At 47.2% G+C, this 121,896-nt stretch overlaps 4 protein-coding genes and 1 long non-coding RNA gene across 8 annotated transcripts; all 5 read left to right on the top strand.

Moving 5' to 3' along the window:
- Window positions 1-22,197: 22,197 nt before the first annotated feature.
- LOC136580734 (uncharacterized) lies at window positions 22,198-30,893 on the top strand. Its single transcript, XR_010787003.1, has 2 exons — window positions 22,198-22,593; window positions 30,651-30,893. It is a non-coding gene; the product is annotated as an uncharacterized lncRNA (long non-coding RNA).
- Window positions 30,894-38,179: 7,286 nt separating this feature from the next.
- On the top strand, window positions 38,180-58,370 carry FLOT1 (flotillin 1). Its single transcript, XM_066581549.1, has 13 exons — window positions 38,180-38,334; window positions 42,071-42,116; window positions 42,686-42,761; window positions 42,838-42,928; window positions 43,003-43,146; window positions 45,809-45,928; window positions 46,179-46,274; window positions 47,035-47,187; window positions 47,262-47,443; window positions 47,521-47,566; window positions 48,697-48,834; window positions 51,183-51,347; window positions 57,074-58,370. The coding sequence occupies exons 2-13, from the start codon at window positions 42,071-42,073 to the stop codon at window positions 57,104-57,106; spliced, it is 1,290 nt and encodes a 429-aa protein (XP_066437646.1). The 5' UTR covers window positions 38,180-38,334; the 3' UTR covers window positions 57,107-58,370.
- A 15,088-nt stretch (window positions 58,371-73,458) lies between these two features.
- Window positions 73,459-79,142, top strand: TUBB (tubulin beta class I). Its single transcript, XM_066581546.1, has 4 exons — window positions 73,459-73,616; window positions 76,145-76,253; window positions 76,600-76,710; window positions 77,018-79,142. Exons 1-4 carry the CDS (start codon window positions 73,560-73,562, stop codon window positions 78,073-78,075), a joined length of 1,335 nt encoding a protein of 444 aa, XP_066437643.1. The 5' UTR covers window positions 73,459-73,559; the 3' UTR covers window positions 78,076-79,142.
- A 9,941-nt stretch (window positions 79,143-89,083) lies between these two features.
- LOC136580729 (zinc finger protein 260-like) lies at window positions 89,084-115,195 on the top strand. 3 transcript variants are annotated; one of them, XM_066581543.1, is made up of 8 exons: window positions 89,084-89,105; window positions 96,614-96,699; window positions 98,436-98,633; window positions 98,953-99,061; window positions 107,824-107,916; window positions 108,989-109,123; window positions 109,215-109,298; window positions 114,053-115,195. In XM_066581543.1, exons 2-8 carry the CDS (start codon window positions 96,637-96,639, stop codon window positions 114,727-114,729), a joined length of 1,359 nt encoding a protein of 452 aa, XP_066437640.1. In that variant the 5' UTR covers window positions 89,084-89,105; window positions 96,614-96,636; the 3' UTR covers window positions 114,730-115,195. The 3 variants fall into 3 exon arrangements, with proteins under 3 accessions (XP_066437640.1, XP_066437639.1, XP_066437638.1); XM_066581542.1 differs by lacking the exon at window positions 89,084-89,105 and adding an exon at window positions 95,609-95,760 and having other exon boundaries at window positions 108,989-109,090; XM_066581541.1 differs by lacking the exon at window positions 89,084-89,105 and adding an exon at window positions 95,609-95,760.
- Window positions 101,975-107,033, top strand: LOC136580730 (lamina-associated polypeptide 2, isoforms alpha/zeta-like). 2 transcript variants are annotated; one of them, XM_066581544.1, is made up of 2 exons: window positions 101,975-103,913; window positions 106,543-107,033. In XM_066581544.1, the coding sequence occupies exons 1-2, from the start codon at window positions 102,692-102,694 to the stop codon at window positions 106,569-106,571; spliced, it is 1,251 nt and encodes a 416-aa protein (XP_066437641.1). In that variant the 5' UTR covers window positions 101,975-102,691; the 3' UTR covers window positions 106,572-107,033. The 2 variants fall into 2 exon arrangements, 1 of the variants encoding a protein (XP_066437641.1); XR_010787002.1 differs by lacking the exon at window positions 101,975-103,913 and adding an exon at window positions 105,291-105,846.
- Window positions 115,196-121,896: the final 6,701 nt, after the last annotated feature.

Raw genomic sequence — 121,896 nt, 5'->3', positions numbered from 1 at the left:
ATCCCTCCAGAGTAATAAAGTCATTTCCAAACAGGGAGGAGGGGGATTTAACAAGTTGTACCCAGACACTCTTGCAGGAGGGGGTCCAACAACCCCTCAACCACAGGTAGGGTTGCAGTGGCCCAAAGTTAGGGGCCCCTCCATCACTTTAGAGACTATGTTATATGTATGTATTGTACTATTGTTTTGGATGTAGAATGAGTCAGATTTATGTGTATTGGATGTTTGCAGGCATGACTGGATTAATGTCTGGACATGTCTGAGGCTGTCTGAAAAATGTATCATTTTGTCCTGCTGTGGTATAAAAGTGTGGTCATGTGATAGAGAGTGAGAGAAGTCAGTCGGTGAAGAGTGAAGACTGGAGGAGTCTGAGAGGCGGTCTTCCGTTCCCGCTTGGGCCCAGCCCTGCAGAGAGACTACCTATGACCTCCATCTCTAAAGAGAGTAAAAGCCCGGACATGATGGAAATGCATTGGTTAACAGCACAGGTACCGCATGTATCCGGCGAAATAGATACCGCTGCTTATTAAGGACAGAGTGAGTGAATGACAGTGGAGACTGCCGGGAGAGAAATCTAACAGATAACTTAGCCTGCGGATTCTATAAAAGCCCAGAGAGCCTTCAGTGCGTCAACACTATCAATTGTTTCTGTACCAAGACTGTTTATTAATCTACATGTTCAAGAGTTGAGTAAAAGCAGCAAGACCGCCCGTTCCCGGCTCTGTCTTTGAAAATACTTTTTTGTGTGCGGACTACTTTATTTCACCAAAGGAATCGGCAGCAGAGAAAGGAACGGCGGCGTCACGAGTGACAAACAAGACTACAAATAACCACCAGTTACTAGTTTCGTGATCTCCCTCTGCGATAACGGGGGTCGGGTCCCAAGCTACCCTTAGGGGAGGAGACGGTAGAGGCCCATGACAAGGTTAGCTCTTTACGCCGCTGTCTTCTCGGCTGAGGGCCTGCTCGGGGTATGGGGGTTTACATATACTGTAAGGTGTTGGAGGTAGCGCTCCTCATTTCCTCCACGGAACCGCAGAAGACAGAGCGGCCAAGCCAATCCAGCCGCTAAGCTTTGACTGGGAAGAGAAATCCTGCTTCCTTAACAATGCAGGTAGTGATACGGCTAGCGCATCCCTGCCCAGAAGATCAGGCCCTACTGGAGAAAATAGAGGAGAGGACTAAGCCCCACCCCCCGCTGCTGAACCAACCCAAACATTGTAGGTGCCGGACAGGTGCCATATTGATACATAAAAAGGAGTGTGACGCAGCACAAGAAGAAGTAGCTCTTAAAGTGGTGGAGGCCGTCACAGGAGAGTGGCAACAGCAGCAATATTCCCATTCTGGGGACTGGCCATGCATGCAGATATGAGCAAGGACTGAGTGACTGAGCCCACGTGCCCTTGCCATGTGTTGTATCACTGCCACAGGCCGGCTTTGGGTGATGCTCAGGAAGGGCCGTTACTCATGGCAGCCGGCAAACAATTCCATGCGTAGTCCTCCCTACCACCGAAAGACTGCACTTATGATTTGTCACAACTGCAGTCCATCAGTGCACTGCCGGCCACGTGGCTGGCCTGGCTGGCAATATCTGATAACGGAGAGTGGTGTGTGGAGGGGTGGGCCATGCAGTGTAACTGAGGTATGTACTGCATATATACATGTATAGCTGGTATAAGTTATACTGTATAACTTATACCAGCTGTACATATATAATTATATACAGCAGATACCCAGGTTATACCAGCATGCTGCATATCATTAGGGAGATGCCTCATAACTGGACCCCTGTAACAAATAAGAAACAAACAGCAAACCTTGTTGGCTTCAAGAGTAAAACAGAATTAGTTTTTTTAAAATTTTCTCTCCTCCTGTACGGCCCCAGCATGGCTCAAGTAGTATCCAGGATTTTTAATGTCATGGCATCACATGTGAGGTCCCCACCCCGCCCTCAGGATCACATCAATTATAGGGTTATCGGAGGGTCTTCTCTAATAGTTCTTTCCATATACTAAGAGGTTAATTTAAAGAATTTATTAATAGCCTCCCTCACTCATAGAGGTCAATAAAGCTCTCCCAGCTTTCAAAAAACTTTTGTACCCGAGTTTCCTTCGCAAATGAAGCCTCCACCCAATCCATCTACATGAGAAATGTAAAGGCTCACTTACACGCAAAGACAATCTTCCAAACGATTGATAGATTGTCAGTTTTAGCGTTCATTTTGCATAAAGTGCTAATGAACAGTAATGACCATTAGCACTTTATAATCTTCATTTGCGTGTACATGAGCCTCTGGGAGCTGTTGCCAAACCCCAGCATATGGTCTGAGCTCTGCACACAGCTCCTTTGTTCTGGCATGGGCTGTCGGCAGAATACAATGTAATCAGTGGCTCCCATGCAGAACACAGCATGCAGCCTGTGTTATCTACTCTCCAGCTGAATGATGGATTTTAAGCTCACCTTAAAGTCATCATTCAGCCGAAAAGTAAACAATGGTAGCATTTACATGCAATGATTATCACTCATATGCCATCGTTTGAACGAATTTTCAGCGATAATCATTGCATGCAAATGGTGCTTATGTTTCTCCAAAGAAAGGTTTAAAGGGAATAGGATTTGTGTCAAGCCCCGTCTGTAGGATCGTTTTAACCCCATCCATATGGCAACCATATGCAAAAGTTTTCAACTCCCTAGTGTACACCTGTGTTTATCTTGGTTTATGTACCCAAAAGATGCCCAGATTAGATTAAGGGGTACAGATGAGTTCAAATCTATGGTTGTGAACCTGTGTATCCTGGTCCAGAAGGCCACAGGGCAGACCCACGGACAATGAAAGAGACCCGCCCCCAACTCCTGACATCAGGAACATCTATCATCTGGGTATATTCACATTTTAAACCCTCTTTGAAGAGTGATATATGCCATATGGTAGAGTCATTTCAGCATAGTGACTTGAGGAAAGAGAACGCCAACTGTGTTTTAGGGCCTTCAGTAGGAGTGAGATGGTTAAATCAGGAATATCAATGGTCCATTTCATGAGTGCTGTTTGAGACATAGTATAATCCATTGCATTGTGTAGGTGTTAGTAGGATCTGGTTGTATAACTTTGCATATTAGGGGGATGTGTCATATATGTATGGTTCAATTTTGAACATTCATGTGAGGACATGTTGGCCAAGGTCCTACCTACATAGCTTTCTGCTTGTAGACAGGGGGAAAAAGGTTATAAAAGTTTGGGGGTATTTGTTTTGTAGATCTGAAAGAGATAGCATCTCATGGGTGTTTTCATTCACTAAGCATTTAATGTTAATTATTCCTCCCTTGTGCCATTGATGGAATTCTCTGTGAGATGTTTTGTGTTGGAAATTCGGGTTTTTCAGCAGCGTTAAGTATACTGAGAAATTAGGGTGTGAAGAGATTGACTTCCGCAATTTTTGCCATGCCTTCTACTTTGACATTAGAAAGAGATTGTCTCTGCATTCCTCCGGGATGATCGGGTATGGAAGATGTAAGAAATTAGGGACAGCGATCCATGGTATGAGTCAGAGGCGTAACTTGAAGCTTCCGGGCCCGGGACTTTATTCATAGTACTGGGCTTCCTATATGAAGAAGAGAGGCCTTATGGGCCTCCTAAGGCTCCTGGGCCCGGGTGCAACCGCATCCCCCATAGTAACGTCCCTGGTATGAGTTTTTGTTCAATATGTGTATCCACAAATACAGATGTTTGTTGTGTCCAATCGGTTATTAATGTCATTAATGCCACTACATTGTATATTCGTACACTGGGGAGGTTGATTATCATTATACAATCTTGTTAATGTGGGTATTAATTCTATTGGTAGGATTTTGTAGTGTTCATTACTATAGCCTTCAGGATCTAGGGTTTCATTATTTGGTGAGGCTGTCACCGCTGCTCTTACTTCATCTTCGGAGACTGGTGACTCCAGGAGATCTGTTTGTTCCGACCTGAGTTTGGGTAGTTTATGGGCGTCTTGCCAGATTTCAATATCATTCATGTTAGTGGGGGACACCATATATAAATCTTCAAAATAAGTATACCTAATCACTTCCATGTCCGCCTGCTGAAAGCATTTGTTGCCTGCTGCGGGGTCGGTTAGAGATAGGATTGGCTATGCGGGTTAGAAGTCAACCTGCTTTGTTGGCTTGTCGATAAAATTAATTTCGGTTAGATTTTGTGAGCCATAACGCCTGGCTCTGGACAAAAGATTCCAATATTTATTGTATTTGGTGGTAGGATGTCTTGTTATGTTGGGAGGGGGAACGTTGCTGTGCTGATAGCAGGGAAAGTTACAGTTTAGAGAATTGAAATTTCTTTACGCTTATGGCTAGTGTAGCTTATTATGTGTCCCCGCATTGATTTAGATGCGGTTCAGAATAAAGCAGCGTCATCTCTGTGGTCAATATTATGATTCAGATAATTAGCCCAGTGTGTCTTTAGATAATTCCTGAAATCTTTTGAATTATGTAAGTATGAAGGGAAGGACCAGGCTTTGGTTATTCTTTGCAAATCTCGTCCACTTTGCTGCTTAGTCTCGGGCTTAAGATTGCAAGTGGAATTTTCATGAGGGAAGTCTGCACGAAAATTCAGCGGCCATTCCACCCCGTGTGAACCAAGCCTTGAAGTCTCCTGCTATAGTAAGGTTGGAGTTCTGCCTTTGGAAAGCAAAGTGGCAAGCTTTGCGAAAAAATTTTGTATTTGATCGGTTTGGGACGTATATGTTAAGGTGTAGGGTTCATTATAGATGCAGACTTTTAATAATATGTACCTACTCTGCCCATCAGACAGTTCTTCTTATATGGCATATGGTAGGCCTCTACGGAAGAGGATTGTCACCCCTCAAGAGTTCGAGGTGTGATTTGTAGTAAAGCAAGAGCCCAACCAGTGGGCTCACAAAGGGGGTCCCCGTGTTGGGCATCCAGAGTGTCTCATGCAGGTAGACAATATCAGGTTGAAGGCGTTTCAAATGAGTCAGAACCTTCTTTTGTTTGATTGGTGTGTTAAGGCCCGTCTGTTGTCCTCCTCAAGATAGTAATATTGGCGTGCTGAGTAGGGATCATCAAAGATTAATTGTCGGCCATTGTCTTGTACTTTTAGTATAGCAGGAAACAATAATTGGAATCTTATGGCCTTTTCGTGAAGATAGCGGCAGATTGGGGTAAAGGCTTTACACTTTTGGGAAACAAAGGCAGAGAAGTCCTGAAATATTCAGACCTTAGAGTCTTTGATCTTCAGGATTGGTTGGTGATGATAATCCCTCAAATTAATTTCCTTTGACGGGGATCAGATTGGGATGCGATTTCAACAGTTCTACACTGAGTTGTACAACACCAAATCTACCCTTCTCAGGACACCCTGAACGATTTTCAAAATAAGCCTACATTCCTGACACTCACACAGGACCAACAGGCATTTATAGATGCGCCCTTTACTTTGACCGAATTAACGGAAGCGTTTTCAAGCATGTCCAGCGGTCCATCGCCAGACCCTGATGGCATTCCAATTGAGGTATATGCCAAATACCAAGACATACTGCTCCCTAAGGCCTCATGTCCATGGGCAAAAGAAGAATTAAAATCCGCAGCAGATTTTAACTCTTCTCCCGCGTGCGGATCCGCACCCCATAGGGATGCATTGACCACCCGTGGGTAGATAAATACCCGCGGATGGTCAATAAAAGTGATTTTTAAAAAAATGGAGCATGAAAAAATCTGGACCATGCTCCATTTTCGTGCGGGTCTCCCGCGGGGACGGCTCCTGTAGGCTTCTATTGAATCCTATGGAAGCCGTCCAGATCCGCGGGAGACCTAAAATAAGAATTAACTCACCCGCAGCGGGCCGGGAGGGTCTTCTCTTCCTCACGGCCGGATCTTTCTTGCTTCCGCTCGGCGGATGTGCCCGGCGTGCCGGCGTGCCGAGTTCATCCGCCGGCCGAAAAAGAAGATCCGGCCGTGAGGAAGAGAAGTTGTTCCCGGTCCGCTGCGGGTGAGTTAATTCTTTTAAATTCCTATTTTAAGCGCCCATGTCCGCGGGGCAGAAGGGACCCGCTGCAGATTCTCCATGGAGAATCCGTAGCGGGCCTGATTTTCCCCGTGGACATGAGGCCTAAATTACTTGCCACATACAATGCGGCCTATGAGAAGGGTGATCTTCTTCCATCCTTCTACGAAGCAACAATAGTACTAACTCTAAAACCGGATAAAGATCCCCTAGACTGTGGTTCCTACAGGCCAATTTTCCTACTTAATGCTGATTACAAACTCCTAACTAAAATGCTGGCTAATCGGCTCAATACCATAATACTGGATTTAATCCACCTGGATCAAACTGGGTTTATGCCCAGGAAATCCACCAGAGATAATTTGAGGAGGGCCCAAGTGGTGACGCAGGTAAGGGCAGCTGGAGAAGAGGATTGGGCCTTGGACTCCTGAGATGCGGCAAAGGCATTCAATTCCATTGAATGGCCCTTTCTCTTCCAGGTTTTACAGAGATTTGTTTTCGACTAGACCTTTATATGCTGGATCACTCTTCTGTACAAATCCCCCCAAGCAGCTATTTCCATTAATGGATCCTGTTCTCCCTATTTCCAACTACATAGAGGAACTAGACAAGCAGCAATGAAAAAAAGACTTTGGCAGCATCCAGGGTGCAAATTGATATCCAAAATTTTATTCCCCCATCACAAAAAAACAGGCAACATTTCAGCCATGTTGGCCTTTGTCAAGCTCACTCATAGTGGTGCACAATCACATATAAATAGTATCACAGTAAAACTATTAACAAATCAAAACCCTCCACCTAGTTGCAACCCCTCCTAGTCACAGATGTCCATTTGCATACAATCATTTCAGGTGCCAGCATCTCCCTCCTCCTCGAGGCTGTCATCCCCATGGTGATCACATGAGTATATACTGTCGGCGTCTGCTTTCCTCTACTACGCATGTGTGAGATGGTCGCCGGTATCGCGTTGTCCCATTGCAACGTCATCCACTATGTCATGGGTGACGCCCACATGATCTCAATAAACATATACCGCTATGCTGCGGCTCAGCCGGCATAAAAAAACCAGCATTTCTAAACAGAGTGCACAGTTTAGTCAGTGAATAAATGCATCCGGGATCCTGCACTTTCAAAGGAAGCATTACGTTCCTTTTGCATTATGCAAATATCACATACATACGCTATCATTATATCCTCAATAGATGTATAGTTTAACCAGTTGTTATCCCGCTACAAATAGATTATAAACCATGCACAGAAGTGTTTGTTATGTACATTAACTCGTGCATGGTCATGAAATTCTGATGCCGTATAATATGTGATATATACTCATAAAACCAATGTAGCAGGATATCAAAGCATATGCTAACATCTCTCATAATAATATCATGTATAGTGTCAAATGGTTATACATCGTTTTATAGTCTCAATGTATCAATCATGAGATACAGCTTATCACATAAATCATACAAGATGCGCAATCATGCAGTAGTGCTCATCATGTCATATTATAATGAATATATGTAATATTTTACAGTCACCAACTTTGATATGATCATATGGCACTATATCATGCGAGTGTATCAGATTATCCATATTGTTGTTTCTCACATTAACACATATAATCCCAATAGATAACATGTATATCACAATTATAAATACCATCACATAATGCATATCCTGCAAGATTATGAGATTCATTATGCATAATTCTTCAGTTATAGTATAACTTCTTCGTGTGTCCCGAGGTGTAAAACACAAGGAGGGAGAGACTGGAACCGTCTATTGGTCTATCTGTAAAGATAAAAGAAAAGGTGGGGTATTTAAAAAAAAAAACACCAACATATAATTAAAAACAAACCTCATTACCTATAATGCGTCTCAAGTTTATTTGCTAGAGGTGGGGCATATACACATATTCCATGTTTAATCCTTTTGGGGACATTGTTTCTAACTCGTAAATCCAGCGCAACTCCCGTTTGCTGAAGGTGCCAGTTCGTATATTAAAGACACTACGGACTTTTTGTGTAAAATTGCCCCGATGTCGGTTACCAATGAAACTATATTGGCTTCATTGGATGTTACCGCGTTGTACACGTCCATTGTACATTCAAAAGGCTTGGTAGCGGTCAAAAATTTCTTGATGGATTCTGATTTGCGTCCGGAGTGTGCTCGCTTTGCCCTGTCGCTGCTGGAGTACATCCTCGTGAACAACTATTTTGTGTTCGCGGGGGTGTACTACCGGCAGCGGCAGGGTACGGCGATGGGCTCCAATATGGCGCCAAGTTACGCAAATACGTACATGCGCGCCTTTGAGGAGATGTTCGTCTATGTATCTGCCTACAGCCCTAATCTTAGGTGCTGGTGGCGGTACATAGACGACATCTTCCTCTTATGGGACGGCTCTTTGGATGAGTTAAAGGAATTTCATTCCTTTCTCAACTCCGTATACCCCGAGCTCCAGTTCACTTTGTCTCATTCATATACAGAAATACAGTTTTTGGACACTCTTGTTATAAAGAGGGATAATAGGTTACGCACAGATCTCTTCACTAAAATTACTGACCGTAATAACCTATTGCAATTTGACAGCAATCATCCTCTCCCCACTATAAGATCACTACCGTGGAGCCAATTTCTTCGAGTGCGCCGTGTTGCACATGACGACACGGTAGACGTCAGATTACAGGAGATGACGAACAGGTTCTTACAGAGAGGTTACCCAGAACCCTTATTACAGGAGGCTAGAGATAAGATCAAACCTCTTGTACAGACAGCATTGTTGACAAAACCAAAAACAAAACGAGAGGTACAACGAATCCCATTTATTTCTACTTATAATAACATGTCACGGAAAATAAAGGGTATAATAAATAGACATTGGCCGCTGTTGACCTTGAGTAGTTCTATTGTTCCTGAGTTCTTGAATAAACCAATGATGGCCTATAGGAGAGGGAGGAACATTGGCGATCAACTTGTGCATTCTTTTTATGCGCATAATAAACCATCAATACAACGCACCTTGATGCCCATGAGAAAGGGCAATTTTCCATGCTTGGGGTGCTCTGTTTGTTGTAATTTACAAAAGGGAGATCATTTTTGTCATCCCCTTAATGGAAATACCTATTACATCAAAGATCGGTACTCTTGTAGATTCATCATTCGTTGTCTACCTCATAACCTGTCCATGTGGATTGGGTTATGTAGGAGAAACCACCCTAGAGGTGAGGACACGAATGGTGAATCACAAGAGTACGATCAGAACTAAAAATCTGACATTGCCGGTTTCACAGCACTTTACTGAACGGGGCCACTCAACCAGCCAGTTTAAATTCAGAATAATCGACCATGTTCCTCCCTCTCCTAGAGGCGGTAATCGCGCGCTACTCCTAAAAAAACAGGAGTTGCGCTGGATTTACGACTTAGAAACAATGTCCCCAAAAGGATTAAACATGGAATATGTGTATATGCCCCACCTCTAGCAAATAAACTTGAGACGCATTATAGGTAATGAGGTTTGTTTTTAATTATATGTTGGTGTTTTTTTTAAAAAATACCCCACCTTTTCTTTTATCTTTACAGATAGACCAATAGACGGTTCCAGTCTCTCCCTCCTTGTGTTTTACACCTCAGGACACACGAAGAAGTTATACTATAACTGAAGAATTATGCATAATGAATCTCATAGTTTTGCAGGATATGCATTATGTGATGGTATTTATAATTGTGATATACATGTTATCTATTGGGATTATATGTGTTAATGTGAAAAACAACAATATGAATAATCTGATACACTCGCATTATATAGTGCCATATGATCATATCAAAGTTGGTGACTGTAAAATATTACATATATTCATTATAATATGACATGATGAGCACTACTGCATGATTGCGCATCTTGTATGATTTATGTGATAAGCTGTATCTCATGATTGATACATTGAGACTATAAAACGATGTATAACCATTTGACACTATACATGATATTATTATGAGAGATGTTAGCATATGCTTTGATATCCTGCTACATTGGTTTTATGAGTATATATCACATATTATACGGCATCAGAATTCCATCACCATGCACGAGTTAATGTACATAACAAACACTTCTGTGCATGGTTTATAATCTATTTGTAGCGGGATAACAACTGGTTAAACTATACATCTATTGAGGATATAATGATAGCGTATGTATGTGATATTTGCATAATGCAAAAGGAACGTAATGCTTCCTTTGAAATTGCAGGATCCCGGATGCATTTATTCACTGACTAAACTGTGCAGCCTGTTTAGAAATGCTGGTTTTTTTATGCCGGCTGAGCCGCAGCATAGCGGTATATGTTTATTGAGATCATGTGGGCGTCACCCATGACATAGTGGATGACGTTGCAATGGGACAACGCGATACCGGCGACCATCTCACACATGCGTAGTAGAGGAAAGCAGACGCCGACAGTATATACTCATGTGATCACCATGGAGATGACAGCCTCGAGGAGGAGGGAGATGCTGGCACCTGAAATGATTGTATGCAAATGGACATCTGTGACTAGGAGGGGTTGCAAACTAGGTGGAGGGTTTTGATTTGTTAATTGTTTTACTGTGATACTATTTATATGTGATTGTGCACCACTATGAGTGAGCTTTCTGTGATGGGGGAATAAAATTTTGGATATCAATTTGCACCCTGGATGCTGCCAAAGTCTTTTTTTCATTGCTGCATGTGATTTGGTGAAAAGGATCCATTCACCTGTTTCTTTGGCTACTGCATGATCTATGCCCAGCCCTTGGAGGGATATACAATTTGTGCTGCTGGCGACCTGCTTTCCCGAGGAACTAGACAAGGGTTTCCCCTCTCCCCCATACTATTCGCCCTGGCTATTGAGCCGTTGGCAATGATATTACGAGAAACCCAGTTATACAGGGGTGTCGCAGTGGGGGATAGGGAAGATCGGGTGGCTTTATATGCCGACGATCTCTTGCTTTTCTTGGCGGATCCTGAGGCAACCCTCCCCCATGTGATAAATCTTATTAATACTTTTGGTGAATTCTCGGGCCTTCAAATCAACTGGACTAAATCGGCCCTAATGCCTGTTTCCGGTGGGAGTCGTTTGGGAGATAGTGTCTCACTCTGTGGCCTCCGGATCTCCAACCAGTTTAAATACCTAGGGATGCAGATAACCAATGATGTGGGAAGGTCTCTAGAGCTAAATCTATACCCCCCTAATAAATCTACTCAGGTCTAAGTTTAAAATATGGGTCTCCCTGCTGCTCTCGGTGTGGGGTGCATTAATCTCATCAAACTAATAGTACTACCAAAGTGCCTATATATAATGCAGCATGTGTCGGTACATATCTCGATCTGCTTTTTTAAATCTATGCAGTCCCTAATGTCTTCCTTTATTTTTGGAAATTCTCGCCACAAACTACGAATCTCCAAGCTTCCCATCTTTGTTCAATACGAGCCTCCCAAGATATACCCTCTGCCCTAATAAAATGGAAGACACTGATACCGACACTAACCGATGACAAGTTTCAAGAGCTCCTGGAATCTCCTCTATATGTATCTCCAGCAGCCAATAATAAAATGATCCAGCTGTGTATAGTATATCAGTGTTATCTCACTCCAGCAAGATTGTATAAAATGGGCAGAATACAGTCTACAAACTGCATTAGATGCTCTTGTGAGTATTCCGATTTTTGGCACATGCTGTGGAAGTGTCCCGTTATTGAAAGTTTCTGGGGGAAAGTTTCCTCTTTGAACTTGTGGGAGTTCCTGTTCCACCGAGCCCAGAGATCTGTTTATTAGATGAAGAAAGCTGTCAACACCATAAAAGATTTTTTTTTCGTTAATCATTGTTCCTTGCTAGAAAAACGATTGCACTGCGATGGATGGATCGTAAGAACCCTTCACTCTCAATGTGGAGAAAGCTGGTCAATTCGATGGTGCCATATAATTATATAGTCTACAAGGGACGTAAGTGTCCTGGGAAATTTGATAAGGTGTGGGGTTTGTGGTGTGATATACCCCTTACGTTATATTCACCACAATTAATGTCTTCATCTATTCTGGAGCTCAGATGTACCCCCTAGTGGATACACGTTCTGGAGAGGGACCTGTGGCCTCAGAGATTTGGCTTGTGTATATCTAATCAGGCATTAAAGAATGAATGTGTTATTTATGATGTACTGGGGTGGCTGAACCTCTCTACCAATCTAATTCTACAGTGATGTGTATCATCTACGTGCTGCACCTGTCTGTGACTGTATGTTTTTCTTTGCTATTTAATTTTCAATAAAACGAGTTTAAAAAAGAATTCATTTCCTTTACTTCCCAGTATAGGTACTTCGCAATACCTGCCTGGGACGTTGATTTATATCAGATGATCTGTGAGCTCGCTCTATGCTGGTTTCATCAAGTGGATTACCTGAGGACAGGGCCTTGGGGATTTCTTCCATCAGCAGGACATTAAGTTCATTTCCTACAATATTTTTTGAGATGCCACCAAAGCATAAATTATTCCTGTGGTATCAATTCTCAAGATCTTCCAATTTTTCTTTCAACGCTTGTTCATTTCCTTGACACCTAGTGACTGTTTATTCCTGATTAGGAACTGTTATCTCATAGAAGCTCACTATGTTCTCCTGATCTGTGATTTTTTGAGCATTTGTAGTAATGAAGGATAGTGCAGAACTGATTGAGGTAAGAAGTATCTCCAGTCTCCTATCAAACATTGGCATCAAAAGTCTTGATACTTCTTATGCCACGGTGGTGGCCTGTAGGGTCTCCGAGGTTGATGTGTGAGAAGGTCTATGATTTGGAGATGAATGCGGAGATGTAGAGTCATTGTCCTGAGCAATGTTTTGCAAAAGATGTTGATCCTGAACAGAAGGAGAAAGAGGTACAGCAAGAAATGACTCTACCCACAAAGAACTGTATAGTAAGCTCACAGAGTCCTCTTAAATAGAGAAAAAGAAGTGCTGTTGTGAAGAAGATAAGGAGAGTGGTGGTTGTGGGAGATTCCCTATTGAGAGAAACAGGATGCTGTCTGCAGACCTGACACTTCATGAGAGGTGTGCTGTCTTCCAGGTGCACAAATCAAAGATGTGTCTGATAGGCTGTCAAGAGTCTTCAGTCCTACAGAACACCACCCATTCCTACTAATACATGTAGGGACAAATGACACTGCAAAAAAGGACCTTGCAACTATCTACAGAGACTTTGAAGACCTCGTAAAGAAGGTGAAGGAACTAGGAGCACATGTAGTCTTCTCATTCATTCCCCCAGTGGATGGCCATGAATAAGAAGATAGAATAGGATTCTAGAGGTAAACAATTAGCTACGTTGATGGTGCCGTCAGCAAAGATTTGGATTTCTAGACCATGAAGTGAATTACCTGAATATGATGGACTGCTTGCCGGAGACGTGTTGCACCTTACAATAACAGGCAAGCATATATTTGGTTGGCATCTTGCTACACTTAGCAGGAGAGCTTTAAACTATAACAATATGGGAAGTGAAGTGAAAGGCAAGATAAAAATATACAGCCTATTAATACATTTGAGAACCTCGCTATTAGAAGTGGAAAGAAAGAACAAAGACAAAAAAATTCAGAAGGAAAATAGACGAGCAAGAGACACCGATCAAAAACGAAAATGTTTCTACACAAATGCACAGAGCATGGGAAGAATACAAGGAGAGAACAACAGAAAGGACACTAATGTAGGCATTTACTGTAGGCCGCCTGGACAAGCAGAAGATATGGATGAACTCTTTTTACATCAAGATGGCCAAGCTCTCAAAAAAGCACAACATAGTGATCATGGGAGATTTTACATATCCAGACTAGAGATGAGCAAGTATACTCGCTAAAGGCAATTGCTCGAGCGAGCATTGCCTTTAGCGAGTACCTGCCCACTCGAGACTGAAGGTTCGGGTGCCGACGCGGGGGAGCTGTGAGTAGCGGCTGTCAGCAGGAGGGAGCGGGGGGGAGAGAGGGAGAGATAGATCTCCCCTCCGTTTCTCCCCGCTCTACCCCGCAGCTCCCTGCCCGCCGCCGGCATCCGAACCTTCAGTCTCGAGCGGGCACGTACTCGCTAAAGGCAATGCTCGCTCGAGCAATTGCCTTTAGCGAGTATACTCGCTCATCTCTAATCCAGACATTTGTTGGGAATCTCTCTCCGGTAAAAGTAATGGATCCAACAAATTCTTATCTGCTCTTGCTGACAACTTTATATTCCAAAAGGTAAAAGAGAAAACAAGGGAATCTGCTATCTTGGACCTAATTCTTACCAACAGGGAGGAAATGGTTGAAAAAGTAAGAGTGGCTGGGACCTAAAGAGGCAGTGACCATGCTATCCTTGAATTTTGGATAAAAAGGGGAGAAAGACCGGAGAAAACTCAGACCTCAAAGATAAAAAAATGCAGGCTATCTATAAGCAGATAGATGGTGATGGAACACTTAGCTAACTTAAATGAATTCAAGTCTCAAGGTCCAGATAATTTACATCCTAGGATACTAAAGGAAGCAGCGGAGGTAATTGCTGAACCATTCACCATAATCTTGGAAAATTCCTGGAGAACAGTAGAAGTCCCAGAAGATTGGACAAGGGGAAATGTTGTCCCTATCTTCAAAAAGTGGAAGAAGGTGGATCCAGGAAACTACAGGTCTGTGAGCCTGACTACTATATTGGGAAAGATCTTTGAACAAATTATTAAACAGCATGTATGCAGGTACATGGAATAATTAACCAGAGCCAACATTGGTTTGTTACAAACAAGTCATGCCAGATGAATCTAATTTCCTTCTATGACAGAATCACCGACTGAGTTGATCAGGAAAATGCGGTGGAATTAGTATATCTTGACTTTAGTAAAGCATTTGACAAAGTACCTCATACCATACTTATTGAAAAAATGACCAAATATGAGATTGACAAGGCAACTGTTAGATGGATTTACAACTGGCTGAGTGATCGTACTTAAAGAGTGGTCATAAATGGCTGCACATCCAAGTGGAAGAATGTATCAAGTGGGGTACCACAAGGCTCTGTCCTAGGCCCAGTGTTGGTTAACATTTTTATAAATGATCTGGAGGAGGGAATTGATGGGAAACTGATCAAATTTGCAGACGACACAAAGCTAGGAGGGATCGCTAACACTAGGGAAGAGAGAGATTATTCAAAATGTTCTAGAAAAGCTTGTACAGTGGACAGTGATTAACAGAATGGTATTTAACAAGGAGAAAGGCAAAGTCCTACATCTGGGCAAGAAAAATGAAAAAAGCACATACAGAATGGGAGGAATTGGGCTAAGCAGCAGCACATGTGAAAAAGATTTGGGTATACTAATAGATCATAAACTGAACATGAGTCAACAATGTGATGCAGCAGCTAAAAAGGCAATCACAATTCTGAGATGTATTTAAAGAAGCATAGAGTCTAGATCACGTGAGGTCATTATTCCCCTCTACTCTTCCTTAGGGCGCCTGCACACGAGCAGAAATTCCGCGGCGGGATTTCTGCCGCTGGAAGCCTGCATAGGATTGCGTTAACAAACGCAATCCTATGCGGACAGCCTCAGGTTGGCCGCGCGAAATCGCGCGGCAAACAGACCGCGGCGTGTTATATTTCTGTGCGGGGCTCGAAATGTCACTCACCCACTGCCGGCTCCGGTCTGCACATGCGCTGGCTGCCCGGCAAGCCGACACATCAAACAGCTGGAGCCGCGGGTGAGTACACACTGGTCCCTGCAGGCGTTCGGGTCGGGTCCGGCGGCGAGAATGCTCCTCTGCAGGCGGCCTTAGTCAGAGCTCATCTGGAATACTGTGTCCAGTTCTGGGCACCCCACTGTAAAAAAGACATAGACACACTGGTGCAAGTTCAGGAGAAGAGTTACCAAGATGGTGAGCGGTCTGCAAATCATGTCCTGTGAGGAACGTTTAAAGGGTCTGCGAATGTTTAGCTTGCAAAAAAGAAGGCTGAGAGGAGACGTAGTAGCTGTCTACAAATATCTGAAGGGCTGTCACAGTGCAGAGGGATCAGCCCTATTCTCATTTGCACAAGTTTAAGACTAGAAGCAATGGGATGAAACTGAAAGGGCGGAGACACAGATTAGATATTAGACAGTGAGGGTGATCAATGAGTGAAACAGGTTGCCACTGGAGGTGGAAGTGTTCATACAAAGGCTGGACAAATATCTGTCTGGGATGATTTAGTGAATCCCTTACTGAGCAGGGGGTTGGACCCGATGACCCTGGAGGTCCCTTCCAACTTTACCATTCTATGATTCTAGTTGGGAAGGGTCTTGTAAAGGGTTCGAGGATGATTTATCTCTTCTGTCTTTGGATCATGTCATAGTTGGTTTTGTTTCCTGAAGGAGGTTGGGTGGGAGTCTTTTGAGGAGGCTGGGGCATACTGTATGTGTCAAATTTCCGTAAATATTTGTTCACGGCCTGGTGTAGTGGGCTTCCAGAAAGACCTTCAAGTATTGAGGAGCTGCATCTCCTGTTAAAAAGAATGTGTGCGTTTTGTCACAAGGTCTACTTATTATGGCTAGGTAATGGTATGTGTCTCCACCTAGCTTTGCAAGGATTGCAATGTGTTTCTGTAACACACCAAAACACACAAGAGGAGTAGTCCTTGGCATGGTGTAGCGAAGTGGTGAAACGAAGGGGGAATGTTTGTGGAAATATATATATATCACGTCATGACGCTACAGTTCCCACACCATTATTCTATGCGGCGGAGTAATGAAAACTGGACAAGTGTATCGTACTTCAGGACCTCAGGAACGGTTGGGGCCCGGTAAAACTTTACTTTGATAAACTTTGCAAACAGGTAATGACAGGTACATTCACGGCAGCAGTTACAGGCAGAAGTTCAGAGGTTGGGAGGAAAAATACACAGGAACAATACAGCCCTTTAGTCCACGTTATCTATATGCCAACAGTCCTGGACATTATATATACTCCGGAGGAGGTAAAAAGAATCTCTCCACATACTCTCTGGCAAGAAATTACTTAGAAGAAGGCTTAGCCTAAATGCACCCGGCACATCATCCGCGTGGGTGTCACAATCACGTATCTCTGTGTGGTGATCCTATTGGCGGACGGCCACACAGGAAAAATAAATGCCTGTAGTGTAAACGAGGACCTGGTATAGTGAAACTGAGATGTTGGAGGTTATGCACTCTCACTCTGGACTCACTCCTATTGCATCCATACTTCAAACGCTGCGGGATGTCGTTCCTCTTCCTCCATCTTCACAAACATGGGAGCTGATGGTGCTCTCATGCGGCTCTGTGTAAGATCCCTGGTAGTAGGTAAGTTGGAACCCTACTCTAACACAGATTGAAGAAGACAGCCCCTTCCCGCTCTCAGACACTTTTATAACCTCACTTGTACCACATGACACTGTAGGATAGATACATTCAGCAGCAGAGCTGACAAGCAATGGTTTTAGGTGAGTTAACCCTTCAGTTGCTGCAGCTGTGCAACATACATACAGAAAATTGACATGACAATTTTGCACAGTGCATCCACATAAGACAAAACATGTATGACATTTATGGAGTGGACCAGGATGGTGTTTTGGGACACTACATATGCAGGTCTACTCAGCATGCATTGTGAGTGAGGGTTTTAAGTTATTCGTCAGTGTTCATCCGATTCATACCACATCAGGTATGATACCAATAGGGTCAGAAAAGTTAGGTCTATAGTATTGAGCAATGGCGTCTTGAGGTACATGGATTCACTCATATATAGAGTTTTACACACCGGGATCTCTAGAAATATCAATAGTAAAATATGACCTGATTTTATGTGAAAATAAGATGTTTCACTTCTGGAGGTCACAAAGTTTCTCTTTTAAGAAATTGTGGAGCTGAGCACTTTTTGAATTGTAGGTCTAACTATATGTATTGTATGTTAAGTGTTTCTCAAAAACGTAGTGCAGATCTGCATGAATGGTGAGTGGAGCCTAGAGGCGGCTGATTTGCAGGCCCTGCCGGCGGGATCCAAGGCCACAGGTTTCGGGGCTATGGACCTGTCAGGAGGGTTCCTCACCTCTTCCCCCAAATCAGGGGGTCGCAGTTGTGGCCTATTCAGTGGATACAGTTGTCCTCAGTATGTCCTCTGTATGTGAAGTGGTTGTCGCAGGAGCATTCAATTCTCTTTTAGAGTTTATCCCCAGGAAACTCCAGTGAGGAGGGGGGTGGGAGCTGAGCCTGTTTTTTGTTTTAGTGTTTTCTGTGCCTGCTGGTATTAGAAAGCTTGTGCCCCTGCTGCGTGACAGACGGAGATCCCTTGGTGGACCAGGCACATTGCACAGAGGAGTCAGTAGAATATTTTTGTGCCTCTTCACAGTCGCTGTGTAGGCCATGCCGCAGCTCTTCGGGCCCGAGTCTCGGGATAGCAGTCTCTAGGTGTGCTGGTCTATATGGCTGGTGGTGCAGTATAGGGCCTTCTGTCAGCGGCACCCAGAGCCACAGGTTTATGGGCTGTGAACCCCATGGAGGGGCTCCCAACCTCTTCCTCTGCATCAGGGGACCTCTGTCTTGGTCTGGTTGGCTGGTTCCCTGGCTCCAGCAGGTCCCAAACCTCATCGTGATCGCCGGCATGTGTCTCGCTAGAAATTTAGCCCATAGCTTTGCAGACCTCACTAGGCTACAGGCCTCCATGATGACCAATCTGGCCGCAAAGCCCCCCTTTCTGCTCCTCCCAATGCCGAGAGAATGGTGGTGATGACAACGAGGGCAGTAGGTGCCACAGGAAGCCATATGGCTTGAGATTCTATTCTGAACTGATAGAGCTCTCCTGCGACATGTCCTCCCCTGATGGTGGTGAAGCCCCACCCCCACACATGAAGTTTTTCATAATGTATGCAGTTTCTTAAAAACACAGTTTTTGAATATAGCCTGCAGTTTTTTATGTGTTTTTAAATTTTGGTTAAAAAACTGCAACAAAAAACATGACATTTTCACGTAGTCCAGGAAACGAGTCATGCTTGGAAAGCTTATACCAAGGGGTTAGTTCATGTATGTAAATTTGTTTTGCAGCTGTGTGCAACACGATTTAGGAATGGTTACAGGTACATGTGGTAGTGGGAGCCCAAACTGAACTTTTGCACCCGGACCCCTGAGCCTCATATGCCCCTGGGACTGACAGCAAGTCAGAGTGCCATTTATGTAAGTGAAGGAGACCTGGCAGGAAAGAAAGAAGAGCAGCGGGAAAAAGAGCGGCCAAGAACTGCAAGACCTTTGAGTTGAGAATACTGCAGTCATGAACTGACAAATGACAAAGAAATTGAGAGACCCTTGAGTTGCCAATGCTGCAGTCATAGAAATTGAAACGTATCCTTTCAGGCCATGAGCCCAGACATGGAGACTACTCTGAAGTGTTAACCCTTTCCAATCCATTGTCTGACGTCTAAAGACATTATGATTTAAGGCTGTACAGCTCCGATGTTGGAAGACGTCCGTCGGGGTTCTCTTACTGTATATTGCCAGCCTCTCTGCTGTCGGAGCCTATCCAACGTGTCACCTCATGCAGTACTGGCTTTAGCCAGCAGACAGCGTCGTTGTATAATGGCAGAAAAAGAGTAAGCCCCCTAGGAAAGCCAGGATACAAATTGGATTGGAAAGGGTTAAACCAACGGTACCCAGGGTGCTGGTCGATAGTGGGGATTGATAGATGGAGGTTAATTGCTTAAAGGAGAGTTACGGTAGAGTAGGATTTATCTCTAGAAGGAGAACTGCTTAACATACAAGTTATTCTATGTTGGTAAATTAGTAGCGGAATGTAACATTACACTAATTTGCCCTCCAATGGAGAGAAAAGTCGAACTTTATTGTTAAAGATTATGCATAATCTAAGTAATTAACCTTCCAGTGGAGCGCTGAGCTATAATTATTATTCTCAGTTTAGTAAAAAGTTATATTTGCTACAGTAAACCGCCTCTGTCTGTCAACGCCGCGCCGTCACGCACCAGCCACCTACATGCATTTACACTCAGCACATGAGCGTTGGGGCAACCTGTTACAGATCTGTAATGGAGCTGATGAGCTTTAATGTACGCCTTGTGCCAGGCACGTACCGTCTGGCTCTGTGGGTCACTGCTGTAAAGAGCTCAATCAGTCGTCGTGCTGCACGTTACATGTTCCATAAAATTCCTAAAAGGAAAAGTACAATTGCCTTGAACATTGGGTTCATTGGTAGAAGTAGTAAAATAACCACAGAACGTACAGGGCGCCGTGCCAACAGCCGCGTCATGCAGCTGCGTGTTCTTGTAACCGGGCAGAATTTGGAATGCTTAACATTGTATTCCCATCGACTGTAAAGTTACATCCGAACGCTGAAAGTAGTTTAAGTACCTTTACCGTAACATCCTCCCAGAAAATGGCTGGAAGCCTAATGGGCAGCTCAACCGCCATCATATTTCTTGTGTCACTAACGCTAAGCTGCCATATACTTTCGGTAGCTGTTGGCCAGCAGCTATTACTCCTGACCCTGTACACACACACACTCCGCCAAGCATTTATGTAGTCCGGAGAGGCTGATATCAGACTCCTCTGTGCCCCCCAGAGTCCTCTGATTGCAGCTTATGGTCCTTCAGTTGAAAATGCATGTTAAAAAGGAGAATGAGGCAACATAAAGAGAAGCTCCTCTTAAAGTGGCGGAGGCCATATCAGGAGAGTTAGACAGCAGCCGTATTCCCATGCTGGGGATCAGACAGGGATGTAGATATGAGCAGGGACTGAGTGACAGAGCCTGGTGAACCGAGAGGTCCTAGATGACCAGGCGTGTACAGTGCATGGGAGCAGAGGAGACTCCTAACCCACCATGATCTTAACCCAGAGACAGAGCAGGCATTGTAAAGGTCTGCAGCAGGACAGATGGGTCTGGAAGAGGACAAAAGAATCTGGGGGGACAGAAGGATGTCGAGGGGGACAAAGGAGTGTGAAGGAGGACAGAGAAATCTGAAGGAGACAGAGGGGTCTGGAGGAGTCCATTGGCGTCTAGAGGAGGACAGAGAAATCTGGAGGGGATAGAGGAGACTGGAGGAGGACAAAGGGGTCAGGAGGGGACAGGGGAAACTGGAGGAGGACAGAGAAACCTGGAAAGGTCACTAGAGTCTGGAGGAGGACCAAGAAATCTGGAGGAGTCTAGAGGAGGACAGAGGGGTCAGAAAGAGGACAGGGAGGTCTGAAATAGGACAGGGAAGTCTAGAAGAGACAGTATGATCTGGAGGAGGACAGAGTGGTCTGAAACAGGATAGTGGAGTCTAGAGTAGGGCAGGGGGGTCTAGAGGAGAACAGATGAATCTGGAGAAGGACAGAAGGCTCTAGAGGAGAACAGAGAAATCTCGTGGAGAACAGAAGGGTCTGGCAGTGCTTTATTCCCCTTTCTAAATTCAGAACATGTGTACACTGGGCCAAACCAAATATACATGTGTATGGAAGTGCAGGGTGAACAGATAATGTACATGGCCAGCCAGCGTGTGTATTTAGAGGGTCGGCTAATCAGGATCTGGAGTATAAAACTAGATTTTTCCATTAGCCTTATCTAATGCCACTACAGGACGCCATATTTGCCTTCCTACATAGTGAAATATCCTTCGCTCCTGCAGCTGAATGTTCAGCTATTGGCATTTCAATAAATATAATACAGGGGGTCACCTTGCTATAATACAGGGGTCATCTCTCTATAATAAAGGGGTCCCCTCTCTATAATACAGGGGTCCCCTCTCTATAATACAGGGGTCACCTCTCTGTAATATAGGGGTCACCGCTCTATAATACAGGGGTCACTTCTCTGTAATACCTCTGTCTTTTCTATACGATTATTTCCCGTAGGTTTTCCCGGCGCACACGGGACCGCACTGTCTTTTCTGGACAGTGTGCCATTTCAACAACAATTGAGTTTTCCGCAGGCGTGGAAACACTAACAAGTCTGCACCGCAGGTTTTGTTCCACCGCATTCTACTCTACTTTATAAACAATCGGAGCCACAATTAACCCCTTGTTCGCTGCGGACTATATATAGTTCATTAACTCCTGATTATATCACAGGCAGGTGACATCTGCGCCCGGAGGGCACTTCCCAGGTGCGTTCAGGACATGCATACCTGCCAAACTACATAACTCCCCGCCTTTCCTTCTGAGGTAATGGTGAGAGGTAAACGGGGCGGACGCATATGCCTCTATATGTATAAACCCATTTCTACCGTCCAGCACTATCCAGTGGAGAGAGAACAGACGGCACACAATGTCTTCATCAGGCCCCTTCCGACAGCTGCAGGATGGCTCCGTGTGCCCGCTATGTGAAGCCTACTTTGAGGACCCGGTGACCACAGAGTGTGGGCACAGCTACTGCAGGATGTGCCTGCTTAGCCATGCTGGTGGCAAAGACAACGCAGGGGGCCAGCTGTCGTGCCCGACATGTGCACGGGTGATGGGATGGAGGGCAGTTACCACCGACGTTCGCCTTGGGGTTACAACACGAATCGCCCAGAGGCTCAATTTCCAGGCCTTGCCACCCAGGAGGAGGAGGTATCAGGAGCAGGTGAGAGCGCGACGCCAGCCACAAAACACAACTGCGTTCTGTCTTATTGTACAAGGGTCTTATTACCAGCAGGATGGTCCCACGAGGCAGATGAACGAGATCCGGTTACATGAGCCATTCATGCCGCTCATTCCTGCCACAATAGAGGATCAATTAGCTTGTAGGAAACAAAGCATTAAGCCCCGCAGGCACAAGAGAGCAATTATATACATATAATAGTCACATGCGGCACTGTGCTAATGAAGCATTATGGTTGGGGACCTGTTACAGATTTTGCACTGGGGTCCAGGCAGATCTATCGTGCCGCCACCATGACGGCTGGCGCTATTGATTTGGTACGGAGCTCCCGTTGCGTTCCGCGGCTGCAGATGACATAATAATAATGAATCACCTTACATACAGATAGGAAATAGTAGAAGAACATCAGATAGTAGGAACTGTGTACACGTGTAGATAAGTACAGAGTATACGGCGCTCTCGAGGCGGTACCTATATATAACACTGGGTGCAACACTAACATCCTAGGTACTAATGTTAGAGCAATTATATCCACATGAAAAAACAAGAGCCATAAAAACACCCGCAACACCAGATAGAAACTGAATACACATAAAAATAAATAAATAATACTGCATATATACGTAACGCTGCAGGGAAACATCACACATGTAACACTGCAGAGAAACATCACACATGTAACACTGCAGAGAAACATCACACATGTAACACTGCAGAGAAACATCACACATGTAACATTGCAATAAAACATCACACATGTAACACTGCAGAGAAACATCACACATGTAACACTGCAGAGAAACATCATACATGTAACATTGCAGAGAAACATCACACATGTAACACTGCAAAGAAATATCAAACTTGTAACACTGCAGAGAAACAATTATATCCACATGAAAAAACAAGAGCTGTAAAAACACAAGATAGAAACTGAATACATATAAAAAAATAAAAAATACTGCATATATACGTAACACTGCAGAGAAACATCACACATGTAAAGCTGCAGAGAAACATCACACATGTAACGCTGCAAAGAAACATCACACATGTAATGCTGCAGAGAAACATCACACATGTAAAGCTGCAGAGAAACATCACACATGTAACGCTGCAAAGAAACATCACACATGTAATGCTGCAGAGAAACATCACACATGTAAAGCTGCAAAGAAAAATCGCACATGTAACGCTGCAAAGAAACATCGCACATGTAAAGCTGCAGAGAAACATCACACATGTAACACTGCAAAGAAACATCACACATGTGACACTGCAGAGAAACATCCCACATGTATCGCTGCAGAGAAAAATCACACATGTAAAGCTGCAGAGAAACATCACACATGTAACACTGCAGAGAAACATCACACATGTAACGCTGCAGAGAAACATCACATGTAACACTGCAGAGAAATATCACACATGTAACACTGCTGAGAAACATTGCACATGTAACACTGCAGAGAAACATCACATGTAACACTGCAGAGAAATATCACACATGTAACACTGCAGAGAAACATCAGACATAACAACATTGCAGAAAAACATCACACATGTAAGGGCGCCCACCCACTGGCGATTTTTTTCCCTGCGAAATTCACAGCATTTTTTTCTCTGCAGGGGTCTATGGGACTTGTAATGTTAAAATCGCGATCGCGCAAAATCGCAATTTACCGCGAAATCGCGATTTTGCGCGATCGCGATTTTAACATTACAAGTCCCATAGACCCCTGTAGAGAAAAAAATGCTGCGAATTTCGCAGGGAAAAAAATTGCCAGTGGGTGGGCGCCCTAATGCTGCAGATAAACATCACATGTAATGCTGCAGAGAAATATCACACATGTAACACTGCAGAGAAACATCACACATGAAACACTGCTGAGAAACATCACATGTAATGCTGTAGAGAAACATCACACATGTAACACTGCAGAGAAACATCACACATGAAACACTGCTGAGAAACATCACATGTAATGCTGTAGAGAAACATCACACATGTAACACTGCAGAGAAACATCACACATGAAAATCTGCTGAGAAACATCACATGTAATGCTGTAGAGAAACATCACACATGTAACGCTACAGAGAAACATCACACATGTAACGCTGCTGAAAAACATCACACATGTAACACTGCAGAGAAACATTGCACATGTAACGCTGCAGAGAAACATCACACATATAACACTGCAAAGAAACATCACGCATGTAACACGGCAGAGAAACATCCCACATGCATCACTGCAGAGAAAAATCACACACGTAACACTGCAGAGAAACATTACATATGTAACACTCCAGAGAAACATCACATGTAACGCTGCAGAGAAATATCATACATGTAACGCTACAGAGAAACATCACACATGTAACACTGCAGAGAAACATCACACATGTAACACTGCAGAGAAACATCACATGTAACACTGCAGAGAAATATCACACATGTAATACTGCAGATAAACATCACATGTAACACTGCAGAGAAATGTCACACATGTAAGGATGGGTTCACACGGGACGGATTTGCCGTCGAAATTCCACCCGGAAATTCACCGCGGCAAATCTGCCTGCGGCCGCGAATCGCGGTATTAGCTAGCCATGTTGACGAGATTTCTCAGAAATCTCGTCACACGGGACGGCAAATCCGCCGCAGCAAAGCTGGCAGAAACCGCCGCTGTGGTGCGGATTAGCTGGCCACAGCATGTTCATTCTTTTTCTTCCTCTGCTGCGGCCGCGCTCTCCTCTATGGGAGCGCCGGCCGCAGCGGAAGAGCGAGGGGCCGGGCCACTTCAAAACCCGCGGCTAAGTGCCTCGGGTTTTGAAGCAGCGCTTCTCCCGGCGGAAATCTCACGTTTTTTCGCTGCGGCTAAACCGCGAGATTTCCACCGGGATTTCGCTGTGTGGGAACCCAGGCTAATACTGCAGAGAAACATCACACCTGTAGCGCTGCAGAGAAACATCATACATGTAACATTGCAGAGAAACATCACACATGTAACACCGCAGAGAAACATCATACATGTAACGCCACAGAGAAACAATGCAAGTAATGCAGCAGAGTAAGGCTCCATTCACACGGTTGCAATAAAAACCACACGAAAAACTGCATTGGTGAAACTATGTGTGTTTTTACTAAGTTTGGTGCATTTTTTTTCATTGCAACCGAACTGCCCCGTGTTAATGGAGGTTAAGGCCTCCTTGACAGGGGCGTTGCATATTTCAGCTGGGGAAAAACGCACGAACGAGAGAAAGTTGCGACCAAGTCGTGGCTGAATCTCACATTTTCTCACTCATTCACAAGACTGGGTGCGGTGTAGAGGTGCAGCGCGAGTCGCTGCTAAACTCCCTCCCTTGCCGGCAGCTCCTATAGGCTTCTATGGGAGCTGCCGGCTGATTGTAGCCAAAAGATAGGGCATGAGCTATCTTTTTCAGCTGAGTGTAAAATCGGCAGCCGAATTCGGCGGCGGATGTGCTATTTTATTCGAACGGACGATTTTGCGCAGCTAAACATCACCCATCTGAATGAATGCACTGGAATCCAATGCTTCCTCCGATGGTCACAATTTATAGCCAACGTTGTTACACAGCTGAGTAATCCTGTATATATAATAACACAGCAGAGTAACATTGTGCATATCTGCTGTGTTATAGCACTGTATATACAACACCAGTGAGTAACGCTGCACATATCCTAATGCAGCGGAGTAATCCTGTATATATAATAACACAGCAGAGTGACATTGTACAAATAGGTAAGTCCACAAGTAACTCTGCAGACGATCGTATTTGTGCAGGTATTTTGCCGCGTAAAAAATCATCCAAAAATCGCGACCATACGAAGCATTGGAGTTGAACGATTTTTGGCTGTGTAAAAAAAATTACGCTAGAAAAAATAGCACATACACGACCGTTTTTGGTCGCCGGTCAAATATACTGCGTGAAAAGATAAGTCTTGACTAAAGATGAGCGAGTATACTAGCTAAGGCACATTATCTCCCCGCTCGTCTCTAAAGATTTGGGGGCCGGCTTGGGTGACAGGTGAATTGCGGCGGGGAGCGGGGGGGGGGGGGGAGAGGGAGATCTCCCCTCCGTTCCTCCCCGCTCTCCCCGCCCCCTGAATCTTTAGAGACGAGCGGGGAGATACTCGGCTAAGGCACTACTTGCTCATCTCTAGTCTTGACCTTTCTTATGCCGTAATATGCAGCAAGCTCCCATAGACTTCTATGGCAGCAGGAAAAAAAGGGAGGGAGTTACTCTGCATCCAATGCTGGGAGAAGACAGCTCTCCGTAATTAGGCATTTTTGGTCATTTCAAGCATTTTACAGCGATTGCTGCTTTTCATAGCTTCTGTGTATTTTTTGCCGATACGCAGCAGCGTCCCTGTGTGCATGGCTGGAAATACGCAAATAAAGACTGCGCCAAATCTTCATCCATGCGATTATACGGTGCGTACGGGCGAACGTAAAAACGCATGCAGCCGTATGAAGGAGGCCTAATGGCCGTCTCACATGAGTGTATGCATGAAACGCTGCATGTATAGCTCAGTGTTTTACCGCTGTGTGCGCCGGCGGTGAGCAGGCATATCACCGTGTAGGGCAGCGATCTCACGCCGTCATGCTCAGGCTGTCTTGTTTTTCTTAACTTTCCGCTCTGTAGCTCAGTGACGTTCCGTATAAACGCTACACATAATCAATGTAATTGCGTATGCGCAGTACGCGCCCATATAGGGCAATAGGGCTCTATCGCACGTAATAAGCGGTAAAATGGACTTTGCTGCGTTATTTTTGACGCACGTATTATTTGCAATGTATATACGCAATTGTGAGCGAATGAATGAAAATCAATGGACTTTCATTGACTCCATTCACCGTGTAATACGCAATGAAATTACGCTCGTGTGAGTCTGCCTTAGTACATACGAGGAACACAGCAGCAGTAATGGAGGAGGCTGATGTATTTATAAGCAGCAGAACTGACCAACCACCTGGCATAGATCACCTGTACATATAAGGGAGCAGCGTTACAGTGTGTCGGCGCACCCCAGCACGCTGCTCTCCTTCACTGAGGTCTACGCACATGTTATATAGTTACCCCACCCCCGAGTCTGTAGTTTATACCCCATGGTATCCCTGTGCTGGAAATCATCTTTCTATGCAGTGATGGGCTTGTTCTCCTACACAGATGCAAATATGTGTAAAGCATGCAGTGTAAAGCATGGGGGAAGAAGTAGAGCAGCAGGCATCTGAAGTAGAGGGAAGATGTATGTCAGTAAATGGTGTATGGACAGCCCCTAGGCAGGAGAGCTTGCAGCCCGGGACCTCTGTAGGGTGGGCTATAATAGCGAGACACATAATAGACCCTCTAATACCCGACAGGACGGAACATTCCTGTGGATCCGATCATCATGTGATTTACCCGTACAACACAGCGCTCCATTATCCTGCGCACAATAGTTTCGTATACCAGAGTTGCCTCTCATGCAGAGGTCGGCCGTCATTCAGATCCACTGCGCCCCCTCCTGGTAGCTTCAGTAGACATTCAGCTTCTCCACCTGTTTTCCTGGACTTGTAACATCGGAAATCAAGAACAAGTAGACATTTGATGATGAGGAGGAGGAGCTTTTTGCTGTTTGTGGCGTTCGCCTACGTGTTTCCTGACCAGCAGCCTGCAGCGTGTCGCAATGTTATTGCATTGCATTCCATTGATACCGCGCTGCACGTGCCCATGTGGGGGTTTGGTAGTCATGGCCACTGCATTAGGAACAGCTGGCACGTGGCATCTTGAGATCAATTACGCGGTACCACGTGATGGCCATGTCCTGATCTGCTCTCAGATGATGCGCCAACCTCTCCTCGGCGCAGTAGAAGGCAACATTTGGTGGTCATGGGTAAATGTGGTGACTTTGACCAAAGGCAGATTGCTGGTGCCGGACGTGTGGTGCCAATATTTCGGAAACAGTCATACTTGTTGGCTGTTCCCGGTATCAAGAGTGAACCAAGACTGGGTGCACCATGCACAGACATCCGATAGAGGATCACAGAGTGGAAGGCCGTGTGGCTGATCCTAGTGGCGAGCGTCAGATGGCCCAGCAAAACAACAGCGAAGAAGTGAGACAAATTTCCACAATGACTATGCAGCATACCTTGTGTTGATTGGGATTCAATAGTCGAAGACCGACTAGGGTGCTCCTGCCAGCAATGCCTCACATGGGCCCAGGAAAGATGTGAATGAACCATGGACATGTTAGGGAATAAATCATATTCCAGAAGATTTCACTGATCTGCTCCAGATTGGTTATAATGAGAAGCTTCATGCATGAATATATGTATTTGAACTGACTGGTGTTATCCGTCAGTCCCCAATACCCTTCTGGTTTATTCAAAGGAAGTACAATGCAAATATAATTGACCATGACACACTAATTACATGCATGCTCCCCCCCCCCCCCCAACATCATAACAACTCATGATTTTCTTAGTATGTAGTGATGCTAATGATTAACATATGTTTACACCCCAGGTGTATGTCGCTATGTGAACATGTAGTTCCTATATACTCAAGTAGCATAGACTTTATTAATATTCCAATCTGAGAGAAGGAATGAAGTCAGAGATAAGAAGTTCCTCCCCTTGATAGCCAGCGCTGGGAAGATGCGGAGGGGTTAGCTTTAACATTGTACTTGTACATACTAGGGTATAATATTGAGCTTGTTAACCATTTAACTGCTAACTATTTCCTATGAAGGTGGATATATGAAAATATATATGTTTGCCTAGGCTGATATAAGAAACACATTTATATTATTATTATTACTACAACAGACACACATGGTAGAAGGTCGCCTGGAGTGATGAGTTCCATTTTTTGCTACCATACAGATGGCTGGGTCCAAGTCTGATGTAAGCAGCATGAACCCATATCCCATGGGTGTGCCGTTGGGGTTCAACAGGCCAATGCTGGTGGTGTCATGGTCTGGGGAGTGTTTTCCTGGTGTGGCCTGCTACGACCGTTGGTCGTCATACCACAATCCTTCAATGATAAGCACTACAGGGACCAGTTAGCTTACCATCTGCACCCGTATCTTCAGGAAGTCTTCCATGACCACAGTGCCAGCTTTCACCAGGACAACCCTCTGTGTCATTGAGCTTGGATCAGTAGGGGTGGTTGGAGGAACAGGACAATGAATTCTCTGCTCTGCCCTGGCCCCCAAACTCACCAGACTGTAACACCATTGAGCATGTTTGGGATCTGCTGGAAAGGTCTATGAGATCTGCTCCCACTTATCCACAACATGTGACTATCTGCCAGAGCTGCTGCAGCAGGCATGGGGCGAGTCCAGTATGGAGGTTGTTCGCCACCTTGTGCATCTGAAAGCCCTGATTGCCCAAAAACGGTAGACCAACCTGTTACTGTGTGGGCGTTCCTAAAGCAGTGGTCGCTCAGTCTAAAATGCTGCCATCTGGGGTCCTAAGACTGTAAGGGTGTATGTACACGGGCAATCTTATCATGCGAGTTATCTACATTGCGCGATACACAAAACTTGCCCGAAAGTAGAGCTCATTGTTTGCAGTGCGTCTGCTTACAGGTACGGAGTTTCTCCTGCAACCATGCTGTGAGATAAAGTGCAGCAAGTCCTGTTTTTCTGCGCTTTTGCAGGAAAGTTGTCCATTATTTCCTATGGGCGAGTTTTTAAAAAAATCGCATCGCACACGCATGTAGATGCAAATTTCATGCAAGGGCGACGCAATTTTTTAAATTTTTTGCCTTGAAACAAAATGTGATTTTCCCACCTGTACAGCGACGCGTTTTCCTTGCAGACTGCGCTGCACTCACATAAAAAAGTTGCGGGTTTGCAAATGCATTATTGGGGTCTGGGTTTCCTTTGCACTCGCCCCTTTGAACGCACCCTTAAAAAACTAACACTGGGATGAGGTTTCATTTTGGATGATTTTGTGGTCTTTTGTTACCCCCCGCTATGAACTAACCCCAGTTCCTAAATACAACCTTCTCTTTCTTTCCAGGAGATCTAGAGGTGGGCGGAGCATGAGGCTGCGGACGCACACGAATCGCCTTCTATGGATTTCCAGTCTTCTGTGATGGCCTGCAGAGCATCTCATCTTTGCGGCCCAGGGAGTGATGGGAAATCCGCCTGTAATTTATGTATTTATGTGATGTGATTGCATGTTTTTGTAGTGTTTGTATTATACTGTGATGATGTTTTTCTATACTGATATATATATATATTAAACATGTTGTATATGTGACCCGCATTGTCTTCTGCTTTATATATACAGAACTCGTCACATTTGCATCTACTGCTTTTTATATGTCTCACATAAGCAGAAGAGACTTTGGTGCAGAGTATCGCAGCAGGGGAAATATTATTCCCGTTTTTAGATTAATTGTATTTATATTCCCTGTCTGTATTGAAGACATCCTGAGGCTAACCTCACACTGGCGAGCGCGATACGTGTCCGTGAATCCCGCCCCCGTATAGCGCTCCCCACCATGTGAATACTCTGAGGATTGGGAGACCGTGCGATGCTGCCGCCTGCCCCGTTGAGAACAATGGGCGCTGCGATGCGAGAGCACGTAGAAAAATAGAACATGCCGCGATTTGTTTCCCGCATCACATCGCGGTGCCATGCGGAAAAACACTGCTCATGTGTATGATCCCATTCAAAAGAATGGGGTTCATATTTGTGCGAGATTTGTGCGACTCGCAATGCACAAATCTCACGCGATTTTCACGCCACTGTGAAGGCGGCCTGATATCCATGACACTTTGGCTGCTCTCGCACGGGTGTTTTATAGGGTTTTCAAACGCGTTTGGCTGTTTTTAATGCACCCCATCATTGCAATGGGTCATAAGGTGCGTTAAAAATCACTGAAACGCACTAAAATAGAGCAGACGGCATTCGGAAATGCTGGTCTGAAAAGTCCGATTGAAATCAATCGTGGCGTTTTACAACATTTTTGGCTGACATTGCAAGCGCCGTGCTAAACGCTATAAAACCGCTTGTATAAGAATGGCCTTCCTGTAACTTTTCACCTTGTGCTGTGTACACCGGGAGTCATGTCATCGTCATCACAGGCAGGAATGCAATGACAGGTAGCACCTATATAACACACGATCCACCATTCACAATAGGTGATGTCACAGGTCACCTGCCCAGGTCACATAGCATACCCGCAACACTCTCCCATAGAAGTCTATAGCTGATAATGGTCACAGCTCACCTCTGTCCCAAAATGCAACTGTTCCCTCTGCACCCCTCTATAGCTGCACCCTGACTGCTACTTCTCCACTTCCTATAGCTACACCCTGACTGCTGATTCTCCAAACCCAGGCTGCTCCCTCTACTCCCCCTACAGCTACACCCCTGACGACTACATCTGCACCCCCTATAACTACACCCCTGCTACTTCTCTACCTCCTATATCGGCCCCGAAGACTGCTCCCTGTACTCCCCCTATAGCTACACCCATCGCCGCAACTTCTCAACCTCCTATATCGGCCCTGCAGACTGCTCCCTGTACTTCCCCTATAGCTACACCCATCACTGCTACTTCTCTACTTCCTATATTGGCCCCGCAGACTGCTCCCTGTACTCCCCCTATATCTACACCCATCACCGCTACTTCTCTACTTCCTATATTGGCCCCGCAGACTGCTCCCTGTACTCCCCCTATATCTACACCCATCACTGCTACTTCTCTACTTCCTATATCGGCCCCGCAGACTGCTCCCTGTACTCCCCCTATAGCTACACCCATCACCGCTACTTCTCCACCACCTATAACTGCCTACAAATAGGGACAGCTGTGAAGGCGCAGTATAGATGCTGTAGGGTCCCAGTATGGCAGCAGACTGCTGTCTGGAGGACCCCTTCGCCATCCTCCCCGGTATACAGAGCAGCACATCAGGGTTATTATTAATTCCTCTAGTTCCCTGCAGAGATCCACATCTATTTATCACCTGGACGCAGTTCCTGTTCAGCCACATTTTTCTGGTCTCGGCCTCATAAAGGATATTCTACGCTGACAGACGCCCTCAGGAATCAAAACAATCTGCCCAGCATTATGTAATGTCCTCAGCGCACGCGGAAACAACACGGCGTACAGCGATGGATGAGTAACGCGGGGTGGAGCGCCAGGCAGGACAATATACGGGCCCCATGCTATCCAACAACTTGCCCCCTTCTGTGTCTCCAATCATCCACCAGTACTTGTGAGCCATGAAATGTATCTACTCAGTTCTTGCAATCTAATAGTAGGAGGGTGAGGGGGTCCCCAACATGTCGGGGCGGAGGACACCTTTTTACCCTCCTTCCAGCATTTTTCTGGTCTCCTCCTTGTGTGTGTTTTGTTCCTATTAGTGTGCCCACACTTTTGCCCCGGGATATTTGTGCCCTTGCCCCAAAGTGTTTGTCCTTTTTCCCCACTGTGTTTGTTCCTTTGACCTGGTTTGTTTGTGCCCTTGCCCCAGAGTCGTCGTCCCCTTGCCTCACTGTGTTCATTCCTTTGCCCCGGACTGTTTGTCCCTTGGCTTGGGTGTGTTGTCCTTTTGCCCTGGTGTGTTCGTCCGTTTGCCCCGGACTGTTTGTCACCTTGCCCCGCTGCATTCATCCTTTTGCTCGGGTGTGTTTGTCCTTTTGTCCTGGTGTGTTCATCCGTTTACCCTGGTCTGTTTGTCACCATTACCCAGAGTGTTCGTCCCTTTGCCCCAGTGTCTTTGTCCCCTTGTCCCCCTGTGTTCATCCCTTTGCCCCGGACTGTTTGTGCCCTTGCCCCGCTGCGTTCATCCTCTTGCTCTGGTGTGTTGTCCTTTCGTCCTGGTGTGTTCCTCCTTTTACTCTGGTGTTTATTCCTTTGCCCTGAAATGTGTTTCTCCTCTTGCCCCAAGTGTTTGTCCCTTTGTCAAAGTGTGTTTGTCGCTTTTCCTTGGAGTGTTTGTCCGTTTGCCATGGTATGTACGTACCTTTGCCCCGGACTGTTTGTTCCTTTGCTCGGGTGTGTTCATCCCTTTATTCTGTGGTGTTCTTCCCCTTGCCCAGAAATGTGTTTGTCCTCTTGCCCTAGAATGTTCAGCCCTTAGTCTCGGATTGCTCATCCCTTTGCCCCAGTGTATTTGTCCCTTTTCTGCGGTATATTAATCCCTTTACCCCAGGGTATTCGTCCCTTTGCCTTGATGTGTTTGTCACTTTGCTCAGGTGTGTTCGTCCTTTTGCCCCGGTGTGTTCGTCCCTTTGCTATGATCTGTTCCCCCAGAATATTTATCTCGCCACAGCAGGTTCATCCCTTTGCCCCACTGTGTTCATCCCTTTACCCCGGTGTCTTTGCCCCCTTTCCCCACTAAGTTCATTTCTTTACCCCGGTGTCTTTGCCCCCTTTCCCCACTAAGTTCATTTCTTTTCCCAGGTGTGTTTGTCCCCTTGCCTCATTGTGTTTGTTCCTTTGCTTGGTATGTTTCTCCCGGTTTTCCTGTAGTGTTCATCACTTTGCTCTGGTGTGTTTGTCCCTTTGTCCCGGACTGTTTGTTGGTTTGTTAAGGTGTGTTCATCCCTTTTCCCAGGTGTGTTTGTCCCTTTACCTCATTGTGTTTGTTCCTTTGCTTGGTGTGTTTCTCCCTTTTCCTTGTAGTGTTTGTCGCTTTGCTCTTGTGTGTTCATCCCTTTACCCCGGTGTCTTTGCCCCCTTGCCCCACTAAGTTCATCCCTTTACCCCAATGTCTTTGCCCCCTTGCCCCACTAAGTTCATCCCTTTTCCCAGGTGTGTTTGTCCCCTTGTCTTATTGTGTTTGTTCCTTTGCTTGGTGTGTTTCTCCCTTTTCCCTGTAGTGTTTGTCGCTTTGCTCTGGTGTGTTTGTCCCTTTGCCCCGGACTGTTTGTCCGTTTGCTCAGGTGTGTTTTCTTTCCTTTGCCCCAGTGTGCTTTTTCCTTTTCTGCTGAGTGTTCGTCCCTTTACTCCAGAGTGTTCATCCCTTTGCCTCGGTGTGTTTGACACTTTGCTCCGTTGTGTTCATCCCTTTGCCCCACAATGTTTTTCTCACCACAGCACGTTCGTCCCTTTGCCCTGGTGTGTTCGTCCTTTTTCTCCAGAATGTTCTTCTCTTTGCCCCGGAGTGTTTGTTCCTTTGCCCTGGTGTGTTTATCCCTCTTTGCAGTATGCGCCTGGCTTACCCCTTTTGTGCTGATGTTTGTTAGGCCACAGTACACACCTGCCAGAGTCTCTGGTTGCACAACTTCACACAGCTCTGCAGCTGCAGGGATCAGGGGATGGTGACAACAGGTGAAACTAGCGGAGAGTGCAGCGAGGCCACCTGCTGGACAGCTGCAGAACTGCAATATGCACTGGCACTGCCTGCAGAGAGCTACGGTATGTCCTACGACCAGACGTTCAGCTACAGTACTGCCGGAGTGGGCTGTGCCCAGGACATTTCTCGGCTCTTCTGGCAGTCCGGGTGGTCTCCCCATCTTTCAGGGAGTCTCCTTGACTTCTGGGAGAGTTGGTGAGTATGATCTGAAGCGGTCACATCCTATAAACCCCATAAACTAAGGTTATAGGCTGCGGAGTCCGGGGATGTGACTGCTGCTCAGTGCACATCGTTCATCACAATCACACCGTCCTCTCCTGTCCGCCATAACTAATTTATGGGGCTCACAGGACCTGATAGCTTCCCTCTATGTAGACTCTGAATGGTCTCCTTGAGGGCTCACTCAGGAGTATATCGCCCATGTATTCCGTGCATAATTCTTCATGCACGTAAAATATGCAGTACACAGTAAATACACATGTAACATGCGTATTTGCTGCATATGTTAAATCCCCATAGCCTATATTGGTGCGTAAGAAACGCAGGTGTGAGTGGCCCAATAGAAATCAACAGGCTTTTAGCACCGCGTATTACAAATACACGTATAATACACTGGTGACATACACCCGTGTGAGTGAGCTCTTACATACTATATCACAGATGCATTGTAATTGGATTGGACTGGCTCCAGGGGAAAACAAGGCCCTGGGCACTATGCCAATCAGATCCCCCCGACCACCACATAAAGATGGTTTTCCCATAATTTCCCTTTAATGCCAATAATACCATCTCATAGTGACTGCACAATACAGCCATTCAGTGCCCAATTAATACTGCCATACAATAATACCTCCATAGAGTGCATACATAATAACACCATACAGAAAATGCATACATAATACTGCCACTGAATGTATACATAATACTCCCATGCAGTGCCGAGACCATGCAGCCATTCACTACTGAATTACAAAACACTTACATACAATGCATACACAATACCGCCATACAATGCATACACAATACCGCCATACTGTACCCAATTAAAACTGCTATACCATGCGTACATAATACCTCCATACAATGCACACATGATACCCCCATACAGTGCATACACAATACTGCCATACAGTAGATAGATAATACTGCCATATATGCTCTATTATATTGACTAATAGAAATGACAGTGGAGAAGAGATTTTTTCACCTCCACTCTCTTTTTGCTCCTGCAGGTGCCATCTACAGTGATCCCTTGTTAAAAAGAAGGGTCTTGGGCTACTGCCCAGTATGCCGCTCCCTAAAACTGTCCCCGGAACTGGCATCAACACAAGAATCTGCAAGGAGGAAGTTACCTGAAGAAATCTGTAGACATTCCCTAATAAAAAAGTGTGTAAAGCCAACAATGAAAGAGGAATAGAACATTCCACAGCTCACATGACGAGCGCAAAAGTGCAAACAAGTCAACTCATGCTGCCCAAAAACGACACCGCTATATGCTGCACAACATCTCCATATAGCAGCCTAAAGTACAAAGCTGACGAGATGGAAATGATGGATGGGGATCATTTATAGTGGAGAAACGACCCCTTGTAGGGAGGCTCTAGTAACTTGTTGTACCGCCTCTAGCTTGGATACAAGATGTGATACAGGAGGGCATGGAGGCTCTAGTACCCTGTTGTACCACCTCTAGCTTGGATACAAGATGTGATACAGGGAGCATGGAGGCTCTAGTACCCTGTTGTACCGCCTTTAGCTTGGATACAGGATGTGATATGGGCAGGCATGGGGGCTCTAGTCCCCTGCTGTACCACCTCTAGCTTGGATACAATATGTGATACGGGCGGGCATGGAGGCTCTAGTACCCTGTTGTACCACCTTTAGCTTGGATACAAGATGTAATACGGGCATGCATGGCTGCTCTAGTATCCTGTTGTACCGCCTCTAGCTTGGATACAAGATATGATACGGGTGGGCATGGAAGCATATAGGTTCTGTATGGTATTTTTTGTGAGACCAAATGTCCTTCAGCCAAGTGCCTGGAAATGGTTCCGACAGACGCATGGGTGTAACAATAGCGCCACTTGTCTCTGGATGGTGGACAACGGAACAGTTGGAGCTGCTGGTGCTTGTCGAACAATCAGACGCTCTCTACTGGTGGTCTGTAGGGGGCGTCCTGAGCCCGGTTACCTTGTGTGCCCTCACACATCAACTGGTCCCAACACCTCCTAACAGTCTGATCAGACGCTCCTCTCTATTGGTGGTCTGTAGGGGGCATCCTAAGCCTGGTCGTTTTGTGTGCCCTCATCCACTGGATCCAACACCTCCTAACAGGCTGGTCAGACGCTTCTCTCTACTGGTGGTCTGTAGGGGGCATCCTGAGCCCGGTCACCTTGTGTGCCCTCATCCACTAGATCCAACACCTCCTAACAGGCTGGTAAGAATGGCCCGGTGGGGGACAATTCATCGATACGATCATCCGGCTTCTCACATCCCGATAATGCGCCCCCTCTCAGACTCTGGTAACGGGGTGAAATCTCTTCTCTGCGTCGTAGAGGCATCTAGTGGTCAACAAGCTCTACACAAGCGGAAGAAGAGGTCACTACACACAAGGAGCCTCCGAGAGCCTTTTATAGGCCAAGGGGGGAACCAGTTTTAGGCCCAATGCCCATGGATGGAAATTCTGCAGCGAGATTCCGCATGCTACCATAGTATTGCATTTGGGCACACAATCCTATGCAGGGCAGCCGCAATTTTGATCGCGGAAAATCCGCGTGGTAACAAAATCGCGGCATGTCCTATTTCTGTGCGCGCCTCGAACTTAAACGTCACTGCTGACGCGCCGCCTCTGCTCTGCGCATGTACGGCTGTGCGCCAGACGGCACATCGCAGAGCAGAGAGAGACTCTGGACAGGTAAGCGAGAGGTCACTGCAGGGCAACGGGTCGCATCCCGCTGAGAGAATCCCTCAGTCGGAATCCGACCCGGCCGTGTGCAAGACCGTTCATCTAATCACCACAACTCCCATCATTTACAGATCTGCCTGAGATGGAACCGCATGCCGGGCCTAGCAGTACAACAACTCCTCCTGCTGCCAGAGTCCTGCACGTTCCTCAGAGCGGCTGTACCTCAACCCGGACCGCAAGTGACGCTGTGTGCGGTGTGCTATCTTGGCCAGCAGGTGGCGCTGTGTAATGGATATGTGTGCGGCAAGTTACCCCCGGCTGGGCAGCAGGTGTCGCTGTGTGTAGTGACGCGTCTCTATGGTCGTACATTACGGTCGTCTATGAGGGGTGTTGGGTGGAGCAGTGACGGGAAAGAAAACACCGGAGAACACAACAAGTGACCGGAGCAGAAGAAGCGGCACACCGGGTGACAAACCGCGGAGACAAGGTGCGGTACCCGTCCTGTATGTGCGCGCGGCTGCAGATATACCGTTATATATTTACCGTACATACCCTGTATATCACACGGGAGATACGTCACATTGCAGCCATATATGGTACCGTGCATAGATATAGAATACACTACACTGTATATATATGCTGCATGCAGCACCTACTGCAGATACACCATATATATAGTACTACATCATATACTGTATATACACAGCACATTGTATATGATATACTGCATATGGTGTGTGTGTGTATAGAGCACATGATATATATTACAGCACATATACTACACTATATATAACTATATATTACACTGTATGTAGTGCATGCAGTATGTATGTATATTATATTATGTACTACACTATATATAACACAATATATACTGCATGCAGCACCTACTGCAGATATATATAATATATATTTAATACTACATATTACACTATATATGATATACTGCACATGGTGTGTGTATATATATGATATATGTATACATCGCATGATATATATTGCACAGTTAATACATGACACATACTGTAAATATACAGCACACAGTGTGTGTGTGTGTGTGTATATATGTGTATATATATATATATATATATATATATATATATATATATATATATAATCTATCGCGGATACAGGAGATGTGTGAAATATATTATATATTACGCTATATATAATTGTTGGTTCCTTATGCCCCGCCCATTACTCTAGGCCCCGCCCACAACCTGCTGCATTGGAATCACTAAGTGTACATGTGACCCCCATAGTGATGGCAGACCCCAACCGGACCCCAAACTGCCGGTCCTCAGGTCTAGCTCCTCCCTGGTCAGTGGATGAATGCGCAGGGATTGGGCGAGGATGTGCGGTACCCGGGAGATCACGGATACTTCCGAGGACGGCGGTTATTCCCAGCCGTGTGCGGTCCGTGTTTTTACTGCCCGAACACGGACACATTGCAGTAAATCGTGGTAGTTTTTACGCGGACCGATGATCTGCATGAAAACATCGCATTCTGCTCCCTGGGAGAGTAGAAGACCGCGGATGTCACGTATGTGCTGCGTTCATTTACGGCTATGTGAATCGGACGAACACGCGTGTTGTTGTTTTTCGCATTTGGAAAATGGATGATACGGGGATGTAGAGAACGCAGCAAGAACGCATCCAGCGCAGCGACGTCCGTCCGTTTGTCGTGAACCAAAATCACCCATGTGACCAAGCGGTTCTTCCTTTCTCCGGTATAATACAATATACACAAATACAAAGCCGTTTATTAGACCGCCGTCTGCAGATATAAACAGTGAAGGCTTCCATTCACTGACAGCAATCGGAGATGGTGTCAGGGAAGAGTCGTATCGGGTTTGTTGCCGTGGTGACATCGGACGTGTCGGCACGTCTTGTCTGTATTTAGATGAGGGGTCACATTTAAGGTCTGTAGCAATGCATTGTGGGAGTCTGCCGCCAGCCATCTACTAATGTGACATTTCGGGTGCGACTTGGTTGGCGATACGATATTTTACGACTCCGCAGTTTCGCACGCAGTGATTACATTCTGCGGCTGCCGCTTCTCTCCGTTGGCACACGCTCCTCTCATTACATGCAGACTTGTTGGCTGCCTTCTCTGCGGGGATGAGCGCCAGTAATTAGATCAGCTGCTGCAAGAATGGCGCGCTCCAGGATGACATATTGTAGCTGCCGATACCCAGTCTGATGCCACTGCTGCCACCCGCAGGTCGCTGCCTGATCTTGCTGGGTGTTGGCGGTCTTGCTGAGAGCTGGGGAGCGGGCACGTCTTCTAGGCATCCCCTGCTGGTGGTATTTAGTGCACAGAGACCAGTGTAATACCAAAAATAGCGCCACACCCTGGGTCCTGCCTGGCATCGTGACTGGAGCTGGCTGGAATGGTGGAGGGGAAGACCTTCTAATATGTTGGAGGACGTCCGCGGCGCTGCAGCTGCCCATCATTCACAGACCGGACTACTCTGTGCAAGATGGCAGGATTGTGCGTGTTCACCATAGTTTCCCCCGGCGGTGGGTTATCGGAGCCGTTGCTTTGCTATATAGTCGGGGTTTGTAGTTTATCCTGGTGGTGGATTATTGGCGTCGTCGTCTCGCCCTATGGTCGGGCCTCGTAGTTTACCCTGGCGGTGGGTTATCATAGACGTCGCTTTACCCAGTGCTGGGGATTATTTTAGTCCAGGTTTGTAGTTTACTCTGGCATTGGATTATCGGATCCGTCACTTCACTTAGTGATGCGGATTACTGTAGTTGTAGATCAATGTATCAGTTAATTGTATATCAACCTGCTAGTATAAGTAGTGAAGGGGTTAAATGTAACCATTTCTATATACCAGTGAGTGTACAGCACAGAGATAAGGAAGTCCTCCAGACCGCCTCCCTTGCATGTCTTCCCAATGAAGTAATAACCGTTTCTTTGTATGTTATACTTACACCTTAAGGCCGCCTGCAGACGGCCGGGTCGGATCCGGCAGCAATCCTAGGGCAGCTTCCAAGCGCAGAAATTCCGCGGGAAATCCCGCCGCGGAATTTCCGCCCGTCTGCAGGCGGCCTAACAGGTACGAATTTCTGCTCATGGTTTTAGTTCTAGCCTATCATGTATTATCAGTTTTGGAGGTATATACTTTTCCTGTGATGTCATTTATGATATATAACCGACATGCAACTGTAAATACATTAGAAATCCCTTGATACCCCGACAGGCTGCTGGGATCTGTATTTCTCCTGACGGCCCGTGCTTCTACTCCAGATCTGAAATTGTTTTCTCCTTGGTAAACAAATCAAATTCTCCTTACAGTTGGGGCTTGTAGTTCATCCTGGCGGTGGATTAGCAGAGCCTTCTCCTCGCCCTAAAGTCGGGGTTTGTAGTTTACCCTGATGGTGGATTAGCAGAGCCTTCTCCTCATCCTAAAGTTGGGGCTTGTAGTTTACCCTGATGGTGGATTAGCAGAGCCTTCTCCTCGCCCTAAAGTTGGGGCTTGTAGTTTACCCTGATGGTGGATTAGCAGAGCCTTCTCCTCGCCCTAAAGTCGGGGTTTGTAGTTTACCCTGGCGGTGGATTATCAGACCCGTCGCCTCGCCCTATAGTCGGGGCTCGTAGTTTACCCTGCCAGTGGATTCTTGGAGCCGTCGCCTCGCCCTATAGTCGGGGCTCGTAGATTCGCCTGGCGGTGGATTATCAGACCCGTCGCTTCACTCGGTGATGGGTATTACTGTAGTTGGAGATTGTAGTTTACCCTTGGGTTGGATTATCAAAGCCGTTGCTTCGCCTTTCGATGAAAAAAACCAAAGTCAGGGACCGCGCTCTGGAAAAACGTAACAATCGTAATTATGAGTGGGGCAGAAAGGGACTCACTTGGTTTGGCAGCCAAACCCAAAAATTAGGAGATGAGCAGATATTGGACTCGACACCGCTGATCACTTGGATCCAGTCAGGTCAAGTCCAGCTGTTGATCCTCGTATCCCCTGCAGAGAGGCGGCCGGCGGTCCCGTCAGATTGCTGGAAGGTCCACCGCTCTCAGCAGCGACTACCACAAGCTGCCGATGTCTTAGAGAGCAGAGAGGAGAGCGTAGATACATGTCTCCTCTACACGTTATCTCCTTTTCAGGCATATATCACATATATGTATCTTCACCTATAGAGATGTTGATGGATAACGATACTGTTGCACCGCACTGCTGACACACATTATTTTCTGTTTTGCCATATATAGATGGTGTTTTATACCTGCGGACCGAATGAAGCCATGGTGGTGTCAGGTAGGTGCAAGCCTCATATTAGACATGTCCCAATATACTCTGTGGAAATCCAAGATCTCTGCTTGCTGTCATCCGGCAGAACCCTTAGGCCACCTTCACACAGGGAAAACCTGCAACAGCTACACCTGAATGATGTAAATTTGGTTGCATTTGTATTTGCGGCTTTTCCGTGGGATTTAGCTTTTTTATTTCAGGGTTGAATTCTGCAGCATAAATTTTCAAAAATGCTGCAAATTTGTTGCAGAAATTTTTTTCTCCACGTAAAGCAGATTTTAGACGTCTGCTCCGCAGGACTGTAAATGCTGCGGAAAGTCCACTGCAATTCTGGCCTGAGTGAAGGCGGCCTTGTGGTTGACCGTCTGTCCTGGTCATGTGACTACATAAAGTAGATGCGGTAAGGAAGATACGAAAATGCCCGCGGATACGTATCTGTCTCCATATCTCCCTGCGCAGTATCTACTCCACTAATCACCCATGTTCTTGGGGTCTCGACATTAATCCCCCCCATTGACAGCTGATCTCGTACTAGCAGTCATCTTGCTGGTTGCCTGATTTCTGGTGTATTGCAGGTTTCTGCCGCAGCCCGCCAGTGATGATCGCCGGCGGTCGGGTCTTCGTCCTTCCCTGTGTGCAGCAGATTCAGAGGTGAGACACTTCATGCGAGCTTCGCGTTCGCCGCCATTTATAATTCTGCTTCTGCTCACTTTCTGATTGTCTGCAGGATCTCCCTGAATACTCTGACGCTAAACGTGAAGAGTGAGAAGGTCTACACACGGCATGGCGTTCCCATCTCCGTCACCGGCATTGCTCAGGCAAGGGGGGGGTGGGCACGGCATTGGCAGTGTGCCAGCCTTACAGAGTGCTCATGTCTGTGCATTCCCTGCAGGTAAAGATCCAGGGGCAGAACAAGGTTATGCTTACCGTTGCCTGCCAGATGTTCCTGGGCAAAACCGAGAATGAGGTGGCTCAGATTGCCCTCGAAACCTTGGAGGGGCATCAACGTGCCATCATGGCACACATGACTGTCGAGGTAGGTGACCGTGTGTCTGGCATGTAAGGGTGTTATTGTTAAGGAACTCAGTTAAAGATGGAGCAACTATGGCTTATCGAGGGATCACCCAGCATTTACCCCACAGTGGCCGGAGCTCCATATCCACTTCACAGGATGATGTAACCACCACTAGGGGGAGCCCTCAGTATAGTGTTAGTATTGCTGTCACTGTATGCATTCTGCTTTGAAGCTCCCTCTACTGGTCCCTGCAGACAGAATTTTACGATCTTTTTTTTCCCCAAGTCACTACAGGGGATTTGTGAATCAGCGCAGAATGCTCAAGACCAGACAATAAAGCTTCTTGCCCTCAGCTTGTGGTGCCAGAGGGAATAGGAGGGACATCTCCCGTTGCAGTGGCTCTGGGGGGCATGGCCTCACTCCTCCCCCGTTGCAGTGGCTGGGGGGCGTGGCCTCTCCCTTGCCCCGTTGGAGTGGCTCTGGAGGGGCGTGGCTTCTCCCACCCCCCATTGCAGGGGGGTCTCTCACTTGCCCCGTTGCAGTGGCTCTGGGGGTGGGGGCGTGGCCTCCCCCCCGTTGCAGTGGCTCTGGGGGTGTGGCCTCTCCCGTCCCCCGTTGGAGTGGCTCTAGGGGAGTGGCTTCTCCCACCCCCCGTTGCAGGGGCTCTGGGGGGGGGGGCGTGCCTTCTCCCAACCACCCTTGTGCGGGGGGGGGGGGGGGACGTGGCCTCTCCCTTCCTCTCGTTGCAGTGGCTCTGGGGGAGTGGCTTCTCCCACCCCCCGTTGCAGGGGCTCTGGGGGGGGGGGGGCGTGCCTTCTCCCAACCACCCTTGTGCGGGGGGGGGGGGGGACGTGGCCTCTCCCTTCCCCTGTTGCAGTGGCTCTGGGGGGACGTGGCCTCTCCCTTTCCCCGTTGCAGTGGCTCTGGGGGCGTGGCTTCTCCCACCCCCGTTGCAGTGGCTCTGGGGGGCGTGCCTTCTCCCACCCACCCTTGCAGGGGGGGGCTCTCACTTGCCCCGTTGCAGTGGCTCGGGGGGCCTCGCCCTTCCCCTGCTGCAGTTGCTCTAAGGGGCGTGGCCTCTCCCACCAGCCCCTTCCTCCCTTGTACAGAAGCCCTTGAGGCGTGGCCCCTCTCCTTTCCATATGCTGTCTCCTCCTATTAACCCTTTGCAATCCAATTTTGGATTCAGGGTTTCCTAGGGGGCTTTCTCTTTTTGTCAATATACTATGGCGCCATCTGCTGGCTAGAGCCAGTACTGTGGTGTGGGACATACTGGAGAGGTCCCCCGACAATAGAGCGGCCAATAATATACAGTAAGAATACCCTGCCGGACGTCTTCTGACATCGGAGCTGCACAGTCTTCAATCAGAATGTCTTCAGACGTCAGACAGTGGATTGGAAAGGGTTAAGGAGCATATATTATCCATGTTACACAGCTTAATAGCTTTCAATTTCTGCTCTTAGAGAGAAAATTGACAGAAAATACAAAATACAGGCGCCTTTGTGCATCTGTATGATCATAGCAAGTCGCACCCGACTCGAATTGACAGCATCATAGGGATCAGTGTGGGTCATTAGACAAGCAGGTGGGTGGGGATTGAAGCCTGTATAACATCCATGTGAAATTTGCCATTCCATAGAGAAAACTCCTCCCCCTACCTGCACAGGTAAGAGAGCATGCCCACAGCACTCCCACAGACATTAAAGGGGTTGTCTCGCGGCAAACCTCAAAATTTTACCTTACCCCATTCCCCCTGTCACCATCCTGGCATAAAATAGCAAAGTAAAGCGGTTTTTAAGCCGCTTGCTACTTATCGATCCGACGAAATAAGGCTTTGAAAAAATCTTCTCCCAAGATGGCCACCGGTCCTTTCCCAGGGATGCACTGCGGTTTTCTCCCATGGTGCACCGCGGGTCTTCTCCCATGGTGCACCATGGGCTCTGTGCGTTCCATTGCCGATTCCAGCCTCCTGATTGGCTGGAATCGGCACACGTGACGGAGCGGAGCTACGCGATGGCGCGTAGAAGGGGGCGGAGCCAGAACGCCGCTCGTGCCTGGACCGAGCAGAAGGGGAGAAGACCACACAGCGCAAGCGCGTCTAAAAAAGCAAGAAGACATCAGAATTAGACGGATCCATGGCGACGGGGACGCCAGCAACGGAGCAGGTAAGTGAACAACTTCTGTATGGCCAATATTTAATGCACGATGTATATTACAAAGTGCATTAATATGGCCATACAGAAGTGTATAACCCCACTTGCTGCCGCGAGACAACCCCTTTAATGGGCAATAGGCAAAGCTTACCTCCTCCACTTCCTGCAGACTAACCACTAGTTTTAATAATAAAAAACTTCTCAGCCATCATTTCATTATCATCACAGACAGGATTACACTGAGAGGTGACACCTATATGTATATAACACAGGGTCCACCATTCACAGTAGGTGATGTTACAGCTCACCTCCCTGCACAGAACATGCCCACAATGGTTCAATTGGTTCTTCCCTCCTGTGCGTTGTCTCTATAGCCCATGAGGCTGCTGTAAAGCTCAGGCAAGATGGCCACCCCCATAGCCATGTACAGACAACAGGAGATGGAAGCAGATTAGGGAAGCGTTGGGTCCGTATTCATTTAGTATTTGTCTGCTTTTAATTTTAACCCCTTTTCTCCCGTTACTTGCAGGAGATCTACAAGGATCGGCAGAAGTTTTCTGAACAGGTTTTCAATGTGGCGTCTTCGGATCTGGTGCACATGGGGATCAGTGTGGTGAGCTACACATTGAAGGACATTCACGATGACCAGGTGTGTACAGAAAAAGAGAGGGCGGGGCTGGGTGCGCAGGAGAGGGCGGGGCTGGGTGCGCAGGAGAGGGCGGGGCTGGGTGCGCAGGAGAGGAGGGGTGAAGAGGGGTGGGGTCCGATGTGCAAGAGGGGTGGGGTCCGATCCGCAAGAGGGGCGAGGAAGGAAGGGGCCGGTGCGCAGGATGGGCGGGGAGGGAAGGGGCCCAGTGTGTAGGAGGTGGTACTGAGCCTGTTGTCCCTGTCTCCTGTAGGATTACCTGCACTCTTTGGGTAAAGCACGGACTGCTCAGGTACAGAAGGACGCCAGGATCGGGGAAGCCGTGGCCAAAAGAGACGCTGGGATTAAGGTAACTGCGGCATCACAAGGCTTCCAAGGGAAATCTGAGCACCTTATGTGCTTTCACCCTTGTGAGCGCATTGGTCTCCTCTTACTTTATAGAAGTAAATGGAACGGCGGTTCAGCGTATGCACCATCGCTCTGTCCATGGGGCATTCAGGTGTACTGGTTTTCAGGATCTCTGGGGGTCAAAGTAGTCATACCCATAGTGATCAGACACCCCCCCCATCCTATGGACATCCTGTGGATGCAGGAGAACTTGCTTTGCTGGCATGACCCCTTTTAATAGATTTGAAGAAAGTTACCAAAGAGCTGGAAATGGTGGATAACGCAATAGAAAAATTAACCATTACACCCCGGGGGTCTCTGCTGGTTGTGCTGCGATGATGTCACGTCATTAACATGGCTGCAGTGAATCATTGGCCTCAGTAGTGACGCTGGCATGTACAACACATGGCTGCTGGAGGGCACTGATGTGCTGCTGTGGGCACATGAGTAGTGTACATGATGTCATCACAGCAGGAATGGTGGGAGACCACCGGAGTGACAGGATTTAATGGGTATGTAATGGATATATTCTACCATCTCCTGCTGCGTCCAGCGCACAGAGTTTAGTGCGCCCCCTGTAGTGGTGGTTACAGGTGGTACCACCCCTACCTGCGATTTGGATAAATCCACGCGATTTCAGCCCTACAAACGATACTGCGATTAACGGTGGGCGTTAAGTGTTTTCACGGTTTACTAACCTTAAGCGCACCCCCGTATTACAGGAGGCGGAGGCTCAACAGGCCAAGGTGTCCGCTCAGTACATCAATGAAATAGAAATGGCGAAAGCGCAGCGAGACTTTGAGCTGAAGAAAGCCACGTACGACCTAGAGGTGAACACCAGGAAGGCCGAGAGTGACCTGGCGTATCAGCTGCAGGTACGACTGCCCATCCCCCATCCGTGTCGTACACGGTGACGGTAGTCGGTAATCAGTCGTTTGTCTCGTCTTAGGTGGCTAAAACAAAGCAGAAAATTGAGGAGCAGAAAGTTCAGGTCCAGGTGGTAGAGAGAACGCAGCAGATCCAGTTACAGGACCAAGAGATCAGCCGGAAGGAGAAGGAGCTGGAGGCCAGAATCAAGAAGCCGGCAGAAGCTGAGCGCTACCGACTGGAGAAGCTAGCCGAGGCCGAGAGGTAGGTGATGGTCCTGGTGACCCTGTATTTTCAGCCTGCCCCCCTTCTCTTATGTCATGCCTTCTCCCCATATTCAGGATGAAGCTCATCACCGAGGCTGAGGCAGAAGCGGAGTCCATCAGGGTGGGTACCATCATCTAGAGTCACAAGATTAGAGTGCTAGCTCTTTAACCCCTTAGTGACAGCCCTATCGTAAAACTACGTCCTGCTGTTGTAGGACGTGTATGGAGGGAGGTAGCGCCGCTATCTCCCTCCATACAGCGCGGGCATCAGCTGTTTATTACAGCTGAAACCCGCGGGTAATAGCTGCGCTCGGCCGTTCGGCCAATCGCAGCTATTAACCCTTTAAATGCCGCTGTCAATTCTGACAGCAGCATTTAAATCCCCTGAATGCTGTTCGGGGGTCCCCGCACAGCCCCCCCGCGGTGAGATCGGGGGATCCGTGCAGGTGTCATGGCAGCCAGGGGCCTAATGAATGGCCCCAGGGCTGCCTTAGCAGACTGCCTATCAAGCCATCCACACAGGGTGGCTTGAAAGACTGCCTGTAAAAAAGCAGTATGACGTAATGCTATAGCATTACGTCATACTGCAGGAGCGATCAAAGTATCGCATGTTAAAGTCCCCCAAGGGGACTTCAAAGTAAAGTAAGAAAAAAGATCAATAAAGTTTTTTTAATTGTTAAAAAAAAAAAAGTTATAAAAGTTTAAATCACCCCCCTTTTGCCATATCTATTATTAAAAAATCTAAATCATAAAATAAAAATATGTATTTGATATCGCCGCATCCATAAAAGTCCGATCTATCAAAGTAGTGCATTATTATAATTGAAAAAAATTAAATATCTTAAAAAAAATAAAAGTACTGCAGCAAAAAAAATACTATACAAGTTTGGTATCGTAGCAATCGTACTGACCCATAGAATAAAAATATCAGGTCGTTTTTGTTGCAATTTGTGTGCTGTAGAAACAGGACGCACCGAAAGATGGTGGAATGTCGTTTTTGTTTCCATTTCTCTCCGCTAAGAATTTTTTTAAAGTTTTTCAGTAAATTATATGGTACAATAAATAGTGCCATTGAAAAATACAACTCGTCCCGCAAAAAACAAGCCCTCATACAGCGACGTCGATGGATAAATAAAGGAGCTACGATTTTTTAAAAGGGAGTAGGAAAAAACAAAAATGGAAAAAAGCAAAAAAGCTCCGTCACTAAGGGGTTAAATTCTTTACATTTCTCTTCTTTCCCCATCACCACAGATAAAGGGGGAGGCTCAGGCATACGCGGTGGAGGTCCGAGCTCGAGCCGATGCGGAGCAGATGGCCAAGAAGGCAGAGGCCTTCCAGGAATATCAGGAGGCAGCCATAGTGGACATGCTGCTGGAGAAGCTGCCGGAGGTGACGCACCTACTATGGTTATACTTCAGAGATGTAACACTGTGGGGCGCAGATTTGGTATATTATCTGCTGCGCCCAGACAGCCTGTAGAGCAAAGAAGTCACATGTGGTGGTCCTCACCTTAAGGGCATGTTCACACCTAACAGATTTGGTGTTGATTATTTTGAGAAGTACAGTTTGCACTGAAAATATGCAGCATAATTGACATACTGAAGACTCAAAGTCCGCACCGCAGGACCGTTCTGCGGATTCTGTGCACGTTTTGGTTTTTTTTGCACCATGTGGACGACATTTCTTTACATTTTATCCATGCTAACAGACCTTTAGGGTACCTTCACACAGAGCGGAAATGCTGTGGCTTTTTCGTGGCAAAATCAGCAGCATTTCTGCTTTAATAGCATTTTAGGATTCGCACCATGGGTGTAGATTTTGACTAGGAATCAGCTGTGGATCTGCAGCTAACTGTAACATCTACAGCGCTCCCCTCACCTCGGAATACTTGGCGCTGCCGGCACCAAGAGCGCAGTGCTGGCAGCGCACCCAGGCAGCTGCTACATCGCACTGCTGACCAGTTAATGCTGCAATGGAATCACCTGATCAGCGGCGTGACGCTCACCAGCAACTGTGACTGGGTGTGCTGCCAGCACAAGGTATTCTGGGAGTGCTGTAGATGCCGAAATCTGCTGCGGATCCACAGGTGAGTCCTAGTTTTTGCTGCAGAAATGCTGCTGATTTTGCAGTAGAATGTTTTGCTCAGAACCTCAGCATGGCCACTACGTTTGAAGATACCCTTATAGTCTTTAGGTCTCCATTCTACAGCTACAGATATCTCAGAAACAGTGTAGGACAGCGCTTCGGTCTCCGTAGGTAACCATTAGGTGGGATAGGAGAATAAAGAAAGGGAGCGGGGGGGGGGACACGCCTGGTGTGAACGGCTGGACCTGGATAGGTAACACCTGTCACACCTGAAATCCCCGTAAGCCGGCAGTATACAATCTGGAGACCTTGGAATCCACGTAAGGGAGAGCGTTTAGGGGTCATCGAGCTCCACAAAGGGGCTCAGTGTAGCAGAAGTACAAGGATACAAATGTGTAAAAATCCTGCGCTCGAATCACCTAATAGAAGTATCCATAATTGGAGGGAGGGGTCTGATTGCATTTACAGACGTCCCCAGTGATGGTACCAGAGTTAATGGGTTAATTTCAAAGGTAGAGAAACATACAACAGGGTAGCATGCATTGTGTTTCAGGGGTTAAAACACCCCTTTTCAAGGTTTTAAGCCCCAAAACGCGTTGCATGCTACCCTGTAAATGCCATCAGACCCCTCCTCCAACTAAGGGCTTTTAATAGTGAATACTTCTATCTGGTGATTTGAGTGCAGGAATCATAGGAAGACATTTCTGCGTTGATCGGATGATGTTCCCGGGATTACTGTTAAAAGGGGTCCCACTCAAATGGGAAGCTGGGGTACAAACTGTGCGCGCCAGAACCCCTCTAGGGTACAGTCATACATGGCGGATTTGGATGCAGATTTTGAAGGGAAATTTTAGATTGTCCAGTCTGGAGCCTCATCTAAGTCTTTATAGCTGTCGGAGTTTCATATTTTTTTTATACAGAGCCCCTACATAGATTTTTTAGAACTTCTTAGCTAAACATGTCCCAGATGGGAACACTGCTGTACGCGGTGGCTGGGATGAAAGAAGCAGCCAAGTGTGACTGTGCAGCATTGTCTGTGTAACTCCCATTGACTTCTATGGAGAGTATGGAAACACTGTAGCCAGTTCAGCTGTTTTTGTAATCCTGATCCATCATACAGGTGAACCGGGGGACATTGGGGGCCAAAATTGGAGATGGGTGCAGGTCCCACACCTGTGTGACTGATAGCATATCCTGTGGCTATGCCATAGAATACTGATGGGAATACTCCTTTAATTTTCCTTCTGCCTGTAGCCACCACTAGGAGGAGCTCTCTGTATTCTGCACTATGGAGGTCTGCGTCTATTAAAGTCTATAGTAAGCTGTTCTGCTTTTACTTGTGGGGCAGAACAAGATACCAGAATGTTCTGTATCTCGCAGTGGATCTGGAACAATCTGACCTCTCCCTGCGGTCCAACTACACTAAGGCCCCTTTCGTATGACTCAGATTTGACACGGATTTCGCTGTTCCAATCTGGATCAGACCCAGTGAAGATCCAATGTGCAGATCGGCGACTGTTCACGGTGCACATTAAACCTTGCAATCCTGTCGGCGGATCCTCTGATAAAGATGTGTCTGAATGCAGTCTGATGTTGGCGACCGCTGGTGATATTTGTTGCAGCGTCCTTTTATGGCGCCTTTTCTCTTCCAGGTCGTAGAGGAGATCAGCAAACCTTTAACTCAGGTGAAGAAGATTAAAATGGTGTCCAGCGGTGGAAGCGAGGTCGGAGCCGCCAAAATCACAGGGGAAGTCCTGGATATACTTAACCGCCTCCCAGAGTCAGTGGAGAAGCTGACGGGCATCAACCTCACCCAGGTGAGTATATCGGGCGTAAACTCCGTCCACTGGTGACATATAAGTGACAGGTCCACTAGCGACATAGCTTGTTAGCTCTTTAAAGTTCTCCCTTATCAACGGGATAGCCATAGGACGGGGGATAGCTTGCTGATTGATGGGGCTCTCACCATTGAGACTCCCGCTGATCTCAAGAGATCTGTTCCCTGTTCTTCTTACTGTGGGGCTACTGCGCTCCCCGCAGGGAGGAGGGGACTGAATGGAGCGCTGGTTACGTAAGCACACTAGTGTTTGATTAACCTTCTCTGTGGCTGCGGAGGTCCCCAGTGGCACCCGCTCAGCTGTTTCTAAAATTGAAATGAATGGAGCGCTGACTGTACATGCTCAACAAGCACTCCATTCAGAGTGACATCAGTGCAGGGGTAGAAGCAACTCCACAGTGACAGGAGAGCGGGACATGGGAGTCCCGTTCAGGAGATTAGTGGGGGACTCGGCAATGAGACTACCACCAATTAGCAGGTTATTTCCTATCCTGCTGATAGGGGATAACCTGCAGTTGTGAGACAATCCCTTTAACTACTGATGGCCGATAATGCAGAACTTCAGTAGGAGCAACGCCTGCATTAGTAAGTTGCTGCATTGCAGAGAGCAAGGAGGTGTCCACTTCCACTCCATATACAGGGGCCAGGTGGCGGACCCCACTGAGCTACTGTTGCTGGCCTACCCTGAGAATCAGTGGATCAAAGCTGGACAACCCCTTTTAGGATGCAGTAGTTTTATTGAAGTTTTTTCATCCTCTCAGAGCCATAACTCTTTATTTTTCCGTTGTGTCCCCGGCCGAGTCCTCTATTGTAGCTCATCCCCATTCATGTGTACATGTGCATCCTACAGTACCAGGCGCAGCCTGCAGAGAGATGAGGCGCTGTTTCTGAATGAGCCTTTATGTAATTCTGAACAAGCAGCAGCTTTCATTCTCCATCATAGGAGGAAACGTTGCATATTATAGAGCCGCTCCAGGACTTGGCTTGGCACATACCGGGCCAAAGGCTAAACATTCAAGTACACAGATGACCGGCGGCCGGGTTCAGTGGGGTACTGGATGTTTATCTCAGCGTTGCACGGTGGAGGAAAGAGAATGTTAATCATTTTAGATATTGACCATGGAGCCTTGAGGGTATGGGGGGGCCGTCCGTTGTCCAGCAGTGATGGATCCTCTGACTGATGCAGCACAGTTTGACCTGACTTCTCTTCATTGTGCTGCTCTCTTACGAGAAGAACCTCCAACAGGATGGAAAGTTGGGTTAGCCGCTGATCTCTGTGTGACGGGGGGCCAACCGTGCTGTGAGTGTTCCTCATACTATTTATGCAAGATTATATCTACCCAGGATACTCGTCTGCTTCCTCACCCTAAACCAGGCGTCTGCTTCCTCACCCTAAACCAGGCCGTACACATTAGATTAACGTCTGACTGTCCTCTGATGGGGAGGGGGACATCCTGAATGTCGGGCTGTAGGATCTTAACTTACCTGATAAGCGGCCCCCAGAGGTGTCTGACAGCGGTGCTCATCCCTGTCCCACCCTGTGTACGGGGTCGGGAGTAATAGCTGCTCATTCGGCTGACTTATGTAATGTGTATGGCCAGAATGAGCGTTTCTGCCGATGGCACCATCCGACCTCCCTGATCTGCTGCAGAATGGCTTGAATTACATTTTTATTTGCGGCTGCTGACCTGGAACCCCTTATGACTCGCTCCACTGTGGCCATCCTTGATTATGTTTGCAGGCTTGTGCTACTCCCAAAATGGCACGTGAATCATATATATAGACGTCTGAACTAATGATATGGTGATGTGCCCACTTACCCCCATCCATATGTCCTATTAGCGAGAGTAGTAAGCTATAAGGGGGTGCAGAGAGCAGTCACGCCTGATGACCCAAGGGGTTCAGAGACCCCAGTATCACATAAGAGTATTCTAGATGGTAGGCTGGGGACCAGAAGCTGCAAGTTACAGAGCTGGCAGGAGCCATGTAATTCTGTATCACAGGAGGTATAATGAGGACTCACCAGCAGATTAGGGGAGCTCTCATAAGTTGGCTCATTGTTTGGGACCTTCCATATATAGTCTTATAGTAGTGTCACCCTGTAAGGGGTAATCCAGGTAAAACTATGTGATGGCAGGTGCGGGCCTGAAGTAGATATAACTGGGGGTCCGTAGGAGAAGAACAGCCGTGCACGCTGCTCTCTTTTTTTTACATATTCTGGTAGCTGCAAGTCGTAGAAGTTGAGCCCCATGTATCCTATAGACCATAAATGTGGGTACATCACGTTACTGTTCAGGGTGGCCGTTGGGAGTGGAACAACCTGGCGCTGTTACGCATCCCTGCTCTGAGATGATCCGCTTGGATTTGCTCCCCATCTCTGCATGTATCCCAAGGCGATCACAGCTGCCATGTTTATGGAGGCGGCCTCTTTCCAATGCACTAGCCATCATGTACAGGATAACTCTGCGGGTGGTATCGCCATCTTTAATGCATGAAGATGTGCTGCAGCTGCCACGCCTGAGATCCTGCCGGGTCGGGTATTTCTAGCGCTCGTCTCCTCCGGCACCCGTTCTTATCGGAGCTTTATCACTAGATAGGCTGAACTAGATGGACGTTGTCTTCATTCGGCCTTACATACTATGTTACTAGAGCGGATGATGTTCTCTTCAGTCAGGCAAAGTCCTTCATGTTGGGCGACCCAGTTTACACAGCGCTGCAGACTCTTAAAGGAATACTAAGGCAGACTTTTCACATATACCGCCCTGTTTGAAGGAATGCTGCAGGGATGACTGATACATGGGGACTAGTGCAGGACCTGAGGGGTCAATATAGGGTGGCGGTACACAATATGGTTTGTGCATCACGAGGTTCGTTCCTCCCAGCAGCGGGGACACAAGCGCTTCTGATGCTCATTACTTTTATGAATATTCTCCAAATTCAGGGAAAGCTCATGGGGATTTGTAATGTGGAGACGCTGCTAGAGGAGGGGTAAGGAGCGTGGTAACATGCCTGTGCAACATTTTGGGCACCTGCTTTCTCAAGCACTCTTGTAAGAGAGAAGGCTTTCTAAAATGTCATCGTAACAGATTTGACAATGGCGGCCCGTCTTTAGGATGTAATTGGTGGGGGCTCTTTCACTGCAGCACCGAAGGATAGGCCATCAGTGTATAACTAGTGCTCCGCAACCTGTCGTGCACCACACCAATACGTCTCCAGTCTTTGTTCACCTGACTCCACCGAGGATGTGCCGTAGAGTCACCACTATGGCCAGTGTTTGGACGACACATCATTGCGATCTTCCCCGCCTGAGCATAGACTGTCAGCTAAATTTAAGGTGCCTGTCCGACCATATAATTTGTATGGGTTTCCCGACTCTCCACATGGTTGAGATGCTACCAAGGTTCTGAAGGCTGTGGAGATATAGGGGTCCGGAGGGTACGGGATTAGAAGGGTCTATCTACCCATTCAGAACACAAGTGCACTTGACCAAGCTAACTGGGTATGGTGGATCCGGAAGGATAGTGGATAGCCCAGGTGATTATACATGGGCAGATTCTCTGCATGTTAATTAGCTCTGACTGACAATAAAGCACATTAAAGGGGTTGTCCCGCAGCAGCAAGTGGGTCTATACACTTCTGTATGGCCATATTAATGCACTTTGTAATGTACATTGTGCATTAATTATGAGCCATACAGAAGTTATAAGAAGTTTTTCACTTACCTGCTCCGTTGCTAGCGTCCTCGTTTCCATGGAGCCGACTAATTTTCGCCGTCTAATGGCCAAATTAGCCGCGCTTGCGCAGTCCGGGTCTTCTTCTTTCCTCAATGGAGCCGCTCGTGCTGGACGCCGACTCCTTGTAGCTCCGCCCCGTCACGTGCCGATTCCAGCCAATCAGGAGGCTGGAATCGGCAATGGACCGCACAGAAGCCCTGCGGTCCACCGAGGGTGAAGATCCCGGCGGCCATCTTCAGCAGGTAAGTAAGAAGTCGCCGGAGCGCGGGGATTCAGGTAAGCACTCTCCGGTGTTCTTTTTTAACCCCTGCATCGGGGTTGTCTCGCGCCGAACGGGGGGGGGGGGGGGGGGGGAGGGGGGGTTGAAAAAAAAAAAAAAAACCGTTTCGGCGCGGGACAACCCCTTTAATGCTGTTTATAACCCTCTTGCCAAAAAAGGTGGGATGTTGTGTAAAATGTAAAGAAAAAACTGCAATGATTAGAAAATCTCACATAACCATATTTTATTCACAGTAGAACATAGGACATATCAGAAGGGGGGAGGGACACACTTTTCCACAGCAGCACATCTCACAAAAGGCACAGGGGAAACAAAAGGCTGGAAAAGTAAGGGGTACTAATGAAAAACACCCAGAGGGTCAATTTCCTACTAAGTCACATGGGCAAAGCATGTTAGAGAGTCAGAGTCTCTCGGAAGCAAAGATGGTCAGATGTTCACCAATCTGTTAAAAACTGCATAAAAAAACTGTGGAACAATTTTTAAAAAATGGAAAACCTCAGCCGATTTCTCCTGTGGACTTGAGAAGGGACACCCAGCTTATCGGCACACACTTCAAAAGCATCTGATGGTATGGGGCTGCATTAATGCCTATGGCATGGCCACCTTACCCATCATGAAAGGCACTATCAATGCTGAGCAGTATATAGAGGTTTAAAACAACATATCCTCCCATGCAGACAATGTCTCTTTCAGGGAAGGCCTTGTATATTTCAGCAAGACAATACTAAACACAGACTGCATCCATCACAATGGCAGAGCTTCGCAGAAGAGCTCAGGTGCTGAATCGGCCGCCGGCAGTCCAGATCGTCCACCGAGAGAGAACATTTGGCGCATTATGAAATGAAAAATCTGTCAAGGAAAACCCAAGACTGCTGAGCAGCTAGAATCCTACATCAGACAAGAATGGGACTAATTTCTTGTCCCAAAACTGCAGGATTTGGTCTCCTCACTTCTCAGAAGAGGGGATGCTACACAATGGTGGACAAGGCTTTGACCCAACTGTTGTGAGATGTGTTGCTGCCATCAATTTCTAAAGGAGTTAAGTTTTAAAAATGAAATGAAAAAAATCTATTTCACCTTCTGATGTGTTTTATGTTCTGTTGTGAATGAAATCTGGTTAGATGAGATGTCCGAATCATTGCAGTCTTTTTTTTTTTCTTTACATTTTACACAGCATCCCAACTTTTTTGGAATCAGGGTATTACATGCAGCAGATGATCTCTAGCATGGGGATGAACAATCGTTAATACACAGACACATTTACACAGACTAACGATCAGGAATTAATGTTTTTTGCCTCGTCATTTACCCCTTTTAAAAAGGCCTTATTTGGTCAGCTTCGTTAGTGAATCTGCCTTATTCTGGGAGGTAGCAGAACGCTGCTCTACACTTTGGACTGCAGTTAACAGGAGGCAAAACTAATAACTCCATCCTTTTTAGGACACATCAGACAAAACATGGAGAAAAGGAGAGATGTGAACATTAACCGATTTGTGGTCGGCTTTCCACCTCCTTTCTAGGCTTTAGTGTTCCTTTAAGACTCCTGTAGGAACCATCAACAGATGATATCTGCAAGTCGGCGTTTTCTCACGTGTAATCAGAGTCTGATCCCAGCTCTTGGTGCGGCAGCTGCGGTCTGTGCGGCTCTTTCTGCTCCCGACACCATCTGAAACTTGTTCTTCTCTCTTCTAGAGTTTAAAGAAGAAGTCCGGACGCATGGCCTAAGATGTCCCACATGGCATTTCTCATCATGGTGCCTCCAAGATTCTTCTTCTGTCTCCTACATGTATTCTGGCCGCATCTGATGATTTATGTGTTTTGGATGAAATTTTGTATTCAGAGAAATTCAAGCTTTTATGTTGTTTCTTGTTACTTTGCATCAGGGACAGCCGGCGTCTTGTAGTTACCTTTTATCGGGGCTGGCCAACCTCTTCTAGTTACTTTTTATCGGGGCTTGTTGGCCTCTTGTTGTGACTTGAGTAAAAGAGTTTTCTCACAAAAATACTACTGATGACCTGTATTCAGGATAGGTCATCAATAGTTGATGTGCCAGGGCCCGCTGATAACGCAAGTATGCACTCTGGTCAGAGCGAAAGCTGCTCCGCTGACATGTGTCACTAGTGGCCGGCGCTTGTAACTGCAGCGCTCAGTGAAATCAATGAGAACTGCGTCTGCAAGTAAAAGCGTGGCCACTACTCAGGTTCAAGCAGCGGCTTCCGCTTCGACCCTTGTGTATTGCAGAGCTGACAACATGTGCCCACTCAGCTGATCAGCCGGGTTCCCAAACAGGCCACTACCAGTCAACTATTGATGACCAATCTGAGTATAGGTCATTTTTGTGGAAAACCCCTTTAATGCTGTGTATTACATTACTACATACTGTATGTAATCCATATATACGACGTCCCTCTGCCATGAAACTATGCAAAATGGTCCAGATCCTGTTGCTTACCACATGCAGACCAGCTGTGGAGCTCGTCTTCAGTGCCAGTAATAGTAACGCCCGACCTCAGCGAATGAAGTGTTTTATCTATGAGCTTACATTTCAGCATCACCAAAGCTCAACGTGGAAGGAGAACTGCAGAGTTTGTGACCTACTTACATATCTAATCTCTTTCCACTTTAAGGCCCCCTCACAGTGAAAGTAACTGCATCAGCGAAGTGCAAAAGAGGGGGCGTTCCCCCAGAGAGCATCCTTAAAGGGCCGTGTCCAGAAATATCCCAGTATTTTATACGATTGATGCCTGCAGATTCCCTTGTATGCCATCCCCAGCATGGCTGCTCTTCACCCTACTTGAGCTATGTTGGCCAGCTGTGCCAGTCCCGAGGCGGCTTGTTAAGGATCCAGTGTCTATAGCTATTATACTGTGGTTTAGACTCTATATAGTCTACGTACCAATGTGAACCTATGACTGTGAAGTTTGTGCCTGTAGATGAATGCCTTATATATCACGTTTGTCATGACGGCCAAATAAACGTTATATCTTAACGGTCTTGTATTTATTACATACTGTCCTATATAGGGACCTCATCTAAGGGTTTGGTAAAAACATGTAACCCGAGCAATGTGTTTCACTGGTATGACAATTTAGATTACTCCCGATTATTTAAAGGGTAGGTCATTAATAGTTGATCGTTGGGCGTCCGTCACTCCGGATCCTTGTTGATAGTGCTGTCCGTATTGCAGCAGCCGGGTTGGTTGTACAGGCACAGTTCCTACCAAATTCAATGCCTGCAGTACAAGCTCAGGCTGCTGCAATATGGACAGCTGATTGGCGGGGATCCCAAACCGTGGACCTCCAGGTCATTAATAAAAGTCCTGGAGAACCCCTTTCAATCCTTTGGGTCACTTCAAAGTATGGCCCCTTGATTAGAGCCCCCGGCCCTCTAACAATTGCAGGTTCCCTGCATGATAATATTCTCCCCGTGACCCCGGAGTGCAGCATAAAATCACAAGTTTCCTCTGAATCGGTTTCAGTGCGAATCTACATTAGATGGGAAAATCCAGCAATCAAAGTTACTTCAAATGAAGTCTGATACGGTGCCAGACTTGCCAGGCAGGGCCAGGATTTTACTATCAACCATGTGGGGTGTTCTTGTGTAACATTCAGTGAAGGGGGATCCTGTGGATGGAAAGGGGTCAGTGGAGGATGTCAGAAATCGTTTTGCCCAACAGGCCGTGCACAGTCAGCCGAATACAACGCTGTTGCTACAACAAACGTGTCCGAATGCACAACTCGCTGTTCCTTAGCACAAATAGGCTATAACAGCAGACAACCAGTTCCAGGGAAATTGTGTCTAAGAGAAACTGAAAGGTGAGACTCAAGCAGGCAAAAGAGCTCAAAAATTGTATCACTGAGCAGTGGAAAGACACCAGATTTCTGTTACTCTGTGCTGGTGGGGGGTCAGAATTTGGCGCAAGCAGCATGAATTGATGACCCCCTTCCTGTCAGGCTGGTGGTATCATACATGCAGTCACTCTGCATGGAGCTCTTAGAGCTACGGCATCATACATCCAGTCACTCTCCACGGAACTTTTGGAGCGATGGCCTCATACATCCAGTCACTCTCCATTTGAATCAAGAAGGATGGGTGCTCTCCTTAAGCAGAGATGACACCCCTCTTGAAACCTGCACACTGATGAGGGGCAAACGCCCTGAAACAGCTGTCTGTATGGTTTTCTGGCTTGGTTTCCTATTCCAAATCATTGTTTTACAGACTTGTTAAAGGAGTTGTACATTGATTTGAAGGAATGCTGCCATCCAATAGGTGGCGCTGCAGAGGTATTGTTCTATCTTCCTTAGGCTGCCTGCACACGGGCGGAAATCCCGCGGCGGGATTTCCGCCACTGAAAGTTTGCATAGGAGTGCATTACAATACGCACTCCTATGCAGACGGCCGCAGTTTGGCCGCGCGAAATCTCACGCGGCAAACAAACCGCGGCATGTCCTATTTTCCCCCAGTCGTCTCCACGACAGCACCAATGAGATTGCCTCCTCCTGGTAGGACAGGAACATACTGAGAGGTTAAAAGCTCCCCCCCTTCCCCACTTTCCTCAGTGTCTTCCTGTCCTGCCAGGAGGCAGGATCTATGAGAGGAGCTGGTGGAGAAACCAGCGAAAGCATACAGGCGGATCGGAAGGCAGTGGCTCACCCTGTCATCCCTTCGCAGCCAGACGACTCCCGGGACGCCACATCAGGGTGGTAACCCCCGGGCCAGGTTCCTCCCGCGGCGGCCCATGGGGGGTTCAAAGCGGGAGCCTCAGTCCCCCTCGTCCTCCGGCAGAAATTACAGCGCGGCGCTCCAGGAAGCCCTTTGACGGCAGGGGGCGGGGCGCCGCATCTCACGTCCAGCGCGATGACGTCATCGCGTCTGCATTAGGAGCGGAGGGGGCGGGGCTTAGCGCAGGAGCGCGAAAATTCAAATAGGAACCTGAGAGAAGCCAGAACACCAGCATCACAGGTCGCAGGGTGTCTGCAGCACTGGTATAAAGATGAGTGCTCCAGCCCCAGAGACAGCTGAAACCTCAGCCTCAGCGGCCGTAAGTAGCCAGTGCGGCAAAAATACAATGCAAATATCCAGTATGTTGTGTATGGAAAAATTGCATGTTTACCCGCAAAAATGCTTTGTTTGTCAGGGGGATAAAAAAGACATCCCCCCCAGAACAAAACTGCGAAAGTGCGTGGAATGCGGGACGAGACTGCCAGCCACGTATCAGAGGCCTCTATGCAAGGCATGCGTGGCTAGGCTAGTCAGAGAGGAATCGGGGGGATTCCTGGATGACGTTAGAAAGCTGGTGAAGGAAGAGGTTCAATCAGCTCTAACGTCACTGCCGGCACCGCCAGCGAAACGCCAAAGAAAGGCATATGTTCCCGAGGAGTCTTCTGATTCCGAGAACTCCATCGGATCAGAGCAAGAGGAGCAGGCGGCCGAAGAGTCCTCAGAGGAGGAGGACTACAGGAAATATTTGTTCCATCAAGATGAGTTGACGGAACTAATTAAATCAGTTAGGGCTACGTTAAAAATAGAACAGCCCAGAGAGCCGCGGACCCGACAGGATGAGATATTCAGTGGACTTGGGGAGAGGCGCAAACATACCTTCCCGGTCCACAAAAACATCTCTAAAATAATTCAGAGAGAGTGGAGTAAACCAGACGCAGGTTCCTACTCCGCTCGAGGCGTAAAAAGGAGATACCCCCTGGAGGAGGAAGCTTGCGCAAGCTGGGACGAAATACCTAAGGTAGACGTCCCGGTGGCCAAGGTAGCCAAGAGGACGACTCTGCCCTTTGAGGATGCCGCACAGCTAAAAGACCCCATGGATCGCAAGGCAGAGGGACTCCTAAAGAAATCATGGGAGGCAGCGGCAAACATCCTTAGGCCAGGGATCGCAGCCACTTGCGTGGCGCGGACCCTGGGGGTATGGTTAGAGCAGCTGGAACTACATCTGACCAACAAAACGCCGAGGGATCAGATCCTTAACTCCCTTCCCATCCTGCGCATGGCCACTAACTTCCTAGCGGACGCCGCGGCCGAGACCGTCAAACTCTCAGCAAAAGCCACAGCCCGCGCTAACTCAGCCAGAAGGGTGTTATGGCTGAGGTCATGGTCAGGCGACCTGGCCTCGAAAAACAAATTGTGTGCCCTCCCATTCTACGGCCAATTTCTATTCGGACCGGACCTAGATAAAATTCTAGAGAAGGCGGCCGACAGGAAAAAAGGGTTCCCTGAGGAAAAACCACAGAGAGTGAAGACCTTTCCCCGGGCCCCAATGCAGCAGCCCGAGGCCTACCGAGGCAAGGGCAAGACAGGCCGCTGGAGTTACCCCAAGGGGGGCAGAGGAAGGAATATCCTCTTCAACCCCCATCAGGGGGAGCCGAAGCAAAGACCCTGACGCCATCCCCGTAGGGGCAAGGCTGGGGAGCTTTGTGGATCAATGGGCCGCAATCTGCGGGGGCCCATGGATCCCAAAGATCCTACAGCACGGATACCAGATAGAGCTGGTATCCATCCCCAGAAGGAAATTTATTACCACGCGAGCCCCAAAAAAACAGCTACATTTACTAGGGCAAAGCGTGCGCGACTTGCAGCGGTTAAACGCAATATCTCCCGTACCGCGAAACGAGGAAACCCAGGGCTATTACTCCAGGCTCTTTTTAGTAAAAAAACCCGGCGGGAAACACCGGACGATAATAAACCTGAAAGACCTGAACACCTGCGTCCGATACAGGAGATTCAAAATGGAAACCATCTCCTCGACAATAAAGTTGATCCCCAGAGGAGCCTACATGGCGTCCATCGATCTGAAGGACGCGTATTTTCACATCCCGATCCACAAAGATTCACAGAAATACCTGCGGTTCGCAGTGGACATGGGCGGAAGAACAGAGCACCACCAGTTCAGATGCCTGCCCTTCGGGATATCCTCAGCTCCCAGAATCTTTACCAAGATTATGGCGGAGGTAGCTGCCCACCTGAGAGAAAAATCGATCCTAGTAGTACCGTACCTGGACGATATTCTATTAATAGCAGAGTCCAAAAAACTCCTAACCAAACATCTGGAGACAGTGCTACAACTTCTCCAATCATTGGGATGGATTATAAACTGGGAAAAATCCAGCCTAGATCCCGGCAAGCAGAAGACGTTTCTGGGAATAACTCTCGACTCAGAATCGCAATGCTCCTACCTACCCGAGGAGAGAATACGAAAAATCCGCAGAATAGTCAAAACCTTCCTACGAAGACGATTCTGCACAATTCGGGAGGCAATGTCTCTTCTGGGGAGCTTGACATCATGCATCCCAGGAGTAGCATGGGCCCAAGCCCACACCAGAGCCCTACAGGCCGTAGTCCTATCCTCGTGGGACAAAAGGCAGTCCTCGCTAGGGGCAAGGACGTACATCCCAAACAGGGCAAAAACATCCCTGCGTTGGTGGACATCCCCAGAGAACCTGCGGAGAGGGGTTCACTGGCTACAAAACCCAGCCATCCATATCACAACAGACGCAAGCGCCTGTGGATGGGGAGCGCATGTGGGGAACCAATTCTTTCAGGGTCCCTGGCCTCAGAGGATAAAAGAACAATCCTCAAATTTCAGAGAACTACAGGCAGTTTGGCAGGTTCTACAGCAGTTGGGCAACTCGCTACAGAACCATCACATAAAAATACTGTCAGACAATGTCACCGCGGTCGCTCACATACGACACCAAGGGGGCACAAGATCTCCCCCACTGCAAAGCATCGCACACAAAATCTTTCACTGGGCGGAGGGCCGGATCCTCTCGATCACGGCAACCCACTTAAAGGGGACACTAAATGGAAAAGCAGACTTCCTCAGCAGGAAGCAGATAGACCCAGGAGAGTGGTCCCTCTCCCCAGAGGCATTCAAAATCTTAACCAACCGGTGGGGGACCCCACAGTTGGACCTCTTCGCAACCAGGGAGAACACAAAAGTAGGCAACTTTTTCTCCCTCCGGCCAGGAGATCGTCCGATAGCGGTAGACGCCCTGGGCCAGGACTGGGGACAAGGACTGGCCTACGCCTTTCCTCCCATACCACTAATCCCCAGGGTTTTACAGCACTTCAGAACCCAGGGATGCACGCTAATCCTAGTGACCCCCTTCTGGCCAAAAAGAAGCTGGTTCGGTCTTCTGACAACACTGAGCGTCCAGGACCCAGTCACCTTGCCTACCTGGACGGATCTTCTATCGCAGGGGCCACTGAACCACCCCGGCCTAGACAAACTCCATTTAACGGCATGGCTCTTGAGGAATCCTCGCTAAGAAAGAAAGGATTCTCAGAGAAAGTAGTAGAAACCCTAATGTCCAGTAGGAAAAAGACGACCCACCTGATCTACCAGAAGGTCTGGAGAAAGTTTTCCTCATGGAGACAGGGAAGGGATCGCGGGGATTCTATCCCCGACACTCCGCTAATCTTAGAATTCCTGCAGGAGGGCTTAGAGATGGGCCTCTCCCCGAGCACCCTAAAAGTCCAAGTTTCAGCCCTTAGCGCTATCTGCGACACAAAATTCGCAGACGATAGATGGGTCCACAGGTTCCTAACAGCAGCAGCTAGATTACGCCCTAGGCCCATAAACCTGTTCCCAGACTGGAACCTTAATTGGGTTCTAGGGGCCATGACAGCGGTACCATTCGAACCGATCAAAGCGCTACCTATAAGAATGCTGACAATCAAGACCATCTTCCTAGTAGCCATTACATCCGCAAGACGGGTTAGCGAACTACAGGCCTTGTCCATCCGCCACCCGTTTATGAAAATTACAGACACCAAACTAATATTTAAAACAGACCCGGCCTTTATGCCGAAAGTAGTGTCAGATTTTCATAGGTCCCAGGATATAATAATCCCCTCATTCTTCAGCCACCCAAAAAACGAGGAGGAAAGAACCCTAAGCTGCCTGGACGTTAGGAGAGCAGTCCTAACCTACATAGATACAACAAGCCACTGGAGGCGGGACGACAACCTGTTCGTCCAGTTCAGTGGCCCAAATAAGGGTAGCAAAGCAGCGAAAAATTCCATAGCCAGGTGGATCCGCCTGGCCATCATAGAATCCTATAAAGCCCTCAGGAAGGAGATCCCGCTAGCGCTTAAAGCCCATTCCACAAGGGCAGTAGCGTCCTCGTGGGCCGAACACAGTTCAGCCTCGGTCGAGCAAATTTGCAAGGCCGCAGTCTGGAAAAAACCCCACACGTTTACTAAACACTATAGGGTAAAAGTGCAGCAGGACGAGGACATGGCCTTCGGCCGCAAAGTCCTCTCGGCAGCGATCCCACCCTAATAAACTTTAGTTGGTACGTCTCATTGGTGCTGTCGTGGAGACGACTGGGGGAAAAAGTGGATTATACCCACCTGATAATCAGGTTTCCAGTAGTCTCCACGACAGCACCCGTACCTTTCCCGCCCTAGAAAAATAAAATAATAAATCTAAAAATTAAAAAACCCCGGTTAGGGGAAAAAATTTAAGTTTCGCTCCTGCCCCGGCAATTCGTTAGAATCCACTGAGGAAAGTGGGGAAGGGGGGGAGCTTTTAACCTCTCAGTATGTTCCTGTCCTACCAGGAGGAGGCAATCTCATTGGTGCTGTCGTGGAGACTACTGGAAACCTGATTATCAGGTGGGTATAATCCACTTTTTTGTGCGGGGCACGCACTCACCCGGCCGCCGGCTCCGCTCTGCGCATGCGCCGGCTGCGCCACAGCCGGCACATGAAAGAGCCGGGGCCGCCAGGCGCGGGTGAGTACGCGCTCGTCCCTGCAGGCTCTCGGGTCGGGTCCCGCGGCAAGAATTCTCGCTGCCGGATCTGACCCGCTCGTCTGCAGGCGGCCTTATTTGCATAAATTACCTAGAGGAGCATGCATGGCCTTATACGTCTCCTCACTCACCTCGCGGGTGTCTTCTCACACCCCTTCTGGGCGCTCTCCTTGGGGAGAGACTATGCCCCCCCCAACCCACATACCCCCTAGGTGTCTCCGCACAACTCAGACACTCAACTGGTTTTCTGGATCCGTATTTTCCCCAAGTTTCTACTGTACTGGATGTAGCCCGTTTATTATGGCCTGGTGGATGCTGTATTTCATATGAAGGTTACCTTACAGTTCTGAACTGACAAGCTCCCCAGCTGCCGTTCCCCTGTGACACGGCGGAGTGTAATCCCCTAAAAATCGTGCTCCTGAGCATCAAAAGCAATAAACCCAGAGTAACGGAGTGGAGGTGGGGTATATTACAGGAGATGGTGCCTGTACATAATGGTCCTTGATCCTGGGTGGCATATACAGGCACAACACGCAAGATATACTCTTGTCGAGGGGAGAGCAGCCCCCCCTCAATCGTATATCCACTAACAGGATCTGGAAGCTCATCATCCCTGTTGCATCAGGAGCTCCTTGGGGACACCAGCTGTTCCTGCAGATACATCATTTGAGACTTCATCATGAATACTTAACCGCAGAGCATCCATTACTATGCTTATTAATGGGCACTTATCGATGGCCTATGTACCGGACACACCCACCGCGCCACCCCCGCCCTATTGTCTGCATATCCTGCACTGCAGTCACCATGCATCTGCTATCGGCCATCACTGATTAGGTTAGTGTTAACTAGCTGTTGCCTGAAACTGAAATTCCAGTAATAGAATGCCATGAAGCCCTGTGAGGGCGATGCCCACATGGTGATATATAATGGGTATGGCCTGGGCAATGATATGGAGAAGGAGCTGTCATGTGACCTGCTGGCCCACAAACTGTCCCACAATTCCTGTGCTATCCAAGACTGGCAAAGAGCAACTTCATGGAGAAAAGCAACCATGAGTGCCACCTGAGAAAAAGTACACAATATTGGCAGTGGGCACAACACATTGCCTTTTAGGTGTTAGAGGTGAGGAATGACTTGGGTATTTCAGCATACTCACCTTCTAGGTGCTCTCTCTAAGTAGGGATGTCACCCTTCCCAATTCGCATCACAGGCCTCCCACTAGCCAAGCCAGAATCCTACTGCACACTGATGAGGGGCAACCACCCTAAAACAGCTGTCTGTGTATGGATTCTGGCTTGGTTTTCAATTCCCAATCAGTGTTCCAAAGACCTGTATAACGGGTCGGACATTGATTTGCAGGAATGTCATCCAATAGGTTGGGCTGCAGAGGTATTTTTTCATCTTATTTGCATATTCATATTTCCCAGAGGAGCATAAATGGCCTTAGAAGTCTCCTCACTTATCTTCTAGGTGCTCTCCTTAAGGAGTGATGATACCCCTCTCAACAGTGGTCCATCATACCCATTATTATTGTAGTTACATTCTGGCCTCCTATTGTGCCCCTCTATGACTTACCGAGGCCCAGATACCCAGTGTCCTGTAATTTAAGCAGCAGGTCCTGTAAGTTGCTCGGTGCGTCCTCCGTGAATGTGACTTGATTTTCCGCCTATTGACTCTCTCAGAATAAAGGGGTGCACAGCAGCCTCTCAGTGGCTCTTTGACCAGGAGCTATGTGAATTGAAGCTGTGCTGCATTTCCTGCACAGCCCTGGTGGCACTAAAGACCCCGCACATCACAGAAGCCCCTTGTGTTGTAGGCCTGGGTGGTGATCTCAGAGGATCAGATCAGACATTGATCGCATCTTATCGATCGCTCTCCACAGGGCCAAATTATCACTGGAGCAATTGGAGCACTGGCTTTAGGCCCGTTGATATCCATTATTTAGGGGGGGGGGGGGCAGCTGCCCGCTCTCCACCAAGACGACCACCCACCCTGCTTTTCAACTGTTGAGTAGATAGATAAATATAATGATGTCATATCTATCTATTTATGTCAAATTCTGCAGAGACAAGTTGTGTCTGGGAGTGAGCTAGAATATGGTTTTCTCCAGCAGGTTTCGGGGTATTTTGTAGCTTCCAAATTGTATAGTGTGCACACATCATCGACCAGATCAGACACAAGTTATTAGTCTCATATCCAAAATGGCTCTGTGGGCAGGAACGTCCAAACAGCCTCTTTTATTACAAGACATAACACCTGCCCTTTAATGGGCGTGCAACAGATTACATCAGTAACATATAGGATTCTCATTTGTCGGATCATATAGAATCCCCCGCCTCCCCCTCTCCCCACCTCTCTCAAGTAGAAGCCTTTGTCTTAACAACATGTGGCCAAAACTGAAACTGAAAGTAAGTATCTCTTTGTTGAAGAAGATTCTGTGTGGGGGATGGGGAAGGACTGGGAAAACACTCAAGATGAACACAAGCAATAACATATAACACTGTGATTTAACTCTTTCCTTGTGCAGCAGAGTTCCACATTAGGCTGAAGTCACAAAACACACATCTTTTCACCATGCCATTGTCCAGCAATTACTATAATGAAATTATGCAGTCATTAGCCTCTAAGAGTTAAAGTCACTACAGCTGCGTAATACATCTAGTTTAGTACAAATCAATAGACATTTTACACTGACTAATCATCATGTCTATCACAGGAGAAGTCATAATAACGGTCTGGGCCCTGGACAAATAAGAAAAGGGAAACAACACCAATCAGAGATGGTGCCACCTGTGATCTGTACAGGTAACTGCACTAAAAACACTATCACTATGTAGAGCTGGTATCTATTATTTAGAGATATACTATTACTGTGAGGTGGCCACTAAAAGGCACTATTACTGTGAAGGGATACACAGGGTGTGGCTTAGTGTAAAAGGGGCATGACATGACAATCCTAGCAGGAGATAACATTGGGTACAGACATCCTAATTGTAGGCAGCCTTAATCTGGCACTGGCCATCCATGAAGACGGAGGGGGGGTCCTGTACAGGTGCCACCCGGTGTACAGCAGAGGGATCCCTGGTGATAATGTGAAGCACCATGTGGCGGTGGCGTCCACGTCTCTTTATGCCGGTTAATGCCTAGTAAATATTAAAATATATCTGAGGTTCCAGGTGACCCGCAGCTCTGCATCAGCAGTGGGACTACAAGCTGCAGCATGGACCTGCCTTTAATATATGCTGGGACTTGCAGTGTGTCAACTAAATATTGCCTGGAAGCTTTATGACACTGATTGTGGTGTCTGAGGTGCAGCAGTGAGGGCGGCGCCCGGCTGTCCCTGTGTGTCTGCCCCCACTCTGTATACAGCAGGCACATCTGCAATGGGACTACAAACTCCATCATGGCTGACAGAGTATGTTGGGACTTGTAGTCTCCTGACACCTGTGCCCAAAGCCTGGTAGGGCAGTTGGTGTGGCGAATGGTCAGGGGGTGTTGTAGCGCCATCACACACCGTCGGGAGATCATTATTACCACCATTATTAATGCAATCACCAACCACCACGTGTCTGCTCAGGGCAGGGCGTTGGCTGCCCTCAGACTACACTTCCCAGCAGCCCTCTCTCTTTTGCGCCCCCACATCAATTTCACTGACAGTAAGACCGCCACACTACACAGTATAGCCAATCAGCTAAGTCAGTGGCAGGGGCGGTAAGCATCAGGTGACAGCCACTTGGCCAATGAGATGAGCTAGAAGTATAGGAGAAGTGTGATATGCAGAGTAGGGCCCTGTGAGGGGGGGGAGAAGGTATCCAATGTGTATGGAATGAATGGGAGATAGAGTTTGTGACTCTGGAAAGTAACCTGTACTTGTTGCTGCCCCTGTAATATAGGTAAAGAGATAATCGTTTATCGTTATAATTATTAATTATCTAGTGCGATAGATAGATGGATAGAAGGTAGGTAGATAGATAGGCAGAAGGTAGGTAGATAGATAGAAGGTAGGTAGGTAGATAGGTAGATAGATAGAAGGTAGATAGATAGACAGATAGAAGGTAGATAGATAGATGGATGGATAGAAGGTAGATAGATAGATAGATAGATAGATAGATAGATAGATAGATAGAAGGTAGATAGCTAGATAGATAGATGGATAGAAGGTAGATAGATAGATAGATAGATAGATAGATAGAAGGTAGGTGGATAGATAGATGGATAGAAGGTATATAGATAGATAGATAAATAGTAGATAGATAGATAGGCAGAATGTAGGTAGGTAGATGGATAGATAGAAGGTAGATACATGGATAGAAGGTAGGTAGCGAGATGGATAGAAGGTAGATAGGTAGGTAGATAGACAGATGGATAGAAGGTAGGTAGGTAGATAGATGGATAGAAGGTAGGTAGGTAGGTAGATAGGTAGATGGATAGAAGGTAGGTAGGTAGATAGATGGATAGAAGGTAGATAGATAGATGGATAGAAGGTAGATAGATAGATGGATAGAAGGTAGATAGATAGATGGATAGATAGAAGGTAGATAGATAGATAGATAGATAGATAGATAGATAGATAGATAGATAGAAGGTATGTAGATAGATAGATAGATAGAAGGTATGTAGATAGATAGATAGATAGGCAGAATGTAGGTAGATGGATAGATAGAAGGTAGATAGATGAATAGAAGGTAGGTAGATAGATGAATAGAAGGTAGGTAGATAGATGGATAGAAGGTAGGTAGGTAGGTAGGTAGATAGATAGATAGATGGATAGAAGGTAGGTAGGTAGATAGATAGATGGATAGAAGGTAGGTAGATAGATGGATAGAAGGTAGGTAGGTTGATAGATGGATAGAAGGTAGATAGATAAATAGTAGATAGATGAATAGAAGGTAGATAGATAGATAAATAGTAGATAGATGGATAGAAGGTAGATAGATAGATAGATAGATGGATAGAAGGTAGATAGATAGATAGATGGATAGAAGATAGATAGATGGATAGAAGGTAGATAGATAGATAGATAGATGGAAGGTAGATGGATAGATAGATGGATAGAAGGAAATAGCTAGATAGATGGATAGAAGGTAGATAGATAGATAGATAGAAGGTAGGTGGATAGATAGATGGATAGAAGGTATGTAGATAGATAGGCAGAATGTAGGTAGATGGATAGAAGGTAGGTAGATAGATGGATAGAAGGTAGATAGATAGATAGGTAGGTAGGTAGATAGATAGATGGTAGGTAGGTAGGTAGATAGATGGATAGAAGGTAGGTAGGTAGCTAGATGGATAGAAGGTAGATAGATAGATAGATAGATAGATAGAAGGTAGATAGATAGATAGATAGATAGATAGATAGATAGATAGATAGATAGATAGATAGATAGATAGAAGGTAGATAGATGGATAGAAGGTAGATAGATAGATAGATGGATGGATAGAAGGTAGATAGATGGATAGAAGGTAGATAGCTAGATAGATAGATGGATAGAAGGTAGATAGACAGATAGATGGATAGAAGGTAGGTAGATAGATAGATGGATAGAAGGTAGGTAGGTAGATAGATAGATGGATAGAAGGTAGGTAGGTAGATAGATGGATAGAAGGTAGATAGATAGATGGATAGAAGGTAGGTAGATAGATGGATAGAAGGTAGATAGATAGATGGATAGAAGGTAGATAGATAGATAGATAGATAGATAGATAGATAGGCAGAATGTAGGTAGGTAGATGGATAGATAGAAGGTAGATAGATGGATAGAAGGTAGGTAGATAGATGGATAGAAGGTAGATAGATAGATGGATAGAAGGTAGGTAGGTAGGTAGATAGATGGATAGAAGGTAGGTAGATAGATGGATAGAAGGTAGATAGATAGATAGATGGATAGAAGGTAGGTAGGTAGGTAGATAGATGGATAGAAGGTAGGTAGGTAGGTAGATAGATGGATAGAAGGTAGGTAGGTAGATAGATGGATAGAAGGTAGATAGATAGATGGATAGAAGGTATATAGATAGATAAATAGTAGATAGATGGATAGAAGGTAGATAGATAGATGGATAGAAGGTAGGTAGATAGATGGATAGAAGGTAGATAGATAGATGGATAGAAGGTAGATAGATAGATAGATAGATAGATAGGCAGAATGTAGGTAGGTAGATGGATAGATAGAAGGTAGATAGATGGATAGAAGGTAGGTAGATAGATGGATAGAAGGTAGATAGATAGATGGATAGAAGGTAGATAGATAGATAGATAGATGGATAGAAGGTAGGTAGGTAGGTAGATAGATGGATAGAAGGTAGGTAGGTAGATAGATGGATAGAAGGTAGGTAGGTAGATAGATGGATAGAAGGTAGGTAGGTAGATGGATAGAAGGTAGGTAGATAGATGGATAGAAGGTAGATAGATAGATGGATAGAAGGTAGATAGATAGATAAATAGTAGATAGATGGATAGAAGGTAGATAGATAGATGGATAGAAGGTAGGTAGATAGATAGATGGATAGAAGGTAGATAGATAGATAAATAGTAGATAGATGGATAGAAGGTAGATAGATAGATGGATAGAAAGTAGATAGATAGATAGATGGATAGATGGATAGAAGGTAGATAGATAGATAGATAGATGGATAGAAGGTAGATAGCTAGATAGATAGATGGATAGAAGCTAGATAGATAGATAGATAGATAGATAGATGGATAGAAGCTAGATAGATAGATAGATAGATAGATAGATAGATAGAAGGTAGATAGCTAGATAGATAGATGGATAGAAGGTAGATAGATAGATAGATAGATAGATAGGCAGAATGTAGGTAGATGAATAGATAGAAGGTAGATAGATAGATGGATAGAAGGTAGATAGATAGATGGATAGAAGGTAGATAGATAAATAGATAGGTAGGTAGGTAGATAGATGGATAGAAGGTAGGTAGGTAGATAGATAGATGGATAGAAGGTAGATAGATAAATAGATAGGTAGGTAGGTAGATAGATGGATAGAAGGTAGGTAGGTAGATAGATAGATGGATAGAAGGTAGGTAGGTGGATAGATCGATGGATAGAAGGTAGGTAGGTACATAGATGGATAGAAGGTAGGTAGGTAGATAGATGGATAGAAGGTAGATAGATAGATGGATAGAAGGTAGATAGATAAATAGATAGGTAGGTAGATAGATGGATAGAAGGTAGGTAGGTAGATAGATAGATGGATAGAAGGTAGGTAGGTGGATAGATCGATGGATAGAAGGTAGGTAGGTACATAGATGGATAGAAGGTAGGTAGGTAGATAGATGGATAGAAGGTAGGTAGATAGATGGATAGAAGGTAGATAGATAGATGGATAGAAGGTAGGTAGATAGATGGATAGAAGGTAGGTAGGTAGATAGATGGATAGAAGGTAGGTAGATAGATGGATAGAAGGTAGATAGATAGATGGATAGAAGGTAGATAGATAGATGGATAGAAGGTAGATAGATAGATAAATAGTAGATAGATGGATAGAAGGTAGGTAGATAGATAGATAGATAGATAGATAGATGGAAGGTAGATAGATGGATAGATAGATAGATAGATAGAAGGTAGGTGGATAGATAGATGGATAGAAGGTATGTAGATAGATATAGATAGATAGATAGATAGATAGATAGATAGATAGATAGATAGATAGATAGATAGTAGGTAGATAGATGGATAGAAGGTAGGTAGATATATAGAAGGTAGGTAGATGGATAGAAGGTAGATAGATAGATGGATGGATAGAAGGTAGATAGATAGATAGATAGAAGGTAGGTGGATAGATAGATGGATAGAAGGTATGTAGATAGATAGATAGAAGGTAGGTGGATAGATAGATGGATAGAGGGTATGTAGATAGATAGAAGGTAGGTAGATAGATGGATAGAAGGTAGGTAGGTAGATAGATAGATAGATAGATAGATAGATAGAAGGTAGGTATGTAGATAGATAGATGGATAGAAGGTAGATAGATAGTAGATAGATGGATAGAAGGTAGTTAGATAGATAGATAGATAGAAGGTAGGTGGATAGAAGGTAGATAGATAGATAGATAGATCTATCTATTTATCTACCTACCTTCTATGTATCTCATATCTCTCTACCTACCTTCTATCTCATATCTACCTACCTACCATCTACCTATCTACTATCTATCTCATATTTATCTATATGTCATCTACCGGCTGGCTTTGTACAGGGTGCATTTCCCAGCCTTGCAGCTCTCCCAGTCCCCCCTGTAGGCCCCCTGTCAGTCCCCACCCCCTGGTCCCACCCCTCGGCTCTAGTCCCCGGCATCCTCCCTCCTTTGCTCGCCATTGTCTCGGTTCCTTCTAGAAGGTCTCTTCTTCCTCCTCTTACTTCCTTCCATCTCCGACCGCCACCTGCAGCCATGAGGGAGATCGTGCACATCCAGGCCGGCCAGTGCGGCAACCAGATCGGCGCCAAGGTGAGCGCAGCCCCGTGTGCTGCGGGGTCCCCGGGGGCGGCGGGCGGCTCGTCTGTTTCTCTTTTGCCTTCTTGTGTTTATAAATAACGGTTTTTGTTACATTTTTTTAAATTTGAATCTGCAACAAAGTATCATCTCCGTCAGACACCCCTGCAGTGCTGGAGGCTTGCTGCAAGCGCGGAGCTATAGATGTAGGGAATGGAATCCGTTATATAATTGGCCCGTCCAGCAGATTAACCCCTCACTTTCCATTCTATAATATGTATGTAGGGTTTTTTTTAAATTTTATTTTATTTTTTTAGCCGTAATCTCTTGTATTTGGTTAAAATGGAGGGAGAGTCTTTGTCCCGCTGTCCGTTATTACCGCTGGCGTCTGGCTGCACCGATGTGCTGAGATTGGAGGTGGATTGATTCTTACTGAGCGGATCAGCACTCTATGGCGCCAACTCTGTGCTGCCGCCTCCTCCCTCCCAGCTCCTCTGCTCTTTGTTCTCACAGCCTTGTATAATAGGAGGGAGTTTCCTCCAGATCCCACTTGTGAGTCAAGACCCCCACAGAGAGCGTAGTGACCCCCTTCCCAGAGCCGCCTCACCCATCCTCATCAGTATTTACCCCAGTTCTCACTGGCAGAAGGAAAAAAACAAACCTGTGACGTCGGCACTATCTGCAGTGCAGCATTAATGCTCTTACTGGCGGGATTAGGGAAGGGTGTGTACCTGTGCCGCCATCTGCAGCACATTTATAATGGACACGTAGTACGAATATTATGTTTGTTTGTTTTTTTTACGGTTATGTAGTGATAACCGATGATTTCTCCGCGTGCTTGGATATTTCTACGCACGTTACGGTCCACGTCTCATCCCTATAAATAGCAGCAGGGACCTCCCTATTATAACGGTTGTCAGCGTGGTTGGCAATGGCTCAGATAGCGGATGTGCGCTCATTGTAAGTTGTCTGCTGATGATAGCCTGGTACAGCTGCAGTGCCACACCCTGGGGGCTGCGCTCCTCCCCCGCATACTGTATCCCATATGTCAGAGAGGAAACCTTGTATCCTTATGTGTATTTTATGGATATATAGTACAGAGCTAAGATTTAACAGATGTCACACCAGATGGATGTGCTGTAAATATGTGGATATCTAGATAGTGGATATGGTTTTTGAAAGGACTGGATATGAGATTAAATGGGAATTTCATGAAATGCCCGCCTATGCAATAAATATCTGGGTATATGGATAACTGGTATATAGATATATAATGGGCTGATACAGCTTTTGTGACTAACTAGATGACTGGTAAAAGAAAAATAGATGGGCTTTTCCTACAGGGTGGATGTGCAATAAATATCTGGATATATAATAGATGGATACAGTTATGTGATGACTAGATGACAGATATGAGATATTTAGATATTGTGCATTTCATATGAGATGGATGGCTGTGCAATACATATATAGGAATATAGATGATGGGTATTAAATATACAATAGAGGGATACATAGATGATGGGTACATGAATATGCAATAGGTGGATACAGTTTCGGTGATGTCTAGATGACGGGGTATAAGACATATAGCTATTAAATGGACTTTTCCTTTTGAGATGGATGTGTAATACCTAGATATATAGATGATGGATATTGTAATGGATACAGCTTTGTGATGATTAGATGATAGATATGAGATATTTAATAAGATTGGCATTTCATCTGAGTTGGATGGCTATGCAATAAATATCTGAGTATTAAATATACAATACAGGGATACATAAATATGTAATAGGTGGGTACAGCTTTCGTTATGGGTAGAAGATATAGATATTAGATGGGCGTTTCCTACGAAAATGGATATGTAATATCTAGATCTATAGATGGATACAGTTTTGTGATAACTGATTTATCTTTACATCTACCTCATCTACATCAATACAGCCATCTCAATATGAAATATCTGTCTCGTAGCTATGCAATAAGTTTGTTTTTGTAAAGATACATATTAGATGATGGATAGATATGACAGATGATTGGGTAGGTTTATACCAGTTATGAGGTGGATGGGTGATATTCGTACACTGTTCTCTTGGAATAAGATTGTTCCATCTGTCATACAGATCCACAGGTGATGTCATCGTCCATAGTTTAGGGTAAATGGCCACGTTGCGTCCCCCACTCCTCCATTTGTAAGGCCGTATTGTTCTCCAATTTCCTCTGTTGATGTGGAGAGGGGGAGGGGAATCAAGTCATAATGTGCAGGGAAGGGTGGGGGAGGTTTGGATTCTAGAGAGGAAACTATTGTAAGCTCATGGAGACTCCTTCAGAGGGCCATGTGGCATCTGGATGCTTGAAGCCTCCAGAAATGTATGTCTCATTGAGTTGATGCTTTTTTGCTCACATTGGGACTTTAAAGAATAGTTGCAGTGTTTAGTGAGCAGAAAAGGGGATGTGGTTGTTGCTTCCGGCTTTCTCCAGTCATGAGTTCTCAGATTGCATCATGTACACATCCATATGTTTTGTTTCTTGTCTTCTAGTTTTGGGAGGTGATTAGTGATGAACATGGAATCGACCCAACAGGGACTTACCACGGGGACAGTGACCTGCAGTTGGACAGAATCAGCGTCTACTACAACGAGGCAACAGGTACTAAGTGGGAGGGGCAGAAGGGTGTCTCGTAGCTCTGCAGCCAAGATGCTCCCTTGAAATGTTACCTGCACTATTGTGCTACTGAGTGTTCCAACACTTGCTTGTGAGAAGCTGGTCTGAAATCTCACGTATACTGTCAATGTATGCCATAGCATTTGGTGATCAACCCCAGATGTGAGCATGGGTCCAAACCACAATACAATCCTTTCTGTGGTCTGGTCAGTAGATCTCACATGTCTGCCTCCCTTTGGTGCAGTTTTGGCTTCATTTCTTCCAATCTTACCTGTGAAGAGAACGATTGGTGTGTACATTCATTTAATGCCGCTCTTGCTTTGTCTTTTAGGTGGCAAATATGTCCCTAGAGCCATCCTTGTCGATCTGGAGCCAGGAACAATGGACTCTGTCCGATCTGGGCCCTTCGGACAGATATTCAGGCCCGACAACTTTGTTTTTGGTAAGCTGCTCTTCATAGACCTGGACGCACTACATGGGTGATCATTGGCACATACTTTTAAGATGCAATGTAGATTGTTTAAAGGGATAATTTGGTACTAGATGTAGAGGAGACATCCAGTTTGGCCCTCTGGTGTGGAGGGTCCAGGGCCTTCTACCATACAACTTTTACTACCAGTCTTGCTGCATCTATTAGAACTGGTAGTGAATTTGGTGACTCTGAAGTGTAGCACAGATCTACTTGTAAAGGAGTTTGCCTTTTGAGGCACTTCTCGAATGTTAAGTTGCCATTTCTTTTTCTCCTCCAGGACAAAGTGGTGCTGGGAACAACTGGGCAAAGGGCCACTACACGGAAGGAGCCGAGCTGGTAGACTCTGTGTTAGATGTGGTGAGGAAGGAGGCCGAGAGCTGCGACTGTCTTCAGGGCTTTCAGCTGACACATTCCTTGGGTGGTGGTACTGGTTCTGGTATGGGCACTCTCCTCATTAGCAAAATCCGAGAGGAGTATCCTGACCGTATCATGAACACCTTCAGTGTGGTGCCATCCCCCAAGGTATCCGACACAGTGGTGGAACCCTACAATGCCACACTCTCTGTGCATCAACTGGTTGAGAACACAGATGAGACCTACTGTATAGACAACGAGGCCCTCTATGACATCTGCTTTCGCACTCTTAAGTTGACCACACCAACCTACGGAGATCTCAATCACTTAGTCAGCGCCACCATGAGTGGAGTCACCACCTGCTTGCGTTTCCCAGGTCAACTTAATGCTGATCTTCGCAAACTGGCAGTCAACATGGTTCCATTCCCACGTCTCCACTTCTTCATGCCAGGGTTTGCCCCACTCACCAGCCGAGGCAGCCAGCAATACCGTGCGCTGACCGTGCCAGAGCTCACACAGCAGGTGTTTGATGCCAAGAACATGATGGCTGCTTGTGATCCACGACACGGCAGATACCTGACAGTGGCAGCAGTTTTCCGTGGCCGCATGTCCATGAAGGAAGTGGATGAGCAGATGCTCAATGTGCAGAACAAGAACAGCAGTTACTTCGTAGAATGGATCCCCAACAATGTTAAGACCGCAGTGTGTGACATCCCACCACGTGGCCTTAAGATGGCAGTCACCTTCATCGGCAACAGCACCGCCATCCAGGAGTTGTTCAAACGCATCTCCGAGCAGTTCACTGCCATGTTCCGTCGTAAGGCTTTCCTCCACTGGTACACAGGAGAGGGCATGGACGAAATGGAGTTCACAGAAGCAGAAAGCAACATGAACGACCTTGTCTCCGAGTACCAACAATACCAAGATGCTACAGCAGAAGAGGAAGAAGATTTCAATGAAGAAGCAGAGGAAGAGGCTTAAGTTCTCTCCACTATCCAGACCACCACCACCACTACCCTCCCTTCTTTCTCCTCCTTCCTCCTTCATTCTCAGGCTGAGAAAAGAAAAAGTCTTCACTGAAACTTAGCATTTGTTTTCCTCCATCTTTTTTCCATTTTTCAGTGTTTTGCTCTTCTGCTCCTCTTTCCCTTCTTTATATTTGTTGCTCCAGTCATGTTGATGGTCACAGAGCAGGCCTTTAGTGGGTGACACCTCTGCTCCAGGGTTTCAGATCGATCGGCATATGGTTGATAGTTCTTTGAAGGCTCCTCGGATTACAGGTAGAACTTAATCTCCATCTTAAGTTCTGTCGCACACGTCCGACAGTTTCCACAAATTTTCCACCTTTCCTGTGGCCGAGTGCTGGTCTCTTCGGCCACAAATGGTTTTGTGATGCCTCTGGGCTTATAGGAGCTTGAAAGCCTCCTGGCATTGAGATGCTCCTCTAGGTCCCATTTCAGTGGTGATTTACTTTTGATCCTCAACTAGCTGTTTCCTCTCCTGCTCGTTTCCTTAACTTATTACTGTGATGGCGTAACGCTTATTGGTCACTACCATTTCTGTAGACGGGCAGCGGTCGTAAATATGGCTCCATCTTGTCCGGTTCTGGATAAGTCTTGATAAATCTCGGCGCTCATTTTTCCGCCGGTTGCTAGGATCTAAGGCTAACTGATGCACTTACTGCCCTCACCGTGAACAGTATTCAATATTTTGATTTCTGCCATATTTCTTGGCCCTGAAATCTCGTATTTTGGTCAGTCGTACATGGGCCAGCCTATGCTTAACAAGGAAACGCTTGTTTTAGACAAGAACAAATAATTCGCAGAGAAGGAATTGTGGGGAAGAAGTTTTTTTCAAAGTGAAAAGTGGATGTTTGTTTTTTGTTTCCTGTAACTCTTATTCGTTCTTCTTGTCTTCTTTCCCAATTACCACCTCCCCTCCCACCCCCAACCCCCATACGCCATAATTATTTTTTATTTTACTGTTGCTTTTTCATATTGAAAAGATGACAAGCCTGTGACAGAAAGAATAAAACCTTTTTTTTTTAAGTTTTGTCTGGTGTATCAGGATGTTATTTGTCAATAAGGTAGACGCAGGGGGCGGGGCAAACAATGAAGGCAATCACTGAGAAACACGAATATCGGCACTAAACACGTATATGAATGAGTGATCTCTTCAGTAAATTGGCATGAGAAGCTGATAAATGCAACGTGATTTTTCACACAAAGGAAACCTGTTTCAATAGTAAAAAATAGAAATTTTGCATGCACATCACATGGGCATGTGAATTTAAAAACATTTTTTTTTTCCTCCAGGCCCATTAAAAATTAGCGCTATTTGCCCAAAAATGGTACATGCTGCATTATGTAAATGGGCTCTTTTCCCCTGTGACTTGGTAAATGCACCCTTTGAGGTTACATTAACAGGCAGCCTTTTTTCCCCCACATGTAAGACATGATAAGACAATAATAAATAGGTTTAACACTTTCAGAACCTGGAGTTGTTGCTATTTTGGACAAATAAGTTTGCAAGTTGAATTTTTTTTTTTTTTTCTTTTCAATTTTTGCTGAACTTTCCAAACTTATGGGATCAACGGAGAACCCGTTTCTTTTCTACTTTCCTGCATTTTATAGGGAAAACTGATAATTGGGAAAACAAAATCACTGCTCTCACTTTGCACACAAATTAAATTTGTCACAAGAAATAACCCTCTAGTTCTCCTGAGTAAAGACCCCAGACGTGAACACATTATTTGGGACTGTTCCCATTACGGCACAAAATAAAGATCTCCCTTAAGGTTTTGAAGTGGGTTTTCTTGGACTTAGAAAAAAAAAACCTATAGCTCCAGAAATTGTGTGAAAGAAGAAACACTCAACAGCTAATTAAGAATTGGCGCTGAAGCCTGTGCATGCTTAAGCGGTCCTGTCTACGATGAATGGCATGTGATCACCCATTGGGTTCTGAGCAGCAGGTACTTTAGGTGCAGCTGAAGCAGTCCCGCCCCCCCCCCCCCCCCCCCCCAAACACTTTTGAGCCACTGACTTTTTTTTAAGTCTTGGAGAACTGCTTTCAGCCTGGCTCCCTGACCTGGCGGGTATGGGGCATCTGCAGAGGGGCTAAACAGTTGGATATACATGGGAAGAAGTGGGGAACGGGCAGTATTTCCTATTGGGTTACCTCTATTCTGCGGTATGAGGGCCCAATGTAGCAGCTCACAGGCATCTGTTAAGCAGAACACATATATACCATCTTCTATGCACTTCTTCTTCAGCTGCCGGAAGTAGACAAAAACAAGTGAAGACAGCCTAAGAGCACGGCACTCAGGTCGGTGCTACAGATCCCTCATTCTAGCGATCAGCGGGGGTCTCAGCAGTGGGTGTCCACTGATATTTTACTTTTACATGGCAGAGGTTAACTGATAGTGTAGTTACTCTCCTAGGTACCTTTACAAAGTACAACTGTTACTCCTGTGCATTTACACAAGAGTGATAGTCTATTGGATAACAGCTGGAGTGGCCTGACTTCCGCTCAGTAGCCTCTTGGTGGCGCTGTGTACATAAGCCAATAGTCGCCTGTAATCACGGGAGCGAGGCTTTGGCTGACTATCGGCCTATGTAGAGGTACTGTTAGATCGGACACTATTTTTCTCCTTTTTGTATAATTATCGCACTTCTCAGTAAACTGAAGACATGACGGCCTGAGCCAGAACAGCGAACGTTCTGTTACAAGTAATTGGCTGTTAAACTGCTAACATGAATAGATTGGATGTTCCTGAATCTTCGTCTGTCTGTACAAACCCTTAAGTGGCTGATAACAGGTAACAATACAAAACCCTTAAAGTACGTGCAAAAAAACTAAAGGACAGATTGGCCCGTGTAACAGGCGCCATCACTTATGAACTACTGCCTACTTACTGTGAATGGGGGGAGCATCCAGAATGATCCCTGACCCGCTTCACCTGTGATTATTGTTGCCATGTAAAAGTACAGAAATTATCATCTCTGGGAGAGACCGATGGGCATCTGCGCCTGACAAGACGTCCCATGTAAAAGGGGCCTGTAAAGTGTCTCCAGAATTTTCTCTTTCCCAATTACGGTGCCTCTGTTAGAGGCTGTCTGGTACTGCAGCTTGCATTGTCTTAAGTAACCAGGGTTGAGCTGTAACACCAGACATTGCCATTGATAAGAGTGGCGCTGATCATAGACAACTGCTTTTCCGGTTTAGTGTTGCCCTAAGGGGTCTCCCACTTCTACCTGTTGATGACTCTCCCTTAGGAACAGCTGTTAACAACAAGTTGGTGGGGCTCCTCTGCTTCAGACATCTAGTGTTTCCTTGTGCCGGTGTCTGTATGGAATTGCTTTTTTTTCTGGAAGCAGACAGTGCCATCCATTCTGCAGTGGTCCAGGTTGGTACTGCAGGCACAACTGAAGTGAATGCACCTTTGGCCAATATACAGAGCTTTCTGCTCCACACATGTGGACATCGGCATTTTCTCTATGAATGCCTACAACATAAAAGGCTAATAATCCAGGCTGCAGGAGAACATTTTGGGCTCAATTTAAATTGGATAAAATGTTTTACCCTAAGCCACCAATCAAAACGGAGATTTCACTTTCTGGCTTGCAGTCTGATTAGTTGCCATGGGTAATGTCCATGTACGTCTATAGAAACAAATCAAATTACACCTTTGAGGCGCTTAGGAAAATGAAAGCAGTGATTTGAGTGGTTGCCGTGGGTGACTCCCCCACTTATCCGTTGCACGAGTCCTTGATAAGTTTCATTCCTTGTCGGGAATAGCTGCCACACTTAAGGCTGTGACCAGAATGTACTGTAGCTTTAAGAATTCATCTATTAGGCTGTGTCACACATTGCTGATTTGGTACAGATCTGCAGATTTCACCCTTTCAGCTGAATTCAAATTGAAGGGCTTAAATCTGCTGTATCCACTATGTGCGAACGCCCCCCTCTTCCCTCAGGATGTGGGCATGTGGTGGAATTCGTGAATTCTGCCTCTAAAAAACTGCAGCAAAATACACATCCTTTTTGCTGTGGAACCGCACACGAATTTGGCAAAGTCAATGTGCAGAATTCTGAAGCATTTCTGCTTACTTTCACATCAAGAAGTGATATTTCACCTTTTTGACACAAAAACATGATTTTCTGTCTTGGAATTCCACAGGCCGATTTTCTCCATTGACAGGGTTAAATATGCGTGTGGATCTGTGGCAAAAACATGACAAAAAGGTGCTAATCTTGCTGAGGTTTTTAGAGGCAGAATTCCGGTCCAAAATTCTGATGAATTCCACTGCGTATACATATGCTAAATCCGCATTCACATGATTGTATGACGCTTGAAACATTTGCATATGCAGTAAATAGTCCAATGGATTTGTTCACATAAGTATTTGCGCAAAAAAAATAAAAAATATACAGAGCATGCTCTATTTCCTGCACATTTGCGCAGGAAAAGAGCACATATTGAACTAGTTACACTAGTTGCCCATCTGGATGAATAGGGACATAGTTGTGTCCTTTTTTTGCAAGTGGAAATAGTACCATCCGTGAGCACCCGAATACCCAACGCCCATTAGCGTGCGCCCACATGTAGTGGATGTGGTGCGAATTTTAACATGGATCCACAGCAAACCTGAGCCCTTCAAGTGAAAGGGTTCTATCTGCTGTGGATCCGCATCACAATCTGCACTGAATGATGTCTGAATACCCCAATGCAAATCAATAGAGATTCAGTACTTTGTATTATGCGTGTAATATGGAGTGTAAATACGCCCGTGTGTATGAGCCCTTATACTATAAACTGATCTAGAAGCAGCCTGAACCCCCTCCAACAACTGACAGACTTACAATCCCTTTCCACCTGCAGATGAACGTTTGGCTTTTATCAGATTTGATTAATGTTGAGGGATGGGCACCACCCACTTGACACATTCAAAGAACTGGGAGCCCAGACAGGCTCGGGAGCAATGAAGAGTGGCAATACTGCCAGCGGAGCCATGGAGTTACTCCGCTGCAGATGGGGCAGGGGCTAACTGCAAAATGACTCCACAGTCGTCAGGAATGTGATGACCCCAAATACGCCATATATTCCCGTCTGCATTGTGCGTCCACCAGGGTCGGCTCCAGCTGAGTCCTTGGGTAACGACTAGGAAGTTCCCACACGGAAGATTTGTAGCTGGGCCAAGTGATGAATGTTCATGTTGCCATCAGATCTCCGTTTCTCCCGTCCCAGCGACACCCAAAAATACAAGATATCATATCTGTAAGAACGGCCCCAAAACCTTAGTGATAAACTTTCCACAGGCTGCACCTATGGGCAACGTGTGGCTGCTGGGTCATCAGTCAAATTAAAAATGTTGTCCTGATTGGGTGTCAAATACAGTATGTGATCATATGTGACATGAAAGGTGCGTGAACCATCGGGTTTCAGGTTCAATCACAGCCCTTTTAGGCAAAAAGTCACAGCCACCAGTGCGGCGGCATCTGCGAATCCAACCCCCTAAAGGGATTCTGCATACTCCGTATGGGGTCACTCAGCATCTGTGGGGGGCCGACGGGTGATGAAGGACATATTCAGATGAAGTTGCTGCAGCGCAGTTCACATCATGGAATAAAAACCCTACACGTCTCCTGCACACTCCCCCCCCCCCCCCCCCCACGGGCCGTTACCATGGTAACAGGACAGTAGTTTCCAAGGCCACAATTACTGAGTTGCCTTTAGTGAGGGGGTCTGTACGCTTTCGCTTGTATGTCTAACCTTTACGGAAAGAAGCAGAAGCAAATAAAAAAAATGTTGCAGCTGTTGCATCAAAAAAATGAGAAGATGTAATAATTGGTAACAGTGCGTCCGTGAAAATCTAATGTATTAAATATCACATTATTAATTAATGCTGCATAAAAAAAAAAATTATCACCATACTCATAATGACTCACAAATGTAATTTTTACTACACAAGCATTTTGTCCCAGTTCAAACATATTTTAAAAGGACTTCCAATATATTATATGGCCGGTAAAGTGTAAATTTGCTTATCAACATTTCTATTTCCTGAAGTCCAGCACCAGCACAAATTGGTTAAGTCCCCTAGGTACAAACTAACAGACACAAGTTAGTAAGCAGTAATTAACTAATCAATCAGCCTGCCCTATAAAGCGAGGCCAAGGACTTAAGGTCCATTGACACTGGACGAAGGTCGGGCAAACAATGCCTAACACTCGTCCCTGCACATACTCTCTCCTGTGCCATCACACAGGACCGAGTATCACCGCCTCGCTCACAGAGCGGCCAGCAGGGGACGGGGCGGCTTGAGGAGATTTCACTCCTCGCTCCTCTCTATTCAGTTTAGCAGCGGGCAGTCAGTACTGATCGGCTGCTGTTTACACTGAGCGACCATTGTTCAGGAGTTTATGCAGCTTGAACGATGGACAATAATCGCTCAGTGTAAACAGCAGCCATTCCGTGCTGCACAGCCGCTATGTTAAGTGAATGGAGAGGGGGGGGGGGGAGAGCGAGGAGTGAAATCTCCTCCAGCTGCCCTGTCTCCTACTGGCTGCTCTGTGAGCAAGCCAACGATACTCGCTCCTGTGCAGCAGCATGGGAGCGAGTACACACAGGGACAAGTGTCGGGCATCGGTTTACGAGACCCCAGACTATCATACACCTTGATGGTAGAAGGTCTGAGTGCAGCCAACATAATAGTGATTACGTCGTTAGTGAAACCTAATTGTCTCAGATTTTTGCTTCCAGGAGTGTATGAGGACGTAGATGCAGAATCCCCTCTGGGAAAACAAATCCACTGTCGGTGGAAATCCCCAATAGTTACCCTCAATAGCAGCCATGCCACATAGAACCATGTCCGATGGGGCCAGGATGGGAAAACTCTGATCCCTTTTGAGTACAAGAGGAAGCAGAGGCTACTAGTTTCTTTCTCCAGCTAACAGACAGTCTGTGCCTGAGCTTGCTGAGAGTTGCATCAGGAGCAGAAGTTTGACTTTGGTGCTCTCCTCTGTCACCCTGGCATCCGGCGTTGGCCTCTCCATTTTCTTCACTATCTGTGCAAACCCTTCTGGATTAAGGCTCAATTCTCCAGGATGCAGGCTCTTGTGGCTGAGATAGTCCACTTCATATTTTGGATTCTCCTGGTATGAATGGACAAGATCCCCAGTATATATTTTTCAGCATCAGTGGCCTGCAGTCACAAGCCATCTCCCGGAACTTGAGGCCTTCCTGCTTTTTAATAGAAACATGTAACAGAACCTGATGATTGTGGAGATAAGCCTGAAGATGGGACAGGGCTAGTCTGACCACTCTCAATGGTTTCATGTTAGATGATAAGGCCTTATTCTTTTTCCACATCCCCTGGACCCTTAGATAGTCCAAAAAGGCACCCTAGCCCCGAGAGGGGGTATCCAAAGTGAGGAGTCGGAGTCTTTGGGCTGGGGAACCAAAAACCTCCCACACAGGAGATGTTCAGGGTGTAACAATCACTGGAACGTGACAAATAGAAGGGTGGATTATTATGGCCTTGACTATGGAACTTGTGGCATCTGTTCCAGGAGAAAATAACATTGCTTAAAATGTTCAAATGTGCACCTTTACCCATGTAGTGGCGACTATGGCATAAGTTAGAAGGCCCAATGCTCTCATGTCAACTCAGACTGTAGTCCTGTGGTGGGATATGAAGGTCGTTACTGATCAGAGTATTGACTCTATTCTCTCTAAAGACAGTTTCCACTAGAATTCCTGACAGGGTATGAGATGAGACTTGTTGAGATTGATTAGAAATCCATGGTTCTGCAGAAGCTGACTTGTTAACTGAAGACCCTACTGAAGTAAATGACTTGAGGCCTTCACTAACCAATTGTTGAGATATGGTATAAAGCATATACCCTTCATGTGAGGTTAGTATTACCATAAATGCCCTCGGCCCTGATGTTGTGACGAACAGCACACATCTGCAATGAAAATGGTGGAATCCAGTATCTATGTGAACTGCAATCCTCAAAAACATCTTGGGCAAGATTGGCACATGAAGATAAGTTTCTGTGAATTCTATGGTGGCAAGGAAGTCCCCTTCCTCCAGCTCTGTGATGACTGAAAGGTTGGTCACTTTTGATTTTTTTTGTGAATGGTTGAGGAAGCTGAAGTCTATGACCAGCCTTCAGTTGCCTTCTCAATTTGGGGCCAGGAATATTTTGGAAAATACCCTTTTGCTCCTTTTATGGGCCTTTCTCCAAAGCAGACTATGAATTCTATGAAGCAATTAAAAAAAACTAGATTCTTGCTGGTGTTAACCCTTTCCAATCCTCTGCCTGACCTCTGAAGACATTATGATTTAAAGCTGTACAGCTCCGATGTTGGAAGACATCTGTCAGGGTTCTCTTACTGTATATTGCCAGCCTCTCTGCTGTCGGAGCCTATCCAATGTGTCACCTCATGCAGTACTGGCTTTAGCCAGCATATAGCGCCGTTGTATAACGGCAGAAAAAGAGTAAGCCCCCTAGGAAAACCAGGATACAAATTGGATTGGAAAAGGTTAAAGCAGAAATGATCTGGTGAAAGCCTGAGAATTCTGTTACTTAAACTCTTTTTTATAGTGGATGAGTCCCAGGCATCCGATGAGGTATTTGACCACTGAGAAGAACCCGCCCATACTCTTGCCCCTAGCCATGGTTCTACAGGTCAGGCGTTAATCTTCTGAGGTTTTCAGATTATTTGCCACCTTATTGAAGAGGCTGTTTTGTTTCTTCTGATAATGAATTCTCTTCTTCTGTCAGCATATTTATTACAAGTTCTGTAATTGCCCATTTAGACACAAGAATCGCTCAAAGCCGTCTTTTGAGTGATTCTCGTTGTGTCTAAATGCACTGACATCGTGCAGTTTTTGTGCACAAGTCGTTGACCACTCACTTCAAGTTTTCTTGAATTGAACGATCAGCTGTTATCAGCACAGCCGGCTGCGCTGTTGAGAATCTCTGTGCCTGTGTCCTGCTGTGAATTCACGGGCTGTAAGCGTGCAGAACAATACAGCAGTTCGCTTATGCCAAACAGCTGTATTGGTCTATTAGCGGCCGCAGCTGTGTCCCGCTCAACTTGCATAACTGTATAATCGCTACATAGCTACTATAAAGTATGCAAAGATGATCGCTTAAAACTGTCACTCAAACTGTCGTTGGAGCGCCTTTTGAGTGATCATCTGTCAGTGTAAATGAGGTCTTACTGGGAGATCCTTTCCTTTAGACCTTGAAAGGACTTTGGTGGCATCTTCTTTTTAATCTCATGAAATTTCATTTCGTTTGTCTTGCTCATAAACTCTAAGATCTTCTACAACTGGGGTGAAGCAGAGAACTGGGTGAAATAGGGGAACACAAAAGAGGTTCATATAGGGAATATCTGCTAGCTACTGTTGGTTAGAGCCAAGAACCTGGAAGAAAATTTGATGCCATTTCACTGCTGATTTTAATAAAGGTAACTTCTGCAGAATCTGAAACCAATCTTCTAAATCCCTTGTTGAGTTGCTCAGCCAGACTCGAAGGTCTCTGGCCACTGGGACCGATGCTACATTTCTGCTTCAGAGTCAGATGTATAAGCTTGCTTTATCCTTGAGTCTGCTTCATGGCCCACAGTATCCCTCAAAAGAGAGGACTCCTCTGATGGAACCGCTGCTTTTCTTTCAGTTTTTTTCTTTTTAACTTTCATGATTAGGTTTATGTGAAACCGATTCTACAGTAGGCATGCATCTGACAATGAGGAATAGTGTTGATTTTTTTTTGGTCTCTTTTGAAGATTTGCACTTTTTAAAACTGAGGGAAAGTAATCTTTGACCCAAGATAGGAATTCCTTGGCTCCCACTTGATGGACAGAGAATGTACAGTCTGTACAGATCTAATAGAAAATTGTCAGACAATGCCTACTGACCTCCTCTACACACTCTGTGTTTGATAATTCGGCTTCTCTTCCTGCTACTCGTTTGAGAGGTAGACACCTAGGTGAAGCGAGCGGTGTAAGTGTGTGAATATACAATCACAGCCGTAGCAAGACATTCAGCATCACCGTCCTTTTTTCACAAAAAAGCACTTTAGTGGAGTAGCATACATAGTCTGACTTATTTAGATAAGCTGAGGGCGCATCACTTAGGTGGAGCAATTTAAAATTTGCTGGCAGCACTTCTGGTAACTTACCCATTGTGTCTCTCCTAGTCATGTCGTTGCGCTCCACCTGACTACTGGCGATTCACCAGCATAAACTTTGGTGACTCATCAGATGTTCCGCCGTGTATCCGGCTGTTAGCACGCTCTATACCAGCGATGTGCTCTGCCATGTCACTTCCAGTGGCACACTGCTGCCAGAGCTCCTCCACCCTCCCCAACAGGTCCCATCCTCCACTAGTGGCCAGGAAACTACTCTAGAAAAACAGGGCATAATGCAGCGGTAGTGAGCTTGAGGTGCTGTGCAAAGCACAAAGGAGAAAGTCACCTACAAGTTCCACCTTCAGGCTGAGGGATAGAGATCACACCCTGTATACAGCCTGGAGAGTAGAGATGAAGTCTTTAAGGCTGAGGAACAGGGATCATCCTGTATATGGCCTGGGAAGAAGAAGATGAAATACTTCAGGCTTAAAAACAGGGACCACCCTCTATACGGCATTGAAAGAAGGATGAAGTCTTTCAGGCTGAGGAACAGGGATCATCCTGCATACGGCCTGGAAAGAAGATAAAATTCTTAAGGCTGAGGGACAAGGATCATCCTGTTTATGGCCTGGAAAGAAGAGATGAAATCCTTCAGGCTGAGGGACAGGGATTGTATCGTCTTACCGGTGCTGGGTGGAGGCGCGTGTAGTAGCTGTGCAGATCTAGATAGGTAATCAGGGACGAGCCAGGAGTCAGCGACGTGTGGTTTCGGTATGCAGTACAGAAGGATGAGGCAGCTAACATAGTCCGATTGAAAGCCAGAAGTCAGCAACGGGTGGTCTCAGTGTGCAGTACAGAAGGTTGAGGTGGGTAGCGTTGTCAGGAGGGAACCCAGGCGTTATTATCAGGAAGTCTTCAAGTCACTTGTAATGGAGAAGGAGGAGAGCTGGATAGCTCACTGGGGAGAGAAACCATCCAGAGCACAGTGATCGAGGTTCCAAGTTCAATCCCTGACAAGAAAGTTCATGAAATTATTCAGGCTAAAGGACATGGATCAACCTGCATACGGCCTGCAAAGAGATGAAATCCTTCACACTGAGGGATTGTAGCATCTTACCGGCGCTGGGCAGGAGCCACGGGTGTAGTAGTTGTGCCTTTAAAAGAGATGAAGTCTTTCAGGCTGAGGGACATGGATCACCCTGTATACTGCCTGGAAAGTAGAGATGAAATCCTACTGACAACTCCTTATTGTAGAGATTTCCTAACGTCTGCTGATCCTCCAAGAGAAGGGAAAGAAATACACGGACCAAAATACAGTATTTTCCTGTATGTTTTTTTGCTTATCAGCATTTTTTTTACGCGCAGAAAAAAACCTGCATAAAATCTCATTGATTTTATGTATAAATATGCAGGTTTCCTGCAAAGATTGTGGGCTATTTCGGTGTGTGATATGCACCAAGATAGGACATGCTGTGTTTTTTTTCAGACTACCGAAAGTTGCATGAAAAAAGCGCAGCTGTAAATGAATCCACTGAAATCAAAGGTCTCTACTCACTATGGGTGTTTATATTTGGGTAAAAAAAAGCTCTTAGTTTCTTACATAGTAACATAGTATATTAGGCTGAAGGGAGACAATGTTCATCCAGTTCAGCCTGTTTCCACTCTTCCTTGTTAATCCAGAGGAATGCAAAAAAACTCCAATGAGACAGAAGCCAATTTTGCCCATTTGGGGGAATTTCTTCCCGACTCTATAATGACAGTCAGAACAATCCCTGGATCAACGTTTCAAAGTTCCTACCTGATTCCAAGACCTGGATCAACAATAATGAACATCATTTGCCATTTTTCCACCCAAGCCCCCAGCTCATCTAGGTCCATTTGCAGCTGTACATTGTCTTCCTTTGTATTAATTACCTTGTATAATTTTGTATCATCTGCAAATATCAATATTTTACTGTGCAGCCCCTCTATCAGGTCATTGATGAATAAATTGAACAGAATGGGGCCTAATACTGAGCCCTGTGGCCCCCCACTAGCAACGGTGGCCCAATCAGAGTTCGATTAATTTCTTACCCCCCTCTGCTTTCTATCTCCGAGCCAGTTCTTTACTCAGATACACACGTTTTCGCCTAGACTGAGCTGTTTTCGCCCAGACTGGGCCCATTTTGTATATTGGAAACATATTGGCAATGCGCCAATCCAGTGGTACAACCCTGGTCTCAGTAGTGTCCCTAACTATAAGAAATAGTGGTCTATCTATCTGGTCACTTAGTTCCCTTAGAACCCATGGGTGTATTCTATCTGGGCCCAGCAAATTGTCGATTTTAACCTTTTTTTCCTGAGTTAGGCAGGTGATATTTTGCGGGTTGGGCAGTGGTGGATTCGTTTTATCCCCCTGCATCTCTTGTGACACTTCTTTTTTTTCTTGCTGTATATGCTAGGTTAATTAGTTTTACTGCTTATTAACCAGTTTGGTTATACCAATCCATCTGTGCTTGTGCTGCCGTAGAATAATCAGGAAATACAACTAAGGGCTCATTCACACAAGCGTGGAATTCATGCAGCTGTTAGCTGTGCAAAAAGATTGCAGCTAGCACTGCAGAAAATCGCCTAAACAACCGATTTTCTGTAGCACTAGTTGCAAGGGTCAGACCTGTTCACATGGCCAGGACTGACCAAAAAGATGCAGTGCTGGAGAGAGAGAGAGAGAGAGAGAGATGGAGGAAGGATGTGGGGGAACCCTCTCGAATGAAGGGAAGCCCCGCCGGGGACTCCCTTCATCTCAATGCGATGCCGCGGTTCCCCTGCAGAGGGGATAAAGGGATTCCACAGCAGCGAGATGCTGGTGTTCCCTTGCAGGGGAGAATAAGGGATTCCCCAGTAGCGTGATCCCGGGGCTTCCCTGCAAGGGAAATGGATGGATTCTCCAACAGCGTGATGCCGGAAGTTCCCCTTCAGGGAAGAATAAGGGATTCCTCAGTAGCGCCATGCTGGGGTTCTTCTGCATTGGAGATAGAGGGATTCCCCAGCAGCGCTTTCCCCAGTGTCCCTAAGTGGAACAGGCTTTTATCCCGCTTTTGGGATGGGGGTTCACCATGTGATTTCCAGTCGATGTGCCCAGCTTCCCGGCTGGTAACCAATTAGTGGTGCTGCTGGGGGATGCACACACTGACAGCAGTGTGCGCACTCGGGATCATTCTCCGCTGACCTCTCCTCCTTAGTTCTGCAGGAGTAGAGCAGGGAGGAGGCCCCGGGTGCACATCACATACTTCCACCCGCAGCAGTGCTGGGCAGAGAAGCAGCGGCACTTTAAAGACAAGGAGGGGGTAAGTATTTCAGTCTCAGGGGGGTGATATTACTACTGGGGCTACTGTTGGGGTCACTATTAATACTGGGGACACCATTACTACTGGGTCCGATATAGGGGGCACTATTACCACTGGATCCGCTATACGGGCCACTATTATTACTGGGGCCCATATAGGGTTTACTATTACTACTGAGGCCACTGTAGGGGTCATCGTTACTACTGAGGCTACTGTGGAGGTCACTAATAATTCTGGAGCCAATAGAGGGGGCACTATTACTACTGAGGATATTATGGGGGACACTAATACTACTGCAGCTGCTATAGGGGACACTATTACCACTGATGCCACTGTCGGGGTCGCTATTACTACTGAGACCACTGTGAGAGTCCCTATTACTACTGAGGCCATTGTGGGTGTCACTATTACTACTGGAGACGATATAGAGGACACTATTACTGCTGAGGCCTCTGTGGGGGGCACTGCTAATACTGGGGCCGATATAGGAGTCACTATTACTACTGAGGACACTGTGGGGGACACTATCACCACTGGGGCCGATATAGGGGACACTATTACTACTGAGGCCCCTGGAGGTTAGTAATACTACTGGGGCCGACATAGGGGTTACTATTACTACTAGGGCCAATATAGGGGACACTATGACTACTTAGGCAACTGTGTGGGTCACTATTACTACTGGGACTGATCTAAGGAACAGTATTACTACCGAGGACTCTGTGGAAGTCACTATTACTACTGGGGCCAACATTGCAGACACCATTACTACTGAGACTACTGTAGGGATCATTATTACTACTGCGTCCAATATACGGCACACTATTACTACTGACGTAACAGTGGAGGTCACTATTACTACTGGGGCCAACATACAGGACACTATTGCTACTGAAGCGACAGCGAAGGTCACCATTACTACTGAGGCCACTGTGGGGGACACTATTACTACTGAGGTGACAGCAGAGGTCACTATTACTACTGAGGCCACTGTGGGGGGGACACTGTTACTACTGTGGCCACTTTAGGGATCACTATTACTACTGAGGCCACTGTGGTGGACACTTAGTACTGAGGCCAATGTGGGGAACACTTAGTATTGAGGCCACTGTGTGGGTCACTATTACTATTAGGGGCCAATATAGGGGACACTATTACTACTGGCCATTGGGGGTTCACTATTACTACTGAGGCAACTGTAGGGAACACTATTACTACTGAGGCCAATATGGGGGACACTATTACTACTGAGGCCACTGTGTCGGGACACTTATACTACTGTGACCACTTTGGGGATCACTATTACTACTGTGGCCACTGTGGGGGCGCCATTACTACTGGGGCCACTGTGGGGGAGACTTAGTACTGAGGCCACTGTGGGGAACACTTAGTATTGAGGCCATTGTGTGGGGCACTATTACTACTAGGGGCCAATATAAGGGACACTATTACTACTGGCAACTCTGGGGGTCACTATTACTACTGAGGCTACTGTGGAGGTATCTATTAATACTGGGGCCAATAGAGGTGACACTATTACTACTGATGTCACTGTGGGGGTCACTATTACTACTGGGTCCGATATAGGGGACACTAGTACTACTGAGGATATTGTGGGGGACTCTATTACTACTGCAGCTGCTATAGGGGACACTATTACTACTGAGGCCATTGTGGGGATCACTATTACTACTGGAGCCGATATAGAGGACACTATTACTACTGATGTCACTGTGGGGGTCACTTTTTCTACTGGGGCTAATATAGGAGTTACTATTACTACTGAGGACACTGTGAGGGGCACTATTACTACTGGGGCTGATGTAGGGGTCACTATTACTACTAGGGCCAATATAGGTGACACTATTACTACCGAGGCCACTGTGGAGGACACTATTACTACTGGGGCTAACATATGGGACACCGTTACTACGGAGACTACTGTGGGGGACACTATGACTACTGGGGCTGATATAGAGGACACTATTACTACTGAGGCCACAGCGGAGGTCACTATTACTACTGAGGCCACTGTGGAGGACACTATTACTACTTGGGCCAATAAAGGGGAATCTACTACTACTGAGGCCACAGCGGAGGTCAATATTACTAATGAGGCCACTGTGGGGGGACACTGTTACTACTGTGGCCACTTTGGGGATCCCTATTACTACTGGGGCCACTGTGGGGGGCACTATTACTACTGGGGCCACTGTAGGGGACACTTAGTATTGAGGCCACTGTTAGGAACACTTAGTATTGATGCCACTGTGTGGGTCACTATTACTACTAGGGGACACTATTACTACTGGCCTCTGTGGAGGTCACTATTACTACTGGGGCCGATATAGGGCTTACTATTACTGTTAGGGCCAATATATGGGACACTATTACTACTGAGGCTACTGTGTGGGTCACTATTACTACTGGGACTGATATAAGGAACAGTATTACTACTAAGGACTATGTGGGAGTCACTGTTACTACTGGGGCCAACATAGGAGACACCATTACTACTGAGACTACTGTGGGGATCATTATTAGCCCTGGGGCCAATATACGGCACACTATCACTACTCAGGCAACAGTGGCGGTCACTATTACTACTGGGGCCAACATAGGGGCCAACATTACTACTGAGATTACTGTGGGGGTCACTATTACTACTGAGGCCACAGCGGAGGTCACCATTACTATTGAGGCCACTGAGGGGGACACTATTACTACTGAGGCCACAGCAGATGTCACTATTACTACTGAGGCCACTGTGGGGGATACTGTTACTACTGTGGCCACTTTGGGGATCACTATTACTACTGGGGCCACTGTGGGGGTCACTATTACTACTGAGGCCAATGTGGGGAACACTTAGCATTGAGGCCACTGTGTGGGTCACTATTACTTGTAGGGGCCACTGTGGGGAACACTATTACCACTGGAGCCACTGTGGGGGTCACTAGTACTTCTGGGGCCACTGTGAGGGACACTTAGTACTGAGGCCACTGTGGGTAACACTTAGTATTGAGGCCACTGTGTGGGTCACTGTTACTACTAGGGGACACTATTACTACTGGCATCTGTGGGGGTCACTATTACTACTGAGGCCATTGTGGGGGACACTTAGTACTGAGGTCACTGTGAGGAACACTTATTGTGGCCACTGTGGGGGTCACTATTACTTCTGAGGCCACTGCAGGGGCACTATTAACACTGAGGCCTCTGTGCATGTAGTAGTGTACCTCAAGCTGACTTAGGGGGCCTTCTCACTAGAGTTAAAATCGTGTGAGATTTGCGCACTGTGTGACGCACAAATCTTGCACAGATGTGAAACCCATTCTGTTGAATCGCGTTGCGATGCTATGCAGGAAAGAAGTCGCAGCATATCCTAAGTTTCTGAGATAACACCGATTGTTTTCAATGAACCCGGCAGCAGCAGCCGCTCCGACCCCACTGAAAACAATGGGAGAATCACGATTCTTTGCCGTGGCTTTGTGTCGGGGAATTCCTTCAGCCCTGTAGTGATGCAAGGCTGTTTCCACGTGAGAACGTCCCGCCTGCCCCCTGACCACACCCCTTTGTCCCGCTGGGAAAATCTAGTCCCCTTAGTTAGTGCAAGTTTTTTGCATTATGAACTAGGCTTTTGGCGGAATTGATGTTTTTTCTCCCGATTCTCCCAAAAAATTAATACAAGTTGTAAAATATATTATATGTGCCTAAAAATGGTACCAATAAAACGACAGCTCGCCAACAAATAAGAAGCCTTGTACAACCACGTGGAAGGAAGAATAAAAAAGTCATGGCTTTTGAAAACTGGAGATGAAAATCCCCCAAATCGGCGTGTCCTTAAGGGGTTAAATCACACTCTAGGGTGCCCACTTTCATGCCCATTTTGGTACCAGTTTGTTCTGGCTGTTTTCTTTCTCTTTTGCAAACAATTCACATTACTGTCTCTAATGCAAAGCAGACATTTCCTAAGAAGCCGACCACAGCCCCGCCCACGCACCACACTGTGATAAGCCCCTCCCCTCACAGCCCGCTCACGTGCTCTCAAGCACATGTGACCTGACGTCATTGGATCTCCTTAGAGCCAATACATTCTGGCTTTACCCTCCCAAGATGCTTTTGGAAGGCGTTAGATGAGGAGCCAATAAGAGCGGAGGATTTCCAGCCCCGCCCTCTCACATGGTCGGAGAAGGTAGGCGCTTTGTGCGGGCTACGGCGGGGATCGGTTATCACAGACCGGGCAGCAGGATTGTCCGCCATCAGCCGCCTCTGAGGAGGGGGTCACCTTGTTGCCCATAGCAACCATTCTGCTCCACCTGCAGAGCAGGAAGTGTCAGCTGCTCGCGCACTGGTTGCTATGGGCGACGGGCTGCACTGTGCAGAAATGACGTTTTTTTTACTTGCACCTTGTTAGTAAACTGCTGAAAATGCCAAAAAGTGTTGGAAAACATAAAAATATTAGTGCCCCTGTATGTGACCGGATAGCAGCGGCGCCCCTTATTGACACGCGTGTCCGTAAAATAAGTAGTTTATTCGCTCGTTTCTCTGATATTGAATAGTAACGGTTGCCATGACTGACACGGGGTGTTGTCGCCAGCCCACTGGGAACATTAATGTAAAAAGCGCGGCGGGCAGAGTCGAGGCGTTATACCTGGCGCAGGGCATGGACGTGATGCCCCGAGGGTCTCTGGCGTCACACGGCCCCCTTCTGAGTTCTGCGTTTGGCTTCATGTCGCGTTGCTTCTACCCGCCGCATTCCTCTAAATGCCGTAAAATCCAAACGCAGATTATGCGTCAAAACTTTACGGATTCCCCAAATACCGACTTCAGCAGTTTTGTGCTGAATATATTATAATACTTGCGCCATTTTATGATTTTCTTGTTTTTCGTCACTTCCTGTGTTTATAGAGCGCAGTTTATAAATCTCCCCTCGTGTCCGTATTCTGTTCTAGGAACGGATGGCGGTGGGGAGAGGTGCGTTCCTACATCTCTGCCGATAACGATCACATGACTGCGCAATTATAACCGCCCTTTTCTGTTTCTAGGGCAATATCCATGTGTGGCGAGGATGGAGAAGGCGGAGGCCATATTGCATCACACCCTGGAGATCCTCTGCCTCCTGACAGTAGAGGTACGGAGCCGCATGGTCTATGTATTAATAGCCGGGAGGGCACCGTGGGCATGATGCCCAGTGTGAGGCCTGAAGGGTACAGGGGGGCAAAGAGCCCCCAAATAACACCATGTATAACGTCTGCAGGCGGGAACAATGGCGCATATCTGTAGGAGACGCTCGGCACTTTCTGTACACATTTTTTGAGAGTTTATTGGCGCAAGGAGCGTCTTCCCGGTTGGTTAACCCTTTAGTGCCAATGTTGGATCTCAGGATGCAATATTATTGGGGAATTTTCATTTCACTTTTCAAAAACTGTTATTCTTCCGTCGACGCGGCCGTGTGAGGGCTTGTTGTGTTTATTGGTTCCCTGGGGGGGGGGGGCGCGGGCGCGAGTGGCCGTTTGATCATTTATTGTGTTATTTTGGGAGTTGAAATTAACAAAAAAAACCCCTTTGGCCCAGTTTAGTTCTTGCATTTAATAGCGTTTGCCCTGCAGAATAAAATGTGTACTATTTATTGTACGGTTATTTACAAATGCCGCAATACCAAACGGGGGGGGGTTTAATTTTTTTTTTTTCTCAAACGCAAAGGGAAATTTGCACAAGAAAGATTTTTGTTTTCCATATTTATTTAAAAAAAAAATATTTTGATTTATGTCTCTGTAGGGAACTTGAACTTGTGAAGCTATGATCGTTACAATAATACACCGCACGTCTGTACTGCAGTGCATTATTGCTTCTTGTAGCGATTATAAGACCTCTTTTGAGTGATAATCGTTGTGTGCATTTACAGGGCACGATGATCGCTCAAAACTCGCTCAAACAGCAGTTTCGAGCGATCACTTTGCGCTCCGAGCGGGGTATACAGAACACAGCTGGAGCGCTTGTCTTCTGCATACTTCTGTGTTCTCCGAGCGGGGTATGCAGAAGGCAGCTGGACCGCTGTGTTCTTCATACTCTGGCTGTGTTCATGGAGCGCTCAGCTGGTATACAACTGAGCACTCCAAACGGGGTATACAGAACACAGCTGGACTGCTTGTCTTCTGCATACTTCTGTGTTCTCCGAGCGGGATACCAGCTGAAACAATAGTATCAGCGGTATCCTGCTGAGAACTCGGCGTGCGGTACTGAAAAGGCTCATGGTTCTCTTTCAGCTTGCTGAAAGACAACGATAAACGACTCGTTAACGAAAAGTGCACGATGTCCGTGCGTTTAGACCCAACGATTCTCGCGCAAAAGACGGCTTTAAGCAATTTTTGAGCGAGAATCGTTGGGTCTAAATGGGCCTTAAGGAGTTTACCAGCGAGGATCGGTGTTCTCACTGACCCCTGCCGTTGCAGCAGGAGGCCAGCTGTCAATCAAATCTGGCTCCTGCTGCGTACGGCACAGGAGCCGCTTCTGCACCCGCACCATCCATAGGATGTAATTGTATGTCCATTTGTGGGAACACCTTCCCAGCCAGGAGGCACACTCTCATCTCCTGGGATCGGAAGGGGTTTATTTTGGGAATGGACCTTATTATAGTCAACGGCTGTTTTCCTGCTCCCGAACCCCCAATTGCTTGTGGGGATGAGAGACCTAAGAATAAAGCTTGACTTGTTATGAATGACTTGTACGTCCCTTAACGGTTTGTATGGACTGGTGTGGCTAATGGTGGACCTTCATCAGAACCCGAGGTGGTGAAATCCTGCTGCATCCGATGGGTCACATCTTATGATCTCCATTAGTCAGTTGTGTCTTGTCCTCTTCCTCTAGGACTTCATTGTTGTGAAGAGAGAGGCTGATGGGAACAAGTGCAGCTACACCCTTTGTGCAGTGGAAACTCAAGATTGCGCACTGGACTCCTCAGCGATCCATCCAGATCTCTCGTTCCATCTGCTCGGCAATCAGGACCGCAATCAGAAGAAGATCCTAGAGCTGGCCAATAAGATTATCCGACTGTTGACATGCGAGGTGGGTAACTGGAGGGGGGAGAGGATCCAAAAGGACTTGCAGTGGTTGTCCATCAAGGACCGCTCTTCAACCCTCTTCCATCTTTTGGCCAGCTACTACCTATAGCTATAGCATTACACAGCGCCCAATGATGGAACATAATGCTTGGGGGCGGCTGAGTCCCGTAAAGGGATGCCTGGCGCTCTTCACTGACTATAATGGAACAGTCCCTCTCCTTATATTCCCTGTAGGTCATATCCACAGAGGTCATCACAAGGACCACCCCCATGGCGTTATGTGGTCTCACTCCTACTGTATGAACGCTTTGCTTGTATTCCAGGTGCCATTAAAGTGTCAGGATGTGGCGGTTTATTTCTCAAAGGACGAATGGGAATATCTGGAAGGACACGGAGAACATTATGACTACAGGCGAATGGGTGAGGCCAAAGGTAATACGGCATCCATAACGCAGCCTCTACTAAGAGGGACTGTCATGGAGGACAATTCGTTTAACCAATGAAGGTTTGGGGCTTAAAGGGGGTTTGGGGACATGGGGGGGAAAAAAAGTTATATGGACTTAAAATGAAGAGCAATTCTATACTGTCCTGCTGTGGTTGTCCCCGTCCAACTCTGCAGCCCTGGGACCCACTGCATGGAACCTGGAAGAAGCAGTGGGCGGTCGTGTGCCGTACATGTGACCATTCAGACACTCACAGACTTCAGGAACCATAGAAGAATCACCACTGTAATCTAAGTGGCTGAGCAATCCTGTTCTGTGGATCAGGACTGCAGCGCTGGATGGGGAGCAGCAGAGATGGGGGGAGTATTCAATTTTTCTTCATGTTAAGCCTGTATAAGTTTATTTTTTTATGTCCTCGTTAACCCCTCAACAGTCATGTTAATACTGGAAAAACACTCTAGAAAATCTACAATTAAAAAAGTGGATTTGTCTCGTGTAAATGTATTTGGCGCAGAACTCAGTCACCTTAAGTGCGTATTTAACCCCTTAGTGGCATAATTAATTTTAGCCTTAGAGACTTTTACCATCTCTTTGCAGCCCTATCTGAGGGCAGTTCAAGGTACTGACAGATACACGGATTAGTGATATGTCTGCTGTGGGGATCTGTGCAGTAGTTTTGGAGAAACTTGCATTTTATCAGTAGCAGCACATGCATAGAGGACTACTTCAAGTAGTCCTGGATATAACATGAGCTGCAGGCTAGCTCCACCCACCCCGCTCTCCTGCCAATGACTGACTGCCATCTGCCTATTACTATGCATAGTGAGATCGCCAGTCATTGGTCGAAGGGCTGGGTGGGTGTGGCCAACCTACAGCTCCTGAATATGTAGGACTACTTCTGTGTCTGGCTGCTACTAATGAAATCAATTTTTTTCCAAAACTCCTGCACAGTTCCCCACAGCAGTCATATAACTGCAGTCAGTGTGACGGGCTCTACCTTATGGTGGTCTCAGTGAGGGCTGCAAAAACATGGTGGCAAGTTCCCTTTAAGGGCCGGTAAATTGTAACCATTTTTGTGTTGCAGCAGTCGTAACGTTATTTCTTCCTCAGTGTAGCTGTAGGACATCTTGTATTTTGCAGGACGTGTTCTGATTATTATAGGAATCAATTTTGGGTACTTATAATATATAGCATAATTTATTTATTTTTTTGCTGGGGGACAACAGGATAAAAGCTTTTTCACCATTGTATTTTGGGACCTTGAGTGAGATCTGTCCTTGGGACTCATAAACTGTCCTGCTTACCACTGACCTCTTCCTTCCCGCCACACATGGAGCTAGGGATAATTCTCGGACAGAAGGTGACATTTCCGACTTGGATGCCTCCTTGTAGGATTAACAGTTCTGGAAAGCCTGCGCTATGATCGATAACTTCATTACAGCTGTGAAAAAAAAAACTTTTAAAATTAGAGATTCTGAATGTTCTGTCAGCTGAGTCGTTCTCCTTTAGACGACCTGAACCCTCACACACAACGTTTCCCACCCATGCCGAATTCAAGCAGGTTCTTGCTAAAGAATGGAGCGTCCCAGACAGGTGTTTCACCAAAACTAAGTGCCTGTCCCGCCGCCATCCGCTGCCCACCCCTCACAAGAGCCTGCACCTCTCTAGCAGTCTTGGACTTAATGTTACATTGGCCAATGGATTAGAACCCACAGCAAGGATCTTCTGCTGAGCACTCATGAGGTAGATCCCATCAACGCCACCGATTCTCTGGGACTCGGACTGTGCCGCTCTCCGCTATCCTCTTCCCCGCCGCATGTGAGGGTGTGTTCCAAGGCCCCTACTTGTGGTTTTTCTTGGTCGTGACATAGTCTCTTCATGGTACGCTTTCGATTTTGCATTTCCTTCCCCAGATTGTTTCTACTGCCCCCTGATGCTCCTTCAAGAGCCGACATATGTTTTTGGGCATTTCAGACCTTAATTAGGCAAGGCGTTGTCGTTCCAGTGCCTCCTGACGAATGCTTTATGGGTTTTTATTCAAACCTGTTTGTACTTCCCAAAAATGATGTGTCGGTCCATCCAGTCCTCGAGCTGCAATGCTTGAATCGATACATCAAGTTGCAGCATTTTCACATGGAGTCACTCCGAGTGTCCATGGAGAAGGGTGAGTTCTGTCATCTATAGGCATCAAGAATACGTATCTCCACATCCTGATATGTCAGTCCCACCAACACTTTCTGAGTCTCGTGGTCCACTCTTATAATTTCCAAATTGTGGCTCTTCAGGCTGGCTACAGCCCCTCCTGGCCTTTACAAAGGTTCTTTCTGTAGTAGTAGTGAGCCTTCATCCTCTGGGATTGTGGCGAACTCCTAACTAGATATTACCAAAGACCCTTCCAAAAGAACCAACCTGCAGAGCGTATCCATTGCACTAGACGCCCTAAGTCGCTTCAGAAGGATCCTGCACTCCATCGCTGAGCTCTGCTATTGGCTGCAGCAGCCTATGATTTCGTCTAAACATGACATCCCAGGGGAGACCTGGAGTGATGATGGGGGACATAGCGAGGAGCTTGGAGTTGAGTTTATGACTTTGTTGTTTTATTGTACGGGAAGCTGGCTTTTATAGAAGCAAACTGATCTTGAACAATCCCTTTAAAGTCAATGTGGCTGTTCGGTGCCTTTGGTTCAGTTTTGTGACTGTAAGGGATTTCTGTTTTTCTGCTCCTATGATAAAACTGGAAAAAGGGAAAACTTAACAATAATGTGACGAGCCCTGACTTCATATTCCACCTTTGAAGCTGTATGAGGGCTTGTCAATGCAAGGCAACTTGTAGTTTTCATTTGTGCCATTTTGGGGTACATAAAATATTTTTAAATCAATTTTTCCAGAGCGTCATCCCGACGGCCCCATTACATATGGAGGTTGCCCTCTGACCCAGGTAGGGACAGGAAGAGTTTAAAAGCACCTCCCTTTCCACCCGTGCTTCAGTGTCTTCCTGTCCCTACGGTGGGACAGAGGAGCAGCTCCAGAGCTGCAGGAGATAGGAAGCTGCGGAGGCAAGAAGACTTACCGCAAAGAAATACTTACCGCACGCTGTGCGGCCCCCCTGGAGGGGTAGAGGTCGGGGCCGCACACTCAAGAGTCCCTGCATCCCCGACCTGCGCCGCCGACGGAGCCGTCAGTCGCCTAGTAGCGCTGGTCTCCCTCGCGCGGATCGCATGTTCGGGCCGCCGCTGCTGTGATGGGATAGTTCCTCCTGGCAGGGGAACGGCAGCGGCGGCCTCCCTGGACCTCGGGCGCATAGCGGTGACGTCATCCGGCGTGGTGACGTCACGCGCACAACGTAGGGGGCGTGGCTACCGGCGAAAACCCGGAAATGGCGCCAAATTCGAAAATCCTCCCCATAAAAGCAGGCTAAACTCCATGGAGGTTCCTGCTGACTGCCAGACAAGTGTATGTGAGTATGTCTACCCGCGACAGCTCAGCACGTGAGGGAGAGATTGACACCCTACCAACTGTAAGTAGGCTATACGCCAAAACATGCGCAAATGGTCACTTGTACAGCGGATGCATATATGTTCCCTTTCTTGTCTCCCCTCTCCCCCACTTTCATGGGTAGATGGATAAGGAGGGTCCAAAGAAAATGGACCCGAGGAAAAAATCGAAAAAATGCGTCCTCTGCAACAAAAGGCTCGAGGAGAGCTATAAAAAAACCCTATGCGAGGAATGCACGGGGAAAATTCTCGCAGAGGAGAAAGCAGCATTCAAATCCGATATCCGCTGCATGATAAGGGAAGAGCTGCAGGCTTCCATGGCGTCCCTTCCCCAGGCCCAGCCAGGTCCGTCACGGGTCCCTAAAAGACCTAGACAGACCGAGTCGGCGAGTTCGATCTCCGGTGAATCGCTGGAGCTCCTATCCGAAGGGGAATTAGAGGACCCACCGGTTCCCATACAAGACGAGAAGAAATATTACTTCTCATCAAACGACATTGCGCACCTCATCAAGGCGGTGAGGGAAACAATGCAAATTGAGGAAGATAACCCGCCGAGAACAATCCAGGATGAGATGTTTGGCGGCCTCCGATCTAGAAGAAAGATCATGTTCCCAGTCAACCAGACGCTGCAGCAAGTGATCATAGATGAATGGCAGGAACGGGAAAAAAGGATCACTGTTCCAAAAGAGATCCGAAACCGGCTCGCATTCGCTACCGAGGACGTCCGCCTGTACAGGGAAACCCCCAAGGTGGACATCCAGATCGCAAAAGTGGCCAAGAAGACCCTCTTGCCCTTCGAGGACACCTCCCAGCTATCCGATCCGATGGATAAAAAAATCGACGGATTAATGAAGAAAGCCTGGGAGGCAACATCCCTCACCATCGAGGCTAACATAGCCTCAACCTCAGTGGCTAGATCCATGACGCTCTGGCTAAACAGGCTAGAAGCCTCCATAAAGGATCGGGCCCCCAGAGAGGAGTTGGCCAGCTGTCTCCCCCTCTTAAAAATGGCTACCGCCTTCCTGGCTGACGCATCAGCGGAGACGGTAAGATACGGGGCAAAAACCGGAGTCCTCAGCAACTCAGCGAGAAGGGCACTATGGCTGAAGACTTGGGCCGCAGACATTACATCCAAAAATAAGCTCTGCGCCATCCCCTTCCAAGGGGAATATATGTTTGGGCCCGTCCTGGACAAAATCCTGGAAAAAGTCGGCGACAAGAGTAAAACCCTGCCTGACAGACAACCTTTCAGGAAACCATCCTTCCCGAAGAGGACGCGCCAGCCTCCTCCCGAAGTTAAAGGGAAAGGGAAGACTGGAAGATGGTCGTACCCCAAGGGAGGTCGGGGTAAGGAAGTCCAACCCTCCCCTGAACAAACAGGGGGTAGATTAGCGGGCTATCTAAGCCAGTGGCAAGGGGTAACGTCTAACCCCTGGGTACTCCGAATAATCGAAGTAGGGTACCAAATTGAATTCCACTCGCTACCCCCTAGGAGATTCCTTATAACCTCCCCGGGGTCCCTACAGGAACAAGGGAACCTCATAAAAGGCGTTCAGGAACTTAAGGACCTAGGGGTCATTGCGCAAGTCCCCGATCACGAAAGGGGTGAGGGATTCTATTCCCCCCTATTTCTAATAAAAAAACCGAATGGTTCCATTAGGACTATATTTAATCTTAAAGCCCTAAATAAATTTATCTCGTACAAAAAATTCAAGATGGAAACAGTAAGATCCATCGTCCCACTAATAGATCGAGATAGTGTAATGTGCACCATAGATCTTAAAGATGCATATTACCATGTCCCAATAACGGCAGCCCATCACAAGTACCTGAGGTTTGCTCTGCGGGAGGGAGACAAGATCCAACATTACCAATTCACGGCCCTTCCATTCGGAATCTCCACCGCCCCTCGGGTATTCACGAAAATCGTAATAGAGATGGTAGCCTACTTCAGGCGGAATCAGATCCGCATATTTCCGTATCTGGATGACTTTTTGTTGGTGTCAAGGACGGAAAAGACCATGCGTATAGACCTATCCATGGTCTTATCCACCCTAAACAGTTTAGGGTGGATAGTTAACAAGCAGAAGTCCGACTTGAACCCTGGTACACAAAAGGTGTACCTGGGAGTATTACTAGACTCCCACATCCAGGAATCCCGGCTTCCATCATCTAGGAAGGAAGACCTCACCCAAAGAGTAAAATCCTTCTGTCAGGCTACGGCGGTTTCCATTAGAGAAACAATGAAGGTGCTGGGCATCCTGACGGCTTGCATTCAGATAGTCCCATGGGCACAAGCCCATACCCGGCAATTACAAGGATTTATCCTTGCCAACTGGGACAAACGGCAGACATCCCTGGATAAGAAGGTGAGCCTGTCCGTCCGAGTCAAAGAGTCCCTACGCTGGTGGACCTCACAGAGGAACCTAAGCAAAGGTACCTCTTGGTCACAAGAATCTACCGTACCCATCACAACAGATGCCAGCAAAACGGGATGGGGAGCCCAAGTAGCCGACCAAAATCTACAGGGGATTTGGGACCCCCAAGTAGCTAAACGCTCATCCAATTTCAGAGAACTAAGGGCAATCTGGGAAGCCCTTCAGGCGGCAGAACCCCTTATAAAAGGAAGGCATGTCAAAATCCTAACCGATAATATGACAGCTCTGTCATTTGTTCGTCACCAGGGGGGAACGCGACACCCGCACCTGCAACGACTGGCAACAGAGATACTCCGCTGGGCGGAATCCAACGTGCTGTCCCTCTCAGCGATCCACTTAAAAGGGTCCACAAACGTCGCTGCCGACTTCCTGAGCAGACAGAGCATCCATCCAGGAGAATGGGGACTGAATCAGCGAGTCTTCGACCAACTAATCTGCCAGTGGGGAGAACCGCAGATAGACCTGTTCGCCACGAAGAGAAATTCAAAGTGCCAGGACTTTTACTCGCTGAACCCCAGAGACAATCCACGCGGGGTAGACGCCCTGTCCCAGAGCTGGGACATGGACCTAGCCTACGCCTTTCCTCCCTTCCCACTGATCCCCCGCACCCTCAGGAAAATCCAAACCAGCCGGGCGTCAGTCATACTAGTTGTCCCTATGTGGGACAAAAGGCCCTGGTATCCCCTGCTAAAAGCCTTGGCGATCCGGGGTCCATTCCTACTACCAGCCGTAGAAGATCTTCTCCTCCAGGGCCCACTAACATACCCAGGGGTCGAGAAATTGAAGCTAGCAGCATGGATGCTGAAAGCATGATACTGCGTGGGAAGGGACTCTCCCATAATGTAATTACTACCCTAACAAAAAGCCGTAAACCTATCACGATAGCTATCTACGATAGGATATGGAAAAAATTCACAGAGTTCTGTAAAATAGAGCCAGGGAAAATCCCAGGAATTGACATTCCCGTAATCCTGGAATTTTTGCAGGCAGGCCTAGAAAAAGGCCTTAGTCCTAGAACCCTTAAAGTCCATACAGCAGCACTAGGGTCCTATCTAGATTTTCCCTTGGCAGAACACCGCTGGGTGCGTAGGTTTCTCAAAGGGGCAGAACGGCTTCGACCCTTTGTTAGAGAAACCTTTCCTACCTGGGACCTAAATATAGTCTTAACTAGCTTTTGCCAATCCCCCTTCGAACCCCTCTCACAACTCTCCTTGAGGCTGCTCACACTAAAAGTTACCCTTTTAGTTGCCATAACATCGGCTCGGAGAATAGGGGAATTGCAAGCATTACATTGTATTGAACCATACATGGTAATACAAGACGACAGGATTACCTTCAAACTAGACCCAGCCTTCCTTCCGAAGGTAGTGTCAAAATTTCATAGGGAGCAGACGATCACTCTGCCCTCCTTCTGTCAAAATCCCCGTAACGAGAAAGAGAGAGAATTTCATAACCTAGACGTTAGGAGAGCTGTTCTAGCGTACCTAGAGGCCACCCGCTCTTTCCGTAAAAATAATAACCTCTTCATTCAATTTCAGGGGCTGGCAAAAGGAAAGACGGCAACTAAGAGCACCATCGCGAGGTGGATCAAGACCGCCATCCAAGAGGCATATAAAGCCAGGGGTCTCGACCCTCCGGGAAAAATTAGAGCTCACTCCACTCGCTCTCTTTCCTCCTCTTGGGCAGAAAAAGGCCAGGCGTCTGCCGAGCAGATCTGCAAGGCGGCGACCTGGTCGAGTATACATACATTTACCCGACATTACAGGGTTAACGTCCAGTCGGACAAAGACCTGAGTTACGGACGTAAAGTCCTTCAGGCAGTGGTCCCACCCTAGGGCCACGTATAATTTGGTATACTCCATATGTAATGGGGCCGTCGGGATGACGCTCTGGAAAGACACGGATTACTTACCGGTAGTCCCTTTTCCAGGAGTCATCACGACGGCCCATAGTTCCCTCCCCTTTAAGAATAATTTATGTTCTTTAAATGTAAATATGACCGAATAAAGGTAAAATTTGGTTTAGTAAACATTGTCCACCGTAATGATTTATAAGTCACTGAAGCACGGGTGGAAAGGGAGGTGCTTTTAAACTCTTCCTGTCCCTACCTGGGTCAGAGGGCAACCTCCATATGTAATGGGGCCGTCGTGATGACTCCTGGAAAAGGGACTACCGGTAAGTAATCCGTGTCTTTCCTCCTGCTTTGCTGTTTGATGACTTAATTTTATAGTTCGGGTCATTACTATTGTTTTAGTTGCACTAGAGGGGACATGGCCATGTGATCCTTTGACCAACTTCATACACTGCAGTCCTCTGGTGGTATACTGACAGCCTATTGGCAGTCTGGCAGGACTGAATAGGCTCCTGTACATTCCATACATGACTGGGGGTACCTTTTTTAGCTTGCTTTGGCAACCAAGGGACTATCAGTACCCTGCGACTGCCTTGTGGGGGCACTGATGAACTTGTATAGAGAGCTCCTTTCCTCTCTAAAACCACCTAGATGCCGTGGTCAGCATTGACCAAAGCTCTAAGGGGATAAGCGGCCATTATTGGAGTTCACTGCAGTAATGATATGGCATAGTAACTATCTGCTCACCTCTGCGTAGTACTGTGCTATGAGAAGGGGTTAAAGGGGGCTTCTCTATGGAAGGGCCACAAAGTTATACTCACCCTACCACCCCCACCCCCCGCCCGCACTCTACAGAAGACTAATAAAATGTTGCTTGCAGCCACTCTCGAGGATTGTTCCCAGACAGCGGCGTGCTCGCGGTGGTGACAAGACTCTGCCTCAACGCTTGTTCTTTAATCTCCCACAGGAGAACCTTTACCCATGAATCACCAGGACACTGACCAGAGGAGCCCTGACCTGCGCCGTGTCAAAGAGGAGCCAGACACAGGAGATTTTGAGGGTATTCAAATATTGATCAAATATTGCCCTTTAAAGGTATTGTACTAGAGCTCAGCGAGCACGCTCGGATAAGTCAGTTACTCAAGCGAGCCTCACTCTTCTCGAATAACTGCATTCTTGTCTGAGCGTGCTCGGGAGGGGGGGGGGCGGGGGTGAGCGAGAGAGATCGCTCGAGTAACTGACTTATCCGAGCGTGCTCGCTCATCTCTAGATTGTACCATAATTTCAAGTCATTTCATATCTACAGGTTGGGGATAAATTGCTGATTGGGGAGAGGGGGGGGGGGGGGGGGCTCACTGCTGAGACACCAGACTAATTCAAGAATGGGGGTCCTGTGTCCCTGGTCGTCCTCACTGCCTGGTTACTGCACCCCCTGCAATGTAGAGCCCCTGCAATGTAGAGGAGACTGGTGCACTGTTCTCACAAGCTCCCCAGTGCTCCATTGACTCCATGGAACTGCTGAGTACATGAGTGGTACACCCGCTTGGGTATTTTTTGTCACTCCCATTGAATGGAGCCCATGCATGCTCAGTCAGCGCTGAATTCAGAGTAACGCCACTCCGGGGGAAGCGAGTCCTGTTCTCTAGATCAGCAGTGAGCACACCACCGATAAGCAAATTGTCTCCTACCCTGTGGATATGGCATAACTTGAAATTCTAGTACAACCTCTGTAATAAAGGATGGAGACCCCTGACAGTAAACATCCTGAAAATGGGATACAGCCTTCTCCCTGTGGGCAGTCCGATCTTTTTTTTTTTTTTTTAGTATCTCCATTTACCCACAGGATAGGGGATACATTGCTGATTGCCGAGACCCCCGCTGATCTGGAGAACAGCTCGCTTCTCTTCCCGCAGTGACCTCAGTGAATGGAGTGCTGGTCAAGCACGTATGGTCAGTGCTCCATTCATTTCAATGGGAGTGACAAATACCTGAGCGGGTGCGCTGCTTGACTATTCGGCAGTCCCATTGAAAGTGAATAGAGTGCTGGTGCTCTAGGGTGTATGATAACTGGACATCAGTAGGGGTTAACATTATTGCCACTTCTATATACCATTCTTGTTCTCTATTTTTAGAATGTCAGCCTGCAGTTAGTATTGGTTATGTCCCTCCATATCATATGAAGTCTGAGCCTAGAGCCCATTCCGATGAGGACACAGAGGACAGAATTCATACAGGTGACGTCATGTCTTCTTCGCTCAACCTTAATGGTGAGGTCTCTTCACAAGGCTGAAGGTCTACGGTAACTATTTGTATAGAGTACGAGCTTTCCTTTTAACCCATTGCTGTATTCACTTCCAGAGTCTCCACAGTTCTTGTCTTCTGTTATAAGTCACATCTCGGAGGAACCAGATGAAGCCTACGAAACTCAGTTCATTGCACTAGGTAAGATGACGACATCTGTATGAGGTCAAATATAGTGTGCTGTGTAGGTACAAGAGTCCTTCAACAATATGCTTACCATAGTGTGGTACCGGGACCATCACTGATTAGTGGGAATCAGGCAGCTTCTCTACAGCACTACCCCAGGGCAAATTAAGCATTACATACTGCCTATTTAAGTAAATGGACGATCTTTGTAACTTGTTGACATGTTTGGTTCTCTACTCTGGTTAATTATAAGGGGTCTCCTAGTTACCAGATGCCCCTTTAACAATTAAGGATGTGGCCCTTTTTTTTTTTTTTTAATTGTTTTTGCGGGATGTCCTGTAGTTTCTATTGGTACCATTTGGGAGTACATACGGCTGTGCGCGGTAAATAATACATTACTCAGATTTCTGTGGTCAGTGGTTATATCTATATATAATATAGATTATGCATGTTAGATTTTATTATACATATGGATAAGTTGTGGTTTTTTTTGGGGGGGGGGGGGTTAAAGCTTTTTTTCATTTTATTTTTTTAAGTTATTAATACAGATTTCAAAACTAGCTTTCACTTTTTTCTTTTCTTGCGATGGCTTGATCGCTCCTGCAGTATGATGTAATGCCATTCCCTGTCGGATTGTGATTTTATGTAATACTATCTATCAAGCCACTCATCAGGTATGGCTTAATAAGCAATCTGCAGTGGCAGCCCTGGGGGCTTTCAGAAGCCCCCCGGCTGCATTGGCAATCGTAGGACTCCTCGTAATCTAATCAGTACCCATGAACATCGATCAGGGCATCTAAAGGGTTAAATAAAGAAATCTTATTTGTTTAGCGCCAACTTATTCTGCAGCGTTTTCAGGTAATTTGTTACCCCACCACCAAGCTAGTTACTCATTTTACCGACCTCGGAAGGATGGAAGACTGAGTCAACCTTGAGTTGGTTACCTGAACCATGCAGGCATTGAACTTGCAACCTCCAGCCCTCATGTCCATGGTACACATGGAAATTTAATGCAGATTTCCACTGCGGATGCACTGTCAGTCATCTTTTAAAAAAATTTTTATTTTTTACTTGCGGGAGATCGTGAATTTTTTCAGCTCTGAAAAAATCCGCAACCCCGCCTCCCTGCCTTTTTTTTCCCCCGACTCCCTGCCTTTTTTTTCCCCCGACTCCCTGCCTTTTTTTTCCCCCGCCTCCCTGCCTTTTTCTCGCTCGCCTCCCTGCCTTTGTTTTTCCCGCCGCCTCCGCCTGCCTTTTTTTTCCCGCTCTGCCTCCGCTGCGCTTTTTTCTCCGCCCCGCCTCCCTGCCTTTTTTTTCCCCCGCCTCCCTGCCTTTTTTTTCCCCCGCCTCCCTGCCTTTTTTTTCCCCCGCCTCCCTGCCTTTTTTTTCCCCCGCCTCCCTGCCTTTTTTTTCCCCCGCCTCCCTGCCTTTTTTTTCCCCCGCCTCCCTGCCTTTTTTTTCCCCCGCCTCCCTGCCTTTTTTTTCCCCCGCCTCCCTGCCTTTTTTTTCCCCCGCCTCCCTGCCTTTTTTTCCCCCGCCTCCCCTGCCTTTTTTTTCCCCCGCCTCCCTGCCTTTTTTTTCCCCCGCCTCCCTGCCTTTTTTTTCCCCCGCCTCCCTGCCTTTTTTTTCCCCCGCCTCCCTGCCTTTTTTTTCCCCCGCCTCCCTGCCTTTTTTTTCCCCCGCCTCCCTGCCTTTTTTTTCCCCCCGCCTCCCTGCCTTTTTTTTCCCCCGCCTCCCTGCCTTTTTTTTCCCCCGCCTCCCTGCCTTTTTTTCCCCCGCCTCCCCCTGCCTTTTTTTTCCCCCGCCTCCCTGCCTTTTTTTTCCCCCGCCTCCCTGCCTTTTTTTTCCCCCCGCCTCCCTGCCTTTTTTTTCCCCGCCTCCCTGCCTTTTTTTTCCCCCCGCCTCCCTGCCTTTTTTTTCCCCCGCCTCCCTGCCTTTTTTTTCCCCCGCCTCCCTGCCTTTTTTTTCCCCCGCCTCCCTGCCTTTTTTTCCCCCGCCTCCCTGCCTTTTTTTTCCCCCGCCTCCCTGCCTTTTTTTTCCCCCGCCTCCCTGCCTTTTTTTTCCCCCGCCTCCCTGCCTTTTTTTTCCCCCGCCTCCCTGCCTTTTTTTTCCCCCGCCTCCCTGCCTTTTTTTTCCCCCGCCTCCCTGCCTTTTTTTTCCCCCGCCTCCCTGCCTTTTTTTCCCCCGCCTCCCTGCCTTTTTTTTCCCCCGCCTCCCTGCCTTTTTTTTCCCCCGCCTCCCTGCCTTTTTTTTCCCCCGCCTCCCTGCCTTTTTTTTCCCCCGCCTCCCTGCCTTTTTTTCCCCCGCCTCCCTGCCTTTTTTTTCCCCCGCCTCCCTGCCTTTTTTTTCCCCCGCCTCCCTGCCTTTTTTTCCCCCGCCTCCCTGCCTTTTTTTTCCCCCCGCCTCCCTGCCTTTTTTTCCCCCCGCTCGCCTCCCTTTTTCCCCCCGCCTCCCTGCCTTTTTTCCCCCCGCCTCCCTGCCTTTTTTCCCCCCGCCTCCCTGCCTTTTTTCCCCCCCGCCTCCCTGCCTTTTTTCCCCCCCCTCCCCGCCTCCCTGCCTTTTTTTTCCCCCCGCCTCCCTGCCTTTTTTTCCCCCCGCCTCCCTGCCTTTTTTTCCCCCCGCCTCCCTGCCTTTTTTTCCCCCCGCCTCCCTGCCTTTTTTCCCCCCCGCCTCCCTGCCTTTTTTTCCCCCCGCCTCCCTGCCTTTTTTTCCCCCCGCCTCCCTGCCTTTTTTTCCCCCCCGCCTCCCTGCCTTTTTTTTCCCCCCGCCTCCCTGCCTTTTTTTTCCCCCGCCTCCCTGCCTTTTTTTTCCCCCGCCTCCCTGCCTTTTTTTCCCCCGCCTCCCTGCCTTTTTTTTCCCCCGCCTCCCTGCCTTTTTTTTCCCCCCGCCTCCCTGCCTCTTTTTTTTTCCCCCGCCTCCCTGCCTTTTTTTCCCCCGCCTCCCTGCCTTTTTTTCCCCCCCCGCCTCCCTGCCTTTTTTTTCCCCCCGCCTGCCTCCCTGCCTTTTCCCCCCCCCCCCCGCCTCCCTGCCTTTTTCCCCCCCCCCCGCCTCCCTGCCTTTTTTCCCCCCCCCGCCTCCCTGCCTTTTTCCCCCCCCGCCTCCCTGCCTTTCCCCCCCCCCCCCTGCCTCCCTGCCTTTCCCCCCCCCCCCCCCCCCGCCTCCCTGCCTTTTTTCCCCCCCCCGCCTCCCTGCCTTTTTTCCCCCCCCCGCCTCCCTGCCTTTTTTCCCCCCCCCGCCTCCCTGCCTTTTTTCCCCCCCCCCGCCTCCCTGCCTTTTTTCCCCCCCCCCGCCTCCCTGCCTTTTTCCCCCCCCCCGCCTCCCTGCCTTTTTCCCCCCCCCCGCCTCCCTGCCTTTCCCCCCCCCCCCCCGCCTCTCTGCCTTTCCCCCCCCCCCCGCCTCCCTGCCTTTCCCCCCCCCCCCGCCTCCCTGCCTTTCCCCCCCCCCGCCTCCCTGCCTTTCCCCCCCCCCCCCCGCCTCCCTGCCTTTCCCCCCCCCCCCGCCTCCCTGCCTTTCCCCCCCCCCCCGCCTCCCTGCCTTTCCCCCCCCCCCCCCCGCCTCCCTGCCTTTTTTTCCCCCCCCGCCTCCCTGCCTTTTTTCCCCCCCCGCCTCCCTGCCTTTTTCCCCCCCCCGCCTCCCTGCCTTTTTTTCCCCCCCCGCCTCCCTGCCTTTTCCCCCCCCCCCCCGCCTCCCTGCCTTTTTCCCCCCGCCTCCCTGCCTTTTTTTTTCCCCCCGCCTCCCTGCCTTTTTTTTCCCCCCGCCTCCCTGCCTTTTTTTTCCCCCGCCTCCCTGCCTTTTTTTTTCCCCCGCCTCCCTGCCTTTTTTTTTCCCCCCGCCTCCCTGCCTTTTTTTTTCCCCCCGCCTCCCTGCCTTTTTTTTTCCCCCCGCCTCCCTGCCTTTTTTTTTCCCCCCGCCTCCCTAATTGCTTCTAACCTTCAAACACGTAGCGAATTCCATAAATGCATTTAAATGTATATGCGGATGCACTGCAGATCCTAAGCTCTCATATAGATGAATGGAAATACATCCGCCTGTGATCCGCGTTAAAATGGAGCATGCTGCGATTTATTATCTGCGCGTGGCATCCTCAAATCATTTTAAAATCAGATCCGTAGGAATTAAATGTAGAGTGGATACCCAATGCTTCTCTATGGGCAGCTAGAGCTGCGGATGACCTGCACGGATTCAATAAATAAAATCCGCCCGTGGACATTGGGCCTTAAGTCGTAAGGGAGCACTTAGAACTGCATTTCTCCTGCCTTAACACTCTGCACCACTCAAGGCAAAATTCTGTCCAGGGTCTGGGGTGATGGTTATAATACCTGCAATCTGTCCTCTGTACCATTTGTCTCAGATCCATTGGTTTCCATGCCCCACTTACAGTCTGGTAAGATGGTCGCCCAATCTTCTAACTACCTGGTGCATACTATGCATCCATGCTCTGAGATGCTTCATGCTGCTCTCTGACTGGCTAGCACTGATCATATACACAGCACTGACCAATCAGCAGGTGTAGTGCATCATTAGTCTTAATATGCTACCAATCCAAAGTGTGCATTAGTAAGAAGTTTGCGGCAGTCATCTTGGAAGACTGAAAATGGGGGTCCAAGAACTGGCAGATCTGAGGAACAATGACATGGAGGAACAGAATTTTTTCCTTTCTCCTTGGGAACGGAGTGTCTATTTAAGCTGACTGGCTGTCAGACTGGGCACAGATAGTGGCAGAGTACCTTTCACCTGTCTCTTATGTGTGTTTCTGGTTTTGTTTCCAGATAACGATCAAACTATTAATTCTGAAATTATCTACCAACTAACAGTCACCAAAAAAAGAAGCCGAAAACCGAAGATTGGTCCATGTAAACTGTGCGGGAAAAGATTCGGCAATAAGGCCTCTCTCGCCCGCCACTTGAAAATGCACTCTGGGGAAAGGCCATTTTCATGCGACACATGTGGGAAAAGGTTTTCCTGTAGGAATCATGTAGTAACTCACCAAAGGATACACACTGGGGAAAGACCGTACTCATGTGAAGAATGTGGACGGAGATTCACAAACCACAACCATCTTGTGCTCCACAAGGTGGTTCACACCAAAGAGAAGCCGTATTCATGTCCTGTATGTGGGAAAGGCTTCACTAGGCAATCAAGTGTCGTCAAACACTCTGGTATGCATGCAGAGAGGAAGCCACATGTATGCAAAGAGTGCGGCAAGAGTTACTGCCAGTATGCCAACTTGGTGGTTCACCAACGACTGCACTCTGGAGAGAAGCCTTTTACCTGTAAGCATTGTGAGAAAGGGTTCATCTGTAAAGCCACCATGCTAAGGCATGAATTGACCCATACAGGGGAGAGGCCCTTTCCTTGTCCGCAGTGTGACAAATGTTTTGCTGACAACTCCACTCTCAACAAGCACAAACGTAAGGTTCATGCCAAGGAGTCCAAAAAGTCCTAGCAGAGAAAACTATAGAACTGAAGATTGTTGGGCTGGATAAGAAGTATGACCTCCATGTGGCATTATGTGTAATGACTGCTCTTACCGGAGGTCCTAGACGAGGAAAACGAGAGCATCCCGGAGAACAAAGACCTGACAATGAGCTGAGCAGTAGACTAGAGTAGAACATCATGAAGACCTATGGTTAGTGAATATGAATAGCTGTATGTATCCGTTTGACCAAGTGTGGTCTGCAGCTATGGTGGTCCTCAGGCACGCTGAAGGCCAAAGATTATGACTGGATGGTAGTATGACCGCCATGAACCCTTTTGGTTGCACTTCAGTCATGTTTCTGTAGGTTTTTCCAGAAGGGTCACTATTTTTCTTTTTTTTTTTCTCTCGTTCCTCTATGAAGCCGTTACTGGTATGCAGTTTTCTTTCCAATGTAAAACACAGATTCCGGTATAAATAAACTTAAGGGCAAACGATTAAAGTCAGTAAGTTTTGTACATGGTGGTCAGACTACAAAACGGGGAAATTGTAGATCTGAGGCAATGAACTTTGTGTAATGGTGACTATCGGGATCACCAAACTAGTTGACAGGTTTGCAAAGTTTGTCGAGATTGATTTCCCAGTTCTTTCTCTGTCGCTTCTTGTTGTAGCAAGAGGCCAAATCTTACACATGGTGATGACTGTAACCTACAGACTGGGTGCCACCCATCCAATAGGAAACTAATTCTCAGTGAGGTCAGCCGTTCCTGTAATGTCGGTAGTGCGATCACTACTGAAGTATGCCCCACAGATCACTAGTGGTTGTGCTACACCTAGTAAAGTTCTGTTCTGTATGTAGTGCCTGTAATACACATTGGTATTCCCCCCGGTGATGTCGCTGGTGCCAGTACTACCACTAGCCAAGGTACACTTATTTTTGCCATTTCTGTCTGTTATAGTGGAGTCACATTATTATGACCACCAGCTAATACACAGAGTAACCACTGCGTGCCGCAGCTAGATGGGCTGTAAGTGACTCAAAGGGGCTGGTAGGTTGTCCCAGGTAGCTGGAGCCATCCTACAGTTGCTGGGGGTGATCCATAGAGTGACCATGAGGATCTAGGTGGCCTCACAGATGCTCAATTGTGTTCAAGTCTGGGAACAAAGGGGCAGGGAAGTACTTAAATGTTTTGGTCGTGCTCTTCCAACCACTCTTGGACCACTGTGTGACATGTCTCATTGTCTTGCTGGAAAATCCCATCCGCCCTAGGGAGACAATCAGCATGTATGGGTGTATGTGATCTGCAAGGATGGATGACGACGCGTACCAGTAATCGGGAGCCTCACCGCTTCTGTGACTGCATACTGGGTTGTGGATGATGCAGTTTTAGGCTTGGGCCACGTGGTGACTGACGCAGGTAGTGCAGCCAGCGATTGCAGTATAGCCCGAGGATCATACCGTATGCAATCAATGTGATTCGTAAGTAGCTGTGACTGCAAAAACTCCTGGTCTGTTTTGGTTTCTTGGGGTAAGTTAGTCGCGACTGCATTGGCTTTCATAAGTTTGTCATGTTGCGGGGTGACGGTGTCATCATTTGGTTGTCCCCACCCCCTTCCATTTGCCTAAGGTTGAAACAAAATATCAGGCGCGAACCAAAGCCTAACAAAATCCACAAGAGAATAACTGGAGGATTCGTGTCTGAGCGAAAATTCCCAATCTCTTTGACGGCCGTAAACAATCTCCAGCGCTACAACTTTAAAAAAACACTTTTTGTAATTTGTTTTCGTATTTCATACAATTACTTAAAAGTAACCAAATCTTCCCCCTCCTCCAATCCAATATCTAACCCCCACCTGCAGCCTTCAAAGCAGCAGCAGCAATTTTGCATAACCGGGACACAAATCTAATCCTCGCCTGATTCACTAGAATAGTCTTATGCATCACTGCCCTATGGCTAATGCCCTCAGACTGATTTCTGCCGCGTTCCACGCTGAATAACACAGCTATTAGGTTCTATTGAAACTAATAGCTTTTCTGCCTGTCCGTGCTCACATGCGCGATTCTGCTGCGGGAAAAAAAAAACGGAATACGTTCTATTTCACCACGTTTTTTCACAGGAGGGCTCTCCATTAGGCTGCCTGTCCACAGGCAAGTTTTCGATAATCCGGCCGCGGGGAACACAGTGAAAGCTCTCCATAGCTCTCCAAGCTCCCCCCCCATCCACGAGCGGAGAATCATTCTCCGCTCGCGACCGGCAAATCGCAGCATGCTGCGCTTTGCCGCGATTCTCCACGGTCAGCCTACATGTCAGATAGGCTGACAGCGGAGATCAGTCTGCGGCTCCTGCTCCTGAACAAAAGTCAAAGTACTAGCAGCATCAGGGGTGTGACTCAAATACCATATCGCAGTTTCTTGGTTAAAATTCCAAATTTATTCCATCGTGTGAGTATTTCTCCTATGTTTAGTGTGCCGCAACGATTTCCGTCTCCTGCTCCTGGGCGACGGAGATCCGCTGCCGGATACCGCAATGCCCGTGGACAGGCAGCCTTAATATAGGATCACTAGCAGGGATTTTTTGTTTACCACCGTGGTACTCCTGCAGCGTGAAGCGTAGAAGTGCTGTGCCCTCGTTGATTTCAATGGGCGCAAAACCGACACTCCCACGACTTCCTTCAGCGAAGATGTCCAGCCGGCTTCAGCGTCTATGATCGGATCCCCATCCATCAACTACCGATGATCTAGGTACAGGATAGCGCATTAGTTAATACCCCTTTCAGTCAGCTGTGGATTCAGGCCTTACTGCAGATTTTTTTCCCATAGCAGAAAATTGGCAGGTTGTGAGCGCCCCCCCCCCCCCCCTCCCCCATAGTGCTGCTAAGTATTTAGAGGGGAGAGGAGCTATGGATCTGAAGCTGAACCAAAGTAAAAAAAAACAAAAACTGTGCCAACGAAATGGATTTTGACATTTTGATACATATTTCACTGCACCTTTTCTGCCCGCCGGGCATGTTCATTTGTGCCCTACAAATAAATACACCTCTTAAAATAGCTAATTAGTTCTAGATGTGTCCAATTACGCAGTGTTGCGCACGCTTGACCCCCTCCAAATACGCAGAAAGATAGAGCCTGTTCTATTTTGTGTTGCGTGACCAAACTGCATGAAAAATACGGAAGTGTGAATGAACCCATTGAACTCCATACGCCCATGTGAAGCCGCCTAGCGGCTACCGTCACACGGGTGAGCATGATGTCGCACCTGTCAATGTGCGTTTTACCCGCCAATGTGAGGCGTTGTTCATAGGCTCGGCAAGTGTTTCCCATTCATTTCAAAGGGAATCCTCACGTCGCACGGCACACAATGTGTTTGGCTGTCCCATTGAATTCAATAGGCGATGAGTTCCGAGGGAGGCGAAAAAATAGGAACTGTAATGATTTCTTTCCTCGCAGCATCGCTCGTGTGTAGGACTGCATTCAAAATAATGGAGTTCATATTCACACAGGTTTGTGCATCTTGCAAAGCACAGAACCGGCGCTCCTGTGAATGTAGCCCAAGGCTAGTGTCACATGGGCAATTGTAATATCGCTGTCAGACAATTGCAACTTTTTTCCCGTGTTTTTTTTTTTCCGCACGTGTACATGAAAAATCATTTTTCCCCAGTCGTCTCCACGACAGCACCAATTGAGATTGCCTCCTCCTGATAGGACAGGAACATACTGAGAGGTTAAAAGCTCCCCCCCTTCCCCACTTTCCTCAGTGTCTTCCGGTCCTGCCAGGAGGCAGGATCTCTGAGAGGGGCTGGTGGAGAAGCCAGCCAGGATTACTTACAGGCGGATCGGAGGGCAGTGGGTCAGCCTGTCCTCCCTTCCAAGCCAGACGACTCCCGGGACGCCACATGGGGTGGTAACCCCCGAGCCAGGTTCCTCCCGCGGCGGCCCATGGGGGGTACAAAGCGGGAGCCTCAGTCCCCCCTCCTCCTCCCTGCAGAGTTACAGCGCGGCGCTCCAGGAAGCCCTTCGACGGCGGGGCGCCGCGTCACGTGTCCAGCGCGATGACATCATCGCGTCTGCATCAGGAGCGGAGGGGGCGGGGCTTAGCGCAGGAGCGTGAAAATTAAAGAAAAGTAGGAACCTGAGAGAAGCCAGAACAAACCAGCACTACAGGTCGCAAGGTGTCTGCGGCACTGGTATAGTAATGAGTGCTCCAGCCCCAGAGACAGCTGAAACCTCAGCCTCAGCGGCCGTAAGTAGCCAGTGCGGCAAAAAATACAATGCAAAAATCCAGTGTATTGTGTATGGAAAAATTGCATATTTACCCGCAAAAATGCTTTATTTGTCAGGGGGATAAAAAAGAACAAAACTCAGAAAATGCGTGGAATGCAGGATAAAACTGCCAGCTACGTACCAGAGGCCTCTATGCAAGGCGTGCGTAGCTAGGCTAGTCAAAGAGGAATCGGGGGGATTCATGGAAGACGTTAGGAAGCTGGTGAAAGAAGAGGTTAGATCAGCCCTAACGTCACAGCTGGCGCCGCCAGCGAAACGCCAGAAAAGGGCGTATGTTCCTGACGAGCCTTCCGACTCCGAGAGTTCTATCGGGTCAGAGCAAGAGGAACAGGCGGCCGAGGAGTCCTCAGACGAGGAGGACTACAAAAGATACTTATTCCATCAGGACGACTTAAAGGGGTTGTCCCGCGAAAGCAAGTGGGGTTCAGCACTTCTGTATGGCCATATTAATGCACTTTGTAATGTACCTCGTGCATTAATTATGAGCCATACAGAAGTTATTCACTTACCTGTTCCGTTGCTGGCGTCCTCGTCTCCATGGAGCCGTCTAATTTCAGCGTCTAATCGCCCGATTAGACGCGCTTGCACAGTCCGGTCTTCTCCCTTCGGAATGGGGCCGCTCATGCCGGAGAGCGGCTCCTCGTAGCTCCGACCCGTCACGTGTGCTGATTCCAGCCAATCAGGAGGCACCATGGGAGAAGACCTGCGGTCCACCGGGGGTGAAGATCCCGGTGGCCATCTTCGCAAGGTAAGTAAGAAGTCACCGGAGCGCGGGGATTCGGGTAAGTACTATCCGTTTTGTTTTTTTTTTAAACCCCTGCATCGGGTTTGTCTCGCGCCGAATGGGGGGGGGGGGGGGGGGGGCTATTGAAAAAAAAAAACCGTTTCGGCGCGGGACAACCCCTTTAATGGAATTGATTAAGTCAGTCAGGGCTACACTAAAAATGGAAGAGCCCAGAGAACCACGTACCTTACAAGATGAGATATATTCAGGGGACTAGGGGAGAGGCACAAGCATACCTTCCCTGTCCACAAGAATATCACCAAAATAATCCAGAAAGAGTGGAGGAAACCAGACGCAAGCTCCTTCACTAAAGGGGTAAAAAGAAGGTACCCATTCGAGGAGGAAGTTTGCGCAAGCTGGGAGGAGGTACCTAAGGTAGACGTCCCAGTGGCCAAAGTAGCCACAAAAACGACCCTGCCCTTTGAGGACGCCGCACAGTTAAAAGATCCCATGGATTGCAAAGCTGAGGGCCTTCTAAATAAATCATGGGAGGCAGCGGCAAACATACTTAGGCCAGGGATCGCAGCCACTTGTGTGGCGCAAACTCTGGGGGTATGGCTAGAATAGCTACAGCTACACCTAACCAATAAGACGCCGAGGGAACAGATCCTAAATTCCCTTCCGATCCTGCGTATGGCAACAAATTTTCTAGCGGACGCTGCAGCTGAAACTGTCAAACTCTCGGCGAAAGCTACAGCCTGGTCTAACTCAGCCAGAAGAGTGTTATGGCTGAAATCGTGGTCAGGCGACCTAGCCTCAAAAAATAAGCTATGCGCCCTCCCGTTCTACGGCCAGTTTTTCTTCGGACCGGACCTTGACAAGATTCTAGAGAAGGCGGCCGACAAAAAGAAGGGATTCCCGGAAGAAAAGCCACAGAGAGGGAAGACCTTCTTCCGGGCCCCAGTGCAACAGCCAGAGGCCTACCGAGGCAAGGGCAAGACAGGCCGCTGGAGTTACCCCAAGGGGGGCAGAGGAAGGAGCATCCTCTTTAACCCCCACCAGGGGGAGCCAAAGCAGAAACCCTGACGCCATCCCCGTAGGGGCAAGGCTGGGGAGCTTTGTGGATCAATGGGCCGCGATTTCCGAAGGCCTATGGATCCCAAAGATGTTACAGCAGGGATACCGGATAGAGCTGGTGTCCCTCCCCAGAAGAAAATTCATTATCATGGGAGGCTCCAAACAACAGTTACACCTACTAAGGCAAAGCGTTCGGGACCTGCAACAACTAAATGCAATATCCCCCGTACCGCAAAACGAGGAAACCCAGGGCCATTATTCCAGGCTCTTTCTAGTAAGGAAACCCTGTGGGAAACAGCGGATGATAGTGAACCTGAAACCTCTGAACACCTACATCAGATACAGAAAATTCAAGATGGAGTCCATCTCCTCAACGATAAAGTTGATTCCCAAAGGAGCCTACATGGCATCCATCGATTTAAAGGATGCTTATTTCCACGTACCGATCCACTAGGGGTCCCGGAAATACCTAAGGTTCGCAGTGGATATGGGCAAAGGAATAGAGCACCATCAATTCAGATGCCTGCCCTTCGGGATCTCCTCAGCACCCAGAATCTTCACCAAAATTATGGCAGAGGTAGCCGCGTACCTGAGGAAGAAGTCGGTCCTAATAGTACCCTACCTGGACGATATTTTAATAATAGCAGAGTCCAGAGAACTCCTAACGAAACACCTGAGGATAGTGCTAGAACTTCTCCAATCCTTAGGATGGATCATAAACTGGGAAAAATCCAGCCTAGATCCCGACAAACAGAAAACGTTTCTGGGTATAACGCTCGACTCAGAATCACAATGCTCCTGCCTACCCTAGGAGAAAATACAAAAAATCCGACGGCTAGTCAAAACTTTCCTACGGAGACGATTATGCACAATTCGGGAAGCCATGTCTCTCCTGGGAAGCTTGACGTCATGCATTCCAGGAGTAGCATGGGCCCAGGCTCACACCAGAGCCTTGCAAGCCTCAGTCCTATCCACATGGGACAAAAGGCAGTCCTCTCTAGGGACAAGAATGTACATCCCTGCGTTGGTGGACATCCCCAGAGAACCTGCGGAGAGGGGTTCATTGGCTACAAAACCCAGCCACTCGCATCACAACGGATGCAAGCGCCTGGGG

This window comes from Eleutherodactylus coqui, chromosome 10, assembly GCF_035609145.1.
Source record: "Eleutherodactylus coqui strain aEleCoq1 chromosome 10, aEleCoq1.hap1, whole genome shotgun sequence".
In the NCBI taxonomy this organism is placed as follows: Eukaryota; Metazoa; Chordata; class Amphibia; order Anura; family Eleutherodactylidae; genus Eleutherodactylus; species Eleutherodactylus coqui.
Note: the sequence above shows the minus strand (reverse complement) of the source record. Positions and strands in the feature narration are given on the sequence as shown.

Excerpts from the sequence above, each read along its gene's own strand:
- FLOT1 (XM_066581549.1), top strand. The coding sequence starts at position 42,071 with ATGGTGTTTTATACCTGCGGACCGAATGAAGCCATGGTGGTGTCAG. Across the intron at positions 45,929-46,178 it reads AGGACATTCACGATGACCAG|GATTACCTGCACTCTTTGGG; the intron begins GTGTGTACAGAA and ends TGTCTCCTGTAG. Across the intron at positions 48,835-51,182 it reads TGCTGGAGAAGCTGCCGGAG|GTCGTAGAGGAGATCAGCAA; the intron begins GTGACGCACCTA and ends TTTCTCTTCCAG.
- TUBB (XM_066581546.1), top strand. The coding sequence starts at position 73,560 with ATGAGGGAGATCGTGCACATCCAGGCCGGCCAGTGCGGCAACCAGATC. Across the intron at positions 73,617-76,144 it reads GCAACCAGATCGGCGCCAAG|TTTTGGGAGGTGATTAGTGA; the intron begins GTGAGCGCAGCC and ends CTTGTCTTCTAG. Across the intron at positions 76,254-76,599 it reads CTACTACAACGAGGCAACAG|GTGGCAAATATGTCCCTAGA; the intron begins GTACTAAGTGGG and ends TTTGTCTTTTAG.
- LOC136580729 (XM_066581541.1), top strand. Across the intron at positions 98,634-98,952 it reads TCCGACTGTTGACATGCGAG|GTGCCATTAAAGTGTCAGGA; the intron begins GTGGGTAACTGG and ends CTTGTATTCCAG. Across the intron at positions 107,917-108,988 it reads AGACACAGGAGATTTTGAGG|AATGTCAGCCTGCAGTTAGT; the intron begins GTATTCAAATAT and ends CTCTATTTTTAG.
- LOC136580730 (XM_066581544.1), top strand. The coding sequence starts at position 102,692 with ATGGATAAGGAGGGTCCAAAGAAAATGGACCCGAGGAAAAAATCGAAA. Across the intron at positions 103,914-106,542 it reads GTACCCCAAGGGAGGTCGGG|GGGCTGGCAAAAGGAAAGAC; the intron begins GTAAGGAAGTCC and ends ATTCAATTTCAG.